Consider the following 107,352-nt stretch of genomic DNA (forward strand, 5'->3'; position numbering starts at 1 on the left):
TAATATATATCTAACATCATGAATAAATTACAAAACTTTAGTTTGACTAAAAGGGCTCATTCGTTTAGTGTAGCATTTGAATCAATTGACCGTCGGTAGTGGCGGCGTCTTCTTACGATCCACTCTATTTGCGTACCGCGGCTGACGTTGCGAGCAAATTAAATAAATCCCCGATGTTGCACGCAAACCTCGACCTGATGAGTACGCCTGATAGCTTCCCTAATTTACTGATTTTACTCCGATGTCGTTTATTTGAGAGCTCTCATCAAAACATCGTAACAATGAACAGAATGCCGCATTTGTCATTGCAGTGTTTACTGGTTTTGTTTTATATTTTTAAAGTTAATGGTAAATACCTGGAACCTGTAACCGGTTTTTGGTTAAGAATTACATTATACTGTTTTGATGTCAACTGATCATAATTCTAAGAGAAAATACTCGTAGACCTTCGGCTTTTCAGCTTAAAGAACGGGGAGTGATGCAGAAGCGATGTTTAAACATACATCTTGATTTTACGCAAAATATGCCATGGCGTTGCTCGCGGTTATACGTCCTTGGAAATTAATATCTTGTTAGCAGTTTATTCGCTTTTGTTACAGTCACTCCGAGTAGATTTGCGAAGTCAAATGTTGTCTAACGATTGGGCACGGCAGGCGCTGTCACGCGAGCTCGTCACGCCGCTCAACCCGCAGAGCACAGAACATCGGCTTTGTCAACATTATACTTTGTTGCAATTACTAGTGGAAGTTTGATATGTAAAATTAGTTATCAGAAGTGAAACACGTGGGTCATTCACGTCACGGCCGACGTGTCCGGTCAGCACTCAAATATGAATTAAGCAGTTAATGATGGCAGCATATCGTCGCAGACGCCGAGCGTTCGTCTCGTAGTCGGTTGCGTAGCGATAGTTTTGGTCGCGTCGCGAGTCAGCCGCGTCACAGGGTGAGATCGCGCGGAAGCGAAGGTTGCGCCCGTGACCGCGCCCGCCCGCCGTCGCCGCGGTATCGGCCACCCGCCGCAGTCGCGCAGTATCGCGCCGCGCTCGCTCATCCCCGGACCTCGAGCAGCGCGGGCTGTGCAGCACGAGGGTCACCAGCCTGTGTAGTGATGTGCCGTTCATGCCGCCGATGATGTGTGGGCGGCGAGTGAGTGAAGTGAGAGTATGCGCGCGAGGTGACGCCAGGCGCCGGCCGTCGCGCCCGTAGCCCGACATGTGGACACTGCTGCCGCCGCTGCTGGCGGTGGTCGCGCTCGCCGGGGGCGCCGCCTTCACGCCCGACAGGGACTTGCTAGAGTGTGCGAGGTTCGTTTATGATGAAGGCTAGTAACGCCAACATATCAACGTATATCTTACCTAATAAGGTAAACAAAGTGCTTAAAAAATCTGCAATCGCGGAACTTAGCTGAGATCTAACATGAGCTACAAAAATAATTTTGAGGGGCACGCGATGTATTGTTCCTGCCCATTGTTACCGCGTCTACATCATAACTACTACAAAAACATTGTAGGTAATTAATTCAACACATTGGAATTAATTTAATTATGTGACTGCTTTGGAACGTTTCTGAACTTAGCCATTTTAATATTCGTAAAGGTAGCTACTGAAAATTGTAACTAAGTACCTATTGTTTAATCAGAACAGATACAGCAATGTTATTTTATTGAACAAACTTCAGTAAGGTTTACAAAAACATTGAGAAACTGCCAATTAATAAAGGGGTTAATAGTGGTTGAAAATAATATTGTATCTAGTCTAGACTAGTCTGTGACTGGTCATTAAAATTCAGAAGGACATCTTCTTAGAATACAAGCCCCAATGTTCTCGAGACCGTTCACATAACAAAACATGCGATACCTCCAACCCGACATCTTGGGGAGATGAAACTGCAGTGACTGCTATTTACCAGACAGGTCGCGTATCCTTCACACAGTAAAATATTCAGTGTTCCCATATAAATATCCCGTGTACATACAAAGTATATGTTGGTATAAATCTGGCAATCGCGCGAGACGCTAACGTGCGCGCGCGCCGGTGTCACCGCCACGGCCACGCCGCTTGGCAAGGCTGGCTGGCCGCTAGGTAAACACTAAACACCAACATCTCCTTCAGGTGGAAAACATTGGAATCCTTCTAAAACCACCATTATCTGTCAATACTAGTGATGAGGATTTGTCAAACAGCCAAATAAGTTGAAACCTTGGAATTAAACGGACTCGTCTCATTTTCTTGTAGGTAAATTTTTACTCTTAATTTGATCAGTTTTTTTCACTATTTCTACGCAGTCAAAGATGTTACTAATATGTGTATTGTCTCAAACAACTCTGTATGTCACTCTTTCACGCCTCAACTACCTATACATATGCGAACTGATTTACCCTAACATGGGAAGTAGTTCCCTAGGCCACAGCTTGATGTACATACATGACTACTAAAAGAGCCCTTTGTATTACTTTCATTCGGAAACACAATCGCAAAAATCCTTCAAAAATAAAATAACGTCAATGCAGGCAAAAGTGCAGTAAAAATATAATCTGCTTGTAAACTGCGTAAATAAATAACTGTCTTATCCTACTTTCGTGCTGAGGATGACAATTATTTGTTAAATTAAAAAGATTAATTTTATCTGAACAGTAATAAAGCCATTGACAATAAGGCTAAACTGCACATTAAATTAAAGATAGTTTACAGCATTGAGCACTTAGGTAACAACAATTAAAACGATTTCATTCATAAAGTAAGAAGTATTATTGATAACTATTAATTCACTACGGCAGTTCTTAAACCTAATTTTACCTTTAACATTGTTATAAAGCTACTAATAATATTATAAACGTTAAAGTACTACAACAAAACTACTTAAATTATTTAAATGAAATTTCGTTTAAAAAGAGCCCGCTTTAGAACTCGTGTGGAAGCTAGGTTTTCTATAAATTGAATTTGATTTCCAAAAGGTAGTAGACGGCTTTTGTCGCTCACATAATAATGATAAACGAACTAAGATGGAACAAATTAGGTAAATCTATGGGATTCTCCTTACAACGTCGTAAGCATTGCCTGTTTGTTTATAATATCAGTGTAGGCTTATTATAATCTATCCCTCATTTTACATCATGTCTCTACGATCTATCCGTAAGTATGTACCTATAATATAATGTACTGCTGTAGTAGGCAGTCAGCGTTCCATTTCAGATATTGACGCTCTTCCTGAACCGCCTAGAAACCTGAATAAGACGGAAACTTTTATTCAATATCTGACTAGGGCAAGCAAAGCCGACACACGATTGACGACTGACAACTGCACCTCTTTTACCTAAAGTAAAGTGAAACAACTGATGATGATCTATTCTTTCGATTAACTATTAAAAATTCAGTGAAACTTACATCAGTAAATCTGAAATGTGTTACCTAGTGTATTATGTATTTTTAATTGGACCGTGAACTATTGCGTGTAAGGGCTAAAGTCTAGATTGCTGAACAACACAGACTATGTTGTATTAGTAAACATTTAGAGGCTATTAATAACCTGTGTGTTTACCAAAGTAGTAGAAAACTTAATTTACAGCAAACAATTATCACCTATGTTTTAGAAACAGTTCAAACAGTCAATGTAAATGGAGCTGAAAACAACATTCTTTGTTACAACTATTAAAGCGAGTCCCTAATTATTTAAAACGCTGAACGTGCCAAAAATAATTTCACCCACACCTCCATCTGTCTGCAGAAAGATTTATCTGAATATAGAAAACAATAGCAAGTACTTACTAATGCAAACATTTTAAAATTCTCTGAACTAAAAAGACTAGTCAAAAGAAAAGCGCCAAAATAACGGGCAACAGTAAATCCATGTTGGACATAACCAGGGAGCGTCGGTGTCAAATGCATCTGAGAAATGGCGTTACATTTCACTCGAGGTAAACAGCATCAAATACATCAAACGTAATCCAGATAGCCAACCTTGTCGAAGAAGACACTAATGACCTATTGACAACAATAGCTTTTGGAGAGTGGCGCGCCAAAATTAACCCCGTTTATCACAGCTATTTGCGTCACTAATAACCCAAATATAACCCAAGTGCTCGGTTGCCGTAACTGTGACAACAGAAATAAACCCTTGCTCTGAATACCTCTCTGCAGCGGCTAGCATTGCGTCTGTCGAGCGTCGGGGCTACTGTGCGCACACGTTCTCATACACGCACCGCGCTGCTAATGTACCTCAGACGGCATTACCGACCAATACATAACTCCACATCAAATTATCTTTACACAAATACAACTTTATGTGATTGGCGAATCATGTCCATTTCGTGTTTCTAAATAGTTCGGCAAATAAACTTTGATCTGCTCCACCTCATTTATTAGTAGTATTTTGTTTTTTTCTCACCATTCTTTGAGTCAAACTGTAAAGTTTTTCAGTCATCATTTATGATCGTAAAACGTAACACCGGACGTGACACAGTGTGATGACATGCAATTTACTGTCAGAACACTATATTATTTGGGTGTAGGATTTAATGGGGCTTGCGAGAGATCTTAAGTCTTTCACTGAGACATAATTAATGGCATACATGTATACTGATACACACGTACAATTTTCTAGAATGGCAATGAACCTGTAATTTTCCTATCAGCTTTGCTTACATCTACTCGGATTTTAAACTGAGGTCCTTCACATTCTCCACAAAGTTTCCGATGCCGCATCCGGCGCCAAAGGCCAAAATAAATATACCTAATCGCCCATAGATATCGCCATAAAGACCTACTTATAGAAAAGTTAATAGAGCTCAGTAGTGTCAATTCCGTCCGATCAGGTTCTTCACCAAAATATCCTGAAATGGTGAAGCTATGCTGTAATAACATAGAATTCCTAAGCTGTAGTTATGCCATGCACAATTGAAAAGTATTGAATTGCTGTCAAACCTTTCGGTTCAAAGGTTAACAACAATTTTCTCCGAACTACACTTCCATTTAAACCTACAACAAATACTTACAGTTAGACAGCTCAGTGACAACAACAATCAATCTATCCATTATTTATCATCTTTGCTCGTTTTGCTCGATCTTCAAAAATCTCCATCGTTTTTAACGGACTGGTTAAATCTGGTTATTATGAAGATACCGTTACAGAAAATCAGCAAATCTTGTTGATTGGAGCAACAATGATTGTCGTTGCTTCAACTATTAATCACAACGCTTTTGAACTTTTTCGCTGATAACTTCATGAGTGACGATCGTGATTGGTACACCACTTCATAGTTTTAAGCTAGACAGACTATTGTCAGATCTTATTAGCTAGCCGCTAAAGACTCGATGTCATGCCTGTTCTTCCAAAAGAAGACGTTAAAAATGGAAATGCCAAAACTGTAGATAATTACCATTTAAGCAGTTCCCAAGCCCTGAGAGGTCATCAATATGCCACAAAAACTAGTTCAAGCTAATGCACAAAACAAGCTCAGAATAGCTCCAGTGACTACTACTAAGGAGACAACAAAGTCTCTTTTAAAATATTATTTTACTGGAACACATCAAAAAACTAACATTTACAACGAATATTGTACTATGGACAGTAATATATTCGGTTTAAAAACACGAAATTCTTTAGATCATGTGTGTAGTCCGTCAACCCCGTGACATGAGCAACAATGTTGATATTTTTCCATCACGCGATAGGCCACGGTTCCTAACACACGGGGCGTCTCCTCAGACGGGCTGGACGCGCGCCAGCGCTCGTCGCCACATCTCCCGCCGACACTCACAACACGCAATTATCAAACGAATACGTCTACCTCTGATGTTCACCAGATTCCATAAAATTCATGTTTCCGATCCCCGTTATAGAACCTGATACATCTTATATTGCATGTTAAATTACTCTTACATACTGTCGAAAGCGAATATCCAGGACTTAACTTGGTGTGCAATATATGGTAACTGGTCTAAGATCTTTCTAGGAGCATCATTTATAACAAAATTAACTTACGTTGATATTTTTTCTTATTATATTCAAAATGAACAAGTGCGTGTAATAATACGTTGTCAAATTGCGTGTTGCTATTACTTCTTCCGTTTAGAAACCTAACTTTATGTCATAAAATACACTGTCATCATGAATGCTATAAAAACTTCCGCATTGATTCCGCAATTAAAGAATCATATCAAAATATATTATTTATCTACATGAAAAATATTACATCCCCGAGTTTTTGACAAAAATCTGACGTGTTCACTTACATCCCAGTTAGGCTGAAGATATACAACACCTTATCATAGATAGGGTTTTAGCAATTCGTCAAGTAGGTATTTCCGCAAACATAGTCAAAGCAGGGTACCTATAGGTATTTGTCTGATTTGAATCTTTTTCATTAAAAAAAAGCTAAATTCACAGACTCACACAAGTTTCAGGAGACTAAATTTTTGCGTAATTTAACCCCCAACAAGGTGTGTGGTTCTTTGTAGGAAAATATCAAATGACCCTGATTAGTGGATGCAGCGTGAGGAAGTATCAGACTGACTCTTACTGACTATACCCACCATGTTTTTTCTGGAGCCCTGTGTGTACCAGGGCCGCGGTAACTCTTTCGAACAATCTCGCACCCCCGGGAGGCGTTCTACCTAGATCTTAACCCTGTTTACGCCAGTTTGGATAACCCGCACTGCTCGCGGACCAAGTCGCGGGTGACCAGCTAGTTCATATATAAATAACCTACAAATCATAGGCAATCATGATCCCAGAACGAAAATAGAACAATTTAGTAGTGAACATCTTTATAAATAGCTCTAGTAATTGCTCCTAGCGCCATAATGAGTCTGATTTGAGATTCATCGTCAGTGGGCAAACAAAAATGAATCTTGTAATTGAACCGATTGAAACAAATTGTGATTCAGCTGCCTTCGTGACCGTGTTTTGTTTTTTTGCAACACTTTTGTATTGCAAGAATGAATGCGGTATAGGTTGATGCTCTTTTGGAATTCATGACTGTTACATATAGGTAAACCTTCAGTTAGAACTTACGTTTCGCGCATTATGAGACAATGCGGTAATAAAGCAGTGATTAAAGAGCTGTGAATATTAAGTTGAAGATGATCTCCAAAAAACATTTTCAGAAGTCATACATCTACAACTTCCAGATGTACCTTATATTTCATGTGTTTTGCGATCATATTGTAAAACTTGTGTATGTAAATGCAGTGGTAGGGCGCGTCATTTCAGCTTAGACGAGCTCTACAGAAACAAATGGACCTAGTCGTACGCAATTCGCTCGCCAAAACGTTAATGCTCCAAACATTTCACATCCATGTGCAAACAAACAAATAGAGGCACTGACAACTGTTTTGATTTACTACCAAGGGTAATCTTTGATTAACTTCAAAGACGGCTATTTTAACCCAATGGTTGAATGGACAGAGTTTTGCCTTTAAAGACGTCAATATTTCTCAAAATAAATTAAAAAATAGTTTTTTCATTTTGTTCAGTGTGTATTTGTTAAGATCTTTCTACTTCACCTTTCTCTATATCCATCGATCTCTTCTCTTTTAAGCCTCTCATTGCCATCCAACAATATCATTTAGATATATTATTGGATGCTAATGATAAAGATACACTTACGTACTGATGCTTATGATGACTACATATCATAGCACTTTAAACACAGATGTTATTTACTTCATTCATTAGTGTAACAAATAACACAGACATTAGCTCTGTCCGCACTATGCCGTAGATATCATAAGGTTTGGATACTTACTGATGCAGGCGTTGACAGACCATGATAAATGATTTCATTAATATTGGCGAGCTGTGTTTTTGCACTTCTCTGTCAAGCCGGTTTATCCCAAACACTTGACAGAATTTGTACATCAGTAAGGTACGCCAAGTTGTTCCTCAGAATAATTTAATGGTATGTTATGGAAAAAGGTGAAGGAAAACATCTTGAGGAAACCTGGACCATACCTATAGTCAGAAATCACCAACCCGCATTGAGCAAGCGTGGTGATTAATGCTCAATTTTTCTCCGTGTGAGAGGAGGCCTGTGCCCAGCAGTGGGACGATAAAAAAAGGCTGTAACAGTAACAGTACCTAGGCATGTTATGGGAAGTTTGATAAGTCTGACCACTATTAATAATGGCCGGTCTGTATTCATAATGTCCGACTCAATTGGGCAATAAGATTAAAACAGCATGATTAATCAATTTTCCCGGTCATTATGTATAGGTAATAAATACCCACCCGATCTTGCGAAAAATAATAAAATAGGTGAACTGTTGTGTTTTTGTTTATTAAATGAAATAAAAGTAACATTTTTTTTTTCTTGAAGATGTAACAAAATATATACCTACATAGTAGTTAAAAATATAATGTATGTATAGGTTTAAGAAAAACTGTTAGAAAATAAATAACTCACCTATTCCTTTTTAAATGAATGTTTATTTTTCATGTGGTTACTTAACTTGGCATTAATCATTCTTTAAAGAAATTAAGTCTGACTAATTAAATTACCCTTTAAGTTACCTTCGCTACACTTACTACAAAACTTGCGTGACAATATTAACCAGAGCATATTATTGTTTGAACACAAAAAGTTGCATTGATGACCTAGAACGATAAAGATTATGTACCTTTAATAATATTATTATTATTCATCTTTCTTTGTTCCGGGTTACACTAAACATGCGATTTTCATAAGTCGCTATAATTACTTACAACCTGGTTGTAGCTAATGTCCACAAGGTTAATTCGAAGCCGTGCAGTTCATTACGGCTTTTCAAGGAAAGTCATTATTAAAAATGCCATAAAAATGTGTCGTTGGAATACTAATGAACATAATGTTAGTATTAAATTAACAAATGAACTAAGTTTTATATAAAACTCAGCTAATTTTAAACACAGTTTACATACTCGTAAGTTGTATTCTAATTTTATTTACCTACTTAATAAAAATATAACCAGAAAAAGAAAATGTCACAGCTTCATCTACAATTCCGATCGTACGTCAGTTTATTTTGAATTTCCTACGAAATCCACTATATACACTACACTATAAATATGTACTTGGAAATCTCGTTGATCATAGTTTGTTTATACATAACGAGCGCATCGAATATTCCCTCTATAGGTATCTATATTCTCTATAAAAGTACCTATACAATACTACTGCTGTAAGGTACAACCGAACTACAACCTCGGTCTTTATTAGGTCAAATATTCTGCGCTCATGCCATAAACGCCATGTGCTACCTACAAATATTTCGCTTTACGTATAAAAATCTCACAAAACTATTTCTTTAATAAACCAGCTTATTTATCTAGTGGTTTCCTGTTGTGGTTTCTGTGTAACATCAACAAACGCTTATGTAATTAGGAACCTTTTTAATTGAAGCTCTGCGTTACCTTACACTACAAAATATATTTACCTGAAAATACATATTGAAACATGAAATAAATATTTCACGGACGGACTATCGTCACTTTCCAGTAATTATCCGAAATCTGTGCTAGATTTTTTTTACAAAATTTTAATGATTTTATTCTCAACTGTCATAATAACTTAAAACCTATTTAGAACCTACCATAGAACATAAACAGTCAGCAATAGCTAGGCAAACTCTTTAATCGCTGGCACTTGTTATTCGTGAATTGCATCGCACAAATAGGCTTAGCTTACCACCTGTATCGGCTATAATCCATTCATGCAACGCAACTGCTTACCTTCGTCCTAATTGTATTAGTTCTCCGCGGTACACATTGTGTTCTTATATGAATTAACACTATTTCAACTGGATATTACCGGTCAATTGTATCCATGGCATTGTTTTCCGTAGTTACTTAGTAACTTTATGAATACTTAAATAAATTCATTCTTTAAGTGTTTAAAATTGCAGATTTGATTCTTAATTCTAGAAAATATGCACAAACTAAATAAAAGTCTCAAAGATAAATCTTTTCCCATTGATTGCAAATACTTACTTATTTATATCTACAATATGCTGTTGAAATGTAGGACGAAACATAATTAAACTGTCAACTTGAAGAATACCTTTTCCTGCAATCACGTAAACCTACATACAAATAGGTAATTTACTGTTTTCGAGAAATTGCATTTACGTAGGAATATTAACAACATGGTAACGTTGAAATGAGTAAAATAAATAACCAGTTTATGTCAAAGCGAAAGATATACTCCTGTAATTCATATAACCTGAAGGCGAATGCTTTGAAATGAAAACTGAATCTCAAACTAAATATACTAAAAATGCTCTGCTCTGATGTTTATGTTCTAAAAATAGTTCCTCCTAAAATAACGGCAAATGATTAGTTGACTTCCAATTTGACCAATAGAGTCGATATGGTCAAAATCTTTGTAAGTTCTAGTAAAGTGCACTGAACCATTTTTCTCTAACAAGTTATACCATAACTTCAGGCAAAGAAGAATCTACCGATAAGTCTGCAAAAAATAATGGCAATATCTTCCCAAGACATGAACAGGATATTTGTCTAATTAATTACTTCGCAGCGTGTCTCACACAGCTAAGACACGTCACAGCAACAATTACTTTAGATTACATCCATTATTGCGATTACCTGCCGGTTGTGTTCTGATATGAAGTGTTACTACATCTAAATTAACCTTTGTTCGCTTTCATAGGGGTTCTCAGGTTCCAACTTACATTATTAATTGATAGTTGAGAATCACCCTTTTATTCGTCATCTTAGAGACATGTATATTCTTCCTCGTCAGTTTTATTGGTTTAGTTTTGGATGTGGCCTTTTCTGTTCCCAAACTTATTAGTACAATGCTTGCATAGGCTTATTTCCATCGATGTTTTAACACACTATGATGAATGAAATGCTCGATTCAGGTTTACCTGAAAGGTTACTTTAGCAACCTTATAATTTAAGACTTCTTGGAAATTATAGCTGAGACTACTTAAGCTTGTGTTTGCAATTTACCAGACAATTTACTTAGCTAAATTCTGAACTCAATTGTAAGGTTTCAGCACATACTTCAGTACCTGACATTGAACAACTTAAACCTACTTTGTTCAGAACTTAATTAGCCTCTATTACCTATAATATGAACCTGGGATATAAAATAGAAGATTAAGTATCTTTATCTCTGAAGTCAACCGTAATGGGTCTTTTCACGGTTTCAAGAAATTGAACAGATTAAATCTGAGCTCGATTTCGGTTTTCGGAATTTCGATGATGCAATGTATAATTACTTTGTTTCAGTCTTATATGTTCCCAATTCACTTAGGAAGCCGATATATTTAGGTGTCTAATTTATCGTAACTTTTTTTCAGCCAGATCCTGTACATGGACCAGCATGTATACGATATTCCAAAAAGCTACAACAGAAACATTCCACCCGGTAAGTGTATGACTACCTATATATGAATTTATATTTTTCACATTCAATTAAGAACCTAAAATATAGGCAGGTATAATCTCTCCCTTAACTCTCCAAATACTATCCGATAAATAGCTGGAGTCTCCGTATAAGTGAGGTCTATTTTTAAAAACATTTTAAAATTAGATTTTTAGGTAGGTCATATTTTTATAAAGTCACGCGTAGATATGAGGTCGGCCCACTCTGCTATCCACTTAGCACCGGACATTATTCAGCACAACCTCGCCACGGCCGGTGCTGGCCGCAAACCCAATCATTAGTCAAACTGTAGGTGATTGTCGTACGTCAACAATCGCTTCTAATTATAACCAATCTACCTTCTTACTAAGGCAACTTTGAAAACCTTATCGCAAAAAATACTGGCCGATTAAAAAATGAACAAAATAAGCTGTTCCATCTTCAAAATGATGGTATTTCTTTCGCCTCACTAATTCTGATTAATCATTTTAGTGAATCAGAATAATTATCATATTTTATACGCGACGAGACGTTCTGTGTCTAAAACAAAAGTAGTAAAACTGAAATCCAGTAATCCTAATGGTTTTGCATCACGAACATTCACGGACGTTTACCTATAGATACGAACAATATCTAGGCGTATCGAACGACGACGACTTGCTAAATCTATTTAGAATAACGTTCATATGTTATGTTAATAAAAATCATATCGACAGAAAGCAACAAAATCTAGAACAACTCTATTTTCAGTTTACTCATTAGACAAATGCGTGATATTCCAATGATGAGTTATACATAGTATTGAACTTATTTATCACATTGTCAGCCATCCCAAAAGTGGCGTCGGTACCTACTGCTTGTGACCGAGTTCAGGGTTTCCCACAGCGTTCCGGGAATACTAGGTAATTGATGGATGGTTAGGTACAAGAACAGAAAACAAACGATCTATAGAAATATCGCAACCCTTAGCTATAATTGTCTTGGTTGTTTAAGTACATTTTGGCTTGGAGTAGGTAATTCCTTCGAATGCACTCTCTGTACTTATGTGCAAAATTCGCGGTGATCACTTTAATAAGCTTTTGTAAATAATGATTTGCATAGCATTAAAGTACCTAAAATGTTTTAGTAATTAACTTTCATATAGGTATATTTTTTTGTAATTTTCATACTAATCCAAACCAACTACTTCAATATCCGTTACAATTTGATATCGCTGAATCGCGAGAGCGTTTCGTTTCCTACACGGCTTGGTTATATTACCTACTGTTGCGGGTTTTAGCTCGTGATATCTCCGCGGCCGACCGCCGTAAACTCATTGATTAGCCAGTAGGTAATATATACCAACTATGGCCTGATAACATCTATAAAAGATGATTAAAGCTGCATCCGTTTCAGGTGGTTTGGCTTTGGCACTTGCGCTGATGGCTAACAAGGCCTATACGGGAGCGACATCGCCGGTCGCAACGTCCGCAGACAAATTGAGTTCCTGGTGATGTTGGAGGCTGTGCCATTCGTTGGTGACGTAGATCGCGTTTTTTGGAGAGCAGATCGAACCAGGCACTGTCATGCGCGACCACTCCATCGGATAATTTTTTCCTCCAACTATCACGGTCATCAGAGAGTTTTTCCCAGATGTTCGGGTCGATTTTAAACGATACCATGTCGCGTTTAACGCTATCTTTAAATCGCAACAATGGCCGCCCAACTGGTCGCTTGGCATCTGATATTTGGCCGAGGAGAGTTTGTCTTGGCAAACGAGAAGGTTCCATCCGCTGCACATGCCCTAGCCAGCGCAATCTTCTTTGTTTAAGAAGTGCGGTTATGCTAGGTATGCACGCCATACTAAGCACCTTCTCGTTTGTTACTCGATCCTTCCAAGAAATATCCAATATGCGCCGGAGACAGCGCATATGGAAGTTGTTTAATCTCCGCTCCTGTTTAGCATACGATGTCCAGGTCTCCGCGCCATACAAGAGTATGGATAAGATGCATGTCTGGTAGATAATAATCTTAGTCTTAACTGTTAGATATTTGTTGTGCCAAACTCTTGCGCTCAGCTTCCCGAACATCGTAGAGGCCTTACCGATGCGGCTGTTTATTTCGGCGTCCAGGCAAAGGTTATTTGTGACTGTGGATCCCAGGTAGCAGAAGTTTTCAACAACCTCCAGTGGTGAACCATCCAATGAGATTGTGGGTATCTCAGTAATCCCCTGCGTCATAATTACCGTCTTCCTTTCGTTGATTGACATAGAGAATTGCTTACAAGCTTTATTAAACCTATCCAGCATTTCCTGAAGTTGCGATGGGCTTGAAGCAACAAATGCTGCATCATCCGCAAACAGTAAGCTATCAACGATAATATCCTGGCGATGTTTTTTGGATTTAAGGAGCGAAATATTGAAGAGCTTACCATCCACCCTGGTGTGAAGGTGTATGCCTTGTTGATTATCTCCGAACGCAACTTTGAGGAGTACAGAGAAAAATATACCGAACAGTGTTGGTGCTAGTACACAACCCTGCCGGACCCCTCTTCTCATGTCAAACGGGTCAGATGTATTGCCCTTATAAACAACAGAGGCTTTCATGTCTTCATGGAAAAGCCTTATTAGGTTTAACAGCTTCGGTGGACAGCCAATCCTCTGCAGCACAGCGTATAGTCCCTCCCTGCTCACAGTATCGAATGCCTTGTTAAGGTCAACAAAGGCCGTTAGCAGAGGTGTTCTTTGTTCCCTACACTTTTCCTGAAGTTGCCGGAATGTAAATATCATGTCTGTGGTAGATCTTTGTGCGCGAAAGCCACACTGAGATTCAGGATATACTCGATCAGCTAGCAATTGTAACTTGGAAAGGATCATACGACCAAGTAGTTTGCCAGCTATACTTAGTAAGGAAATTCCACGGTATGAATTGCAGTCGCCGCGGTCGCCCTTTCCTTTGTACAATGTGATGATGTTTGCATCGCGCATATCCTGAGGGATGTATTCTTCATTCCAGCATTTCACAAAAGTTGTAGAGTATAGGGCCCACACAACGCACCTTGATAATTTCAGCTAGAACACCGTCAATTCCCGGACTTTTACCACGCTTTAGCTGGTTGATAGCGGTAATAAATTGCTCAACTGTAGGTACAGCGTCGAGCTCGGTGCAAACAGGTAACTCGGGGAACATTTGAACTGCTTCGGGCTCTACACCAATGGGTTGAGAGTAGAGATTTGAGTAGTGTTCTACCCATCTATGAAGCTGCCGATCCGCATCTAAGATGCAAGAGCCGTCAGCCTCCTTTAGGCGAGCTGTTTTGTTTGGTAAAGGGCCCAGCGCTTTCTTAATAACCGAGTATACGCCAGAAAAGTTGCCAGTTGAAGCATGACTCTGAATACTCTTACAAAGTTCCAACCAGTAAGAATTGGCACAAAAGCGCACATTGCGTTGGAGGTCTGCTTTGGCTTTAGACAATTCGCCGCGTGTCGTACTTGTCCTTTCCGTCCTTTCCGTGACTTTAGTGTCCCTGAACCTATCCCTGCTATCCCTCCCATCCTTTCCATCTCCTCAAGAATCCCAATCCTTTCCCCACAGAGACGGTCAACTCGAAATAAACCCGGTGGTGGTGGAGCCGTAAGCACCTGCAGCGAATCCGACTCCGCACGTAACGACTCGTCGTTCCTGTGGATCCAGTCGGAGACGCCGAGAGAGTGGTGTAGGTCTTGGGAAAGCCTGCACTATCTTAATTGCATCCCAGGCGATGCAGCATCCGTGGAGAGGTCACTTCACCCACTACAGCTATGCTGTGTGGAAAACAACACGGGGAGTGGCAGTGACCGGTTATAAGTCCAAGCAGATAGACGTAAGCGCGGACGCCAGGGGTCACTCTCGACAGTGGGAGGGTCCATCGAAGGCCCATTGACTAGTTACCGCCCGCTTCAAGCCGGGCAGCCCCCGGCCAGTAAGGTACTCGTCCGTCTCGGTGCTGGCCTGTTTCCCTTGGGTGTGGGAAGCACTAGTATAACTAGAGTGTCGGTGCCGTTAACGATTTCACCTGCGGCAAAAAGAAATAACAACAATAAAAAAACTCCGAAACGCGAATCCATGCGCTTTGGTACATGGAATGTCCGTACTATGAGGACAGGCTTCCCGGACACCTCTGGAAGCTCTGATTGCACTCAACATCTGCGCAAAACTGCGGTAATAGACGCGGAACTTTGGAGACTCAACATAGCTGTAGCAGCTCTTCAAGAAACCAGATTACCTGATGAAGGTTCATTACGTGAGACCAACTACACGTTCTACTGGAAAGGAAAGGAATCTTCCGAAAGTCGCCAACATGGAGTAGGATTTGCTGTAAGGAATGACCTACTCAGTGCAATAGACGATCCTCGAGGAGTGTCGGAACGCATTATGACGTGTCGTTTAAGCACAAGCAGCGGCTTTGTCACCTTAATATCCGCTTATGCACCGACTTTAAAATCTTCTCCCGAATCCAAAGACCTTTTTTACGACCAACTATGTGAAACGCTAAGTAGGGTTCGGTCAGGGGAACGCCTAATTATCCTAGGGGATTTTAATGCACGTGTGGGTCAATCGCATGCATCCTGGCCAGATTGTATGGGTAGTCACGGTGTAGGGACATTAAATGAGAACGGACAACGTCTCTTAGAATTCTGTTCGCAGAATCTGCTTTGTGTAACCAATACCTACTTTAAAGGAAAGTTTATGCACAAAGTGTCCTGGAAACATCCTCGCTCAAAACACTGGCATCAGTTGGACACCATATTGACTAGAAAGAAGAACTTGGGGGACATTCTGCACACTCGAACATTCCATAGCGCAGATTGTGATACCGACCACTCACTCGTCGTCACCACGGCATCTTTTTGCCCCAAAAAGATACATTCGTCGCGATCTATAGGTAGTAAAAAATTGAAAGTACCAACGTCAACATCCAAAGATGAGATAGCTTCTTACCAGCAGCTAATTAAAGAAGAATCAGCTTCTTGGGATCCTGACATGTCAGCCAGCGAGGAATGGGTTAAAATAAAATCTATTCTCACGGAAACTGCGGCAAAAGCATTCGGCTACAAACCTACATCAAAACATGACTGGTTCCAAGAAAACATCGACCATCTTCAACCATTTCTGGATTTAAAACGTCAGGCGTCACTGAACTATCGACAGAATATACCAACAATGTGTCATTATTTCAACGATCCAAATGTACAAGTTGTTTGTTGTTTTTCCAGACAAAAACACGACGGTTTACGTGGGGGTGAATGTCAACCGGGTGTCTGGAGTTGATGAAAATAAAGAGGTAATGTCAAACGCAACTTTTCTCGTATCCGTAGACTTGGTCATCTCTAATTGCTAAGTTGGTGTACCTGGCATCATCACGCTTTCATAAGAACCATTACAATTTTATTTTGTTATTATTGAGTAACCATTGATTGACGTCTGTAACGCGCTCCAATAGTCCGCATGGTCTCCGCAGGAGATAACGCTGGACGTGTTCCTGCAAGTGTCGTGGGCAGACAGCCGGCTGCACGTGCCGCCCAACATGCCCTTCATCGACCTGCCGTGGGAGTTCCGCGCGCTCATCTGGACGCCAGACCTGTACATCTGGCAGCTCCAGACCATGAGGATCCTCTCCGTCCTCCAGGAGATGGCGTCGCTGCGCCTCTACTCCAACCGCACCGTCTCAGTCAGTATTGGGTTCGTCCATCACTTTATATTTTATTCTACCGCTATTTATTCTCACACAATCTTGAAACATAAACATACGTCAAATTAACGTCCAAACATAATCATCATAAAACTTTGCCTTCAGAGTTTAGCTTTTAATCTAACGTTTATTTATGAACCGTATTTATACATCTCGTATAAAACGCATGGCCGACAATAAGTCGTAAATTGCAGACTTGATAAACGACGTCTAATTTGATAATCATGATGAAGCCAAAAAGACACACCATTGAGCCCTGAAGTACAGACAATATTCAATAAACATATGAGTGAGTACAGGTATTCAAACAAATAATTTAAATCTATCCTGGTGAGGTGACAGATTTATGAACCAATCGATATGTATGTAGGTAAAGAAATGCTGAATGATCATGAAGTATGGTAGATGGATAAAGTTTTCAATGATTGCAAACATGCTGACTCAAAAGTAAATACGTCATGTTTCTATTAATGTGTACCTAATTGACGGGACATTAACTATTGTTATAATTTGCTTTTACAGCGCAACAATAACAATCAAGTGCGAGATGGACTTCGTTCTGTATCCTTTGGACGTGCAGAACTGCGCCATCGACTTCAGTAGTTGTAAGTACATTTCAATCCCTTATATAGTAATATCCCTTAGTTCTGCGTAAGTTCCTATTAGAAGGCTCCGTTAAATTAATAAATTGTCTATAAAAAGTTGTTAACTTGGTCTGAAGAAGCGGAATATTTTCTAATAGCTCCGTACACGCGAATAAGCTATCCAGGTCATCAGCATCAAAAAAATTAACCTACTCGCAAAATAGCTTTAAGAAACCCAACAGAAAAGTTTCAGGATCATAAAAAGTGTTTTGATTTCTTAATGCTAAACAAAATTACATGTTTTGTCTACACGCCAGTTGTTCGACTTTGGATTGTTAAATGTTTTTATAGATAGGTATCGTAGAGTCGCTATTAAACCGTTTACAATTACAGAACATGAAGCCAGTTTACGATGATCTATTGATACAGGTTTTGTTGACTTTTCAGATAAATACACAACGCAGGATGTGCGTTTCGAGTGGCGGGAGGTGGCGCCGTGGCTGGGCATCGGCCCGGTGGGCAGCGAGCAGCGCAGCGAGTTCCGACTGCCCAAATATGTGGTCACCTTCGTCACGGACAAAAGTAATCATATTCGCAATTTTGGTGAAGGTAAATGTATATTTATTGCTTTGCGCTTGTGTTTGCGCCTCGTAACTAACTACGTACCTATTAACGCTAACGCGCTGTTGCTATACGCTGGCATGTCGCCCGCACTGCTTGGCGCGGATGATCACAATGGATCGTTATTGAACAAGTTTTAAATACAGAAAAATACCTCAATATTTCACAAAACTTTAAATTGATTATAACATCCGTGCCTCGCAACATCTTCCTTTCTGTGAACGTCTGTGACGCACGATTTTATTTTTTTGTTGTAAAGTTGATGTCGAGTGTTTTTGATGTGATCAAATAGAATTGTTACTGAAACTCTTTACTCATTAACTGCAATAATCAAATATGGGAATATGACCAGAACCACCCAAATAGTGACGTATTCCGAGTTGAAACATAATTTGCTCCTGAGGCAATAGAATGCAGGGATGTGTTTAGGTAAGTGTAGAAATTATAGAACACTGTGTATAGTATTTTGTAGATAGTTATTGTTCTAGATGTTAGGTAGGTACTCACTTGCACTGACCACTAAACACGTAGGCGTAGGGCAACTTGAAGATAAAATATTCAATATGTTTGACGTCTGTAGGGGAGCATTCTGCAGCGCGACTGCAGATCAAGCTATCCCGGGAGTTGCGGAGCTACTTGCTGGAGAGCTACCTGCCGTCGTCACTGTTCGTCATCATCTCGTGGGGCAGCTTCTGTGTGATCCCTGAGATCGTACCCGGCAGGATGGTGTTACTTGTCACCACACTGCTCTCTCTTGTCACCATGTTCGACACTGTCAGGTAGTAAGCATTGCCCTTTGTGTACGTTTTTTTGCAATACTACAAGTCCTTTTGTTCATCCTTATCAGCAATGGTATCTTCCTTTTCTAAAAATTTGTGTCACAATTACTACTTCAGAACCTTTCTTATCACATGTCCTTCATCTCTTTGTTTTACATGACTCATGACTATACCATATCCATCACCAGAACTTTAAACGACGATGTCATTTTAAAAACTATGAATTGTATTTTTGTGATTGTAGCACAAACTCGCCAGACGCGCTTGAGCTGAAGTGCATCGAAGTATGGTTGATCTCATGCACGATATTCGTGTTCCTGGCGCTCATGGAGTACTTCGTGGTGCTGTTTGGCATCCGCTACGACAAGAGCTGGAGCCGGCGGCGCGCGGACCTGCGCCGAGCTGCCTCCGCCGCGCAGCTCGCGCCGCCGCCGCTACATATCAATCACTCACAGGTCAGTTAGTAGACCGAACTCAGAATCATTCCACCACAATACGACCCACTTTATTATAAACGGCATGCGTCAAAAATCTTCTAAGAGCTGGGCAACACTAAAGCGCGGGTGTTTGCCTCCACAGAGGCTGAGCACGCCGGTGACGGGCACGCCGCAGGGCGGGATGTTCTCGCCCACCTTGAGTGTCGAGGATGACGGCTTCAAGCAACAGATGGAACACCAAACCATCCAGAGGGTAATTACGCCACCTGAATTCGCTCATTACATAGAATACAAAACCCCCCAGTACAGTGTAGCATTACACTGCATGTGAAATACTTAACATACCACGTATTATTTAGGTGCATTAATTTTTAAACTTAGGCCACCAATTTCTAGTCTGTCTCGGGAAGGAATTGGAGACAAAATAAGGTTGGATGTGAAACAAGATCAATCAGCAAGGTAAAATATGAATTTAAAGCAACAACACCGCACCGTGTGGCTATCGTAAACGCTGCAACACAACTTACAACAGTAACTAGTTTAGACTGTATATTCCTTGCAAACCTAAAACTTGATTTTACAGGCAAGCATAGTGCATGCCAGAGAATAATTTTACATAGGTAACTTTGTATTGGTGGTAATCTATTGGTGGTGGTATGATTTGTAGAGTAATTAGAAATTAAACGGTCACAGCAGTAATTGTAGTTAATGAAACTCGGCTAACTTGAGCTAGTAGGATTACAAGAACGTAGGTAACGAATAAGCATTTCGCACTGCTTATAACACTGTGTTACAACGGTAGGAGTAAGTTGATGTTGAACTAGCAATGGCTACAGAACTATTATAGAATGTGTGTAGACCAGTGTTAAAATTTGAAAGCATAGTTGTAAAGAGAATGAATGTAAGAGCTGAAAACTGTGTGAGTGATGAGTGTGGTTGTTGTTTGAAGGACTCTCCGATACTGGAGTCGATGCCGTCGGGGAGCGGGCCGAGCGGGTTCCTGGCGCGGCTGGGGCAGGCGGCGGACCGCGGCGTGATGTTCTGCGGCGCGCAGCACGGCGCGCTCGACAAGTTCGCGCTCATGGTGTTCCCCATGTGCTTCTGTCTGTTCACCGTCATCTACTGGAGCACGTACCTCAGCGAGGCGCATCGGGCCTCGCGCCTCAAGTGAACCGAACCCACTTTGTGATCATAGTGCCTATGCAGACCGACTGTTGTGTATATATTAGACGAATTACTAGTCGAATTATCAATTTTAACGTGTGACCCTATAATGTTAAGTTTAATTCAATCTAATTAACGAACAATGTTGAATAGTTTTAACGCGGCGTTATGGTGTTTCTAAGGAATGTCTTCGTACATACATACGCTATTGTTTAAGTTTGTTATGAATTTTTATTTCAAATACCTATTACATATTTAATGATCTTATAGAACCTAAGAATAGAGCTGTAAATGTGCCTTTGAAAATGCGGTTTCAATTGAATAAGATTGAGGACTGTTAGTAGGTACTAAATTCTAAAATTAAACCTTACTCTAGGAATGCTCAGAAATAAGAAATCATTTCGAGAGATTTAAAAAAGAAAGCGTAATATAATGAAAACAATAATATCGTTAAGTACGTAAGCGGGCAGTTTGGGGACCACAGTTGAGCTCAATAGTACAAAAACTATGCTAAGGAAAATGCCTTTCTGACTCGGGTGCCTTTTGCCTTGTTAGTTCAATGAATTTTATCGAAAATGATTTTCTCTATCTACTTAAAGACGAGGTTAATAGCCTTGTGAGTCTTAGTACAGCTTACATGTACAAAATATTTGTAATGGAGTGTTTCTACATTGCTTTTCTATCACATCTCCTTAATAGGTAATTGAATAGCCTGTTTCTATAAAACTGTTTTTGTTTTAAACCATAGCCCTAACTTTGTGATTCATGATATTTGTTTTATTTTTCTGGAAGCCATTTTCTGTATAATATAAGATCATGTTCCCGATCCCAAACTCATTAATGGCATTTAGACAAATGCCTAAAAGTAGGTACTTAAGCCTACATTGTAATATAAAGTTATGTAAGTTTAGCAAGTAAATATGTATTAACTAAGGCCTGAGATAATACCGATATCATAGAGATTGTAGTGCTCATTTAGATTTATTAACTTATTATAAATACTAGCTTGTAGGTTGTCATCCTAAGATAATTTTATACCTTAAAATTATGGAGAATGTTAATTTTATGCAACATACGACATTTGTAAAAATATGCAATGCCGAAATTGTACGAATTTATAACGAATTAATTGCTTTAAATTGAAGTTCAGATGTCATGATCAGTTCTTTTTAGAAAACCGGAGAAACAACACATTTGATTGATGCTAATCACACTTAGGTAATTTCCTAAGTATGACAAAAATTACTATAAAATCATGTTGGTTGCACTGTGCATCCATGATTAAAGAATTATGGAATAAAACAGATATTTGAGTGACCTTACGATCTTTGGAATGTAAGATCAACTAAAGACGACAGTAATAGTTATTTACAGAAAAAAAATGAATTAAAAGAACTTTCGGAGTTAAACTAAGGTTAAAGGTATGATGAGCTCTGGCTAATTTCTCCCTGATTCGATGATAAAATAACCAAATAACTCGAACGTAATAGTTATTTATTTCTAGATGCAAAGTGTAACCAACATTTAATGATCCGTTTTTATGTTTGCTTATTTATTAGTTATAAAATATTTTATTTGTCCCGTCTAGTCATCTGCGGTTATGATTTACGATAATAGTTTAATTGGCTACGTCATTAACTTGATTGATTTACATTTGGTCATTAACACCATTATAAAGTAGCACAAATCAGTTTTATGCACAAAATGCTTGATGAAATCATTTTGGATGCGATCCCGTCATAAGTCATAGTTTAAGGATTAAGCATTGTGTGATAAATCAATAAGGTGTAAGCATTGCGTATTTACAGTATATACATGGCTAGTACGCAAGCGTGTGAAACTAGTCGCGAATAGATTGGAATTCACTTTTTATACAAAGTCTTCCGATGTATACAGCAGCAGTACGCAAATACTCGCATATATTTTGTAGTGGCCAAAGTATCTTGCTTTGTTCCATAATATACAGTGCTAGTCCGCATGCAAACTAATCGTGTATACATTGGAATAGGCGCGAAAAACTTTACGATTCCAATCTATTCGCGAGCAGTTGCATGCTTGCCATTTTGATTAAAACACGACCTAGCATTTAATGTTAATTTTAATATTAATAATGCTCGTTCAATTAAAAAACATTGTATTAAAAATTGAAATTAGTGACGAAAACGAATCGCTGCAAAACCGACTCCACGTAGTCTTGTCTGCCCTACCCCTAGAGTGCAATTCAAAACCGCGTAGGCGCGGAGGGGTGAGGCGGCCTGCGAGCTGAAGCGCAGGTAGTTTTAACGCCCGCCGACGCGGCTGAGGCTGGCCGGCAGTGCCGGCCAGCAAGCCGAAGCTGCGGTGGTGAGCGTGAAAACCATCTGTGACGATAAGCTCGCATGGGACCGCCGGAGCCCCGCAGCACCGGAGCCGTGACAGAAGCTATGCTTGCTGCATGTTGCTTGCTTACATTTTAAACGTACTGAGTTAAAAAATTAGAAGCTAATTAAATATATTTTATGATGTCATTTAATAGTATTTTAGAAGTTTACTGTTAGAATGCCTGCTACAAAAGATGCTAAAAAATAACTATCATGCTGAGTTGTATTTAGAGCGGTTTAGTTAGAAGATAACTAGTGGCTAAGATAGTATTATATAGATGCTCGTTAATTGTGACTGACTTAATAATTTAGAAGGCAACATACATTTTTGGGGCGAATAATGATATTAAAAAGAAGCCTGTTTAATTAGCATTTTTAATAAACAAAATCAGATTCAAAGCCATTTTTATTTAATGCTTTACCTAATATAAATTTTGTATAGTTAAATTTGACCGTGTATACATTGGAAAGATGCATGTGCACGTCTAAGCTACGAATTATACGCGAGCAGTACGCAAAATTCGTGTATACTTTGAAATCACAAATTAAAAAACAGCATTACAAAGTATCAGCGAGCAGTTTCCTATGGATGCGTTTTGGCTATGTACACTCTGTAAATACGCGTAAGCATTATATAGGTAATATGGTCGTCTTTTATCCACCAGAGAGATCACACGACAGAAGTTCATGACATCAGCAGATTAGTCTAGAAAGCGCGTTGTCCACAGTCCACCTGCCGCGCCAGGTCTGCTGGTCTTACCAGCATCAAACAGTAAGAGCAGAGTACAGAATTAACTAAGAACTCTATAGTAAACCATAATGAGAAGGTTGTGTTCATCGTCACCTGATGGATAAAGGGTGAACATAGACATCACAATCAATTTCATAGTATACATTAAGTTCTATCATCTACTGAATAAAATTTGTGCCTTTTCATCATTTCTTGCCTAATTAAGACATAGTGTTACGCTTGTGATCATATCATTCTGTTACCTAAACGAAACTGTGGAAAGGCAGTATTATAAACCTTGCAAAATTTTAGGCAATACATAATAATTAAGTGAATAAAGAAAATAATGAAATAAAAGACATTATTTTAAATCAGTTGTAGTTGTTTTATTTTTTGCCTCATTGCACTTCTGTTTTAACTTTTTACATAAATATGTTACACTATCTACAAATTTTCTACTTACACTTTCTCTAGATGTATATGACCTTGTCTATTCATATCCATAATACGCAGCTTCCTTGAAAGCACGCAGCATATCATCAGAATTCCTTCTTATTCTTCTCCCTATTGGTTCAAGGTCATCGTAGCATTTCGGGAATACTTTTTCTATGATATCTACAGCTTCTTTCATACCTATTTGTCGTACAGCTAGGACGGAATATAATGCTTTGGTTTTGACACAGTCCTGTAAAACAAAAAAGTTACATTGTTTTAGTGGCTGCACTTTCTCCTGACGAAAACCATAAAATCGGTGGATCTCATGATAAGGTGCTAGAAATTCGGAAAAAAAAACGGTTGTCTGTAAAGTCGGTTTACTGACGATAGTCGAACGTGACAACGTCATAAGAAATTGATCGTCAGATGTCGAACGCTGCCGAAAGCGGAGGCCGATCGTGCCTCTTTGTCTCTCGTTGCGTGCTCTCGCTTGCACTTCAAGCCTTAAACGGAACGCCTCAGAGCGAGGTAACGCCTCAGAGCGAGGTAACGCCGCATGAGTCATGTTTTTTCGTGCGCGCAGCCGGCTCCATCGATTTATAAGACATTGTCGCGTCAAAAAATTTAAGTCACAATTTTTCAGGAATTGTGACTTCAATTTTTTATTTATATAATTAAGCTAAAATCTCTATACATTCGGGTATAAACAGGTAAGTACAAAAATGTTTTGTTAACAATAATACTTGTAATTTTGGGATATGAAATTCAAGCTAAAAGATATAACTTTTACCTGATGAGCTTTCTTGATTTTGCCCCATGATGCATCCCCCTGTGACCAAGCACTGGCAAATGAGCAATGGGTAAGATTAGCAGCTCTTATCTCTGTGCAGGCCAGATGTTCCATGTTCTTGAAGTCCAGCTGGTTCCGGCAGTAGTCAAACATATGGATCATCTCATGAGCGAGAACTCCTTGGACCATACCTTGACGAGTTGATACATTTTGGCACACAACTATCTGTAACAAATAATTGATTTATCAATTTAGAAATTAATTTAATATATTTATGTAATGTCAATTGGCTTTTTTGTCAGTATGGCAAGTAACAAGGGAAAATGGAAGAGGATGACATATTGCACCAACCCCAAATAAAATTGGGAACAGGGCAGGAGAAGAAGAAGTCAATTGGCTTTTTTGTCCATTTATGAATTTTAGATTTGTGATTTAGTGTTAAATATTTAAGATAGTTAATCATCTTTATCAAGAGTGTAAAAGTTATCTTTAAACTTACATCAGAATTATGTTTTTAAATGAACCACTATTGAGAATGCCATAATTATGCTATCATTTGTTGATATTATTCACTATCAAATGTTTCATAATAAAGTGAGCTTTGATGCAGGTACCTAAATTATAATAAATTCAATTCCAGCTACATACTATTTAAAAAAGACAGAATTAACTAAAACTACAGAATTTTGAAGTACTACCTGGTTCAATTCCGGATCATATCCTCCGCTAACAGAGTAGTCACATACTTCACATGATATATGTCGCCGAATATCAATAGGACTGAAATAAATAATAGTATTTTACTTATACTGTATGCATTATTTCTTGTAATGAGTGATTTGTTTTTTTTTAACAATGTTATAATTATTTACAGAATATAAAAGAAGAAAGTTATAATTACTTACCAACCAGAACTTTTAAGAGCTGCCATCATAACCTTAACGATAGAACCTAAAAAAGATGTTTTAGAATAAAAATTATATAGCTAAATTAATTGGAACTTATGTCTTTTAAAATCAAGAATACTTACTGTTTTTAACACATTCATAAACGTTCTGCTCGCACTTGAACTTATCTATATTTTCCTTTCCTTCCTTACCAATCAGAATATTACTCCACTTAGCATTAAAAGTACCGCGTCTTTCGGGATACAGGTCGTAACCCCATGCTTCCTCTTTCTTCGGTTCAGTACTTGTTTGGCTTTTATTACTATTGTCTGATGTAGTCTTCGTTTCTGATGCCGGGTTTTTATTATCTTCAGTCATTTTTTCACAAAATCACAGTAGATTTATTAGTAAGGTTATCTTAACTTTCCTCTAAAACTTATCAATGAAACCTTGATTTTCCTAAGTGAAGAAATATTATATTTATTGTCGAATATGTTTCAGTGCCTTTGGTGATTATAATTCAGTGATAATAAATTTCATGCTACTGAATTTAATTGAAATTACACAATACTCCACAAGAAATCGTAATGTTATTGTATCGTATCATTTGACTTTGACAACTACATAGACAATGACAGATGAGAACATATGGGCACCAACCAATGGCACCAACTGAGCACATTAGGATTTGAGCAGTTATAAAATAGGGATAGGGATATTAATAAAATTATTCCAGCCAACTATTTGAGCCATGGCTTCATATGGGACTTTCTATCATCCTTCTAGACCACCGATTTTATTATAGGTGTCATGGTTTCACAGCATTGAAATTATGTACATTACAGCTCTTGCCTATGGCACACTCAAAATAAAACACACAATTTATTCTAACTTTGCATTTATTTTTAACAAACATTTATCTATACTCTCATCCCACTTTATTAACACACTTTTGTTAAGTTGTATTTTTTCAAACTCCAGGTCCATTTTATCTGAAATTATAAATTCGATTATTTGGTAAAGAATATAAGGTTTCAATTTGTAAAGTCTAAAAGTAGGTAACTTAAGGTAACTAAAATTTTTACAATGATTGCTCACCTAATGTTTTCAAGAAAAGAGCAAAGGTCTCTTCATTTCTAATAACACTGGCAATATACACTTCTAGACGCTTATTTCTTGTGCAGAAGGTTTTTATAACATTGCATAGTGGTATTAGAATGGACGGGTCATATACTATATCAGCTCCGATCACTATGTCTGGTATAACATTATCTGGTAAATTGTCAATGGTATTCCAGTCCAGCATCATCACACCTTGAAAAAAAAATAACATAACATTTATTTTTAAAGTATATCTAGCAGTAATGACTACTTTCTACAAGTTTTACAATTGAGTGATAATATTAATACTTACTCAAAGATTTCTCTTGATCTTTGAACATAGTGATGTCATGAGCCGTCTCTTGCTTATAATGTGGGAAATTTATTTGTATATTTTCACATACAGTCTTCAACACATCATTGTGACAATCAGTAAAGGTTAGAGATTTAACATTGCAGAGCTTGCTAATTGTTATGCCAGTGAAGCCCACACCACAGCCCAGTTCTTGTATGTTTTTGTTAGCAAATATCTCTGGATTGCAAAGTGCCCAATCTGATAACATCAGTGCAGCCTGCAAGAAATATTGTATGTTAAGAAATAGTATTCATAAAAAACAATATAATAATGACAAAAATTGCATTTTTACTTGAGAAATATATTCAATACTAGCTGACCCCGCGAACTTCGTATCGTTTAAACCTTCCCTGGACCTCTACAAACATTTTAAAACCAAAATAAGCCAAATCGGTCCAGCCATTCCGGAGTTTTAGTGAGACTAACGAACAGCAATTCATTTTTATATATAAGAAGATTAAAATTAAAACTTTAAATAAGTGTAGTATTAGGTAAGATAACAAACCTAACAAGATCAAAATACCTCCCAAGTTTTCAGCCCAGTAGTTCCATTAACAACCATATTCCTGGTTTCTTTAATAGTTACAATATTATTTGTGTCATTTCCTATTAAATAATGTCTGTAACTAAAACCATCTTGATTCAAATTGTTCATCGTTGTACACAATTGAGAGTAGAAATCGTCATGAACTTCCTGGTTTGGTTCTAAATTCTGAATTATTTTCTTTAAATATAAACTAGCAAATTTACCACTTATTGGGTATTGTTTTAATAATTCACTGTTTACTGTAGCATCCAGGAATGCTTGCTGGAAGTCCCAATTCATGGTGTCAATATCGTCTTTCTGGAATGGGGAATATAATTATATTTTAGTTCTTAATAATCAAATAAATTCATGCTATGTGGAAAAAAAAATATAAATTATTATGTAGTTATGAAAATATCTAAAATTCTTCTTCTACTTCAAAATATCATGTTCCACATGCAGGCACCATAACAAGTCCGAGATCGGAACTAACTTACTTGCAAACAAAAGTTAAGATTCCCATTGTAAAAATGTTCTATCAACTGATTTAATAATAAATCATTTATTCCAGTTTTGGCTGACATCTTTACATTTATTGGATAAATAACATTAAGTTATATATAAATGACGAAAAGCTTAAAATCTATTCAAATGTTCATTCAGTCCAAATCAAACAAAAGTTCATTCAAGCAAGCAGACTTTAGCAGACATTGACACTTGACACTGACAGGTAAAAAAAAAACAACCACAATGATTTTAGAGTTGCACGAATCAATCGAAATATGCAAAATATGCGATCGATAAAAAATGGACAAATCTTAATTTAGTCGATTTTCACAATATCGGTAGCAATCTGTTCGAAATCTTGTCTTTGGTAAGCTATCAATGTCATAAAGTTATTTTCATGTCACAGTTTCAAAACAAGTTCAAAACTTAAATTATAAAATCTATCGATTTGTTCGTAACTGCTGTTATTATTGTTTTGATTTGAACATGGAATCTAGTGCCCCAAAACTGAGGAAGCGGAAAGCTGTAGAATATACTGAAGATGGTGATACTGATAATACTCCGAAGAAGAAAACTAAAACTGTACCGAAGCCTAAAACGGTTCCAAAAGTTACATCAGTTAAACGAGCAAAAACAGTAAAGGATGGCGAAAACAGTAAGAAGATTTCAAAGCCTAAAGAAACAAAGGTTCCCAAGAGTAAAGTTATCAAAACAGCTGCAGAGGATGATGAAGAGAATAACTTATTTGTTGGAAATGAAAATGTATCAACTGAAGTATGGAATGAGGCTGAAATGTTGGCTCAAGTTGAGAAGATCCCTCTTCAATTAGCACAGAATCTGATAGGACTGCTCACAGAAGGTTGTACACTGCCATTTATTGCCAGATACAGAAAAACTGTTGTGGATAATCTTATGCCTGATAGGTAAGAACCACCAAAGCTAAACAAAATTCAAAAACAAGATTCAAAATTATTTATTCATCAAAAAGGATTACTATAAAAAGTTTGGCAATGACCCTCAAACTAAGCTACAGCCTGTGTCTTGAGGGTCCGAGTTGCGACATTCAGGTATTGACGAACATTAAACATAACATAAGGAAAAATAAAACAGGAAATATAAAACAGTTTTATTTATTCAATAGTTAAAGTTATCCTGTACTGTATTAATATTGTTATTATATTTCTGGTTTACAGACTCCAGGAATTACATGAAAGCTATGAAAACATAACACAACTGAAGAAAAAAGTAAAGTCTGTCATAGAGACTTTGAAGAAGTCTAAAAAGTTGACACCAGATATTCAGAAAGGTATATTGAGTGCTCGTAACTTATCTGAACTAGATTTGATTGTAAGTTATTTTTATTTATTTTCCTACTTTCCATCAGGCTTGGTCTTGGCTTACAGTTGCTAAGTTTCGAGGAGCTTGTCATAACATTATTTCTTTAATTTTAATCATTTGTTTTTTTTTTATAGTGGTTTAATTTTAAATATTTTTTATTTTATTCAAAATTAACATCAGCCCCTAAAATTAAACAACCTGATAGATTAGTATGATACCAATTCTACCCAACTTCATAATTTTACTTTTATGCCCATTTTAACCACTCATAAACGTAAACAGAAGTAAGTAAAAAACATGATCACCACATTATCACAAAGCCACTACATATTGATTAAAGCTTACAAAACTTCCCAAGAAAAGCACTAGCCTACCAGTGTTCATTTTGATGGGACCCTGCTTTTCTGATTTCAAAATAAGGTTCTATTCTCCTTTTTTAGTATGCACCACTAAAATCACATTCACTATCCCTTGCCGAAAGGGCCCGCAACCTTGGGCTGGAGTCCCATGCAGTGAGAGCATTAAATGGAGAGTATGTTAACCTCAACATGCTCTGCAATGAAAGTGAGGAATTGGGAACCGTTGATAAAGTGGAATCTCATGTCACTCATATTATAGCTGATATAATATACAAGGATACTAGAGTTTTGGAACATATGAGAAGCCTGTGAGTATATCCATCTTGATTACTGATTTTATTTCTTTATGAAGGTGCAAAATCTGAAAAAGGCTGTAAAGCTAGACTTATTGTTAACTGTTATTATATATTGAAAAGCAAATAAATATTTCGATTTCGAGTTTACCCTAATCACTTGACAATCATCAATCAAATATTTTTTAGGAAAGAAGAAACCAGGTTTACAATCCAAAGCAGTAGAACAAAAAGTTCAACCAAAGACAAGGTAGATGATAAGAAGAAAATGGACACTAAGTCAGATCCTGACACATATAAGTTGTATTTTGACTGGAAGTGCCCCAGTCAGTTTGTGAAACCACATCAAACCTTAGCACTGAATAGAGGGGAAGATGAAAAAATACTTTCAGTCAAAGTTGTTGTACCTGACTGGTTTTATAATAAACTTGAAAGGTGAAAAGTTAAAACAGACTTATATGGTCATTTTATATCATTGGTCATGATCACTACTTAACTAAGTGTTTTAACTATTTTAAGGTATTGTCTAACTTTATGGAAAAGTGGTTTCTGGGTCCGCAAAGGTCTCGGCGATGCGTATAATCGCCTAATCAAGCCCTGGTTGTCGAGACATGTGAGATCTGATCTCACAGCCACTGCACAGAAGGAAGCTGTGAAAACATTTACCACAAATCTAGAGAAATACCTTCTTACAGAACCTATTAAAAATAGAACGATCCTGGGATTAGATCCAGGTTTCAGAGCTGGCTGTAAGGTATAAAATGCACAATTATTTGTTACATTCATTTCAAATCTATGGTTTGTGTGACGTAGCAAATTGAATGACAGTCCAGAGTCAAGACAAAATATGACTTCTTTCAACTTCCAACTTTTGGGTGATTAAATAAATTGTTAATAATTATTCCAGGTTGGTATAATAAATGCTAATGGCGAGAAACTAGACGCGTGTACTATACACCCAGATTTGAGACAACATAAATCATTTGATCCTGCTGCCAAACAATTAAAAGATCTCATTAGTCAATATGGGTAAGTATCTTAAGATTTTGCTCCATCTCTCTAAAACTAAAGTTCGCGACTTTTAAAGTCAATGTCGTCTCTTAAAAAGAAAACATTACAGTACAATATCTTTTTGTTTCTCGTTTAAAAACTATTGTTATTTCCAGTGTAGAATTAATTGGATTAGGAAATGGTACAGCCTGTCGTGAAACAGGGTTGTGGCTCAAGAAACATAATTTATGTGACAATGTTCCCATCATAATAGTGCCTGAACAAGGCGCTTCTATTTACTCTATTAACAAAGAGGCTCAAAAGGTAAGTTCAGATAATGTATTTGGTCTATCTATATACCTTTTTTCATATAATGTGTGGCCAGGAAGTGAATCATACCTAAATTTCTTACAGGAACATCCAAATATGGACCCAAACTTAATTTCAGCTTTGTCAATAGCTAGAAGAGTGTTGGACCCCCTGGGAGAACTTATAAAAGTGAGTAGCCCTTCCCATGTACCCTCGAAAATTTTTTACTTTTGTAGCAAATGAATTTAACTTATGTTTACTTGTTCAGGTTGATCCTAAAAACTTAGGCGTTGGTTTATATCAGCACGATATTCCGCCAAAAATGCTAGAAACAGCCTTGGACAGTGCTGTGGAAAAGGTGGTCAGTTTAGTTGGAGTTGATATCAACACTGCATCTCAAGCAATGTTGAGGTATGTACCAGAATTACTTACGTTCCTCTTCAAGCCATGGAAAGATTTAAGTTTGAATTTGAATAAATATTTTCAGGCGAATATCAGGCCTGAATGAGGGAAGAGCTAAGAAAATAATAGAATACCGCCAAGAAAACAGTGGCTTCCAATCAAGAGCAGAGATCATGAAAGTCCCAGGAATTGGAAAAATTACATTCCAGCAATGCGCCGGATTTCTAACGGTATTAGATAGTTCGGAACCTTTGGATACCACTATCATACATCCTGAGAGTTATAAAATTGCCAAATCGTAAGTTTTCTTTTCAATTAAATCAAGTATCAAGATTGTTGATACCAACAGCACTTACGCATACTTTGATTTTAGGTTTGCAAAAAAGATAGGCGTGAACTTAAAAGATCTGACGAAGCCCCACTTTCCCCAACTAGTCGAAAGTAAAGTAATAACTATAAACATAAGCCAAACTAGTGAAGAATTATCCACTGACGTTTGTACACTGGAGCTCATTATAAATGCATTTAAACAGAAGAAGTATGAAGATAACGTGATTACGTTTTGTAAACCTGTGTATTCTGTTGCCGTCCTAAATGCGGAACAGCTGAAAGAAGGCACTACATTAACAGGTCAGTCTTTACAACTTAATTCTTAATTTCCACCAGGTTTAGTTATTTGTATTAATGATGACAGAGTGTTTATTTATTTATTTATTTTTATTTATTTATTTATATATCCTATATCCCCAAACAAATTTTGCAAAAAATGCGAACCATTGAATGTTAGTACGCTAAGACATGCCCGTATATCAAGTGCGTTAATGTTCCAGGTGTTGTTCGAAACGTAGTTCCCTTCGGATGTTTCGTGGACTGCGGCGTGGGCGACAACGGCCTCATTCATCGCAGCAACTTAGGCGGCAACCAAACTCCGAAACTAGGTGACAGAGTCGCCGTCACCGTCATCTCCTCTCCAAAACCCAAGAAAATACAGCTCAGACTTGACAGAATACTAGACTGATACCAGTAGGTAACTAATAATTTATTTCAATTGTGATATCGATGTTAGTTGGTTATTATTATTGAGTAAAATCATTTTCGTATAATATCATGTTTTATTAATTGAAGAACATAATTATCGAAATAGACAGAAATCATTCTTCAGTTGCTTCCAAGATTGCATTCTGTTTAGGGTTGAGGTTATAAGTGTGGAATACCGCTTTGTTCACGATAGCGTCGCATATTCCGGAGGTGACCCTGAAATTATGGAAAAAGTAATTATACCATCACGATCCACAGGAGCCGATGACAGCAATTAAAGCAGTCATTTAGCATAAAGCATATTCCGTAAAATATGTTTATATTATATAGTTTTATTATACCTTCGACTCAGTTTAGGCTTGTATTCACTTTTGAACACTTTCATGACTTGTTGATATGTAGGAACCTCTTCCTTCGCGTAAAATTCTATTTGGTGACGGAACATTTTGGAGTGCATCGCGTCCCTAAAATTAAATTATTTCCTGTAGTAGTGCAGAAAATACACATTTGTTATTTGTTTGGAAAATTAAGATCTTACCACAAAATTCCGTCTAGAATTTTAAGAATGTCGGTCAAAGTCATGCTGTTCGCGCTAGTGGGTCGTTGGAAAACGTCAGTAGAGTCCGCTGACAGCAAATCGTACGGTGGAGGCTGAAAATTAATGGTTCAAATATTATATTTCTCTCTGGTCCGTAGTGGTAGAGCGTGGTAGTCATTCAGTGCTTACCTGTTCCCACATTTGTTTTATAAGCATTCGTGGATATCCGTCTCGTTGCCCTTTAGAGGATATAGAGACCGTCATAGACAAATATACCGGATGCGGTTTTTCTATGTCTTCCACGTAAGGCGGGGAATCGTTGATATCCTGGAAAACTCGACAGTTATTCTGTTGTATAAACCGAGTTATCGAAAGGACAAAAACTAACCGGATGGAAAATTCCTTCTTCGGTAATAATGAACTCTTGATTGCACTTCTCAATTTTACTTCTTCGTAAAAGTTCATTTTTTTGGAAGATTTTGCGCTCGGTCAAATCCAAAATTTCGCAAGCAACTGTCGTCCTGTTGGTATTTAAAAAATGCCACTAGTCACTTGTGTCTCTTTTGAAATATGTAATACAAAAAAATGCATATCTTACGTGAACGTAGCCGGCTCTTGAAGCGTGTAGACAGTCATCGTTATCCACTCTGAGGTCTTCGGCTGAATCACGCCCCAACATGGAGTCATCACGACATTTAGAATATTGGCTATTCTTTCCCTGTATTTAAGTAACGTAGGAGTACATTAAGTAAGTAGTAAATATTGTTTCGGTTTCTTAATTTTAAAGGCCTCTTAATAAAGGGTACTCACGGTAGCCAAATGAATCTAATAATACTGTCCGTGTCATTGCAAATGCTTATTATATCCCTCGACAGGGAATGCGTCGGCATTATCGGTAATGTCAGATGTTCCGTTGACAAATATACCTGGGAATCGAAACATTTTTACTGATCATAAGTTATTGCTCTTTATTTTTCCACTTCGCATTATGAATGATAAGAAAATAAAATATTCATACCACTTCATTTCTGTAAGCCTCTCTGATGACCCTTTCTGTATAAAAAGGGATATCAAGTCTTAACTCCACGCAGTTCGGCAAACCTCCTTCTCCTTGTACTAATATTTTGACAGTTTCAAATCCAAAGGAGCAGAGGAAAATTACCTGTAGACAAGATAAAAACATATCTTTAATATTGCAATATTCACGGTATTTTGCTTCTTGTACATCTCTAAAAAGAAAGTACATGTTTTAGTGCCTCTAACAATTGGAAAATTCTTAAGATTCAGTTCATGGTCTCACCTCATATTGAATCATTTCTGTAGGCATGAACGCAAAAGGTATAGCTAATTTTCCGAGAGGCGGTACTTCGGCAAAGAAGAGTAGACAGCGAATCACAGAATCTGGAGCAATAGTGTTCCCTCGGAGCAATCGCCAGGTTGTAAATACATCTGTTGGGTTGTAAAGCCAGACGATCTGGAATAGTTTGGATTTTGAATGTACTGAAAGAAATCTTGTATCTGTTTGTACTACGCATTTCAATTGTACACAATTCTGAATAGAGCTCGTAGGTTGTTCCAACTACTGTCGAAGTTTGAAATCTAGGTTGCTTTTCTATTCATGAAACAGCAGCTACAACTCTAAAGACTTCTCCATTTAAATGAAATATTTCGTTTCAATTGCAACTCACCCTTATGACAGGATCCAAATTATTGATAGGCACTCGTCCGCAGTCTAATACGGCCAAATACTCGTCTACTCCTATAGGTCGGCGTAAAGGTGTCAATAAGCCTCGAGTGTTCAGAAAAGCTAAAATATGTATGTTTACATAAATGGTTCTTTCATTTGGCATCGTCATTAAATAGCATAGTGAATTTAATCCTAATCTTGAGTAATTGAACTTCAGGAACAATATGTTAGGATTTTCCGGCTGAAAAAAGAATTATATTGTGAAAAATGCACCCTAGGCCAGACTATAACAATTTTGGAAATGAGTACAAAATTAAATACCGAAACAATTCCGCTAAGGGGATATAGCTCCACCAACTCCCTGTGTATGCAAGTGTGTCTCATTTCATACAAGGAGGTTCCAACCTGCACCTCGACCATCTCACATTCACAAATCTTCTCCCGACGAAGACTCCACGGAACAGGGGCTTGGTACACACAACCCATTACAAACGCCAGCTCAACTAATCCGGTTCGGACGCATAAATCAGGAGCGAAAATGTTAACACTAAGCGGAATGTTAGGCCGACAATCCTTAAACGCCTGGTTTAACCTGGAAATTACACTTTTGTTTAATTTCCGTAGAGATTGTGGGAGCAAGTAAAGATCGATACGAACTCAGCTACGTTGACGATATTCCAGACGCAATGATTGCTCAATATCACTGGACATTTGACAGATATTGTGCGCTTCACCTGAAAAAAAAAAAAGATGCCTAAATCTTAATTTTTCACCATCGTAACTATTTTAAAACTTGAAACTTTTGGGAAGTATACTCTGTTATGCTCTATCACTGAATCTAAGAAACTCCGAGTCAAAAAATCTTCAGCAACATAAAATTAAACTCACCTTGATAGTAGGATAAATCCCATCGTACCATATAATACAAATTTTCTTCTTGACCGGCTGTATTTCCTCTACTTCGTCGTACTCGGTGCGAAAAAGCACCGTGTACCTAATGTGTAGCTGACGGGACCCAGCCCCATCGGGTGTCACGGTCATTCGAACTTCGCAATGGTTTGATGGTCTCAAACTATTCTGGATTGCGATAAATAATGACAATATTTCAAACACATATATCGAGAGAAATATTAATGGATAAATATGTAAGGAAAAGAAAAGGCTGCTGACAAAATAGGAGTATTTCTATCCAAATTTTGATCATATAGCAAATTACTAAAAGTTTTTTACCACTGCACTATCTATTTCAAGTTTATCACCGCTGAAGTCATCTCCCATGCCCTCAATGGAATGATACAGCTTAGACGTGAAGAAACAGGAACCATTATTATACAAAGTCACTGGAAACGTGAAACTTTCACCAACAACAACGTCGTGGAGGTTATTTGTTTTTGGTAATATCTGCCAATAATTTAATACGTTAAAGAAGAGGTCATCCAAAACATAAAATTTTGCGAATATATTTGGGCTTACTCTCAAATCAGGCATTTCCGAAAATCCAGAAATTGCAATATACACTTCTGATGGCTCTCCAACTGGTCTGAAAGCATTTTGTGCTTACAATTATTTTCCTCTGATCGAAAAGAATAGTTAGGTAATCCAAGCATGAGTCAAAAGACCTCACCTGCCATCGATCAAGCAAACGCAAGACAGAGTGATTGTAGTTTCGTGAACTTTATCGTGAATCTTGGGGAAGAACCACCAGTGATAGTGTATGATCTCTTTGGGAGGCAGCACTATGGAACCACATTCGTCAGCACCCAACCAGTAGACGGAGTTTAACACTCGTATGCTGGAATTTCAATAGGTAAATTAATATCTCTTAAGATACACCTAACATATTTTTGGTTCGGTTGTGTATACCCTGGCTTTCTTTTAACGTCTATAAGTTTGCCTAGTTACAATATGAACCATATCTGCTACAGAGGAACGTAAAAAAGTGAAGTCATTAACTCTTCTGTCTAACCTACTAGACTAGGTACTTATAGGATCTTTTTCTAATACTCGTAACAATATGACCGTACTGTATTTCCATCCTAGTGAGGTTGTGAAGGTAGGAAGTGCAGTAGTTGGTACAGCCAGTAATGGTAGGAGGGAACTCCAGCATCGCATGTGTGCCCGGGTGGTAGCCGTGAGACATCACCTCTATTTGGCTCATTTCTGCGTTACCCGTGAAGCTGATACGAGTCTGTTGGAGACAGGAAAGCTGTACTAAGCTTTAAACCCCACGAAATTGCCGAAATAGGTCCTTAAATAAGTATTTTTTTCAAAATTGATCAACTTTGTCAATGGAGCCAATGGAGCAAACCAAGACAAAAAACAAGTATACCAAACCTTTTGCACTTTGTTAATGATAAGATCCCAAGCTTCACAGTAATCGCCGAAACACTTGGGTTCTAAAGCTACCGATATTATCTGCCAACCGCGGCTTGGAACAATGCCACAAACGGGCATTACGACGTAGTTCCTAAAAAAAATATTATTTTAGTCAAACAGTACTCAAAAGTTAAAAAATAAATGTTTTACACAGAAAAGTATACTTACGTGCCATGCGGTGCATTGAATTTGAAATGCATAGGTATTTCAAATTTATTCGACAGCATAAAGTTTGCGAACGTCGTTCTTGTCGGTACTGTTGGTGGCAAAATTACCTGCACAACATAATGTAGCCTAGGAATCCGTTATTTGGGGCATCAAGTATGAAATTTTCAAAACCAATACAACCCTCTATATTTTTTATCTACTCTATAAGTAATAAGTATCACCTCAATAGGACAGTCCCATTCAGTATTCCATTCGGTGCAAGGCAGCCATGTGTTCCCCGTACAAGGTATGCGGAACAGTGTGTGCCGTAACTTTAGCTCGCTTGTTTCACTATCGAAGTTTTTGAATTGGTAGTCCCCACACATCAGATAACCGTACACTTCGTTTTCGATTTTCGGCCTGAAGACAGTTAATTTTTTTTATCCTTCAGATTCAAAGAGTTACTAATATTTTGTCTTCCAGTAATGCTACTGCTCCACCTGCGTCTTAACGCGTTAAATTTTGGCATTACGCAGATGTGGCCAACGTTTTAATGGCAATTTATACAAATGGCATTATGAATAGCATTAAACGTTAAGCGATAACTCGGGTGTCGGTTTTTTGGACACATCAAAGGGTTTTAGTGCGTAGCTTAGAGCGCTATGTGATGTTGGCTACATTAATGCCATCTCATTGCACGCATGCAAGGACGAGTGTAGATACTTTGTTTAAGCGGTAACTGCACTTTACGAGCACGGTAATGGAATGGTCAAATGAGAAAGCTTTAGTTTTTAGAATTATTTTGTGTGTCTGAGTTTAACCTCTTTAATGTGTGTTAACGCGTTACTTCATGAGGGATTAACTCTTTGCAGAATTGTACCTAAGTGTAGCCAACACGCATTTTAATGCAATAAGTAACGTGTAGTTGGCCATTGACATTAACGTTAACGAGGTGGAGCAGGAGCATAATGCGATTTTCAAAATTTCGCAATTCTTACCTGAATCGAACTGTAAATAGCCTCGATTCATTCGGAGGGATAATACAAGCGATAGGATCCACTAAGAATATGTTATCTGGGTCTGAAAATTGGGCATAGCATTATGAAAAATTTATTTCAAAACATGACATTCTAGATTCTAGATAGATTTAACGAACACCTTGAAAAAATCCTAACGCCTGCAAGTCAACGTGATCCTTGATAGGCACTTAAAATCTATCAGCAATACTTTTAAGTAAGTATGTACTCGAATATTTTGCATTCCAACTTCGATATCTCACCTTCAATATCTAGATTACCTAGGTAATAAACCTACATGGAATGCCACTACAATTTGATAATAATTATGTTGATCGGTACAACGAATGTAGACAAGTCAACGTTCGTTGAATCCCAAACAGTAGTTGGCTCTCATCGAGAGAATCGCATTTATCATGCAAGCGCCAGTGTGAGCTAGTTATCTGTGGTTTCGAATACAGTTCAGTGTTACGAGGAAGTTTACCTAGTGTTACTAAAATCTTCAGAACAAAGGACTAGACTATTGAAGATCTACCTAAGTAATGGAAATGAGTAAGTACGAAAGTGCATGGAAACAGACCTGGCATCCATTGTATGTACCCCTCCTGTTCTTCATGGTTAGAGACACAAAGAGTTTGAGAAATATTCCTTGTCACATCCGAAACACTTCCCGTACCAAAGTCTAGATACCTCTCAAACACCGAAGCTGAAGGTATGTTGCTCAAACGATTTAGACTATTCTCCATTAAGTGCACAAAACGGGACTTTCTTTTAAAATTCTTGAAGAAAACGTGCTCTTGAATACTAAATAATGGATTTCCCGGTAATATGACCGTTGCAAACACGTTCAAGAATAAGGGCTCCTGGAATTACGCGATAACTGCATTGACAATACAATAATAAGCGCAAATTGGCCTCGTCACAATAGACGAGAAAATTGCACCGTTTTATTCTAAGAGGCACTCGAAACTCGGAGCAGCCGTCGCAACAACCCATAGTCGCAGATTTTAAACTTATGCTTACGGTAAAATTTTCAGTATGATATGGTGTCTAAGCAACGTCGAGAGCTATTAAATTGGTGTATAAAATATATTACCTGATTAAGGACCAAGCAGACTAATTCCGCCGTATAAATTCCAAGAGCAGTCCCAGTGAATACCACGGTAGTGGTGATAGTCTCAAATGCTCTAATGAGGCCACAGTTGCCTGTCGATATCTAGATAAAGGCAGTTATTTGCAAAAATCAATTAGAATTGAAAGTTTCATATGGGTATAATCGCTTAAAATGTTAAGAAATTATCGTACTTGGAAGCATCCCTGACCAGAAGCCGGCATGTACCATTGATAGGTGGTCTCAACGGATGACTTATTTACTATGTTAAAAACTTCTTTCCTTTGCTCTGTTATATTTCTACATATTCTAAAAATGAGTTTTCTTTTATCTAATGACACTCTTGGCCCTGAAAATAGACGAAGAATCTATAGGAATTTTGACAAAAGTTTGCCAAAGTTTCAATTTATAGGATTTCAACTATTGAAATTTTTGCTATTAATTAAGCTTACCATAGCACTTTCCAGTAACAGTGACTCTATAAGTATTGCCACCAGAATCATCTATCAAAAAATACTCAGTAAACGACTGCCCAACAATATTGGGCTTGAACACAATCCTGATTCGAGCATTGTCGCCTGGCATCACATAATCCGATGTAATCGATAATTTGAAAACACGATCCACGCTATTTAAAACATAAATATTTGATAGCCTGTATGTGAGGCTTTTCTGAAATATAATTAGATAACTTGGTCAGTGGGTCATCTTAGGGGTGAAAATGTAGGTATATTAGATACAAGCTGATTCCCGCGGTTTCATCCGATTCAAGGAACCTCTTCCCAGGCAGACTTTCAATAGAAATATATTTTTCAAAGCGATTCAGTCTACAAACAAAAAATGTTGCCTCTTTATTATAGGTAGAAGTAGTAATAATTAACAAAGTTGAATATTTACATCACTCGTGTTATCAATTGCAATGATTCTTTCTACAGCGACGTCGACCGGTATTCCTCCAAAATCTACGACCTTCACTTCAGATATACTTTCCTCTGAATAATTCTCCATCATTGGATTGCATTGCAAAGCCGCATTGGCCATTGCTTCTTTATAATTTAAACTTCCGTTCATGAAAATAATTATATTTCACCGTTCTTATGAGTTTGTTTATAATTGACAAATTCGGATTAATTATTCTTTTTGAAATTACCGCGTTACTTTCCATAGACAATCGTTATTAAACAGAGTTCCCAGTATACGCGGCCTATCCATATTATTGCACGAAACTCGCGGAACAAAGATATGTTATAAAAAAAAAATGAATTTTACTCAATCACTAACAAATATTATAAATTAAAATGTTTTCATTAATCGATTTTCTCAATTTCACACGACGACTCTTAGTCGATTATTGTCAGTGTGTCAATATTGCTTCTAGATCTGCAAAGCCATGTGGACACCTCTATTTTTAAGAACAACAAACTGTCATTCACGGGTAAATATGAAATAATAGGTGTCTCAATCTCAGTTATTTTATTAGTTTTCTTCGTAAATGTGAATATATCGTTCATAAATAAAGCTTTCACTATAATGTAAGCATCCTTTTAAATGTGAGTGAATAGCTTGGATCGCCATCATCAAGTTTTACTGGACGTGTCACAAAAACTCGTAACCATAATTCTGGTTTGTGCAGCTACAGCCATTCGGACACACATCCTTTGCATCAACGACTTCCTGCTCGAGATGCGTTTATTTTATGTTTACCCCAAGTACAGTGAAGAATAGACTAAAATGGAATCGGGGACGGATTGGCTCTGTGAGATTCTGCAGAATGTTCAACTGGAACAGTTTTATTTACCTATCAGAGATCAGTTGCAGGTAAACAATTATAATTTATTATGCACTTCAATTTCATACACGTTCATGTCTCAGTTCAGCTTGTAAGCTATATTGTCAGTCATGCTTATAACCAATAGGTGTGGATTTTCAATCAATCAAAGTTTCTCATTTATTAATGTTTTAGATTACAAGACTAGCACATTTCGACTATGTGCATGCAGAAGACCTTGAGAGGCTTGGCATCAGCAAGCCCGGAGTGCGCAGGTTATTTGATGCAGTCAGGAAAAAGAAGTTGCAGCTATGGAACCGAAAGTTTTGGAACAAATTGTTTGGTTCATCATCCAGTTCAGTTTCGAAGGAGAAAAGTGAGTTAGCAGTGAGACCATCACAGTCTGACTCAAGGACAACATGTATTATATTGGAAAAGGATATTGTGTGAGTACTCACTTTGAATATCTGACTAACAATCTAGGAAAACCCCCATGCTTCAATGTAGTAACAAGAATTACATTAAGGAAAAATTCAACAATGCCATATCCATCCTTCAACTTATCAAGTTCAGAAATAATTTTACCTGTTTCCTAATTAGAAATGGTATTCATGCTTAAGAAACTCAGATAACAATCAAACAATGATATGTTGGACCTCTATGTCAAGAACCATTGACATAGCAGTCCCTTGCTATTGATCTTTATAAATCAATGGTGTTCCACAGACATGGGTCTTCTGTGTAAACATGGAAATACATAATTAATATTACTTGTATTTGAGATTAATTTATGTATTTGTGATATGTCTGCTTCTTAATATTATGTTAATGAATATTACATTATGAATATCGATGAATTGATTTACAAATGCAAATGTTGTGAACAAAATTATGCATCAGAAGCTAGACCAAATTGGCAGGATACAAGCACTTACTAGGTTGTGTCAACTGCCAATATCAATTTTGCTGAGCACTGGTTCATAAATAACTATTTGTATATCATATTCGAAATAAAGTTTGATATACTATGTATAACTCAGAACAGAAAGAAATGTCAATAGTCAAGTTTTAATTATAAAATAGTATTTTCATACTAAATTAGCATGTTTTACTCACTTAGGTCCCAAATCTTATAAACACATTTATTTACAGATTACATAGTGAGATAGGCAATGGATCATTTGGAGTGGTCAAACGCGGAGAATGGCGAGTGTCCGAACACCCGTCCCAAACAGTTCCTGTAGCAGTTAAAGTTTTGAAGGCTGATGCATTCTCACAGCCCGGGATCTATGATGACTTCAGAAGAGAAGTGGAAGCCATGCACAGTTTGAAACACCCAAATTTGATAAAACTACATGGTGTAGTATTCCATCCATTGATGATGGTATGTGAACTGGCAGCTATGGGGTCGTTACTGGACTACATCGTAGCTCAGAATGGCAAAGTGTCCTTAAACTACATTTACAAGTGGTCGGAACAAGTGGCTTCTGGCATGGCACATTTGGAGAAGCATAGGTTCTTGCACCGGGATCTGGCATGCAGGAATATATTGCTGTCCACGTTGGAGTTGGTAAGTAAATATTTGACTCATTTAAAAAATACCGGGTGTTGTAAAATGTGATTAAACTATTTTATGGGAAAGGCAAAGCCTATCCTTTATTTTTTGTTTGAACAAGTGAATCAGTTATATTTATTTTTCACATTATTCATTGTTAAACTATATGGGTTGGGCTGTGATAATTTTGAAACTGATATCACAAAATAGGCAAATATGTGATATGTATTACATTTTTCTAATAGGAATGCAAATATATTTACATTTCAAATTCTTTTTTTTTACCTTTTAAGACTGGATACCAACTAACTTTCATTTACACCAAATGGCACAAGAAATTCTTGTAAATAAAACAAATTATTTATGGCCAATGGTTTATTCATTGTTCCATAGTTCATGGGCTTCTTTTCAAATAAGGCTCAAGGTTTTATTTCTGCCAGTTATCTTGACCTCTATGGTGGCTTGCATGTCAAGGTAGTTTATGGATATTCTCCCTGGGGAGCCAAGTCTGGCATCTCCACCAAGGTCTCCCCTTTGGGACTTTTAATGACTAAAACCTACATATATTCTTTCTTTAACCCATTTGTATACCAAAGCCCTGAAATATATTGTATAATTCCTTCAAAACCAGGTGAAGATCGGTGACTTCGGATTAATGCGGGCTCTACCCGACGCCGACGATTGCTACGTGATGAGCGAGGGCCGGCGCGTGCCCTTCCCGTGGTGCGCGCCCGAGTCGCTGCGCAGCCGACAGTTCTCTCACGCCTCCGATGTCTGGATGTTTGCCGTGGCGCTGTGGGAAATGTACACCTTTGGGGAGGAGCCTTGGATAGGTAAAACTTGGGCTTTTAGTGACATTTATTTTTGCTTTCTATTGCTAGTCTATGTTCTAATCCCGTCTCATGTATGTGTTAAGCTTGAAATTCTGTGTGAGGTATTATCTCGCAACATAAACTAACTTGGTAGATTGAAGAGATACAGGGAAAATCTCGAGAAGCTCTTGTTTTCAATATTACTTTCAAGTTTTTATATGAAACTAAAACTTTCAGTTTTCCTTGTCAACCAAAAACCCCAATCTCACATTCAATTATTTGCAAACAACAAAATAATTCATTCCAATATTCATACGCAAACGTCTTGACCTCAGGTTTAAACGGTTCGGAGATACTCCGTCTAATAATGCGTGAAGGTCAACGTTTGTCGGCGCCGAATGCGTGCCCGCCCGACGTGTACATGCTCATGATGCAATGTTGGGACCTCAACCCTAAGGAACGACCCACCTTCGCGGGCATTCAGCGGTACATTGAGACCAATAAGTTCGAAACAGCCATCGCTTCACTTAGGTAAGGACGTAAGATTGACCTTGTGTCGAGAAATCAGTTTGATTTAGCAATTGGTTTTGTGTGGATGTTATGCCGTGTCTTTGTTGTTCATTTAGTAGTAACTGTGTATGTAATTGGATTATGTGATATATCCTGTTTTAAACTGCACATATGAGGATTCATGTTATTGTTTACATTATTTGTAAAAACTAATATTTTTTATACCATGATATTACTATATTAAAAACAGGTTAGATCTATGACTGTCGGCAATGACCACAATAGCATTGTTAGCTCTAACAAATAGTGTTTACAAATAAACAACTTATGAGTTTCTACAGCTACCGGCGGCCGAGCAAGATGGCTATTGACGCGGGTGACGCTATCATATTGATAGATAAACGACCCGAGCTACACTGGTGGAAGGGGCAGAACCAACGAACTTTAGAAGTCGGACTATTTCCTAGGTAATTGCTTACTAAAAGTATATCTACTATTGAGAAAGAAACTATGCAGGTATATCTGTATGGTAGGGCGGTAAATAACGAAATACTTATAACTTTATTTTTCTAGGTAATTAATATCGTTCCCTCAAAAATTGGGTGTAAGTAATAGCGGGAATCAGTGCCCACAACCCTAATTTGCGTGTGACGTCACACTTTCATGTAGGCACTACCCATATGTCCCCTCTTATGTATACTTACTTCCCTATATCCCTTTTGTACTAACCCTAAGTACTCCGGTATCTGCTACCGAATGTTCTCGTTTTATAAACTCCCTTGTGAAGGTCCCTCTCTGTACCGTTCATCTCTTCATTTGTTTACTAGAGATATAATTTTGATAGTAGCCCCATACAAGTAATGTCAAATTCCTATCCTTAGTAAGCAAGCAACAGATGGCTAAGATATTGGGAACGGCCGTAATACGTTAAAGAAAAAAACCTATATCATCATCATCATCAGCCTATCGCAGTTTACTGCTTGACCTCTCCAACGTGCACCTCTCCAAGTGCACGCCACTGAGATCGAATTATACGAAGTGATAAATAGGTATTTAATCCGTTAATATTTGTTTGTTTTTAGCACACTGGTGGCTAATAATTTGAAGAGCAGTAAAAACAATGCAGCTAAGAAATCGCTGACTTTATCACCAGTGCAAAGAGGTAAGTTCCTTTTTACCCTTCCGTACGTTTCAGTTGTAGATAGTCTATTTATCACGGCATGAATCTCTAATTACAGTTAGTCTATTCTTTCTAATTTCATTGTTAGATAAAATACAATATTCACTATAAGAATATTCATTGAACATCTTCATAAACCATATAAATATGTAATCACGTTCACTTATGATACGTGCTCATAATTGTTCCGTTCAACTTTTACTTTCAACGGAAAGTAAAACTATTGCTCAGTTCTACGAAACGTTTACGTCATACGTAACTATATTAATTGCGTATTGTTCGCCAAAACTCACTGCCAAGTTAACATTTTATCGTTTTAATTAACTGTTGTAAAAACCCTACTGTTTGGTATTTTCCTGTAGATTGTACAAGATAAAACTATTAGTTAATAATTTTATTTGTAACATGTATTTGAAAGTCCGATTGAATTAAATACCTACCTTTGCAGTGTGAACAGAACATACATTTTAATAAGTATTCACGGTATTATGTTTATTAATATTAATTTATTCATGTTTACTTATAAGATCGTTTAATATACCCCAGTTTTACCATTAGTGTCATTCCCTAATGTAGGCAGATTATAGCAATAGCATGCTGTCTGACAAACAAATTCATTCTTTCCGACTACATTTCTACTTAGCGAAGAAAATTGACCGGAATGTTACTTGAATACTCTCTATTGTCTGTCACATGCATAGATCTCCAACAATCACAGTTACCTATAAAGTGTTCGTTTGTAATTGGTAAGGTAGGAGGTTATCCCGAGTGCTATATTTTTGTGATACACTAGCCGTTTTCCCGCGGTTTCTCCCGTGGGAGCTACTGCCCGCACCGGGATAAAGTATAGCCTATGTTACTCGCAGATAATATAGCTTTCTAATGGTGAAAGAATATTTAAAATCGGTCCAGTAGTTTTTGAGTTTATCCATTACAACCAAACAAACAAACAAAGTTTTCCTCTTTATAATATAAGTATAGAAAATGATGATGATGATATATTTATCCTATATCTGTATATTATTGTTTTTCCTTTAATTTAACTTGTGTATTCATGTTTAATTTCACCCGCAATATCCATACATTTAGTAGATACATATAAACTGTTCTATGGTGACACGTGCTATGCATATTATATAGGTACTTTATATATGTACCTATCAACGATGACTACCAACGTAACAATATCGTTTGAGACGCACTTAGCATTGACTATCGCTAATGTATGTGTTGATGACTAACTAGTCAATGTATTATCACATAGGCGTCATTTCTGAATGCTATGCACAAATAGTCACACCTGAGTATACATAGCAACATATAGTACTGCAATCTTATGAAGGGTATCTCTTGTTAAGCGTTAACAAATAAGCGGAAATATAATTCTGTATCGAAATCTTTACTTACTTTAGATAAGTGACGCACTATTCATGGTAAAAAAGAGTTTTGCCTTCTATAGGACGTTATAAAGTTAAATGGGTCAAATAGGTCAGATAAATACGTGGAATTTTAAAGGAAATTGTGTTACATTAAACTTCATTATTTGTTTTTAGCTAGAAACAGCTAATCGAAAACGAGCACAGAGCAGCAAAAATATTATGCTTTTTAGAAATCTCTATTTTTATATTTCCTATGAAATAATTCATTGTAGAAAGCATATCTGACAAAACAATTATCATAAGAAGACCAACCATAAAGTATTACTTTGAAGATTGATCAATTGAACTCAAATTCAAACATAAATACGTTTCTTCAAATAAATTAGTCTGATAAATTAGCACGTTTTGAACATCAAAACAAACCACCACTTCCTAGTATTTTTGATGGAACGAAGTGTCGCGAAAAACTGCTCAGAAATAGGGTATTTTAGTCTAGATGAGAAAAAAATTAAAAGTGAATTACAATGATTGTTTAGAGGAAAAGCAATCGGGAAATGTTAGTTTCACTTCGTAAGGTACATAAATATATTTTTTATTGCAGTTTAAAGTTTTTAGGTTTTTTTATCTGTCTTTGACACTACGAAATGTCGCCGCCATGCTAATGACGTCATTACGGTAGTGTCAGTTAAAATTTCAATACATACCTATCAAAATATGTATTACTGACAGCTGTAGTAGCGTAATGACGTCATGACCAAAAAACAATCATGGCGTCCGTTGTGTGCCGCGTTTTCGCGAAATACGCGCGAAATTTGAAATTATGATAAAACAATTAATTTATATTCGTACATAACGTGAGAAAAAAAAATATTTTTAATTTTTTAGAGATATATCAAGACTAAAGAATTTATTTAAGATATATTTCAAAAATGCATGTAATACCCTATTGTATTTGTTGTCCTTTCTTAGTCTAGCTTACTATTTATTTGTTTTCATAATTACACTCAAACAAATAATTTCAGGTAAACCTACACCTCCATCCTCCAACGGTGTGTCGGACGACTTAGACGTTGTCCTGCGCAAGCGTCGTACGATCGAGTCGACACAGCCGCCGACCACGCGAGCTGGCAACACCGGCAGCAAGCATTTCAACTACAACAAGCTGACCAATGACAGAGTGGCTTCGTTACATCTAGAACGAACCCGCACTAGGGAGGCACATTCTAAGAGCTTGAATCAAGGTGAGTGCTGACATTTTTTATATGGCAACCTTTATAAAGTCGGCAGCAACCACGCGAGCTGGCAACACCGAGAGCAAGCACTTTAACTATAACAAGCTGACCAATGATAGAGTGGCTTCGTTGCACCTAGAACGAACTCGCACTAGGGAGGCACATTCTAAGAGCTTGAATCAAGGTGAGTGCTGACATTTTTTATATGGCAACCTTCATAAAAGTAGCAGCAACCTCGCCAGCTGTCAACACCGGCAGCAAGCATTTCTACTATAACAAGCTGATCAATGATAAAGTGGCTTCCTTACACCTAGAACAAACTCGCACTAGGGAGGCATATTCTAAGAGCTTGAACCAAGGTGAGTTCTTAGATTTTTGTATCATAAAATGAATAAATAAATCTGCAGGTTATCAACACCGGCCAACTTTTGTACGTAATAGTGCTGGGTTAAGTAGATGACATCCCCATTTTTTTGTGCTAACAATACATGCGTTATTATAGCAGTATAAACTGACCTCGTATACTATTCACCGAAATAACATAAATGCAATTTTACATTGAATTAAAAACTAATCGGATTTCAGAAGGCAAAATTAGACAGTTTTTTTTGGTATCATCTACCCAATTGTTATTCACAGTTATAATTTGACATGAAGTACCATATTTTTGCGAAAACATCTTCACTAGACATGTAACGTGCTAAATGTATGTTCAACACGACAGGTGTGGTTACGTCATTATAATAAAGTCGTGTTACACATCACGCGAGCCATATTGTTCGCAGTGTCGAGGTGAAATAATATCGTTAGGTACCATATTGTGATAGCGAGTAGGATTACTGTGGCAGTCTGTTTGAAAGTCGATAAAATTATATTGTATTTCAGTCTGTTGGAAAAAGCATGTTGTAACAATTTAATGAACAAGGATTTAAATTCAGTTTGTATTTCTGTGGTGTGTACGAAGGTAAATAATGTAGAATGTGATGAACATTGGTAATATGTGCGATTTTTTTCATAGACTCGAAAGTATATTGTCAAAGCAACAAACGAATTATACCCTATATTCCAACATGTCTCCATCAAAATCGTATCGTTACAAAAAATATACACGCAAATTCGTAATTCACGTTTTAGAAGTTATGGTAGTACTAGCACTTATGTGATGGGTATGTTTCAAGAGCCAAAATACTTATACCTGGTTTTTGTGTAATATTTCAGTGAAGGAAGACATATTGATCGACCTGGATCTGCCGCCCGCCACGAGACTGAGCACGCCCGCTAAAAAGTCCTCACCAAACAGTCAGAACGTCGTGTCTATACTCGACGAACCTATTGATGTGCCAGAAATAGGTAAGGGTCATTTTATTTCATAACATAATCTTCCTAATTTACCGTTATTTGTGTCCATTTTTCATTAACCTTTATCCTATAATAATATTCAGTTTGTTATAATTTAACTGTTTACTTATTTCCAGGACTAGACAGTGACTGGGGTGACCAGAGCTTGGAGAGTCTGCCCGGCCTGTCAGCAAGTTCATACAACATCCAGAGTTTCACAAACCTGTACGGTGCTAAGTCCCTGGACAATTTATCTACGCCATTACATTTTAGCACATCGCAGCCAACACAGCCCGACCCCTTCGACACGTCACAGTTCTGGCCCAACACGAACACATCTAGATCTAATTACGATATAACATTAAACGAATCTAATACAAGCCAACCACAAGAATCTCACAGATACGCTGCTAACAACCACGCATCTACAAGCGCGGACATATCACATATTTACAATAACTCGCCGTCCACGAGTGCCGCGAACTCTAACAACACTTACGGCAACGTGCCGACGTCTTACGCCATGAATAATGCTCTCTCAGTAGAAAGAAACGTATACGCACCAAGTGTGACTGCGTCCCTAGCAGAAATGTCGCTGGACGACAGAATTTCTGAATCTCTTAACCTTAGATCTAAAAGCAATAACAGTGACTATTTATCTGGTGACTCCGCGTACAATGCGCCATCGACGTCCGCAGCTGCGAATAATGTCGCAGAAGACAAAAGATATAACGACATTCCTCTTTACAAGAATTACGATATCACTCCTGTTCAACAGCAGTTTATATTAGAAACAAAGGACTATTATACGAAGTTGTCGACGCCATCGAAAGCTAACACTAGCAATGATTACGAGAAGAATATTTATGTACCCAAGTATGAGGAAGAAGCTGAGAAGTTGCGGAACTTTAGCGATTGTGTGGAGAATTCTAAGAATTACTCTGCATACAAGTATCAGAATGTTGACTTCGGTAATTATGCGGCGTATGGTTACGGCGGCAGCGTGGCGTCGTCGTCTCGCGGGGACGCGCTGTACGACGAGGTCAATGACACCGCGAGTAACTTCTACAGCGAGATCGGCGAGCCGTCGTCGTCACGCAGCGTGTACGCGGCGCAGCCGGTGTACTCTAACGCTAACCTGTACGACGAAGTGTACGAGTCCGCGCCCCGTCCGCACCGCCCCGCGCCGCCCTGCCCTACCAAACCTAAATAATAAATCAAAATACGCGTAGTTCCCAAAACAATTTAAATAAATGCTGCAAAATATACTATACTGTTAAGTTACCAAATCGGATGTTATCTTTGTGCCTTCTAATTTCTAATTCATAGAACAGTAATTCGACTGATTAACAGGTTGGCATTTCATAAGACTTGTATCACACTTTTATCATAGTGTGAATTTGAGAACTATTTGTGTAGTAAATTACTCTTTGTTAGGTATAATTTTAATGCATTGAACGCATATCTGAATTAGTGTATTTGTAAATAATTATTAGGTAGTCTTCTGAAATGTCAATTTATATAAGACTGACAGCATTTCAAAATTGACCCCAAAAATATCGTAAGATCTGTCCTCTCGTACATTTTCTCTATCTAACCCCCGAAACTTAGTTTCACCCAGTGATCGCGATTAATATTTCTTTATTATCGAATTAAATGTGCAACGTTATACCTACATAATAACATATACTGATATTATTGTAACTGTATACTCGGTTCATGTAACGATTTTTTATATATCTTCTTATACATATACATAATGTTATGTAATATCGAAGCGATTTATGTTGCGGAATGTTATTTTTATATGTACGATTATATTTTCTTAGTGTACACGATATTAATTTTTCTACGCAAGCATGACGATTTAGGAGAGTTTACATTAGTTTGAAGTCGTCATTTTATCTTCGTTAATTTTAAATACTTTTTTTATTTGTGCATTCATGTCAACTGGACAGAAAAATAGCAGAGAATCTCGCAATCGACTTTTTGAACTAGAAAAAAGTATTTTCATTTGCATGCTTCATAGATTTGTAATTATTTCGTTAGTCAACATTGGCAGCATGCATTATAGTCTAAGTGAAATTAGTTTTATTATTTAATTCGGAGCGTTTACAAGTTTACAACTTTTATGTGTATTTCTCGAATGTTTACTCATTTTATTAGTTTTATACTGTCCTTCTATTTTGAAGGCTCATACACTTTATATTCGACCTTATTACTAAAAGTTGTTGAGTGAAATATAATATAAATTGTATGAGTTTTCGGTTAGTGGGCGTTAGTGTGCTATTTATTTAGTTAAGTTTAGTCGGAGAACATCACACGGTGCCTCACCAATAAGTACCTGCTAGTTTAGTTAGTTTGACGAAAGCTGAGTTACTGCGTCAAGGGCACGATATTAAGTCATTTTTGTAACTATTTATTTAACTTTGTCTAGTGATTTAAGCTTGCCTTCATTGCCGGATCGATACATCACGATTTTATACTGTTCGAGCATAATTTTTCGCAAATGCAGCTATTGTATAGTTTTTTTTTGTAGTTTAGTTAAATGTAGTTAAATGACGACAGACGGAAATTTAAATTTTATTTTGTATTATACAGCAATTTAAATATCTTAGCCTGATATTATAATCTATACTAATATTATAGAGCTGAAGAGTTTGTTTGTTTGTTTGTTTGAACGCGCTAATCTCAGGAACTACTGGTCCGATTTGAAAATTTCTTTCAGTGTTATATAGCCCATTTGTCGAGGAAGGCTATAGGCTACTTTTTAATACGGTACGGGAAGTAGTTCCCACGGGATGCGGGTGAAAACGCTGGCAGAAGCTAGTATCTCATATAATGTGTAAACTGTTGGTGTATTCAATGATTTGTATTCGTATTTATTCTTGTGAGTACGAGAAAAAAATATAACACTACGATTTGGATCCGGCGAAGAAACCTTTCAATATTGATAAAGTAGATTTAAGTGTACCTAAGGCAAGTTTGTCCATGTTTTTATTCCAAGTGATAATTGGCGTATTATTGATTAATGTTCGGAATAAGACTTCTTCGTAACCAAAAGTTGTTGATGTTTTCATTGAGTGCTGTGAACATTGGACATTCGCTAGAATTAATTCACGAACATTTTGTGCGTTCGCGAAACACGCAAAGTATTCAGAAGAGAGATTATTTATTTTTAACGTGAAATAGCAGAACAGTTTAAAAACATTAGACTAAAATTAGACTATGTTTTCTTTCATGATACTAATGGCAAACAGAACTTGTAATATTTTGCTGTCACTAAAGTAGAAGAAAAGTATGTGTATATTATAAAATTATAATTGACACATGTGTAAACCTGTATAAATGTACAGTTATTGTTAATAAGCTTCGGCAGCATCTAAGTTTACTTAGGTGACATTAATAAATGATCTTGTTGGCATCCTAAAATTGTGTTTTATTTACTCATGGGAGACCACATTAAGTCCTACGCCTGACCCCGGTCGTGATTGATTTCTGTCGAGAACACCTGTCGTAGCCGAGAATCGGTTGGGCGCCACTATATTAGGTATTTACCCTGAATCTAGGTCATGTAAATATCAGTGTGCATATTCAACGCCTTTCCCAAAATTAAAAGCCTTTTGAGACAATTTTGTACTCACACGTTTGTACGTTTCATGCTCCTACGCTCATTAGCACCTACCTACAATACCACTTAGCACCGGCATAATTAGCTAAGTTTAAATAAATTAACCAGCATCCCTCACGTCGAAAATGTTGCCAGACGTAATAAAGGTCACAATTAAGGTTCGTGACAAAAAGGAGACATTGTCACCTTGTTAAGATCACACCCAAACTCCGAACCACACTTTGTAATTGGACCCGCTCATTATACCCGGCTGTAAGGAAATTGCGGTCGTTATGTTTAACCGCGATAAAATTAAGCAACGCAAAGATGATAATAATGAGCCGTTCTAACGCTTTTACTGTAGAATATTAACCAGCTACATAAGAAATCTTCATAAATGTTAGGTCGAAGACACCCATAGACATAGGTATAGATATATAGTATTCTAATATATGTTAAAGAAAGTTCATATATCGCGATAGAGATATAGGTATCATTACAAATAGTGCATCTATATCAATCAATAATGACGCGGCCCCTTTTTACACAAATCTCGGTGGATAAACTAATAGGATATCGTGGATTTAAATGCACTTGGGTACCTACGTATTTTCTTAACTTTTTCATAATATAATACTAGACAGACGAAGAAATATTACGCATTCTTGCTCGAAGCTTTTAAAATGCAAGTGGCGCCACAGGCATTGTGCATTATTATTTAATTCCATTTCTTTTCAACGGCTGTGTAGAGCTTAATAAAAATGCTAACAAAGGGAACGCGCGTAATAATTACGTTCTCGTCGGACCTCGCTACTAGAATATAACTCGATTTACTGACGAAGTAAGTACACTAGACGTTTTGCAGAGTGGAAAATACTTACAGTGAGTTGCACCTTGCACCATTTTCAGTTGTCAAATCGGCGGGTAATAAACGGTTGGTTATGGTTTGGTAATCGTTATTATTAAATTCTTCTCCCCGGAGAGGAGGCATGTGCTCAGCAATGGGCCGACAAAAAGTTAGCCTTTAAAAGTAACACACCCTTAGTGTCTAACTCACCCTTTGTGTTTAACCACTTTTTCTCTGAACCTGATAATTACCCAACTTAAAGTAAGCATTCCCGGATTAAATACAGAAGTTCCACTGTATTAAAAAAAGTAATTTCAAAGAAAAGAGGTTTCACCCAAGAATATGATGCAGATCTGGTTCCTCTAAATAAAGAATGTGCCAGTTAATACAGTTGGTAAATTAAATACCGTAAATACCCTCTTCATTAAAGTCATAAAACCGGTCAAGGAGCAATTTCATTAAGTTTGGTCCCGCCTTATTTAATGTGGTAGCATTACTTTACGGCCTGTCTGCCCAACTAAATACCTTCTGGAAGTATGTCATCGAATTATGTATGCATGTCACAGCGCGAAGCTGCCTTGTATATCTGTATTATCTGCTCCACTTATGTTGAAGACCAAGTTTACTTGTTTCTATCACCCTGTCTTGTATGTGTTTGGAAGGTAGTAGATGAATTCGGCATTCGTTAACAATGCACTAATTGTACGGATGATGTTCGCAGCTTCTCCCGGTTCCTGGGTTAACTTCTTACCGCACTGGGGTAAGTAGTAGGTCTGATACAAGTAAATGTTAACTGCCACGTTTCATCAAAATCCCATTAGGAGTTCTTCCGTGAAAGAGTGCCAAACATTTATCCATACATTCAAACTATGTTGTTTACAATATTGGTAGAAAGAAGATAGGATTTGGTTTTCAGTGCTAAGCTAATCCTTCCTCCGATTTCAAACTGTTCCCTTAATTCAAATTGATTACCTAGCTTATTGATTTCCTACGTAACTGGTTAGAGAAGACCTACGAACAGCGACAACTAAACGGCACATAAATTAATGTTGGCCATTGTAGGGTAGGAGTTAGAGCGACATTGGCGTGGCCCGAAGCCGCGTTATCGTAACTACGTCATTTACATGCGGGGTGGCGATAACTTGGCGTGGGCGAATACCAACTCCAGCCGACACATTCCTATATGTACTCAAACGTAATGCTTCGATCAAATTGTACGTAGCTCTAAGTGCATAACTAGCCCTAGTTCTAGCTTGCAAGCTCCTGTTACGTAATACTCGAAAGTTCCGAATCTAGGCTTTCCAGCAAAGCTTTATCGATAAATAGCAAATAGTTGTCCGTGTGAAGTGTCTGAAGTGGCAGGTCGGAGGGTCCAGTGCTAATATCGCGTTATCTAATGATGATTGGTGTGTAACGGTGCGTCGGTGCGTCGTTATGTAGGCGGCGAAGTGGCAGCACGTGAATGGACGGGCGCAGGATCGATAGAGCGGAGTGCGCAGGCCCGCTCGCCGGCACACAGCTGGCGGCTTCGCACCCGCTCGACTCGCTCAACCTGTGCCTCAGTGTCCGCACTGAGGGGGCTAAGTGTATCAGCTCTATCTCGAACATGTTCCAGTGTTATCGTCGCCTCTAAACGGTGCGTAGAACTATCATTACATTTAGCTCGACCGACTCGCCCTTTTCACTTAGATGTTTTCAGGCGCCGTCGCCATATCTGCATATTAACGGGAAACCTGTTACACGAGTTCGCATTTAATAACAATTCAGACTGTGAGTGTTTGTTTATAAACTAAAGGCTTCAGTGAGTTTCCTAATGTGTTCCTTAATTACTATTATTCTTCTCCATGTTTAATTTTAGCTACCGTGATCGATAAAGTGGTTCAACCGTGGCAGCCCCTCGCTGCACTGTCAGTCATCTTTCTAATTAGTGTAACGTTGTTCCTCTTCCGGGAATATTTGCGAGCGAAGCTATCTGATAAAGATAATTGTAGTTAATGTACAATAAATTCAGATCCAAGCAATAAAATGGTATCTTGATACATTTCGCGTGGGAGGTAAAGGGCATGAGTGCCTACGTCAGTGGATCCGACATAACAAACTATAGAACGTTGTATCTGCGATCTGCGCAACTTTAGCTTTTATTCCGATGTGTTTGGGGTTGATATCAAACGACTATTCGTGGAATTACATTTATAAAGCTATAACTTATTTGTGGTAAACACTAAACATAGAATGATAATAATTCTTTTCGTCATGAAGTCATGTAGACAATTAATAGAGGCCATTAAAATTAATATTTCTGCGCACGTATAACATGTTCAAGTAATAACTTAATAGTACCTACTGTAAATGCATGTTACCATAATGATATTTATTTAATTAAAATGCACCTTAGGGTTATTTTTCGCTTTACATATTTTATATGATTGTGTGTCCCACCTTTATTTGTTAAATATTTCTTTAGCAAGTCATCTGTCAGTATTTCCGCATAACAGGTAGATTTCATTTTTATTTAACCTTTAACAAATTATATGATCGCTTTTATGCCAAAAATCAACACTTGAATAATAAAATGGTTGTTGCTCCCAAGCTTAGATAAAATAATTTCCTTACCCTTGAAGGGCTTTATTCTCTTTACTTTTCTAAGGCGATAGGAAAACAAACAGTAAATATTTGAAGCAATCAAAGTTTAGGAAATACATTTAAATGAACATTACGGAAATTCTCAATATAATTTAAAAATAATGAATGTCCTACTTACATACATGCAATTAGGATTTGTTATCATCAGCACCTAATTTGAACCTTAGAATCATCACATACGGTGTTTATGAAAGTAAACAATCATTCATACAATATCAATAACGGTCATTTATCATGAAGTGTAAACATAAGTAAACATTAATCGTCCTTCATAATTATGCTGCGTTAATAATAATCTCATAAACTAATAAAATTCATCTGAAAACCCAGAAATGTTTCGTGACCTCCTTGGCCACAACAACTATCTGTGTGATAACAGGCAAATAGGAAGGTATATAAGGACAATCGTTGTAAAAATTAAATTATTGTAAACTGTTCATCATATAAATCACCAAATGTCTAAGTTGTTACCTACATAAGCCGACCCCAACATAGTCATGAACGTCTAAGTTGATCATGGTCAACCTATCATTGACTATTTATTCGGCTTAGGTATTAGCTGATACTTGCTTTTAAAAAAACTTAGTGAAAACATAGTGATAAGTAGTTAATGAAAATTGAGCGAAACCCTTACACTCTTTATCTTGTGAATTTAAGTGTATTACATACCAAAGTAGATCTCAACACATGCCACATACATTGATCGGCCTTCACTTCAGACATGCAATCATATCAATATTCTAGAGCACGCCTGCACTCTTGCTATCGATTCACAAACTTCTTAATAATTTATATGAACGTTCTCATATTGAACCCATTTTGAATTGAAGCCGGTGGTATATTGGAAACTCGTGTAGTTGCGCCACTTCCTACCTATTCAGTTTTATTGCAACGCTTTTATAAAGCTCTGTTGTGTTTCAGTTGAAAAAGTTGTTTCTAAAGCGACTGTAACAAAGCCGTTTTTATTTATTAAAAATCTAAGTGGCATTTGCAGTTGGTATTATGTCCTAAAGTTAAAACATCACTATAACTTCATGAAACTGAAATGCGTTTCCATTTGCATATGATGAACTTTAGGCACCTAAGTAACCAGCTGTTCGTACTTCATAATTGTCTGTTTGTATGCCGTTTTGATAATGTCATTTACTTTTGTCGGTCCACTGTTGGGCTGTTGGACATAAGGATTTGGCTTCGATCTGTCGACATTAATGTACAAGGTACCCATTAAAAATATTTTAGCCTAGATGTTCTTTGGTAACTTAAGCCTAACTTTTGTTAAAATCATCTTATTGAACTAAGCAATATCACGTACCTACAGCACGAAAACTTTTTCCAAACCTAAAATATTCAGATAAATGGACCAATTCAGTGTAGTATCATTGGATTAGCAAACTTTGCGGGGTCCAGTCCAACCTTAACGTATTCAGTGGACCCACGCATGACCTTTCCTATTACAATCGAATTCAACTCTTTCAATCCAATCTACTGGATTAACATGGCCGGTTGCATGTTACTTATTTTCATCGAACCTATAAGCGTTCCGGTTCCATAATTATCTCTTCTACCACTTAATATTATCAACCTGTACAATATTAGGATATATTGGGGATGTATTATTTTGGGAAGCAAGGAATTTCTTTATTTGTAAATGGAATCATGATGCATTTTATATGCCAATCTAATGTTACTTATACATAACTTTAAGATTCCAGCCACAACGCCCACAACACACAATATGTTGCCTCTAAGCAGATTAGACGTATTTTTAGAAGCTTTCAACGCTATGTTAGCCTGGAAAATAAATATAGCAAGACGTGGCCTGCAGCTATTTTAGTAATATCCTCATAACTGGGCCACTATTGATGTGATCAAGTCATAACGCTTACATCCCTTTTAGTTGAAGCAAATACATCGGTGCAATAAATAGAAATTGAAGGGTGGTTCTACTTCTAGCACTCTCGGTAAATTGCATTGGGCTTTTCTTGACGGTTTACGTCCAAAGCAATACTAGGTGGTTCAGTTTATAGCGACGCCGACGTATTGATTCTCTGGTTTGTTTTACTTTCAATTTTAAACATTGGAGAGAAGGCACAAGTCTTGTGTTATGTTCAGCCTCTTTAAGGACTCTTATTATCAACTTAGGTACTGGGGTTCTCTCATTTATAAAATTATTCTGATTGTTTTGAGACAAATAATCATTTTTATTTTTTCCCCCTCTTTTTAAAACTTAAAAGTGTTTCTAAGTCCATATTCTAATAGAAAGTTTCCTCCACTGTTACTGGGGGTATTATAAGACTTCTTTGGTCTTAGTATTTCGTAAATGGTACTAAATCGGGAATCATCCAAAACTCGCAATACTTTTGACAAGTTAGGTAACGTACTTTCAAAGTTTTGTTTACCTATACACTAAGTTTGGTGAAACTTTGTGTTTTCGTAATTCCTTGCTCAATAATTGAGTTTATTTTGGATGGTAAACTAACATCTCATAAAAGTACAGTATGTACTTTAATGAAAAACATAGACATATGCAAAACAAATAGAAAACGATTTTAGTAACAATATATATGTAAGTATCTACATAACTACGACGTTCGAGCTTCGACGATACCGCTTCAATAAAAAAAGAATCGTTGAAATTCTTTAGCATTGGAAAAGTATTCGGTTACTAACGAAAATTGACAAGCTCCTCGTTTTTAAAAGACTTCTCGTAAATAATTCCTGCGATATCTAATTTCCCTCCCACACAGTACCTGGTGATAGATGCATAGACGTCTATATATAGCCGGAGCTTCCAGAATTTAATTAGTTACCTGCAGCGAGCTGTCACCTGCAAGCTCGCCAGCGCCCACGCGCGCTTGTTATTCACATTGCGTTCAATACCCAGCTACGAAAGCACGACTTTAATTATTTCATTAAGATTCAAACAATACCCTTTTCAATTAATTGTTTTGTAAGAGTTGGTCGTAATAATGCGGTTTGTTGAAGCAAGTTTCGACATGACCGCAACATAGTGAGATCACGCTCAGTCATTGAGATAAAATCATGACTTGGATGATGTTCGTATCTTAAGCAGACAAGTGGATCATTCATGTCACCGCTTTATTTATCGACGATACTCCATAAGTAAACAGCCTTGTAGGTTTATAGGTCGAAAACTTAGTTTAATCTCAGGTGGTGTAGATGTCAATTAATTTTCAGTCAACTGGAAGTACAGTTGGTGTTTCGATGGGACAAAATGGGAGGAAATCGCCATCATACAATTTTCTTTCTAGACGTATTTACAGAGAACTTGTAGAAATTAAATTTATTAGCACTGCATGTATTTTCAAGCAGCGTTTCTAACCAGTGAAGAACCATCCCTGTGCTAACTAAACGTTCTTATTTCTGAGAACTTGTTATTAGAAGAGGTTCTTGGCTCCAAAGGCTTGTTATATGTATGTATGTATAGGTACCAGTGTAGAGTGCTTTGCGTCTCCCACGCCCCGAGCAAACGCCCACCTCTGGCCAACGTCACGAGTCAATACTAAGTAGAATCGGGAAAATGTAATCAAATGGAATTATATATAGGAGTCCTACACGTAGGTACGAGAACCTATACTTGGTAATAATATAAAGCTTTATATCGGAATGTAATTTGGGCTGAAATTCTTTTAGAATAATTTGATAAGGAAAGAGAAGTTTGCTACAAATTTAGATTTTAAAAGGACCAAGAAGGAGATATTTATTTAGTTTTAGACAACTGTGGAGATGTCTTTTGAGGACTAAAATCATCTCCCAGTGTGCGACGTTACCTAATACTTATTGAATTCTGTTTGATCTATCAACAAATACCTATAAATAAATGTTAACATCCACATGTATTTTGGGATCAAATCCTTAACAACCCAAGACAGCTGTAAGCCTAAACTGATATGATCAGATTTATTTTCGAAGTTTTGTCGGTAAATAAGTTAGCAATATGATCAAAACAGGTCGGGAAAGCGTGTCGGTGTTTAGACCATAAATAAAGACGCCTCCGGTCTTGTCTCTGGTCCCGTCGGAATTAATTTGTCGGCGTGAGGTGAGGGATGTGGGTCGTACAGAGCTAAACAAAGATAGATGGCTCAAGGGCTTTGTATTTATCACATCGATTGTAAATACGACCCTATATTTTGTCGCTCTTGTAGGTACAGGATTACAATGTTATTATAGCGTCCTTTATATGTGCTTTATGTTTTAGGAAAGGACTCGTTTTTATTTTCCAAGTTTTATATGAAATTAAAACAGTCTTAAGCGGGACTTCTCCGCTCAACTATACACTACTTTTTGTAAACGAGCTTTGAAAATCTGTAAGCCCAACAAAATTTTCATAACATGGCTATGTAAACTAGAACATTTCCTTTTATATTGCTACTTTACCAAACTTCATGCTATCGATGAAAGCCTTACGTGTCGCCAAGGTATGTGCTACCTATCATTATATACTTTAGAGCTGGCACCGATCGAACTCTCATATAAACGCTCCTAGCAGAACAAACGACGTACTGCGGTGACAAACTTGCATTTACATATGTGTTCTTTTATTTCGTCTTCGATTTTCAAACGTAGGTGTTGTCTATACAGTCAGATTTCTTCTTTGAACATTTAAAAATGCACTACAGTACTTGCCATTGTGATCCCATGTTCACAAAGGAGTTTTATCTCGTAATCGGTGGAAGTGATCATTTAACTTTTTCGTTCCATTTTCAAAATCACTCAATGCCTTATAGTTTTTTAAGTCACGGTTGTTATTATGTAAATAATTTTGAATAAATAAGCTACGTCATTATAGCTTAGTATTCAACGGTGGGAAGTTTTTACAGGCCATTACAACTTTGACGCAATAATAGGACCCTAATCGCTTTTCATTGCTTGACAGTTGAAAGGGTAGTGGCTATGGTATGGAATAAAGTTTTAACTTTAATCGTTACTGTGACCTCTACGGGCTATAATAGTTTCCAAGTTAAGTCGTGTAGGTGGGTAGACGTTATGTAGTAAATAATAATGCGAGGTATTTAGGTGGCTACCTACAGGTGCTTATTGTAAGCTTACCATAAGTTTTAGTCAACAATTTACATAGTTTCCACATAGAAGCGATTCTGACCGTAAAATCCTATTTGCACGATAAAAATAAATGAATTTTAATGTGCCTTTCAACCCAGACAATATACGATGCTTTCGTTAGTTTCCGACATTTTTTATAAAAAAAAATGTTTGACGAATTTTGTGATTTTTATTGCAATGCAAAAATTTAATAATAAAAAAATTTAATGCAAAATTCTTTATTGTAGTAGGTACATAGGCATACAATAATTTTAATATTTTTTTTTTGTTTTCAGATGTAATGTTCCGTCTGTCAATACGACAGGCTCTATGGGCGCTGGCGCTGCTCTGCGCGCTGGCGCCCTCGCATGCCGATGGGAACATAGGTGAGCGCCCTTCTCACTAAATGTCAGCTGCGAGTTCGTGACGTCATGGCGATAGGTCAACAAACGAATAGGAATAAAACTTCAAACGTTTAATAAATGAAAGAAGACTCGCTTCAAAGCTTCATAAAATATTACTGGCTTGTAATTTTCTTGTGGTTTTATTTTTATACCGCATAATTAATGGTCTTTGAATGTTAAGTTTGACCGCGTGTTGAAAGCATCTTTACAGACTATCATCATACCGGTCATGCACAAAATGCTACGCGGCTGCTACGAAAGTGCTACGCACACGCGTAGTATTTTCGTAGAGGCCGCGTAGCGCGTAGTTGTCGTGTAGCGTTTTCGTGGTGCTAGACTCTAATATTTGCTTAGCTACGAAACATTTGCGTAGGCTTACGAAATTAAAGACGCTGCAATGTTGAATCTCTCAAAATCTAAATATACATTTACTGCTATGTATATTTGAAGTTTGAACTCAATGAGCTTATTGTACATTCGCAAAGAAACCTTCAAAGAGCCGTGGGGCGGTGGGTAACACTTTGTGCCGCTTGTTGTTTACTTTTATTCCCAGTAAAGACCAACTTTGTAGTCTTACAGTATCGATTTCCTTTGTTGTCCTTCCCGTAGCGTTCACAGTAAATACTGCAGTACTTGAAAGGAAAATAAAATATTTATTCAGGTTATTTACGCTCAATGGGGTGTATTTAAACTTACTTGTGTTTGAATGAAATAATAGAAATAGGGGTGAGTTAAAAAAAACTCAGTGAAATGTGTTTCAGAGTACACAATTGAAAATAATTGTTTGGCTTTGCTGGCGAGGTACTGAATAATAAATATAGGTCTATATAGCAGCATTCTAAAATGATTTGTAGCATTAATACTTACTTCCATAACTTTCAATATTGTTTTGTTATTAACACAATATTTTTTTGTTCAGGTTGCTTATTCAGCGCATCATTATGCGTGGAGGGGGTGGAATGGTGCTATGACGGTACGTTAACTTGGAATAACTTTTTATAGTCTAACTTAATTATGGTAATACTGATTATTAGTTCTATATGATTAATTACTTAACATTATATTGATTGCTACGCATTTTTCCTCTTAGATTTCGCCTTCGGTAAATGTATACCGGTGTATGAAAAGGAAGTGGAGGAGGGGTCGCTCTTTCAGTAAGTTTTTTTCGTTGTTATCATTTCGGTGATTATTTATTTTTTAACGATTTTCAAGCTTTTGATTTCGTTATTTGAATTCGCATTACAACAGTTCCAAATTTGAGTTGTCAATTGTTTTTTATCAGTTTATTTTTAGAACGATTTTTAGTAGTTTCTGGTCAGTCTCCTCCAAATGTAGGTATTATTTTCATCGCGACTTCTACTCGAGACAAGACTTCACCTCAACATGTCAACTCTCTTGCAGGTATGACATGAGCTCAGAGCAGCTGCAGTGGTTCGAAGGCGAGCTGCAGCGGCTGGCCTCCCGCGGCTACCGCTGGGAGCATGCGTACACGCAGTGTGTGCTGCAAGCCATGCTGTACACGCTGAGACAAGACCTGTTAGTTCGTACATAACTTAGAATAATTTATTCAAACTCGGCTGCTAAACAGCAGTTTTTGTAAATATATCCCGAAATACTTAAACGTTGCTTAACTCTAACTCCTAGTTAAAAGTCTAGTGTGTGAACATACATAATTATCTTTGAACAGTACTTAAAATTGTGTGACGTTTCAGTATACGGACAATAGAGTACTATACTAAACGACTGTTTTGTAATCACATGTTCTTTATTTACGGCAATAGCTTTGAAGATCTTAAACATCATTATTTTTAATTCCAGTGACCCAGCTACTGTGAACACAAAGATATGTGACCATTTCGCTGACCCGAAACTAAGCACCACTTCGGAGGATAACCCTGATGAAAATGCTGAGGAGGTATGTCGTACTTTACCTTTTAGTACAGAGACTGATAATTTACGAGTAGAAAATTCTATTTATAATAATGATGTGTTACAGATGGAACCTGATGAGACAGCGTATGTCCGCTTTACTCCAAACTCAGCACTCGCAGACTCGAACTTCGCGAATGAGGTTTACAACCCACCCCTAACACCAGATGATGACCCGACTGCGTTTATACCGAAAGGTAAAGTAAATATCCTTAAAACATATGTTTAGCTTTGGTTACAGATTGAAGTAACTAATATATTTTCTTTTTTTTCATAAAAGATAATGAACAACCCGAACCCGAAACTCCGAGTGACAAATTACGTGATTTGATGCTAATGGGTGGAAACGAGGAATCCCCCATTATTCTACCATTTTCAGGATTCAGAGAACGAATCCTTGCCCAGAAAGAAGCAAAACCCGTGAACGACGTTAGCTCTTTACCCAGAGTTATGATCGACAAAGAGAAGAAATCGGTTCTTGGTGAGAATGAACCTAATATGGCGTACTCTGATGAAGAACGCTTGGGTGCCCATTTCCGCAAGTACAAGACCAAAGCTCCACCATTCACTGCGGAATATATCACAAGCAACAGGTTTTCACCTCTTGACGAAGAAATTCGATCCAATGCTTGGAAGAACTACAAACATAGTTTTGCTGAGAAACATTTCCCATTCGAGTATGAAAATCCGGGTGAACTACCTGAACCAAGGGTCTACATTGATGAAGATGGTCTGGATGAGTTTCCCATTGATGCAGGTAGTGGAGAGCTCGATCCTTACCATATGAAAGGTGATCTAGATATCTTTGTTTAATGTCTGTTATTAAGTAGTCAAATAATTACTCATTGCTATAATTTTGCGCTGCAGATAACTCACCGGTAGTAGATGCAAAGCATAACAAACAAATGGAGGAATATTTCATGAAGTACTGGCGTGATGTGATTGACTCTAAACAAAAGCCTCAAGGCGCCCTGTACGCTGAGGGCGGGCCGCTGCGAGCTGACGAGCTGCAAGGTGAGTCAGGTGTTCTCCTCACTACATAGCGGTAACTCCGTGTAAAGACGGCAATTTGTGTTGCTTCCTGCTTCGTTTGCATTGTAGGTACAACAGCAACATTATCTCACTCATTCTGTTAAAGTATGACGTACTAACATTTTATTGATTTTTCTTATATTTTGTACTTCTCAGTTAACCAATGTGTTGTTTTAGTTCACGGCTATTTTTTCACTTAGGCCCCCTTGATTTTAAGAACTTTGATCTGTAAGAGATTCGAATCAGAACAAGGGTGTTACATAAACCGACAATGTTTCAGGTGAAAATCCAAAATTTTATCCCGAGGATATTCAAGATTTGCTTAATAACGAATGGGGCTTTAAGCGTAGGGAAAGAGATGATGTTAAAAAGCCTGGGCCGCGCCTGGACGCAAAAACATTAAAGATTTTATACCACAATAATTCAGTGACAGGTTAGTGTCACGGCGGCCTGAGATAACTGTTTTAGATATATGTCGATGTTCCCTCGAATAGAGTCAGGCGACAGGCTAGAGCTGCATTGAATAAAGTATATTTTTTTATCTATAAGCACTTCCACGTCTTGTATAGAACACCGCACTAAGTGTTTCCCTCAGCACATTTTAATTTATTGTGAGACACAAAGCATGGGCTGTTATAGTCCTCTGTATCAACGTGTTGGCTATGTGTGATTACATCTAAATGTTTTCTGTTTTGTTTTTCCTTTATACTCTTCGATGTGTTAATTTTGGGCTTGCTTCTCTGTAGCCCACCTTGTTTAATTTTATTGTCATAATGTCAGCTTCAACCTCTACATAAATATGTTTTGTATCATGTTCTCTATTTTCAGTGTTTACATTGTTTCCATAATATATGATTTATGCGCTTCATTGTCTCTAAATAATTGTATTCCTTCGATTCCTGCTTTTGATCATAACCAAATATTTTTCTATCTAACCTGTCTTGAATTAATCCGCTACGAATTACTTTGGCAAATTAATATTACCTGTGTCAAAAATGTTCTTCATTAAGCGAAAAAGTGCATGGTTTCAAGTTCTATATCGATGTTGTATAAATACGTAGTTATGCCATATCGCCCCACTTATAAATTCGATCTGATTTTGTTTTCAGCTCATGGCGTTCAACCCGCGGAAAAGGAAGAAAAGTCGGGGGGCCACGATCATAATGATTATGATTATGACCCATCATATGCTTACGTCGAGTTCAAGAACAGGTGAGCATAGTCACAATTTCCTAAAACAAAATGAAACAAAGAATAACTGTTAAGTTACTTTCCCATTGATTTTATGATCGGTTTGCCTCAGGTTCCTAACTGACTGGGAGAAAGGCATCTCATTTATTTCAAGACTAGAAGAAATGCTTGGTTTAGAGAAAAACACTTTTACAAACCCCCGGTAACTTTAACAAAGTCTTCTTGAAATCTTATGTAGTATTTTACTTTTTTTATCTCTTTCTAAATTTTTATAATTTTCAAGCGATACAGGACAATGTTAGAGCAACTTGACATTTTTGTTTCAGAGTTGATCCAAGTGAGGTTACATTCAAAGTTGAGAAAAATAACAAGGGGTATGATGCAATGGATGTAGCGCATCAAGTTGGTAAGATATTTAAAGGCGCACAACGAAAATACTCTCTATAAAGCTTTTCCTCTATTACAAATACTTTATGCTCTTTCTTCAATAAACTAATCTAACAACTGTTTCCAGATGAAATCAAGGAGGATTTACGACGTCAAACCGGAGCTCAAATTCTTTCCACTGGCATCGGTGACAGGGTCAGCATTCAAACATTATTCATCTCGACCTATAATGGAGTATTGGATGTGAATCTTACTTGTATTTTGTGATTGCAGAGTAAACGCCCAGTAAGCCACCATATTGACGCACCTGAACCAATCCTTGGCTTGGACTTGCCTGTACTGTCAGCTCTCATTGGAAGTCTGTTAGTGCTGGTGATAGGAGCCGTGGTCTTCGCTGTACTGTTGAAGCGAGACATGAGTGCTAAGAGGAAATTGAACGGCCTGTCCTCTGCCGCTGAGATTGATGCTGAAGCTACTAGAGACTATCAGGTATACTTTGAATATAAGCTTTTTCTTTTCATCATCTATTCTATATTCCACTTCTAATTTTCAAAAAGGCTGAAGGTTTTTAAAACCTTATCATGTGTTTCAGGAATTGTGCCGTGCTCGTATGTCTGGTAAATGGACTGGTCAGCAGACGGCCGCCGCTCCCCCGCACCCTGCCGAGCCCCCGCAACGCATCACCTCGCTTTCCAAGGAACCTGAAGGCAATTCTCCCTCAACTCGATCCAGCACATCGTCGTGGTAAGCATTTCGACTTATGTATAGGCAGTTTGTACGTTCAAGTATGGATTTCTTCTACGGACAGTTTCACTTTGTTCAAAAAAAAATATTAAGAGAGTCCTCTTGATACGCTTTGTTATTTTACAGGAGCGAGGAACCAGCTCTAACTAACATGGACATCTCCACCGGACACATTGTTCTTGTAAGTAAAGCGGACAATAAAATTAAAGTCAAAGTCTTCATCACCATTGTACTACATGTAAAAATGTTCCACCCCAGGCTTACATGGAAGATCATCTGCGCAACAAAGACCGCCTCGAGCAAGAATGGCGAGCCCTATGCGCGTATGAAGCTGAGCCCTGCACGACCACCGCAGCCCTGAAGCAGGAGAACACTGGCAAGAACCGATATGCTGACGTCCTGCCCTATGATCACTCCAGGGTCACGCTGAACACGCTGTCTAACCACCTCGGATCTGATTATATCAATGCTTCGACTATCGTAAGTTCTACAAATACTTAACTTCTTTATATCCGTAACTATGAATAGTGATAATAACCAAAGTAACCAATGTACCATTTTGATATTTTTAGTGTAGGTACTTACCTAAATATGCATTTAGTAAAAAACAAGATCATCCTCATCCTCCGAGCCTTTTTCCCAAACTATGTTGGGGTCGGCTTCCAGTCTAACCGGACTAGTAAAAAACAAGATGGGAAATAAAAATCAAGTAATCCAGAGGAGTGCGAGTTAGAATGTAGGAATGATTGGAAGAGGAAGAGAGCTAGCTGGTGTCAGATAAGTAGTAGGTATGCAAGAAGAAGATATGCAGCTCCGACTCCATAATATAATAGGGTAGGGATAAAGCTGGGCAATGATATGACGTAAGTTAGACATTTCCAACGTGGTTTCCAGACTGACCACGACCCGCGCAACCCAGCATACATCGCGGCGGCCGGCCCGATGGCGCACACGGCTCCTGACTTCTGGCAGATGGTATGGGAGCAAGGCAGCGTCGTCATGGTAATGCTGACACGTCTCACCGAGAACGGACAACAGCTGTGCCACCGCTACTGGCCTGAAGAGGGATCTGAACTTTATCATATCTATGAGGTACGTTTTTCTTGATGATATAATAGGATTGTTAAGGACATAAACCCTATTAGGGTTGTTAAGGACATAAACCAGTACCGCTAATAAAAAACGGCTGTTTAATAGCCACCTAAAAATTTATTCTTTAATTTCATATTTGCTCGTCAAAAGCCCTAGAAAAATATTTAAATACTAGCAACATGTCATATTTAAAGTATTTTGAAAATTCCCTGCATTTATACATATTTATAGTACTTAATCAAAATATGTATTTTCATATTTCAGGTGCATCTGGTGAGCGAGCATATCTGGTGCGACGACTACTTGGTGCGCAGCTTCTACCTGAAGAACCAACGCACCGGCGAGACTCGCACTGTCACGCAGTTCCACTTCCTCTCCTGGCCTGAGAACGGCGTCCCATCATCGACCAAGGCTCTGCTGGAATTCAGGAGGTGAGACTTTATCATGTTACTAACTTTATTGATTGACACAAGATTGACACATCTTAATAACATACCTATGCCAAATAGTTTTGTTCAAAAAAGTTTTTACCAAAAGCAACATTTATTTTGGTCTTAGCACTGGCCATTTTACCTAAAAAAACTGTTGAACGCCAAATAAATTGATTAAAAATAAAAGTTATTTTTCCTCTAATTTACATATTTAATGGCATTCTGAATTAAATGACCTGTATTCAAGAAATGAATATTTCCTTTTTGGTTGGTAGGCAAAAGCCAAAAATCATAAAAACCTTTTTTCAAAATGTTTTTTTATTTTAATTTATAATACAAGTCGGGCTTGATATTTTTTCAGAAAAGTGAACAAGTCGTACCGAGGAAGATCGTGCCCCATCGTTGTCCACTGCAGGTAATTTTTTGTAGATAAATATTTTCTTGTGTGACTATGAACCAAAATTAAGCCTATCCAAATCAGCGGCAATCTTCCTTGATGATAGTTATTATTGTAGACGTGAGTATTAATCAAATCATTATCTTGATTGTAATTACCCAAGTTAATCAGTGCTTAGACTAAATATCATTGGAAAAGATATTTATTTAAATTATTTATTTATCAACTGCTACACGTAAAGATTAAATACTCTTGAACTTTGAATGGCCATAGCATAACGATGAGTTGATTGACCGTGAGAAATATCAGTGATATATAAGCATACAATCAGATTATCAATCAATTGATTATCTGATATAAGATATTTGGACGAATGAACGCTTCAAGCGTTGTAACACATGTTACTGGAATATTTAAAGCAATGGCTCTTAAACAGCATGTGTTTTTTTTAATTACCTAAGTATGTAGCCGTACTATGAGGTAAAACGTTACATGGTAATAAATAGCGTGCTTTTTCAATCTTATTGTAATCATCCTCATTTGATTTTTAACAACTTAAAGAGGCATGTCAAAATCAACCTCCTTTAGCTAAATAAACACCTAATTTAAACCTCCTTGGTGATATTCCAGTGACGGAGCCGGTCGGTCAGGCACGTACTGCCTCATCGACATGGTGCTGAACCGCATGGCGAAGGGCGCCAAGGAGATCGACATCGCCGCCACGCTGGAGCACATCCGCGACCAGCGCACGCGCACCGTCGCCACCAAGCAGCAGTTCGAGTTCGTGCTTATGGCTGTTGCTGAAGAGGTAATGTCCAAGGGATATTTATTTTTATTCTTAAGTTTCTTCTGATACTGAGCGAAGAGACAAAACACAATCTTTCTAAGTGTGCATAAAAAAGGATTAAACGATCACGAAATTTAAATGTTAAGCTGAAATTTTCCTCTGGCGAAAACCGTATTAGGTCATCATATCTTTGCTCTACATACCTACATGAGTACCTAGATTTCCAAACGATGATTTTCCTCAATAGATTTCGTCAGTTCTATATTTTTATAAATTGAATGTGAATATTCTATGAATTATATTCTATCTATGATTCTATCTATGAATTATTTAAAATAAAAATATAAATTTTTATTTTAAATAATTCATAGTTTTATTTTCCTTTTCAAAAGGTCCACGCGATACTAAAAGCTTTGCCAGCGCACCTGCAACAACTGCAAGAGAAAAAAGACAAAGATAAGGAAAAGGAAAAAGAAAAAGATGGCAGCGACAAGGAAAAAGAGAAGCCTAACTAAACCGCGCACCCAACAGGAACACGTTACGTTATATTATTGAACCTATCATAAGTATTCTATCATTGTGGAATTGATGTATTTCTATCAACTCCCGAGTTGAGAATTTCGCTACGTAAAACGAAATTAGAGGTGACACTATGAATTTATTACTTTTTTTATCACTTGGCTGTATAATAGGTAAACCCCAACTTGACATCCAGGATAGCATTTTCTCTTCACAATTGGAAATTCTTAACTTCGGGTTGTCTAGCTTGACGATACTTGAACCACAGGGAAGTTGGCAAACGTTTACATAAGGCAAGGATAAACTGACTGTGTCTACGTGAGGTGTGCCGCTAACTATGGCATTTATTTTTCTAAAGCTTTTAATATTTTCTTAAGGTAGCTTCACAAGAGCCTATATTTATTATATTTAGAAATTAAAAAACACAAACTATTAAGTTTCTTTGTTAAATAGCAGATACTTAAGCTTTTTATTGGAGTGTTGGAGACATGGTCAATTGTTAGAGTATCAATACTAAAAGATTTATTCTATGTTGTTTACCTTTTAGTTTATTCATTACCGTAACTTAAAAATAATTGTAACTCTAATTAATGAAATAGCTGATTTATATTAATAGAATTTCTAATATTAGCTACAAATTATGATTTTAAACTGCGTTTATTAGTTTTTAGTTCGTGTTATAATTTACTGTCGTGCATAAAATGCGTATCCTGTGAATTGATCTAGTCAGTTACAAGTTATTTAAGCCAGTTTATAGTCCGTTTCTATGTAATAAATGTTTATTTAATTGCTTATTTTAACAATGGTCACATCTGTAGCGTTAATTTTAAAAGTTTTATTCGAGTAGTTAATTTAAAATATTGTTAACAAGATACGAGTAGTGCTACTGACCATCGTTAAAATAAATTGATCGTAATTAATTGCTTTCTGTTAGGTCATCGTGTCTAAAGGTTTTTAAGTCATATTGTAATAAGTACATTGTTATATGTATAGATCTACATTTTGCAACGTATATACTACCTAGAACTTATAACAACAAAGATAAGAGATCTATGTCTTTCCCAATCATATCCTGAATCAACGGAATACCTGAGAAATATAATCAGATTTAAAAAATCAAAATTAAATATTTACAGAATGTAGCAAAACCATAGATACCTACATACTAATACGTGTTATGTACGAGATTTATATAAGATATATTTATTGCATATTATGTGGAAAATGTAAAAAAAAATTAAAACCTACCCACGAAATTATGGATGTAGTATTTAGATATAAGAGAAAATATATTTAACCGTATTTCTGTATGAAATTATATGTAGTTTTTATGTGAATGATTGAATAATGGATTTTGATTAAATTGTTTTAGGGAATAAGATAGAAGTATCCTAATTTCCCAAACAAGATCCTTTCTTTATAGACGGTCTTTTCACACACTACTCAACAGTCAACTGTCACAGTTACCTATAAGCTCCAGCTAACACTTTGCGCCTGACTTGAAAAGTCCTACGTGGTCCTACGTTCCCGTTAAAAAAATACGAACACTCTACAGTCAATTTTAAAAGTAGGTATACGACGTACATATATCTGAATCCGGGTAGTTAAGGGTAAGTAAGTATGATCTCACAAAGATGTAATCACCACAACCAATCCGCTTAAAGTAACTGTTACCTACAAGAACTAGGTAGCGACCGACTTTCCTTGTTTTTTTTTTTTGTTGGGATTCAGTTCTATTACATCTTTTTAACGAGGATAGACTTTATTTGACCTTAGGTAGGTATCAATATACGTAATGGCTCAAGAGCAATGATTTTTTATAGTATAGATTTGTTACAAGCGCGCGCGTTGTGAAGACTCAAATACCACCCAATTAGGACGTTTAGTAGTTAGTAATGAACTAGTAAACATTTGAAGCGCAATGACTAAAACAATAACTATCTCTTTCATTTGCGTGCTTTTACGCATCTTTTGTTTTACTCATCAGTAAAAGTTGTCAATGTGTGCAATTTTCGATTGCGCGGAACAGATTGAAAACTGCAATTACATGAAGGTAACATATCTGTACTATAAAAAATCATTGCTCAAGAGTAGTTAGCCATCAGTGTTAATGGGTTAAGTGGGCCGATCCCTAAAGGAAAGGCGAATTTAAAAGCATCAAGCAATTTAGTACAGAACTATCCATGGCGTAGTAGTTTTAGTAAATGAAATAATAGGTAGGAATAAAATTCAAATAGGCTTAGAATATTTTCTTTACTTTGAAAACTGTGTAATTTTTTCAGAGTCATAATGATAGTATTCCTTCTTATAAGCTAGATAAATTACTAACGTTTTAATTTATCAGTTGCGTTTGAATAATCATAATCACATCACTGTAATCAACTTCAATATCATCAGATTGAATTGATGCTGACTTATGATAATTGTGATAATAATGATAAATTGATTATTAGACGTTATTAGATAGGTTCCTAATTTGCGTAATTCAAATGATTCTCAGCACCTTACTTAGTGATCACCTACCTACATACGTCATCAAATAAATCCTAACGGCGGCTCATAAGGGCTAGTCTTCATAGATCGTGAGAAAAGGGGAAAAGACCAGAGACATTATCGTAGGGACTAGATAACTAGGTCACTGAATTGCTGAATTGCAGTTTTCGTAAAACCTTGCTGCTTCAAAGTGGGCTAATAAATTATTGTAGGAAATCTATGAGCTAATTAAATGTCGAATGACTGACTTAAGAGGACCATACTTATTTGTTTACATTTTATTCTTAACCGTACCTAACTTACCATAAAAAAAGTTGCATAGGTACCTACCTACTATACTATAGGTACTCAAATAAACAATTTTACTTATTTTATGTCGGTAAGTAATCATTATATTTGAACCGTGACCAATCGACCGATAAGATTTGCAAAGATGTGTGAACATTTGAACAAGTTTAGATAAGCTTCATACCTACACTTTTTTAATATCTACCTACTTTTCCGAGCTGACAAAGAAAGCGATAACACTGAAGTATTGCCATTTTATAGAAGCTCCTCACTGAAGTGTAGAATTAAAAGGTGTTGACTTGAGTTATTGATCGATAAAGAAAGGAAAGAAAATTACATACTTTAACTAACTGCACATTAACCACCAAGTAAGATAAACAATACCTAAAAGCACTAATGATAATTTCCATTTCACCTTCTTCAATCGTTTCCTTCGACCAGAGCCACAAAGAGACGTTTATTTGTACATATTTATCAAAACCCTGACAGATGAAATTTATTTTTAACAACCACTGCAAATGAGCCATTTAATGCGGTAATGGGTATGTACAACGGTAGTAAACATTACTCATAATACCTGATTTATTTTCAGTTCTTTGATAGATAAGATATTGAGTTTCACAGCCGAAAAGTAGAATTTCATCAGCAATTTATACAACTTGTTGGCAACTCTCATAGATATAATATTACTAAACAAGATTGCGCACGCTCAAAATATATATTTACGAAAATGAACTCTATTCTAACGCAATAAGGTACTAAATTGGTTGCATAATACACAGAGGCAAATCCGAGCCGAGAGGGATAGTTCGAACGGAGGCTGTTTGTCTCTTTCTAACACCTTGCCAGCATAAAAAAATGTTGTGATCAAAAGTTTTGTCTTCCCAAAAAACAATTGAATCACTTATATTTTTATCTTATTTTAACAATTGTAAGTCAACAAATTAATAACAATCGCATTAATTTATTCGTATTTATTATTAAAACATAAACAACATAAATTTTTATTTTGCTTTTTTTTATTTTCTAGCGGTAACCCTGAACATTCTTGGCGCGTAATCAGCATTTAAAATTTTGTTTATATTTTTTTGTATTAAATCAATTTAAACTATTCGTGTGTATGTTTTTAAATAAATAATTAAAATGGTGAAAGTGTTGCGTTTCTACTTGCAAAAGTGAATCCTATGGTGGTTGCAATATATCGTTCCACAGGTTAGCTAATAATAACATTTTCGTAAACCAAACAACTAGGGTGCCCATGAATTCTTGTAACGAGTCAAAATATGGGTGATGGATTTTAAAACTGTTGTACTATTGTTATAGCTTCCCAAAAAATGAAGAAAGGCGACATAAATGGCTCAGCAGTCTATATATGAAGTAGAAATACAAAAAAAAACAGTCTTCACTTCGAATCTTCCTGCTTTTATACTGCTAATTTCCGCTAATTATTAAAAGCCTTTATTAGTATCTTAAGGTCACAAACTGCGTAAGTTAAAACTTCAATACTAATCTGTGTTTAATAATCTTAGCAAATTCGGATTTGTCTCACATAGCTTAATCTCATAGTCACCCTATTAGAAAGGGACAGACAGCCTCCGTACTAACTGTTTCACTCGGCTCGTTTTTTGGGTTTATATGCGCAGTCCTGTTTACTAATATTATGTCTATGGCAACTCTAGATTTGCCTTGTGATGATTCAGTTGTCAAACTTGTCAATTGTCAAGTTTAGTTGAACGCGGCAGGCAAGTCAGGTCAGACTGCAGTAGAGATTATTATTTACTGTGCGATCATAGTTGTTAGGTGATTCGAGGTTCCATTTTTAATTCAAATTAAAAATAAAATACGACCTGTCGTAGACATTAATCTATTACACCACCTCACGTAGGGACATACATTTTATTAAGTAATCTCAATAATATCTAAGAAACTCAAGATGATTTCTGGCCGTGCTTTACATTTTGTGTTCAAAGTCGCCGACAGGACACTGACGGCGAAATTCTACAGAGAAATCTTAGGAATGAAGGTAAGCTTTTTAAAATATCTCTAAAACTCAGCTACAATTTAGCTATTCTTGCTTGACTATTCGGAATCACATAACAATACTGAAGAAGTTTTGATTGTTAATTAATAAATTATAGTTAACACAACACTTGAGGCTGGACCAAGGTCATTCGCGAGACTATACGTAATTACCTACCTACTATGTCACAGTTGGCCTCTAACGGCAATTTAAGACCCATTTGGTACTTTAGGTGCAAAACTGTTCAGACTAATGAGATATACTTATACTCTGAAAAAAAAAACATTTGTTACAATTAAGTAATTAATTTAGTACAATATTTATTTAAGTACCTACATTCTTTGTTGCTGTGTTTTCCTTAAAACATAGTTTAAGACATCATTGCTATTATTTACACTAAGAAACAAAAATAATATGAATTATATGACGACTCTGGAACCAGAGTAATCTAGTAGGGCACAATAGTATGTTTCTGAGAAAATGAAGGAAATGCGTTACGCATTATTATTTGAAATCTAGGAGCTTTTTATTATAATATTTTAGTTATATGTACTTCATGTATGTTTTAAATAATAAAAATAACAATTTTTATCAGTATGAGTTATTTATTAAAACTAACATTCTTAGTTTTACAAAAAAAGAAAATAGATCACTATAGCAGTTCACAAATTGATTTCTCAAGGAATAATATTGGGAAGCACTTAGATCAGTATGACCTGAAAGAATTATGATTTTTCCATGCATTTGTGTAAAAAAACCATTTTTGCCAACAATGTCACTTAGAACACTCTGGTTCTAGCATCGTCATATTAATATCTTATTAATCATGAGACTAAATTTCATGGATTTAAGATTCACCAACTACATATTTCGTGCTAGAAATAGGTTGAAAATGGTATGTGTTTTATACCTATATGATCTTCTATTAATACATGAGTAGGTTTAACCTATTACTTAAAAAAATATTAGTTTCATCAGCACACCTACAATATGTCAATTAAAATGATTAATGGTATTCTGCAAGTAACTGTCAGCCAATGCGTAAAAAAATTAAAGGAACCATTTGTAATTTAGTTAATAAATGAATATTGGTAAATTATTAATATTTGAATTGTGCTGTATTTGATGTTATATGCTGAATTATTGAAGTCTTAATATTTTATGATTACTCAAACGCATACATGAACTAATTATGATGAATGTGAAGATTATGTTTCCAGTTTTCTAGTTCAATTTAAAGTTGAAGTTCTGTGAACTGTACAATCACTGTGAAGTTGAACTGTACAATCACCTTTTCTTCAGGTCCTGAGACATGAAGAATTCAGTGAGGGGTGTGAAGCTGCCTGCAATGGGTAAGTACTCCCTCTAACATATTGAGGGTAGTAAAATATTAAATTAACCTTTATAGTCTGCTGTATCATACATTTACATTTCTGAAAAGCAAGCAGCATGGCCCCAAATTACTTTAGGACAGGGCAGGAAAAAGAAAGCAAGCAGTATGAGTTCAAACATAAAACTTTAATTTTATTATTTTAACATTATGTAGGGATCTCTTTTGTATTTCATCTACCATCCCAACTATGAGTGTGACAATGTACTATTTATTTTTTAGACCCTACGCAAACCGATGGAGCAAAACAATGGTTGGCTATGGACCTGAAGACACACACTTCGTAGTGGAGCTTACATACAACTATGGCATCACACACTACGAAACAGGCAATGACTTCATTGGCCTCACAGTCCAGTCCAGTGAGAGTCTCAAGAGGGCCGCAGCTAACAACTGGCCCATTAAGGAACAGAACGGACTCAAATATCTGGAAGCTCCTGGCGGTTACAAGTTCTTCGTTGTTGACAAGCCACAGCCTGTTGATAAAGGTAAGTTCTATGTGAGAATAAAAGTACAATTTAAAAGACATTATAGTTAAAATTTCTTTATTTTATGGTATGCAAAAAAAAAACAAGCATTGTACGAGTAAATTTTTTGCTGTAGCATTAAAGCCAAATGAGTTTCTTAACAGTGTTAAGACTATCAGACTGACTATTTTAAATAAGTTAACCCATGGATCCATGGGCATAAGCTACATGTTTCAACTTGTTTACCATACACAGAAAATCATCATCAATGATAATAATTATTCTGAAATGATAAGATAACATTTATCAATATAGACATCGCTGTCTGAGATGTTTTATATCTGTTGATATGATTGTTTGATAGATAAACTGGGTGTCGTAAGTAACTGTGTGTCAAATGCAAATCATGTGATGACTGCCTGATCCACACTTTGAGGATAAATTTTCACGCAACGATTCATACCTTCAATGTTAATTTCATGAATCATTAGTTTTGGTCCAAACATGATTTTAACCTTTCCTTCTAGGTGTGCAAAGGGAAATAAGTACTTGATTTGTAGAGGAAAGTAAAATGGTTTATTTTTCGTAGGTAGGGATAACTAAATATAAAAACAGTAGGTATGTATAAGAAATTGCATCATCGGGCTTACCGAGTCTAAGTACCGTGTCTTGAAATATGTTGAAGTGTGATACGTGACATGAATTTAAATAAGACTTCCAAACCAATTTTATATATGGTCAGCGTGAAAATATTATGCAAATATAATATACAGTTAATTGGGTCTTGCTAACTATACCTTCCAGTTATCATTATACAATTATCTTGAATAATAGAATTTAATCTCAAAAGTAATCTTCATTTCTTTTAATATTCTCAGATCCAGTCGTAAAGGTGTCCCTTGCCAGCTCAAACTTGGAGAAATCGATAGACTACTGGAACGGCTTGCTCAGCCTCAAGGTGTACGAGAAGACAACCAAGACTGTCACTCTGGGCTTCGGCGACAACCAGGCTAAATTGGAATTAGTCGATATTGGTAAGTACCTACTTTAATCCCACAATTGGAACAAAAGCTTCCTATTCTATATTTATTTTATGCCTAAGCGAATTATTTAGTATACCCCCACTTCCTAGAGTTGTGCAAGAGTATACAATTATAAATTTTCTTGAAACTTATGATGACAAAGCATCTTCAAAACCGGATGAGTGTAGTAGGAATATTTAATTCATTCTTTCAATAGTAGGCCTGTGTCATCGTAAAGTCTTGGTTAGTCAGAAGGCCGTAGAAGTTAAAACTGCCCTTTCCTTAAACGGTGACGTTACGCGCTAATATTTTCTATTAGTCGCCTAAGTACCCCATAATAAATTAATAGCAAGGTAATGCTGCGTACGCGCAATAAATGACATGGTAATGATGCGTTGTCACTATAAAATATTTTTCCATGCGTTTATTTGGAAGAGTGACACTATCTTTGTACGTTTTATCAGACGCAGGTATACGTTATATTGCGAGTGGAAAACGGAAAGTAGATAGTTCTAAATCTATTTGAGATGATGCACTGTTGTTACCTACGATCACTATCTCGGTGCGTGGCAGGCGTGTGACTCCGGCCTTACCTAACGCTACTGACAAAGGAAAAGATTAGAAAGCGACGTGTAATTTAGTACAGACACTTGAAACATGGTGTGATAAAATATCACACATGAAAGGAAATTCACTTTCAAGTATTTGCGAACGAGGATATCGTCTGCGTTGACTGTTTCTCTGTCACATGTTTCCGACGTTCAAGTAAGATTAAAAATACAGCTGATTGCATGAAAAAAATGCACTCCTAAACTGGTCATGCTATGGTTAAACTATAACTAGAATGCAGCGAGGCAATCTACTCTTGGTACTTTGGTCTTGGCCGAGTTTTATTTTAATTCTCTCACTTTTTGGTAATACTTATGCGTATCTTTCTTGATGCAACCTGTCTCCATTGATATATTTATCAAGAATGTGCATAAATAAGAATATCATATGATTTCTGAATTTCGAAAAACCGGGCTTTGGCTATCTTAGTGAACAATATACCACTTCACGCTGATATGCACGTGAAAATTAAGATGTGTGATGTTTGATGTATGTATTTATATAAACTTTTCTGATTGGTTTTGATGAAACTGTAGGTAACTATGTACAACTGTGGAAACTATTTTAATATAAATTCTTTCATTTCTTAAAAGCCAAATCAAATTACTTTCGCAAGAAAAAATAATAATAAATGGTCTGAATTTTCAGGTCAGCCCGTGAACCGCGCGAAGGCGTACGGTCGCATCGCGTTCTCGTGTCCCTTCGACGAGCAGCCGATCATTGACCAGAAGATCCAAGCGGCCAAGGGCACCATCCTGACGCCACTCATCTCTCTGGACACGCCAGGCAAGGCCACCGTCAGGGTCATCATTCTCGCCGACCCCGATGGTCACGAGATCTGCTTCGTGGACGACGAGAGCTTCCGACAGCTGTCGCAGGTCGACCCCGCCAGCGACGCAGACCTCGACAAGTTCATTAAGTCGGACAAGTCGCGAGCGTAAATCTAAGCTTTATTTCTCAGCTATCGGGCAAGGGTATAATACTTTTTTTTACATATATCATTTTCTAGTACTTAAGTTATTTCGCGCATAGCGTCACAATAATACTGTTTTATTAGCTCTTTATGTATACTATGTATGCACACACTCAAGCTCATTGTTTTGCGTATATAGCAAACCTAATAGATATGATGTTATTGTACAAATTATCTTGCTTCATACAATGTAAGGCTACTATCACCGTTTGTCTGAAGCATTTATGATATTAAATAATTAGCCTTATGTATTTGTTTTACAGTTTATTATTCAGTGAGCGGTATGTTACAAATTGCCACTTCATTGTTGTGATAGGTGTTTCTTAAAATACCCTTTAAGAGTAGAGTAGCATTCCATGTGATTTCGAAGTGGCACTAAGTATGTACTAAGTATTATTTTGAATTCTATTCAACATTGTTGTAAAGTGATATGTTTATTTAATTTGTGTATGTTTATTATCTATTGTTGAGCTTAAGTACAGTTTTAATGTTACATAAATATATAAGAATATATAAATTAAATCACAACTAGTTCTTATGATTTGTTGATGACATGACCTCATATAATATGTGATATTAACGGTATTTTTTATGAGATGTTGATATGAATATTTCATAATAAGAACCTCTTTGTGAGACCCATACTACTCTTTGGATAAGTAATTTGCTAGTTGTTCTTGGAGATATTTATTGATTTGTGAATTGATGATTGATCTAGTGAAGAATAAAATGAGTAACAAAAATAAATTAACGCTTAAAGACCGGGTCACAAAGACGGGTTGGCAGGAGATTTTACACTGCTTACATACAGTAAAATTCCGACCGCCTACCTACACACTTTATGTCGCTTCTATCTCGTTATTACACGATCTTGAAATGTATCTTACGTACTTGAAGGGTGGTAGACCACATTTTAAGCTGAATCTAATCTTTAGTCTCACTTCTCTATGGGGTGAAAAGTGAAATTAACATTTCTACATTAAATGATTACGACAGGTAACTATTTTTAAATACATACCACAGTATGTATAAATGTATGGATTGTCTGCAGCTTGCCTGGCAGCCACCCTAGTAGTTGGGAAACGGCAGGCAGATGATCAAATACATAGTATTAGTATCAACAGACGTAATGTTCTAGATCAGTGGTTCTTAACCGGTGGTCCGCGGACCACTGGTGGTCCCTGGAGGCATTCCAAGTTGTCCGCGAAGCTTAGCTTCAGCTTAGTCCATAAATAGTCCTATGAACGATGTTTTCATAACAGCGCCTGAACAATTTTTAAAGCATTTTTTTCGTATGAAGGTGTAAAAAAAAAAATTGAGAGTATGCCATATTTTTTTAAACATTTTTATCTTATTTTTGAGATACGTCACATTGTTATAGGACGTGGGGCAATTTTGTATGGATTGTGATCCGTCTTCTTTAGGTTCATTATTAATAAAACTTTTAATTTTTATTATGAATGTTAACAGACAGATATAGTGGTAAAGACGCCTGAGTAGTTTTGCTGCAATCGAATGCCTTCTTTGATAGGGTTGTCAGAGCTTTCTGCTTGGCACGCAAATTATCTTTTTCTACAATAATTGCATGGCAAGTCATAGTTATCTTGTACCGAGACTTTAAGTGTAAAGTCGCAGACTGCTAACCAACTTTGCGGGTTCCTTATACATTTTAAGCTATGAATATCAAAAACGTAATATTGTTATTAATCATATTATATTGGATCATATCAGAATGCGACTCAGAAATACTTATTTATGTGCTATTTAATACATTCAAACCATCAGTCACGCATCTATAACAATAACGTAGCTATATCCAGCCCGAGAGTAGATTAGCGTGTTGCCGACTACTTAACGATAAACGGCTGGATATAAATCGAGAAGTGAATCGCGGTGAGCGGTTAGCGCGCCAAATGACTTGACCGTATCGACCAAATAGCTCGTCGAGTTGCGAAACTGCGAGATCGCGTGACGCCCCGGCCCAATGTAACTGGGCTTCGCCTACACCAGAGAAATCGGGAAGTCTTGCCTATCTGCATTCCGATAACAATCGGTTTACATAAAAACTAACGCCAAGTACCTACTCGAAGCTGATTTGGTGCTAGATGGTCACATTTTTTTCCTTTAAATAGGTAGATTTCCCCCTTTGAATAGGTAGATTTTCCTTTTTTGCTTCTGAAGTTCTGCAACCATGTTTTTCGTAATATTTTTAAGAATAGTTCCTATGTCAATGCCCACATAATTTCATCATCTTTATAGGCGGGTAGAAAAGATAACTGAAAGTAAGTAACATTTTCTGCAATGGCATCAGCAATCCATTTTGGGGCAACAATAAATATCCTACCTATTATATCTTTCCAGTGAAACTAGAATTATGGTAACTACCTACTTCTTTTTCTGAGGTTCAACCTGAATTCTGGTCATCATTTTCACGCCTTTTTTGCTTAAGAAAACTTTCTGTAACATTATTATTGGCCTGGAATTCTTACGAGACGGGCTAGGTCGACATTTGGTGACCTATTCCAGTGTCTATTATTAGAAGAAACTTGGGCTATGAATACGGAACTTAGATAGCAATGGACTAATTATTCGAAAATTTCTTTTGTTGGGAAGCGCACATTTGGAACATGAAGATTTGCAAGAGTGTTATTTAAATAATGTCAATGGGGATACATCTTCATAATTGGAACTGTTATTCGCCAAACAGTTATATCTAAAATCAGAGGTGGGATCTATTTTGAATGGAAACTGGCATAAATAAGAAGACTAAAGGAAGTTTGACGCCAACGATAAACAACCCTATGTATATCCCTCCATAGGTTCCAACTCGTCTCGATGTAAAGTTCATGTTGCATCTATAACTAAAGTTAGAAGTGGTATACAGGTATAAGGAACTTCCTTGAACTGCTTAAAAACTATCTTAAATCCAAGGGCTCACATTGTCTCCGGCTGTCGGTAATCGAAACCGGCACCCCGTACATAGCAGATGACACGAATAAGAAGAATGGAGCGGAGAAGTTTAAAATAAAACAATAGAATATCGTTATTCAAAGACCTCGTCACCAACCGTTCGAAACACTTGCGCATCGTGGGCCTTATGCGACAACTAGACCTAGACCATCGGGGCATTTATACCTCACATCTCGTGCCTAGGTTCAGCGGTCTGAAAGCGCTACAGAGAGATTGTCATGAAACAATATTGTTTGAAAGTCCGACGATATTGTTGCGTACATGAAAGGTCGTAGGCCCATTAAAAGCAAGCCAGTGCTTATTCTTAAATAATGCGAAAACAGGGAACAGTTACTTATGCCCTAATTAGATTTCAGGATGTTTTTGTACAGAACTGATAAATTAATAAGAAAATGCAATGTGTTCAAAATTGAATACCTGAATCGAGAAAGACTACTAGGGCACGTAGTTTGCAGTGCTCTACGGAAAAAAATAAGGCAATTAATATTTATGCAAAAGAGAAATGGACAGCTTAAACGACTTGTATTTTTAACTAAAAATAATTAGCACATCTATGTCGCAGGAAGTTTATGCAAAGGATCCTGTAGGTTCTGCATCAGACTTCAGTGAATAATTGCTGAAATGTTTCCGCCTTCTCTCTCGCTGACATTTCGATTGGACTGCTAGGTTTTAACTGTATTCATTGACCCCGGTTCATGAGCATCTTTATAATATGGGGGTGGTTATGTGTGGTGTGGCGTGTGTGGAACTTGGGTACCTACTTAGTCAGTCAAATTAATTTTGTGATTGATTACTGTAAGTGTAACTCCAGGCTAGTTCTTATAAAAAAACAATTAAACGTTGGTAACACGTGACGCGATCCACTTCCTGATCAGGAAATCTGTTCCGTTATCGTGCTGGCTCCAATTGTTATTCGCGGCTTGGACCGTATCACATCGATAATAGATCCACGACCTGTCATAAATTTCATTGCAATCGAGGATCCGGCTGATCAATTTGGGTGGACTGGGCGGGCGGGGGCGGCGCTGGGGCGTGCGCGCGGGCCCGGCGGCGGCGGCGGCGCGGCCCGGCGGCGGCAGTGCGCGAGTCGTCGCCGCCTGCCGCGCCGCCGCCATGGCCGCGCCGCGCCGCGCCCGCTGACGCAGCGACCGACCGCGCCCGCCAGCACACCGCGCCGCGCCGCCGTCCGTGCAGTCCGCGACCGGTGCTCCCTGCCCGTAGCCCCGCGGTGTCGGCGCCGGGCCCGGGCGCCGCGCGCGCCTCGCCTCGCGCCCCGCGCGCGTTCCCGCCCGCGCCCGCTCCATGACGATACGTAGGTAACGTTGCCGACTACGAAAACAGTTGATATAAAATCCTTGCGGACTGTAGCTCAGCACGCCGCCGCGCGCCGCACTGTCCCTGCGACTCTCTGGACTCTACCTGTCGTATTCTCCCCGGTGTGCACGCGTAACCGACGGTCGTGTGTTGCGCAGCTGACTGCTCCGATGTTCTGTCGGTTAGTTACATATTTTTTCCTCACTTTAGGTTCCAACTTCTATATTAGAGCATTGGTAGAGGTTCAAACATCATGAGCACAAATATATTTCAAGTCGCTAGACAAGTTGTTAAGTTAGTGCTTAAGTAGCGGACCTTAGATGGGTGTTACATAATGAAATATCGGTCGATCTCGTCGAGCGAGCGCGCCACAGCCACTACGTTACGGCACAAGAAACTGTTACGGAACGCTGATTTTCTTCACGCTGATTCGCTGCCACTGTTTATACACGTTGTTCATATTTTTATAGGTTTTTATGTTTTAAAACATAAATGAAACTAGCTTTGTCCCCGCAAACTCAGTTTCATGTTGTTACAGTCACAAAAGGTTCAGGATCAAGTAGACATTATCGATTAAGTCTTAGACAGTTAAGATGTTAGTCATAGAGAATAGAGATACAGCTGCTTATTGTTCCCAAAGGCAGTCGAAGAGATGCACACAATGGAGACACACAGAGGTCGAGTTAGCGGTAATCAGTGTTAATTGAGCGGTACCAAGTCGCCCTGTCGGGTGTGAGCGATGTTCCAAAGTGTCCATGGGAAGAGACGTCCCTCTCGTCCGGCGCGTGTCGCTCTGCGGGATCGTTGGCACCCCTCCCAGATGCGAGGTACCTACCACATATTACTTACAACTGTGTGCAATTGTTCCTTTCTTCTCTCTACCATTATCTATGACACTCATCTGCTTAAGTGTTCGCTGTGTCTGATGAATGAATGTAACGAATAGGTACTTGCGACGTTTACTTATCATACAATCACTGGATGTTCGATGTGTAAAATATTCGGTCTCCACACTGTAGGTTTAAATGTCGCTCAATGGACTTTATGTAAATTGCTTCAGTATTTTGGTAACAGAAGTTAATGGGCGGTAGATAACCCCGTCCAGGCTTTAAACTTTTTGTTTATGTGTGCATTTAATGTGCTTTGTGTAATGCCAAGAATGTTTTTATTGATAGTTTACCGAAACCTTGTAGTCTCTACCTACCGAAGACGGAATGATTCACTAATTTTATAAAGATGGATTGTTGGCTGCTGAAATACTCAAATGCGTGCGTTGAGAATATAACCTATAGATTTGACTCAGTTCTGAATTCTGAATGAAAGACATCTATATATATAAATGATTTAAATCTACCTTTATTCGAAACGTTTCCAAGAGAAAAATCTTAAGAATTTCTCTGAAGCGAGTGCGAATCGGTAGTCAGATTTATTTTTCAAACATTCATTGCAATATACATATGCAGTTAAAAGAAAGTGTTTATTAGGATTATTTACGGTTTCCACAGCTACACGCCTGATTTACCCGTACGTAAACATTGTGTGAATAAACACGCCGGTGGCAGCCACCGGAGCCAGTGCCCACTAACGCAATCTATTTTGCAAATAACTAAACATTTTATTATCTGGTTAATAACATGCTCTTTTTACGAGTTTCGCTTAAGATTTCCGGTGATCAGCTACCAGAAACGTTTTTACTTCACGCCTGCTGGCGCCGTTTCGTTTTATGGTTTTCAAACACTATTAGGCACCTAATCCATTATAAGCGAGGGTTACATTTAATTATTTACTTGTAGGTACCTATTCCTTATACATTGCTGATAGTAATCGGGTTATTGTTACCTATTGGGAGTATCCGGAAAGACTGTTCACTAATTTCTCGAATTATTCTTAGATTAATCTTAAAGATCCCTTAGTATTTATATCCCAAAACTAAATCAATACAATTTCCAGCGATCGTCATAAAAGCATTCGCGGTATTAATTCTTGCATTAAGTACATCTTGATTTACGGACTTATCGGTAGTAAGTAAATAACCATTGAGGCGTGGTTGCTCTTTCACTTTCTTTTTCCACTCTACGTGATAAAGTAAAAAAATACATATACCGCCACATACATATACATATGCAGTAAAAATACATTACTTCAATAACAACTGCTTGTAAAAAGCATTGATGAATCTTTTGAAAGGAATTCTCAGATTTCTTAATTTTCGCGCCAGCTGCAAAACCAAAAGTATTTGTTTCTCTGAAAGTCTAGTTGTTCGGTTCCAAAAATTGGACCCCTTATGGACTCTCTTATGAAAAATTTTATTTTTTTTCATTTAGTCATTAATTTGAAATAACGATCAAAGTCACCATAAAGTTGTAAAATCCAAAACCTAAAGAAATTATGTTCCTAATTTTAAAATAAATACTTAATGCTGATAAAACTGCAATAATCTAGATCACGTTTGGTTCGCCTCCACGTGCATATCATTATGTGCTTACTAAGAACTAGGTACCCATTCTCCATGAAGAGTTGGTACCTACATAGATACACACAATGCCTGTAGTTCCTTAAAAGTCACAGCTATGAGTGCTAAGGATGACGCAACTCTTACGACTCCATATAAGACAGGCTAATGTTTAGCTTTACTACTTCCAAACCATATCCGAACAGTAGGTGATTGTGACACTCATAGAGATATCTTGGAATCCGTGATATTAATCATGTACTCAATATAGTAAACCGAGATATAGAAAAGAATAGATATTCAGAGGGGCAAAGTCTAAGGAGAAGAAAGTTTTTCCTTCAGTTTCCCTAACTTTCAAGAGTTTTTGCGTAATGATACTTACAAACGTGTAACATAATCTGTGTCATTCCTAATAAAACCTTCAGCTACTTAATAACAAATTGCAAATGATGCCTAGGTACTTATGTTGAGAACAAGATTATAAAGTTAAGACGTCCACCTATATGCTTAGCACGCATGAAGAAAAAATAACAAACAAGGCCTTGATTTCTAATGCAGTGTAAACGTCAGATGAAATCATGAAAACGTCGTGGAAAACTATAAGTAGATGCTGTAGTCATTATACATATGGGGTGCCTCTCGCGTACGACGTCGACCACTTATCTCACTTATCTTAAGGTGCTTAAGCCTCCCAAAATTCCCGTATGACTCTAAAATTTACGACTCGAGGAGAGATTTAACGGACGCAGCGTTATCTGTTTTATCAGAAGATATTGTGAGTCAGTCGGCGTCTGTCGGTTGCTAAACAATAGCGAGTTGTCGAAGAGCGCGAGTGGAGGCGCACTCAGCCGTCACAGATCTATATTTATGTCAATCGTTTAACTCGGCCGTGTATAAACATCAGTGCATGTTTACAACATGGCTGTGGTGCCGCGGATTTGTGGCCACGTGTGTTTAGATCCGATCAATGAGCTCTATCACGGTGACGCACGATGCGCCACATATTTATGATCTCAATTGTTGGATGAGGTTAGTGATATTTTTTTTGTTTATATTTCTATGAAAATTCAACGGGTTTCACTGTCAAGGATTCGCATATTTTGATTTGTACATTGATTCTGTAGTTTGTTTTTTTTTACCATTGGTCTTAATTTTGCAATTCGATAGGTTCCTTCGTGAATTTCATGAATGTTATATTGTCAAAATTTTGCTAAAACTGAAACGAATCTTGATTGGTGATACTGATAACGTTCATAATAAAACCATGCCGAAATAACTTTTCAGAAAAACAATCCAATGAGTTCCATAGACGAGTTTGTGAATTCTCCGGCATGGCTTGTCAAGGTACTTACATTATTTATTCATCTCGAAGATATCGAATAGCTAAGTATCGTTGGCTTCATAATCCGTGAGTACATAGGCGCTTAAGGTAGGTGCAGTATTTGTAAGAGAGCAACTCCGACTGATGAGTGATGAATGTCCACTTGCTTCGATTTAATGAAGAACCATCCGGGATGTTCTTTGATTGGCTAGAAGATGAGTCAAGCAATCAGCTTTGTTTGTGTTAAGAAATTGGTTAGAGGAGAAAATATACATTCCGATTTTCATTCCAATTTTGGTCATGTTTTGAGCAATGAAACTCTACATCATTTAATACCTGAAATGCCTTTATTTATATGAGTACTTCGTGACTTCAAATTATCCTTTTTAAGGAAAACAAAACAGTTACACAAAAACGGTTAAAAATAAGGAAACTCCTGTAAATCCGCACACACATCAAACTGTCAAGCGTCGAATAATTCAAGCGTTGAGTCATTTGCTTTATATCTGGCCACTAATGAGGCTGGATACAATTAGAACACTTGGAGCACGCAAACATGCCTCCATGTCCGTCAGCTAAGTTTAGACGATGTCGTAAACACGCACTTGACCATGGTTTATCATTTTTCCGCGTGTATGTAAGTACTAGGCACAAATCTAATTTGGTCACATACCGACATGCCGACATGTGTAGGTATGTGCCCACTGTTAAATAAACACTGGTTTAATTATAGGACTGAGGTATGAGAGGTAAAGGAATGCTGAAAAATATGAGCTCGGTAGGTACGTGCAGGTACATACAACTAGGATAAATTGGTGACGCTAGATTGGAGTTTTTTGCAGTTATTTATATGCTGTCGACAAGTAATTAAGTGTCGTTGTTAAAACAAATAACAAACGTTATTTATGGCAGTTGTATACTTACTATAGATGTTGCCTGCTGCTTTTCCCGCGACCTAGAAATTGTTGGAAAAATCCTGAATGCCTAATCCTGTTTAGACATAGTTCGATAATATTCATTCTACTTTGTCGTCGTAAAATGTTAGCAATGTATGTATGTTAATCACCACCATCACAATATGCACAGTAGTTAGACACACAAATAGACATAACCGCTGGAATATATTTTCTGACTTCAATGTTTAATAATGTTACCTGTGAACACCCTGTAGAGTGAGTACAGTTTATTGCGATGGATTATTATGATAATAACAATCAAGTGGCAGATTACCCACTAAGAAAGGAAAACATAATGTGTACACCCAAGGTTCCGATTAATTGCTTGTAATTCTACTAGTATCATCGTGATTAGCATGACAGTGCTGTAGTTACACGGTTGTACAACTGTAGCTGTGCTTAGTGGACGGACGAGCGCACGTTCATAATTAAATACGAGTGATCGATGCATTTATACATTTTAACGTGCTGATCTCATCAATCGAGTGGTTGGGCCGTGGCGGCCAGTGTCGTGCTGTCGGCCGCACGGAGAAAGCTAGTTTCATTTGGCTATGAGTGTTGAGTTTAGTGTGGTAGGTGAGTGATGTCGGTTGTCGGTCGAGTGTAACGTGCAGCGCCGGCAGGTGTCGGGGGCGCAGCGCGGGCGCGAGCGGCATGCGGCCCCGACGGCAGACGCCCATGGAGGTCGGCTAGCGGCGCGCGCGCACCCCCCGCGCCCGCTGTCCAAGCCCCGCCCCACCGAAGCCATGGATCTCGCTGACGTGCCTCGACACCGACCCCTTGCCTTCGATAAGGTCAGTATACCACCTTTACATTTACAATTTTTAATCATTTAAAGAATGTTATTTTTGCAATGGCCCATTTAATGTTTCACTCGCCAAATAACTTTCCGTAAATTCTTTAAACAACGTACGAGTACCATTCCGAATACACGAAAGTAATACCGAAATAACGGCAGTTACATATTATGTACGAAGTGAGTTACAACAGTCGTTACATTATGCAGCGCGGGGAAGGTAGGCAGTGCTTTACCCCGTTTTATTTTTAACACAATCGTCGCCGGGGCCGGGCGCCGGGCCTACTGCTGCTGCCTGAAAATCGATAGGGTTTGCTTCCGACGGAGCAGCTATGCGATTCTGTAACAAACACATCATCGATGCTAACAACGACGAGTTCACAGATGTCGCATCGTAGACATCGCTTTTAAAAACAACGTTGATGAAAACCGTATTCTCTTAGCTCAAAAGCTCGTCGACGATCTGCCGAACAACGATGACGGGTAGGATGTTTACAGTGTTGCCAAATTTCTTCTAAAGCAATTTAAAGTATAATCGAGAAAATCTCGACTAACGTTTTTTGGCGTTATTTCGACATTTTAAATCAATGTAAATGCATAATATGTATGTATAAAACACATTCTATTCGATAAGCAACGAATATTTAATTAATCATATCATTTTCGACATAGAAAATGATGACTCAAATCTTTGACATTTGTTATAATCTAGGTTATGTAGTATAATATATAGTCTGTGTCATTTCAAAACTTTTCAAAATCAAAACAAACATTTTGCTCATAACTGGATTATATCTTTATTTATCTAAATACGAGATTTCAAAGCTCCAAATGGCTTTAAGCGGTCAAGTGGACTTTAAAAAAAGTTGTACCCCTGACCAACGGCATTCTACTTGTCCTGTGTTTTAGTTTGGTTCCAAAACTTTCGAAGGTAAGTACACAGTACGTAACATTTACATTTTAATATACAATACAGTCTTTGTGAACTACGTCTATTAACTAAAATATTTATCTTTTAGTGTCTCGCAACGCACTGCCTTCGTTGAGTCAGCTGGAAGAGCTAGTAAGCTTTTTGGAAAGCAAACCATGTTTGATTATGATGGGCCATGATCGTACTGCAATGCGAGCAGTCATCAGGCACGATCCGAAAACAAGTGACGTAGTGGGTGTATGAAAATATTGGAGCAGTGGTGTAAGGTTAGTAATCAATAATCATTTATGAACCTATATAGTGTGTGTTTACTGTTGCATTGAATCATGGTAAGTATAGTAGGTACTCTTTTACATTGTGTTTTGTATGTATTAGGTACTAAATCAGTATTTACAGCAGGCATATACAATGATTTTACTCTATCCTTCAAATTCAATCATAAAGGCATTTGAAATTGCAACTGAAAGTTAAACCACACCAAGCAAATAGTTGTTTTATTTATTTTATATATTATTATCATATAATTTTTGCTTGTGTTGCAGCACTAGAAGGACAAAAGGGAGCAGTTCAGAGGAAGTCCAGTTCTATAGCAGCTGCGAGGCAACATGAAGAATTTGTCAGAACTCGGTGTAATTGAGTTAACAATACATTCCATTATGCGAGGAGAATGTTTTGGAATCTGAATTTAGATAAATAAATCCATGTTCATTATAAAATACAAAATAATAAAAAGACATGTTGAATTAAAATATTGTTTTATTAATTAATGATTACAGAAAAGTTAAGTATTTTTATAAAAATTACTTCGATACCTGCACACTATTGTGTAATGTTAAAAATGTTTATATTACTATTTAACATACACAGGTAAAATACATATGTATTGTTAGAAGGTGTCACACATATTATTGTTTATTAAATAACTTCTAGCATGACGTCCACTGTCCAAGTCACTGCTAGAGTCCGGCTTGCTTGTTAACCGAGTCACATTGCTTCTTACCTCGTACTTATGAATAATATCTGGATGGTTGATGGCATCTACTGTATATTGTTGAGTCCTTGAGGCAGATGCCTGTGAGACATTGTTCTTGCAATGTCACATAGCATTATTTGGTACATAAATCCCACTAACCAAAAAATTTACAGTACATACAGGTACATAAGGTTGATGGACAGTAAGTTTTAGGCACCTATCCACTGTACTGCAAGATGATTTATATTATATTGATTAAGTGTAATATATTGGTGTGGTTGCTAATTCCTCCTTAACGATTCGCCTTAGTTAGGAAAGGAGAAATCTTTCAACTGTCTTATCTGTTCTTCAGTCAACCTTAATATAGTTTCTATCAGAAGTTAGTAAATCCATAATACGTATCACGGAGGCCTGACTTCTTATTTATTTAATGATCTTGATGTTTAGTTTCTTCCAACAAAAAAAATCATACAGGAAAGGCGAACTGCCATCTAAAACATTAAAATAGACGTAAACGTTTCAGGAATTAAAGTAAGATAGACAAAACATCATAAAAACATATTTTCACATTGCATTTTATTAAATAACTTGTTTTACTTACATTTATACGCCTTCATCCAAGAAAACATCCACAATTTACAAGCTTTTCGGTTTGACAGATAAAATCGAGGGCGAAGGCGAGGTTGTCGTTGCAGGCGAGGATGTTTCGTGTTGCTGAATACCGTTTTTCATACATTTGGCACCAAATGTTAGTTCTATGTCACGCCGTCAACATCGTTGAGGCGCTAGGATCGCGCTATTTTAACTAATGAATACCGCCGACTGTTCATCTGATGTTACAACGATGATTTCTTGGTTGTAAAGATGTTTTTCCTTTGTGAATCGCACCCCAGGTCGTGGCTCAGAGCGCTCGCTACACGATACGTTTTATAAGATAACGGATGGTAGCCCTGACGGGCAAGATAAGCGTTCATAATTATGAAACTAATACTACTACTAGTAAATCATAGTGTAGACAGAGATACATTACATACAATGAGCAGTATAATAGCCAGGCACAAGTAGGAAGTCTTAAATGCACACTATTTAGAACTCTATTAACAGAAATACTTTCAATTTGATCAACAAAGCAATAGCATCAAAGTGCGAACGTACAATATTTACAAACACTTATGCTTTAAGCACTTTCGGCGATACACAGATGAACGGTTTATATCCTCTCGCAGTGGAAAACATAACGATATCACGGAAAATTCAGCTAAAATAAATCTATAAATAGGGAATAATTGCAGCGCTGAGGACTGAAACCGTTTTATTGGCAGCAAATGGAGTGACTTACGCGTGAAATAAACCAATTGTATTTTAACAAACAAACTGTGAATGTTCCACGGCAACAATAGTAATTATTGGTGGTAATGACATTGATGTACTTGCGTACTAAGTACGTGAACAGGCGATTGTACAGGAGGCTCACGCGCCATTACTCTTTGTCACGGCGCGGGACGCCCCCAACAATACGGGGTTAAATAATAAACAACGGCTTGATTCCAAGAATCACATTATTCGTCGCTAGTATGGTTTCCCCGAAGTTTAATGTTAAAGCCTCAACTCCTGGTAACCCTACTGTTTGCAGTGTTTCTAATGAGCAATAATAATGTTGTTTTATTTACATACGAGTCTGTATAAATATTTATCTGTTTACTACTACACTAGGATTATAACATGTAAGTAGGTTCTTACGACTCAAAAATAATCGTGTGTCATCGTCATGATGCGTAGTTCGGCCACATAATACGGTTGTGCAAAAATATTTTAATATGCTATTGTGTTAGGACCTTACCTTTTGGAGCGCGTTGGTTTTTATTAGGGATTTTGTTCTATAACGTGAAAATATTTTATTAATTGAACAAGACTCAGCGAAAATGCAAAAAGGCTGGGGCCGCCCTCATCCCGCCCGCCCACGCGCCGCGCGCCCTGCGCTCCCTAACCCTTAATGCATTAGCGTGAAAGTGCTTTATTTTTATGTCACTCGCTCTGCTCTTAATATAAAATATTAAATTCTTGTAGTAATTTTTACACATAGAAGAGAAAACATATAGGTGGTCATTTAGAAAATGATTCGATTTAATTGTACTCTACGTTTACATACACAAGTTGTTTATTTACATGTCCTTTATGCTGAAGTTTATAACAGCATCAAGAATGCAGTCTAACTACAATACAGTTTCAGTAGACGAAACGTTTTCTATTTGTTAGCGAGCTTCCTACCTACATCACACGTCCCAAAAACAATCTGTAGGTGTAATGAATCGAACGTAAACCCGTGGCGAAGGTGGCCGAGATGCTGACGAAGACGCTCGGGTTCGCGAGATGTGACCCCCTCCCCCGGGCCCTGCCCTGTGGGCCCGCGCCGTACCTCCTCGGCGCCGGGGAATCGATCGCGCCCGTGACGTCACCGACTTAGCCTTCCAGCTCCCATCTTCGAGGACGAACGGACAAATCAAAGTCCACCCGTCACCGCTCCATAGCAAATATTTTGTCAACTGATTGCCTGTGTCTTTCGACGAGATCATCTCTATCGAACAAACATAATATTCTATTTATTAGGTACTGACAGGGCAGATATTTAATTATTTACTTTCGATGGACGTTTCTTGATGCTGATTTGTCAGTAAAAATATTGTTGATATGCCCTAATAAACATTCTTGGTTGTTGAAATATTTACTGTGTTCCAATTCGTGCATACGCATATAGGTACGTAAGATTTTACATATGCACACATTCGTAAGAATAGAAATTTTGAATAGTCGAAGTGTTTTGCACATTTAACTAAGAAAGAATGAAAAGTATTTTCTATTTTTCTTATAATTTTTTTATTATTTTCAGTTTAAAGCGTTGACGATTTTGGCTAAGTAAATTTCATTTGCCGTCCGAGATTTGGTTTCTTAAATTTTAATCAATTTTTATACCATCACAAATCATCATAATATATTTTCATAAAATTGTGATAGGTATGTCTACGCGGATATTACACCTTCAGAAAAAACTTCAGGCACGATGTATCCAAATTGTTCGGTCACGAATATGTCCAAAATAGTCCGTGACGAGAAAAATGTTAATTAAAGGTACGATCAGCATCCAAACATGCAAAATTTTCTTAGTTTTACTGGACCAAAAATATATAAAACTTATTTAAACCGTTATAATTTATTTCTAGATCTTAGATCTAAACTACATATTCCGGATAGTCCATCGCCAATTTTATCAATCAAAAATAAAATACCAGCGCTGACCAACTTATTTAGCTGACCGTATCTAAACTTGGCTATTTTAACCGTTAACGGCGGCTTCGTGTCATATCTCTTGCATCGTGAAATTGTGTGGATATAAAATCAATCTCGGTGGGCAATAAGCGCCCTCGATCGTATTAAATTGAGTTAAGCGTGGCTGCATTGGCTTTGTCCCCGACGGAGGCGGCCCTCGCAGCCTCGAGGGGCTCTCGGTACCTCTCGTCACGGCAGGGTCAGCCACTCGCGCCGTGGACAGCCCTCAGCGCCCCTACACACCAGCTCAAGTGCACGTTGACCTAAAAGGACGCGAATGACGTCATCAACGATGCTTTAAATCTTGTTACAGATTTAGCTTTCGCTGCATATTCCATTTTATAAGCAGCGAAACTCCAGCTTCTCTTTTCTTTTTCTATCTTACTTATTTATTAGATTTTATCTTTATAAACTTTCCTATCTATTAACTAATATGTGATTAGTTAATAGATAGGAAAGTTTGTAGTCAATGCTAATCAGATAAATACCTCTATATTAAAATTATCGATATAGCTCCAACTGTTCTTAAGCAACACTGTCAGAATAAATCATATTGTGGCTATAAGTTTTGACTTTATGATGACGCGCTTTCCTGATGCCCAAAAATGATTTTAGAGAGTTGATGCATGCAAAATCATAAATATAAGTTTACCACAGACTCGTGCCCCGAAAGAGAATAATTAAGAACTAATTTTTTACATTTCCCTGAAAATTTTATTTAGCTTGTCTTACGTAGGAAAGTTCTGTTACAAAAATCGTATTGATTGAATTGGTTATAAATATTCAATCATTAGTCAGAAATATGTAAACGGGTGATCTGATTAGCGGTACTTTAATTCAATTAAACGTGCAAAACATATTATTCGTTCAATGAACCGATTTATATTTTTGGAAATCAAATAAGTATAAACACTACAGAGCTTGAGTATAAACATAGATCTAAAATGTTTTTGATTTAATTTTTATAATTTAAGATACTGTGTAAGCTACTACTTAGATACACAATTTTTTCAGGAATCTCAGGAAATAATGTAACATTTGGTAATTTCAGATGGAAAGCTTAATAAAAGAAATGCAAGATCCAGAATCGGGGGTACCTGTTCGGTGTCAAAAACTTTTTCTCAGCATTATACCTTCTGCTTTTATGGGTAAGATTTTATTTCTATGTAGAGTTTGGTTATCTGTGTATGTATACTAGATTGAGAGAAGCGATTTGAAAAATTCTTACACTGTTGGAAAGCTATATGCATTCTTCCCGAGCAATATATAGCATAGGCTATTTTTCCCCACAGGACCTAGGTGAAACCGCGGGAAAACGGCTAGTAAGTCCATTAAAATTGATGGATATATTATGTACCTATGGGAATACTGTGTTTTGGTTATCAAACGGTCCAAAAATATATTTTTCGGAGACAATGACTTCTAGTGAGCAGAGGAGCACCTTTCCTAGTTAGGATCATAAAAATCCTTCTGTAATTGAATTAATGTCGTTCATCTGCACATGCATCTGTCCTAGATGATGCGTCACGATCAATTTAAACTATTAAATGATTGACCTCTTAAACTTCCAATAATGACCAAGCAATTATTATTACTCTCAAACACGCTTCTCTAATGGAACATTATCATCACCTGGCTAGCCTTACCCCAACTACATTCCCGTCGGCTTCCAGTCTGACCATACCTATAACCTCCTCAATCCGCAGTTCTTCGGGCAACCCAATACCTTAGGTAAGACTGGTTGTCAGACTGACTGGCTTCTGACTACCCGTAACGACTGCCAAAGATGTTCAATGACAGCCGGCTCCTTCAGTTTATTGTGCCCTCCGAAACACGGTCATTGGTGCCCAAAGATACTTATACTTAGAAAGTACGTACAAACTTGAATGGAACTACGAATTTTGCTGACACAGGATGTGTTCAAAGAAGTAATTTTAATAGAAAATCATATTTCTAGCGTTTACCTGAGGTTGAACACTACACGAACACTTATTCAGCTCTCTGATTCTACATTTTCACCTCGTTTTCGACTCGGAAAGCTGAAAGACTTTGGACGCCACTCCAAAAAAAAAAAAGTTTTCTGTCCTATTTCATGGGTTTTTAACCGACTTTCCAGCAAGGCGGAGGTTTCTATTTAGATGTTTTGTTGGTTTCAGGTTATGATCTTATCGAGTGGTTAATGGATCGGTTTAATCTAGAAGAGTCAAGTAATGGTGAGTGTACGATTACCGGTACAGGGCCATGGCCGATGACCCGTCGTCGCATACCAGTAGAGAGTAGCTCTAATAACGAGAAGCTCAAATCTGTCCCAATGTGGTTGATATGTATGATTTTCAAATATTTCATTCGCATGTCGGTGTTTTCTTATACCTATCCCTTCACGTCGCTTTAAAGCTGCTCACTAGTCGGCCGCGGAGGTGTCATTACGGCGCTACTGGTTAAGAAAACATACCCAGTGTAGACGTAGCTTGAATGTGCTTCCATTATAATATACAAAGCTATACTTATATACCCTATATGTACTCTATATTAGAGGTCATTAGACTGTCGAAGCTTGGTAATGTTTTCGTATCGACCAGCCGTACAAACAACTCCGCCGACTTACCAGGGAGCGCTTTAACTATATATCATGGCTGTTAAATCAAAAGCCTTAGATGTGCAATGCAATGAATGAAGTACTTCATCAATTTTCAATTAATTACTAATTATACCTTTATAATACAATTTCAGTCGAAGCAATAAATTTAGGCAATCTACTCTGCCAGTATGGTTACTTCTTTCCTGTGAACGATTTGAAAAACCTTATATTAAAGGATGATTCTTCTCTTTATAGATTTCAAGTGAGTATTAAAATTAACTTATTTTGATTTAAAAATAATAAAGGCTACGGCTGTATATGTGCGTCACGCCTGACTAAGAGAAACTTAATAAAAAGAGACATCATATTATGTATGAATGTATGATCAGCCCAACATGCTCAGATTCAGACGGTGTCTTAATACAAAGCCGGCAAAAATTGTAGGAGCAGTTTTAACAAAGCAAGTTTAATGAAATGCCCATAAAATATATAATATTTTATCACCAGTAAAATTTGTTTTTATTTTTTTAGAGTCCTTATTATTGGCCATGGCAAGCGCCTCGCGTGGCCGGCAGCTCGAGTGCTCCGACGCTGGGGCCCGACAATGTCGAGTACGCCATCTATCTGGTGAAGCGGACACTGCGCAACAAGCAGAGACATGGCCTCGAAGAGTACGAGCAAGAAGCGCTTGCAAACCTCAAAAAGAACCTCGCAGCCAAATGGGATTTTATTACAATGCAAGCGGAGGAACAGGTGACGGTTCTTCTTTATTTGCTTGCAATATCTCCCGTTTTAAATACTTTTCAGACATTTTACTATAAGGCATGAAACGCTACAAAGTTCCCTATAAGGAGGAAAAACATTTTTCAAAGATCCGTCATATAAAGAGGTGTCCTTGATATAAAGGAACCTTACCAGGTATACTATTAAGGAAGCCTAAGTTGTCATCAACAAATGGACTGTAACGTGACGAAATACGGCGTAAGTTATATATCGCAGCTTGAATATTAAGTGCGCTTAATTTGTAGCGTTTTGCTACCTGGACTGTACCAAATTGTAGTCTATAGACTGAATCGGTTTGCTAACGCTTTCTCTAGCTAGAAAGAATATCGCCAGCAATACCTATTAGCATAATGATTTTAGAGAACCACCGTAACTCCAGCAAGCACCTTGCATACTCTGATATTCTTTATCTGCCAACCCTTGTAGTGCAATGAGGACCAGTTTAATCATAAACAAATTTTGATGAGCTTAAGAATTAAACGGGGGTTTTTCTAGATAATAATTTGGTCGTCGCAGGTCCGGTTAGCAAAGGAGAGGAAGAAAGGCGACAAGATAGTGAGCGACAGCCAGGAGCGTGCATACTGGCGCGTGGCTCGGCCGCCGCCCGGCGTCAACAGCGCTCTGGAGCCCTGCCCCGTGCCTGTGCGGGCCCGCCATCTGCGCGGGAAGAAGCGCTCCATGCACCAGGTCATGCGAGAGGTATGAACTCGCCTTTGTTAACAGTAGATCTTTTAGTAGCCGTCTTTCGCTAGGACATAAACTACCTTATTGTAAGATGTGGTCTTTAAAAATAACGGCTTTAGTGCTAGGTACAAACCACCGTCTCGAATAAGGTTCTAATCCTAGTACTAAGCCCGGTACTTTTAAAGAGCACGTTTTATACTAAGGTGGTATATGTCCAACTTAGATTCCGCTGTAAAGTAGACGTCTTACTTCTATTAGCATCCACACTATCAGTATTTAGACATAACTAAAAATCTTCTTATTAACTTTCTACTTCTAGATTGAGCAACTAAAAGCGTGTCTGGACCGTACGAGAGTGAAGACTTCAATTGCCCTTGATGCCCTCGTGGCGTACTCGGAGACCTTCACTCCCTACGATCCCTGGCTCACCCAGCCGCAGCCCTCCAACCCTTGGGTCAGCGACGACACCCTATTCTGGCAACTTAACAGCCCTCTGTGAGTTCAGTACTACTCCTCTACAAGTAGACACTACCTACCTTACTGCCTGACTTCTTTAGATTTCAGTATGCTATCTTAAAGTTGTTTTTTTTTATTACAATTATGGACTAAAACTAAATCTGTCTTCCTAGAGAAACTGAAATCTGGATGAGACATTTAATTCTCAGTGGCAAATTTTAGAAGGTACTTTGTTTTTTGGTATCAGTGTGGAGGTGCCAAATGAGAGGCGGGTGCAGCGCTGGGCGGTTTCCATCGACGAGCTGGTGTCGGACCCCACGGGGCTGCAGGAGTTCACCAGCTTCCTGCGCAAGGAGTACTCGCACGAGAACATCAGGTTCTGGCTGGCGGTCATGGACCTGCGACGGAGCAGCACCAAGCAGATTCCTAAGAAGCTTGAAGATATCTATGAGTACGTTATTACCGTTTTTGCAGAGGTTAAAAGATAGCTGAATAGGGTAGTTAGTTGACTATTGTTAAAATATTTTGAATTCGCCAAAAATAAGTGCTTTATAAAGCGCTTAGGCTTTTCATTTACTGGCGTCACTGTGAGGTTGCGCAAGTTCAAAAGAGACCGCAAAATATCCTCACCAAGACTTGAGGTCTCTCTTCAACAAATAAAATGAAATATAAAAAATGCTAGGTATTGAAAAAACTTTGAAGAGTCCTTTTGTTTTCCAAAACCAATGCCTGTATTTTACCGTCTGCTCAGAGAGTTCCTAAAGCCGGGCGCGCCGTGCGAGATCAACATCGACGGCGCGACAGCCGAGCGCGTGACGGAGGGGCTGCGCAGCGGCTCGCGCTACGCTCTCGACCACGCCGCCGACCACGTGTACGGCCTGCTGCTCAAGAAGGACTGCTACCCGCGCTTCGTGCGCTCCGACCACTTCCAGCGCCTGCTCAACGACGGCCGCAATGTCCACCACAAGAAGGCTAAGTTAGTTGGACTTGTTACAGACGAGGTCCAAAAGTGAGCACTACTTGTACTTACCGTATTAAATGTATGTACACCCTTTAGGCACAGCATGCACTTATGGACGTCCAGTAAAAGTGCTTTTGATACAATTGGCCCTTAAATGTTTTATAAAAATTATTAATCCGAATTGGATGATTTGTTTTCTATTGGCTTTCTGATTGGTTGAGGTTTGTATAACAGTTCTCATCAAGAAGCTCTGCTTTTCCGAAGTTGGCTCGATGACCGAACCACAGTCAAAATGTATGAAGAGAAAAGCACACAAGTGGTCAACATCGGAGAAGCAAAGTTATATGACAGGAACTGTATCAAAATTACTAAATTAGTAAATGTAAAGCAAATATTGTTTCCCATGCGTAGCTTTGAGAGTAGTTAGTTATATATGCATATATATGTATCAAGCAGTGATTTTAGCAGGGAATGTAGTAATGTTCTTTTTTTATGTACAGATTTTTCAACTTCGGCGGTCAAGTGAAGAAGAAGACGGCGTCGAGCGGCGCGGCGCTGTCTCGGCGTCGCGGCTCGGACCGCTCGCTGTCGGGCTCGGCGCACGAGCTGGCGGTCTGCGCAGCACAGCCGCCGCGCCCGCCAGACCATGCGCCCAGCCACTCGCACTCGCAGTCCAACCTCTGCGACATCAACGCCTTCCGGTAATAACAAAACCAATATATACCGTGGAATACCAATAGTAAATTATAGCCAAGATCCACTATTGAACGAAACATGGAGTGAAACTCGATGTGTCAAGATGGTTATACAAAGGATCTACCGTTTACACATTTGATATGTAAAAAGAGCTAGCCAAAAAGTTTGTTGCTGGAATTTTTCAAAAATAAATCAATCATAGCTAAAATAAAATAAAATCATACATATTACAGAGATCCCCTGGACGACGACACTGCCGACGTGCTGCCGTGGGAGTGTTCGTCGCGAGAGGTGGTGTACGGCGGCGCGCACCGGCGGCGGCAGGACTCCACCGCCGACTCGGGCAGCTCGTCCTCCGACGTGAGCGCCAGCGTGACGGGCGAGCGGCGCCGCCTGCCGCAGCAGAGCACGCTGGACGGCGGCCTGCGCGGCGCGCCGCCCCCGCTGCGCCGCCTGTCGGCCGTGGAGCCGCGCCACCTGGCGCCGCTCGCGTCCCCGCCGCACTCGCCGCGCCCGCCGCGCCCGCCGCCCGCGCCCGCGCCGCTCGCGCACGCGCCGCACCCCACGCCCACCATCAGCGTCAGCTCCGCGCCCGACGACGACGAGCGCACCGCCTCGCCCGACGAGCCGCGCTCCGTGGCGCACTCCGACGAGCCCTCCTCCGTGTTCGCGTCCGCCGACGCCACGCCCACCGAGCCCGCGCGGCCCGTCTTCAAGATCGCCGAGGAGTGCGCCCCCGCCGGCGACGCGCTGCAGCCGCCCCCAGACCCAGGTTGTGATAGTTCGCGAGGGGAGGCGCCGCACGACGCGAGGATCCGATCCGTGTTGGAGTCGGGCGTCTGTGCACCTTCGGTGGAATCCTACGATGACTCGTCCGCTTCCGGCGCCGTGTCCGACTCGAGGGATTCCGATCGAACGAGATCGTCCGAAGATGACGTCGTGTCTGTACAACGAGTGCTGTCCCGGGAATCTTCAACGATTAAGGAAAACAGTCCGGCCTCAAGTAAAGATACGAGTAGTAAAATCGGCGATCTTCCGAGGAATGCGTCGGAGTGTGAGGACGCCGGCACGAGTGCTAGTGGCGAGAAGCCGCCGAGCGAGGTGCCGGCTCCCGATCAGGCGGGCCCTGGTGCGGAACTGGCGCCGGTCCGACCTGCCTCCGACCCAGAGCCGGCGCCGTGCCGAGCTGGGTCCGGCCCGGAGCCGCCGTCGAGCCGGACCGGGTCCGGTCCGGAGCCGGCGCCGCGGCCGCCGGTGGCGCCGCTCGCCGTCTGCGAGGACATCGGGGTCGACGACGATAGCGTAGACAAAGTGCCTTCGGCGCCACTGCAAAGGGTCTCGGGAGATTCCAGGGCGGCGTCTGACGACGCGACGAGAAATATTGCTCATACAGACGAACTGACGTCGGTCTCACAAACCAATATTGTTAAGCGTGATAATAAAAGCGGCATCGGTGAGCGTAAGCAGCGGAACGACATATGTCCATGGGAGGACGAGTAAGTACTCGAGCATTCAGTTAGTGCATCGTATGTTGCGGTAGTGTGTGTGGATGTTGTTCCGTTTGATCACTAGTAGTGCCCTCGGTCATAGATGCATTGGATGGACAGTGTAGCCACACCGCGTGTCGTGTGCCGCGTCGGCAGTAGGCGTAGTGCGTGATGTGTCGAGACATGCTTCAGCATCACGTAGATGAGCATGACAATGTTTGCTAAGTTGAAGAACTTTCGTTCTCGTAGTGAAATTATTTCCAAAGTTTAATAGAGTTATGTTACTGTATCTAACTATAATTTTATTCGCTTTATTTTTGTTATTTTTATTTACTTTGAACTTTATTTGTATATAGTGAAAAGTATGTAGATAAAAATTTAATTAAATATTTTTTTATGTACACTATGATTTCAGTTTGTCTTATTTTTATAGTAGCACGCACAAATTCTTTTATCGTAATTTTTTTGTAGGTAGTGCTATATATAATTTATTTATCACAACAACATGACTTACTGGAAAGGGGAAAATCAAATATTGAAGAAAAGCTAGAAACAAACTACTTTTATTATTGTACCTAGTAGGTACACACAATCGCACTCAAAATCATTTTTGCAGTAAGCAAAAAGTATTTTATGTAATTTACCTATAGAAATTAATATCATACCGAGTAAATTACTTAGGGTGGATTGCAGTATACCTGAACCATATCCAGCCATAACTGATCAATGGGCGACAATTTGACGGCTGATTATGGTTTTTGTTACCGTTACAGTCAAGTGGTGTAACACCACCCTTAAGTTTGATTTTCGCGATCTTTTCCCAGATTTTCCGTTTCACGTTTGTTTTTAAATTCAATCTCATGATTTACAATTTATGGGGGCAAATAAACCAGCCAACTGTGCTCTGGGTAATTCATCATCATTGAGATCTTCCCTTCTGCCCAATGATCTCTCCGGTAGGCGCAGCGTGTTAACGTAATTCTTCTTTTCTTTTTCAGAAGTTCCTGCGAGAGTGATGCTCCATTTGTTAAAACTTACGCAACGCTCGGTTATTTATAATTTTTGTAGGCGAATATCAACAATATTTTACGATGTCAGGGTTATAGAAAGAAAATAATATTTAATTTTTTATCTTAGACCCTATGTTTTAATTATCACAGACAGAGATAGGCATTATTATGTAATTATATGAATATTTTAAAGTAAATGATCGTTAATTATTAGTAAAAGTAACTGGGTTTTATTTGATATCACTATGTTTTAATACTGAGGTAGGTATTTGAGGACCTGGCACCGAAAACTTTAATGTGATTAAATTAAACGAAATTGGATAAAGAAAAAGTAACAATTGGGTGGTTAATTTTGGTTCAACGTTCGGGATTCCGTCGCAGCCATCACCGCTGAGCCTCAACAAGTCCGTCGACAGTGGCGCCCTCTGGGACTTCGCTAGAGACAGCTTATCCACACAATATCAACGACACATCAGCAACTCAGACAATATCATCCGCCTTCGCTTAGCTGCACAACAAAGTAGAAATATAAAAGTACCTAATAAATAATAGTAGGAAAATTAAAACGTTTTTTAGAATAACCTTTTCTTTATTTTTTTAGTTTCTAGATTCCACCAGATTGTTTGTTTTAAACAATGTTTGAAGAAGAGCGTAGCCAACTGGAATTACTGACTGAAAATGATAAATAAATACGGCTAAGCAATTATTACTGCGCTGCGCCTTCAAATGAATTGATGCCAAAAAATCGTTTCTTTATGATATTCTAAATGGCACGTACCTAAGTCAATTAGAAGAGGTTCTGAAAAGGTGGTCGACGTGTGTAGCCACAAATTTAAGATTGGTGTAGAAGCACAATACCTCTCAAAGATCAAAATTACTTTTTTTTGCTTACAAGTAAGTATAAGTATGATACATTTAATTTCGTAATGTTATGTTATCTACACGGGTGCCTTAATCTTGAGCCTTATGACTAATGACCCCGTTTATCATATCGATTCCAAATCATGTAGATACCTACACTTCCTTTTTGATAAATATAATGCACTTTACCTTTAGGTACAAAGGAAAGCCATTACCTATTATTATTTCAAAAATCGTGTTTTGTTAAAGAGATTAAAAGTAGACGATTAGATAGAAAGTTTGTGCAACTCAACACTAATCTTGAAACATATTTTAAACATAAAGTCATTTCTTTTGCTAGTTTTCATATCCAACCTTTGTTGTTTTGCCCAACATCAAAAACCATACCACTTTGTCGACAGTTTTTAAAAGATTCAATCGAAGTTCGTTGTTGAAGATACGACTCTCCTAACTGGCGAAACAACTCAATTCTTAAGTTCTATAGATTTTTTATATACAACAATAGATTTTGAAACAATCGGCTTTGGCCCATTTTCATTTCAGCTTGATTGTACAAAATGTCAATGACCCCACTTTTTCTATCCTGGTACTTAAGTTGCTTACAGTACCGCGTACATTATAATTATGGTCTTTATGTGTGATTTAGCCTTAACTTTTCTGGGAATATCTCTGGCCTCGCCCACAGCAATCTTGCCACAACCGGTTACGTCATCTCACCTATATCTGCGAGTACAGGATCAAAGATCACTTTATCCAAGAAGGATTTGGATTTAACAAAGTTAAAGTTTTAGTTAAAAAGTAAGTACAGCCTTTGGTGGCTGCAATTGTGCACGAGATCTCGGATTCGATTCCCGGCTCGGGCCGAAAGCGCTTCGCAATCGCAGCCCGGAGCCTGGAAGTTGGTGGCTCACGTGCATCGGAGGGCACGCAAATGTCAGTCCTGCGCCTGTCCTCTCTCCGGTCGTATCGGATTGCTATCAGAATCAGAGTGAGGGAGTAGTGAGAGCACCTGCATCAGCACAAATACCTACTTGTGCAATAAAATATGTCCTGCGCAGTTGGCTGTTCTGAGTTGAGAAAATGAGAAAAGAAACTGATTATAATCGGCTATGTGGACCAAGTAAATATCTTCTAGGTAATAGGATGCTATTGGCAGATAAATAATTATTGAAGTAAAGCAAGAACATCTTAAGGTAAATATCGGCTAAGTATCTTCTTATAATAATCTGCGTACAAGGTTAGTCATTATAACGCCATTATGATAATTATAAAATCATCAGCACTCTAATTACAAGCTAAAAAGGTTGTTCTACGTCAGAACAATTAGAGCTCAAGTAAAAGAATCAGATTTAAAAAGACACACATTTATTCTTTAAAAAAACGTTGGAACAAACAAAGAAAAGACGCATTACGTAAAACACATAAATTAAACAACACCAATCCAATATGATTCGACCTCAATAATACTGCTCTTACAACATACTTTACGTTGTTATCCTAAAAAGGTGTTTATTCGTCATTAAATCAGGTAAAAAATCTTAAGCCTATAAGAACGGGTTTTATAGCTTCTGCACATTGTGTGCAGACGCTGGACTAAAGTAAAATTTTCTTAAAACTAACTCCTGTAAGGACGAAAGACTTAGTCGAAGACTTCGCGGCACACGCCATCGGCGCCCATTTTGTAGCCGGGGGGACAGTTGCTGGGTACGGTGATCATGTTCCTCATGGAGACGGAGACTTCCTTAGGCACCTCCTCCACGGTGTTGGAGTCACCTCCCGAGGTCTTGTCGGCGGTGGCGGCTGCGTCCACGGCGTCAGCCTTAGCGGCGTCTACCTCGTCGGGGAAGACAATGCGGTTGGAGTCAGCCATTCTGTAATGTAAAATAAGGAAAGTAAAGTAAGGTTTCATCAAGCTACTTTACAACAAGTAAAGGTTTATAGATAGGTAAATGAAAAAAACAATTTAAACAGCTTAATCAGAAAATGAGGACGACAAAATTATTTTCGAACAGAAGCAGTTTGAGGAAGTATTCTCCAGTAAAAAACAACAAAAGGTTTATTAAATTGAAGTAATCGATGGTCAAAACTCATAAGGCATTATATTACGCGAATAGCTTAAAAAACATCGTCACGACCTCATAACACGAGGCCAAACTAACCTTGAACAGAACACTGAACTTGCTATAACAATACGATTAGGTACCTACAGGAATGCGCAAAACGTTAACCCTTTAGATCGACTAGAATCAATATAATTCATTGTTTATTTGAATACGCGTGCTATTTTCCTTCTAAGTATAATAGCATAAGTACTTACAAGAAGTGCTAGATAAAAGTAAACATAACAAGTCAACACATTCCTAACTTATGCTTAAGAAAACATCTCCATCAAGAACGACACTTGTAAAGGCCCATACTTATGTTGGTTTTTATTTACATATGCTAATGTTAAAGTCAATTGAACTTCAAAAAAATATTCTACCAAGAGTCTGTTAAGTGCTTCCTGATATTACTCGTAGGCTTGATGATTATATGAATGAAAATTATCGTTTGCAGAATTCCTATATTCCTATTCCGCTAGCAGATAACTAATTGTAGTACCTATTTAGGTGGTCTAAAAACGCAACAGTGGATCACTTCTGCTTTTAACGACTCTTCATTGATTTTTCAGTTAATGCCCAAAATTACTTTAAAAAATAAATATTAGAAATACTTATTTATATAAAGCTAGATC

The 107,352-nt window shown here is 37.8% G+C and overlaps 9 protein-coding genes and 1 long non-coding RNA gene across 27 annotated transcripts; 7 read left to right on the forward strand and 3 right to left on the reverse strand.

The window, feature by feature from the left end:
- The first annotated feature begins 718 nt into the window (after positions 1-718).
- Positions 719-22,142, forward strand: LOC110372541 (glycine receptor subunit alpha-2). Of its 7 annotated transcripts, none has more exons than XM_021329330.3 (10): positions 722-1,303; positions 11,301-11,368; positions 16,600-16,667; positions 16,827-17,065; positions 17,598-17,680; positions 18,107-18,241; positions 18,861-19,062; positions 19,304-19,514; positions 19,639-19,749; positions 20,446-22,142. In XM_021329330.3, exons 1-10 carry the CDS (start codon positions 1,212-1,214, stop codon positions 20,665-20,667), a joined length of 1,431 nt encoding a protein of 476 aa, XP_021185005.1. In that variant the 5' UTR covers positions 722-1,211; the 3' UTR covers positions 20,668-22,142. The 7 variants fall into 7 exon arrangements, with proteins under 7 accessions (XP_049695053.1, XP_021185005.1, XP_049695052.1 ...); XM_049839095.2 differs by having other exon boundaries at positions 723-1,303; positions 11,305-11,368; positions 18,107-18,268; XM_021329326.3 differs by having other exon boundaries at positions 727-1,303; positions 18,107-18,268.
- A 1,969-nt stretch (positions 22,143-24,111) lies between these two features.
- Positions 24,112-26,480, reverse strand: LOC110372542 (mitochondrial inner membrane protease ATP23 homolog). Its single transcript, XM_021329331.3, has 5 exons — positions 26,006-26,480; positions 25,881-25,926; positions 25,674-25,755; positions 24,976-25,200; positions 24,112-24,435 (listed from the first exon to the last, which is right to left on the reverse strand). The coding sequence occupies exons 1-5, from the start codon at positions 26,238-26,240 to the stop codon at positions 24,241-24,243; spliced, it is 783 nt and encodes a 260-aa protein (XP_021185006.3). The 5' UTR covers positions 26,241-26,480; the 3' UTR covers positions 24,112-24,240.
- A 263-nt stretch (positions 26,481-26,743) lies between these two features.
- LOC110372561 (protein-lysine N-methyltransferase EEF2KMT) lies at positions 26,744-28,538 on the reverse strand. The gene is made up of 5 exons (XM_021329356.3): positions 28,342-28,538; positions 27,842-28,162; positions 27,277-27,535; positions 26,961-27,176; positions 26,744-26,854 (listed from the first exon to the last, which is right to left on the reverse strand). The coding sequence occupies exons 1-5, from the start codon at positions 28,426-28,428 to the stop codon at positions 26,745-26,747; spliced, it is 993 nt and encodes a 330-aa protein (XP_021185031.3). The 5' UTR covers positions 28,429-28,538; the 3' UTR covers position 26,744.
- A 178-nt stretch (positions 28,539-28,716) lies between these two features.
- LOC110372569 (S1 RNA-binding domain-containing protein 1) lies at positions 28,717-33,147 on the forward strand. Its single transcript, XM_021329366.3, has 12 exons — positions 28,717-29,274; positions 29,545-29,698; positions 30,130-30,356; positions 30,531-30,776; positions 30,861-31,095; positions 31,249-31,370; positions 31,508-31,655; positions 31,746-31,829; positions 31,909-32,051; positions 32,128-32,340; positions 32,416-32,672; positions 32,873-33,147. The coding sequence occupies exons 1-12, from the start codon at positions 28,838-28,840 to the stop codon at positions 33,058-33,060; spliced, it is 2,454 nt and encodes an 817-aa protein (XP_021185041.3). The 5' UTR covers positions 28,717-28,837; the 3' UTR covers positions 33,061-33,147.
- An 11-nt stretch (positions 33,148-33,158) lies between these two features.
- Positions 33,159-41,310, reverse strand: LOC110372568 (cilia- and flagella-associated protein 65). The gene is made up of 26 exons (XM_021329365.3): positions 40,853-41,310; positions 40,408-40,627; positions 40,150-40,304; positions 39,941-40,060; positions 39,425-39,707; positions 38,827-38,908; positions 38,071-38,248; positions 37,850-37,956; positions 37,640-37,772; positions 37,330-37,493; positions 36,930-37,097; positions 36,779-36,845; positions 36,536-36,706; positions 36,194-36,382; positions 35,963-36,039; positions 35,627-35,897; positions 35,307-35,546; positions 34,919-35,092; positions 34,637-34,780; positions 34,429-34,544; positions 34,217-34,336; positions 34,007-34,139; positions 33,808-33,945; positions 33,619-33,731; positions 33,422-33,544; positions 33,159-33,296 (listed from the first exon to the last, which is right to left on the reverse strand). The coding sequence occupies exons 1-26, from the start codon at positions 41,024-41,026 to the stop codon at positions 33,194-33,196; spliced, it is 3,963 nt and encodes a 1,320-aa protein (XP_021185040.3). The 5' UTR covers positions 41,027-41,310; the 3' UTR covers positions 33,159-33,193.
- Positions 41,311-41,341: 31 nt separating this feature from the next.
- Positions 41,342-52,687, forward strand: LOC110372546 (activated Cdc42 kinase Ack). Of its 2 annotated transcripts, none has more exons than XM_049839088.2 (11): positions 41,342-41,505; positions 41,589-41,773; positions 41,919-42,169; positions 42,876-43,293; positions 43,910-44,111; positions 44,426-44,621; positions 44,942-45,067; positions 45,683-45,762; positions 48,182-48,400; positions 49,610-49,741; positions 49,867-52,687. In XM_049839088.2, the coding sequence occupies exons 2-11, from the start codon at positions 41,687-41,689 to the stop codon at positions 50,940-50,942; spliced, it is 2,787 nt and encodes a 928-aa protein (XP_049695045.2). In that variant the 5' UTR covers positions 41,342-41,505; positions 41,589-41,686; the 3' UTR covers positions 50,943-52,687. The 2 variants fall into 2 exon arrangements, with proteins under 2 accessions (XP_049695045.2, XP_049695047.2); XM_049839090.2 differs by having other exon boundaries at positions 41,355-41,487.
- A 2,670-nt stretch (positions 52,688-55,357) lies between these two features.
- On the forward strand, positions 55,358-72,140 carry LOC110372540 (receptor-type tyrosine-protein phosphatase N2). Of its 6 annotated transcripts, none has more exons than XM_049839070.2 (23): positions 55,358-55,822; positions 62,187-62,276; positions 63,214-63,267; positions 63,385-63,448; positions 63,696-63,830; positions 64,113-64,209; positions 64,291-64,420; positions 64,504-65,013; positions 65,091-65,237; positions 65,536-65,688; positions 66,365-66,467; positions 66,559-66,648; positions 66,773-66,852; positions 66,961-67,028; positions 67,107-67,322; positions 67,426-67,577; positions 67,704-67,758; positions 67,836-68,057; positions 68,472-68,669; positions 68,934-69,100; positions 69,462-69,515; positions 70,128-70,305; positions 70,677-72,140. In XM_049839070.2, exons 2-23 carry the CDS (start codon positions 62,192-62,194, stop codon positions 70,797-70,799), a joined length of 3,081 nt encoding a protein of 1,026 aa, XP_049695027.2. In that variant the 5' UTR covers positions 55,358-55,822; positions 62,187-62,191; the 3' UTR covers positions 70,800-72,140. The 6 variants fall into 6 exon arrangements, with proteins under 6 accessions (XP_049695027.2, XP_049695031.2, XP_049695032.2 ...); XM_049839071.2 differs by lacking the exon at positions 55,358-55,822 and adding an exon at positions 55,923-55,956; XM_049839072.2 differs by lacking the exon at positions 55,358-55,822 and adding an exon at positions 55,933-55,987.
- Positions 72,141-75,302: 3,162 nt separating this feature from the next.
- On the forward strand, positions 75,303-80,593 carry LOC110372563 (glyoxalase domain-containing protein 4). Its single transcript, XM_064036217.1, has 5 exons — positions 75,303-75,607; positions 76,907-76,956; positions 77,217-77,482; positions 78,340-78,495; positions 79,741-80,593. The coding sequence occupies exons 1-5, from the start codon at positions 75,518-75,520 to the stop codon at positions 80,031-80,033; spliced, it is 855 nt and encodes a 284-aa protein (XP_063892287.1). The 5' UTR covers positions 75,303-75,517; the 3' UTR covers positions 80,034-80,593.
- A 3,764-nt stretch (positions 80,594-84,357) lies between these two features.
- LOC110372536 (uncharacterized protein) lies at positions 84,358-103,976 on the forward strand. 6 transcript variants are annotated; one of them, XM_049839041.2, is made up of 14 exons: positions 84,358-84,530; positions 84,990-85,176; positions 89,702-89,872; positions 96,154-96,250; positions 97,259-97,426; positions 97,833-97,942; positions 98,212-98,433; positions 98,980-99,162; positions 99,467-99,642; positions 99,851-100,054; positions 100,355-100,612; positions 101,065-101,265; positions 101,494-102,756; positions 103,746-103,976. In XM_049839041.2, exons 2-14 carry the CDS (start codon positions 85,105-85,107, stop codon positions 103,804-103,806), a joined length of 3,186 nt encoding a protein of 1,061 aa, XP_049694998.2. In that variant the 5' UTR covers positions 84,358-84,530; positions 84,990-85,104; the 3' UTR covers positions 103,807-103,976. The 6 variants fall into 6 exon arrangements, with proteins under 6 accessions (XP_049694998.2, XP_021184988.3, XP_049695000.2 ...); XM_021329313.3 differs by having other exon boundaries at positions 100,355-100,579; XM_049839043.2 differs by having other exon boundaries at positions 97,259-97,315.
- Positions 89,911-91,554, forward strand: LOC126057053 (uncharacterized). Its single transcript, XR_007512414.2, has 3 exons — positions 89,911-90,805; positions 90,894-91,071; positions 91,348-91,554. It is a non-coding gene; the product is annotated as an uncharacterized LOC126057053 (long non-coding RNA).
- Positions 103,977-107,352: the final 3,376 nt, after the last annotated feature.

Source organism: Helicoverpa armigera, chromosome 9 (genome assembly GCF_030705265.1).
Source record: "Helicoverpa armigera isolate CAAS_96S chromosome 9, ASM3070526v1, whole genome shotgun sequence".
Lineage (NCBI taxonomy): Eukaryota > Metazoa > Arthropoda > Insecta > Lepidoptera > Noctuidae > Helicoverpa > Helicoverpa armigera.

Bases quoted from the DNA above. Each gene is read 5' to 3' on its own strand.
- LOC110372541 (XM_021329326.3), top strand. From the start codon at position 1,212: ATGTGGACACTGCTGCCGCCGCTGCTGGCGGTGGTCGCGCTCGCCGGG. The intron at 11,369-16,599 runs GTAAGTGTATGA...TTGTTTTTCCAG, and splicing joins CAACAGAAACATTCCACCCG to ACAAAAACACGACGGTTTAC. The intron at 18,269-18,860 runs GTAAATGTATAT...TGACGTCTGTAG, and splicing joins TATTCGCAATTTTGGTGAAG to GGGAGCATTCTGCAGCGCGA.
- LOC110372542 (XM_021329331.3), bottom strand. From the start codon at position 26,240: ATGACTGAAGATAATAAAAACCCGGCATCAGAAACGAAGACTACATCA. The intron at 25,756-25,880 runs GTAAGTAATTAT...TATTTATTTCAG, and splicing joins GCTCTTAAAAGTTCTGGTTG to TCCTATTGATATTCGGCGAC. The intron at 25,201-25,673 runs GTAGTACTTCAA...TATTTGTTACAG, and splicing joins ATGATCCGGAATTGAACCAG to ATAGTTGTGTGCCAAAATGT.
- LOC110372561 (XM_021329356.3), bottom strand. From the start codon at position 28,428: ATGTCAGCCAAAACTGGAATAAATGATTTATTATTAAATCAGTTGATA. The intron at 27,177-27,276 runs GTAAGTATTAAT...TTTTTTTTCAAG, and splicing joins AGATCAAGAGAAATCTTTGA to GTGTGATGATGCTGGACTGG. The intron at 26,855-26,960 runs GTGAGCAATCAT...TTATAATTTCAG, and splicing joins TCTTTTCTTGAAAACATTAG to ATAAAATGGACCTGGAGTTT.
- LOC110372569 (XM_021329366.3), top strand. From the start codon at position 28,838: ATGGAATCTAGTGCCCCAAAACTGAGGAAGCGGAAAGCTGTAGAATAT. The intron at 29,275-29,544 runs GTAAGAACCACC...TCTGGTTTACAG, and splicing joins GATAATCTTATGCCTGATAG to ACTCCAGGAATTACATGAAA. The intron at 31,371-31,507 runs GTAAGTATCTTA...TGTTATTTCCAG, and splicing joins GATCTCATTAGTCAATATGG to TGTAGAATTAATTGGATTAG.
- LOC110372568 (XM_021329365.3), bottom strand. From the start codon at position 41,026: ATGAACGGAAGTTTAAATTATAAAGAAGCAATGGCCAATGCGGCTTTG. The intron at 34,781-34,918 runs GTGAGACCATGA...TCTTGTCTACAG, and splicing joins CAGAAATGATTCAATATGAG to GTAATTTTCCTCTGCTCCTT. The intron at 34,545-34,636 runs GTATGAATATTT...TTCGATTCCCAG, and splicing joins AGGCTTACAGAAATGAAGTG to GTATATTTGTCAACGGAACA.
- LOC110372546 (XM_049839088.2), top strand. From the start codon at position 41,687: ATGGAATCGGGGACGGATTGGCTCTGTGAGATTCTGCAGAATGTTCAA. The intron at 45,068-45,682 runs GTAATTGCTTAC...GTTTGTTTTTAG, and splicing joins GAAGTCGGACTATTTCCTAG to CACACTGGTGGCTAATAATT. The intron at 49,742-49,866 runs GTAAGGGTCATT...ACTTATTTCCAG, and splicing joins TATTGATGTGCCAGAAATAG to GACTAGACAGTGACTGGGGT.
- LOC110372540 (XM_049839070.2), top strand. From the start codon at position 62,192: ATGTTCCGTCTGTCAATACGACAGGCTCTATGGGCGCTGGCGCTGCTC. The intron at 65,014-65,090 runs GTGATCTAGATA...TTTGCGCTGCAG, and splicing joins CGATCCTTACCATATGAAAG to ATAACTCACCGGTAGTAGAT. The intron at 66,468-66,558 runs GTGAGCATAGTC...GGTTTGCCTCAG, and splicing joins TACGTCGAGTTCAAGAACAG to GTTCCTAACTGACTGGGAGA.
- LOC110372563 (XM_064036217.1), top strand. From the start codon at position 75,518: ATGATTTCTGGCCGTGCTTTACATTTTGTGTTCAAAGTCGCCGACAGG. The intron at 75,608-76,906 runs GTAAGCTTTTTA...CCTTTTCTTCAG, and splicing joins GAGAAATCTTAGGAATGAAG to GTCCTGAGACATGAAGAATT. The intron at 78,496-79,740 runs GTAAGTACCTAC...CTGAATTTTCAG, and splicing joins ATTGGAATTAGTCGATATTG to GTCAGCCCGTGAACCGCGCG.
- LOC110372536 (XM_049839041.2), top strand. From the start codon at position 85,105: ATGGGAAGAGACGTCCCTCTCGTCCGGCGCGTGTCGCTCTGCGGGATC. The intron at 89,873-96,153 runs GTCAGTATACCA...TGGTAATTTCAG, and splicing joins GACCCCTTGCCTTCGATAAG to ATGGAAAGCTTAATAAAAGA. The intron at 101,266-101,493 runs GTAATAACAAAA...TACATATTACAG, and splicing joins TGCGACATCAACGCCTTCCG to AGATCCCCTGGACGACGACA.